The 134,090-nt window shown below is 39.6% G+C and overlaps 1 protein-coding gene across 3 annotated transcripts; it reads left to right on the top strand.

Annotated features, from left to right (window-relative positions):
• The first annotated feature begins 47,701 nt into the window (after positions 1 to 47,701).
• LOC134538546 (sialin-like) lies at positions 47,702 to 109,379 on the top strand. 3 transcript variants are annotated; one of them, XM_063379963.1, is made up of 11 exons: positions 47,702 to 47,830; positions 52,836 to 52,991; positions 59,729 to 59,928; positions 60,235 to 60,468; positions 66,672 to 66,756; positions 69,546 to 69,769; positions 80,646 to 80,798; positions 85,674 to 85,806; positions 92,608 to 92,849; positions 94,769 to 94,895; positions 108,654 to 109,379. In XM_063379963.1, exons 2-11 carry the CDS (start codon positions 52,886 to 52,888, stop codon positions 108,743 to 108,745), a joined length of 1,596 nt encoding a protein of 531 aa, XP_063236033.1. In that variant the 5' UTR covers positions 47,702 to 47,830; positions 52,836 to 52,885; the 3' UTR covers positions 108,746 to 109,379. The 3 variants fall into 3 exon arrangements, with proteins under 3 accessions (XP_063236033.1, XP_063236034.1, XP_063236032.1); XM_063379962.1 differs by having other exon boundaries at positions 47,703 to 47,830; positions 52,817 to 52,991; XM_063379964.1 differs by lacking the exon at positions 80,646 to 80,798 and having other exon boundaries at positions 52,817 to 52,991.
• Positions 109,380 to 134,090: the final 24,711 nt, after the last annotated feature.

Raw genomic sequence — 134,090 nt, 5'->3', positions numbered from 1 at the left:
AGAAGTGCGGGCGTGGCCGGCGCAGACTCCCTCGTGTGCTATTTCATTTCTACGACCTAGGCAGCTCACAACCGTTTTTCTCTCTCCCCACTCTGGTAGTGGGCTGTGGGGGCTGTGAGGGGAAGTTAAAACAAAATGGCGCGCACTGAAATGCTCAAGCCTATAAGGAAATGTTAAAGAAAATAATAATAATAATATCAACAAAAGTTATATAAAGCGTATTTTCGAGTAGTTCCATTCGTTTCCAATGATTCGAACAAAGTGACGGGGTCGCAATATTTATATTGGCAACCACATAGCGAGTTATGGGAACATAATAAATAATAGTTCCCGGTATCGCTGTCACACGCTCCCGGCCGAGCATATGAGGAAACGGCGGCGGAGTTTCATATGAGAAAGTATCAGGGGACCAGAAGTCACAGAAAGGTAGTTAAAGCGCCCCCCTAACCAGGTTTGTTTTGGCGGGCAGTGGCCGAGGCTGCAGCTGTGTTCGCACCGCGGGGGTCCCAGCCACTTTCCCCCTTCAAAGAAGTCACAACCCGTAAGAGGGTGTTCCTAAACTTCCCACCACTGCTGCTCTAATAATACAGGAAACCAAGACTTTAAAAGGCACAGACCAGTGAAAAATTTGTCCAAAGCTTAATTTTTGCACAGTGGTACAGTCGAATATGCTTAACAACATGCCAAAAGTTTACCGCTGTAGACCTTGTGCGTATCAACGAAAAATTGCAGTTAATTCCTAGATGACCCCTCGTGTCTCAGTGGCTGGCACGTGGGAACCCTTGCCGTGTTCCAACCGAGGACTTAATTTTAACTTAATATTAATTACATTTAAAAATAAATATTTAATTTTCCCCGATTTTCTAGCATTAAAATTACGTATTTTCAAGATGTCGGATACAATGAAAAGTACGACGGTGACGTCATAATTTAAAAAAATTGCAGAATCATGTTATTATATTCAAATTAAATCATTTTATATTAATTTAAAAAAAATCTTCCCGATTTTATAGCTTAAAAATTACGGATTTTCCAATAACGAAAATTGTAACGTTAGCGAGTAAGGCATTCGATTCCAAGAGAAAAAAAAAATGGTGGTAAACCATATGGTGGAATCCACAATGGTGGATCATAAATGCCCGCCTGAGTCAAGGTCAATGATCAAGGCCATTCAAGATGGCCGCCGTGACGTCAGAGTGGTCGGTCATTGACCCCATCCTCATTCCTCGCACTGGCACCAGCGCCAGGAATACATTTATATACTTATAATATTATTAGCAGCACGTTAAGAAATTTAAGCCTTATAAAATTTATAACTTAAACTGCATTAACACCTGATTGTAACCTTTTTTTTTATTATTCTCATTGATTAGGTCCAAATTAGAATATTGTTCTGTAATTTGATACCAGGTAAAATATCCCGGAAAAAATTCTTAGAATAATAATAGAAAAATTGCAGGCTTTTAAAGTCCTTTTTAATACTCTACTTACCTTTCTAAATTTAGTATGCAACAAATTATGCAGAATTTTTTTATACACATTTTTTGGTCATATATTTATTTCTTGGACATAATGTACTTCTTTGATTATTAATTAAAAATTACAAACATAAAATTAGTAGCATTTTTAAAACATTTGTAAACATACATTTTTGAATAGACGTGCAAAATTTTTAAAACTCTTTTTGTAATATTCTAGAACCATGCTTTGGTAAGAAACATAATCATAAACATCTATTAAAGTGTTTTATGAGAACCAAAATAACAATATTGTACATATAAACTTGGTAAATCTGTATTTATCTGTGTTGTGTTATGTCATCTATTGGTCGTAATGTAATTCATATGTAGTCTATTGGTGTTTGCCTTGTGCTAATGTGTTATTTATGTTGTATTATGTATTTATATGGTACCTGTTGTTTTTATAGGTATGTATCATCCTATAACTGGCTAACTGATGTTGTATGGTACACAAAAACTGTTTAAAAAAATATAAAAAATAAAAAAAAAATATGAAATATAATATATTCAAAAATGTTTAAGTTAAATATAAATAACCTTAAACATTCTCGTATGCCCAATTTTATGTGACATTTTTTCTTCAGCTTTTCAGAGTACATCAAGAGGTTTGTGTACATAAACAATTTGTAATAAAATTATTATTTTTTCACTGTAAACATACTTTTAATCGTTCGCACGAAGGCGTATGTTATAGTAGATACGGCGTGACCTCCAGCAGGGACGTAGCCAGGGGAGGGGTCCGGGGGGTCCGGGGGGTCCGGGGGGTCCGGGGGGTCCGGGGGGTCCGGACCCCCCCCCCCCCCCTTCCCGGTTCACGAGAAAGAAGCTAAACCCGAAGAAAATACAGAAGATTTGCTTAGGTTACCTACAGAGATAGTGTTTGTGAAGGATTATTGATGTCCATACTGGGCTCCGGTAGTCTCTATCTTCCCATTTCTTACTCAACTTTCCTCGATCTCGGATTTCAAAGAGGGCAGTATTTGGTTCCGACATAATCTATTTTTGATATCAGTTCACGCACTTCTACGGGCAAATTTCCTCAGTCAGTCGCAATCACACGTCTAACATGGACAAGTTCGTGACGCGGACGAAAAGAAAAAGAGTAGCTGACTCTCCTCAGGTAAGTTTGATGTTATAAGATATTTTTTTATTTGTTAAACCTATGCACATATTATAAATCCGAAAGTGTGTTTGTGGGTTTATTGGTTTGTTTGTCCGTCTTTCATGCTTCAACAGAGTGAACCGAGTGACTTTATTTTTGCTATGCAGACAGTTTAGTAAAATTTTAAATTGATAACGAACACCTGTGCACTAAAGTTAGAGGTTGGGAAATTTCACTTATTTCTGTGTCTAATGTATTTTCTCTCGTTTGATCAATGGTTGCTATCTTTGCTAAAAGCCATTTTAGTCATGACGCGGTTGAATGTGATTTTATTGTTTGTTTTTGGTCTGTTTATTGGCTTTGATATTCTTATGGCATGGAAGACACTGTGGCCCAATCGTAGAAGAATAAAAAATACAAGTGTTTGAAACTTAGTTAATGACCAAATTATTAAAGGAAAAAAAAGTGGTTATCATTTCAGTTTTTAGAAATTATTTTCCCACTATGACGAATAAAATTAGTGCTTAGCACGCGGGATGAGCATCTCACACTGTTGAATCTAAACACACTTTTCTGTGTATTGGTTGTAAATGGTTTAATACGTGTAGAAAAGTCTTTCAAGAATTAAGGTTTTGTATACCGTTATACAAAAATGTGTACAATTCCTACTTAAACTTTACTGCAATCATTGTTATAAATTATGTTACATTAGCACTTTTCTTACTTTAGGTTAGGCCTTGAATAAATGTGTTTCTTTTCTCATAGTAAATTATTGTAGCCCCTTCTCTTTAAACAGAGTAAACAGAGGACAGAATGAAAAGGACTTTGCATGTTTTTAAAGTCATAATTTATAGAAAGTAATTCTTCATCCATATGCTCTACTTCAACGAAACTTTGTAACATATAGTTTCTGGGCTTTTAAGAGTGAGAAAAAGATTAATGGTTTTATCCTCTTACCCTCCCCAATAAATGAATAAATAAAATAGGTGCTTCCGGTGCCCATTTACACTAACACGATCGTGATAGTATTTAAATAATCTCACCGAAAAACTCAGTTGTATGCAAAAGTGCTTTGTTTTATTGACAGAGAAACAGCGGCGGAAGGATATATAGTAGATGCACTGCTTTCCAAGAACTGTCCAAAACTGTATTTTTAATATGCTGAGTAACTATTATTTTAAGAAATATCTATGTTTAAATATTAGGTTTAGGGCTACATAAGGTCTTACAAAATTTTTTGGTCATTTATAAATTTTTTAAAATCTAAGAAATGTATAATTAGGATTTTTTCACAAAAAATATTAAAAATTTTGATGGATAATTTCAGTCTAATGAAAACGAAGAACAATCCCGGAACATTGCCAGCTGTCATCTCGACCCACCACTTCCTGGACCTGGACCAAGCAAGATTGTCGAGTCTCAACAAGATAGGACCTACATTACACAAGATGCAAATCAACATTATTCCTGCAGTTCCTCTCACACACCTCTTGGACAAGGAGAAAGCAACACCAACAGAGATCCATCGATGCAAGTAAGTTTATCTAAAGTTGATATAGGAGTCATTTCTGAAGATATCTTTCACTCTTCTGCACCAGTAATCAAAATCACTGTAGAAAATTTACACAATGTATTAAAGGAACTTTTTGTCCCAGAATTATCATTCAAGTTTCCTTCGACTCAGTTCAAAAATAAATATCTGAAATTCCAGCACAGTTGGCTTCAAAGATGGGGATGGCTAGCATATTCTAAGGTAAAAGATGGAGCGTATTGTAAATACTGTGTTCTTTTTGCATCAGACTGTGTAGGGAATGATGACTTTTCTGTACGAAATGCCTCATTAGTAGGCCAACCTTTTAGAAAATGGAAGGATGCATTGGAAAAGTTTCAGAATCATTCAAAGACTAATTACCACATGTTAGCAACAGTTTCTGCCGAAAACTTTCTTAAGGTGATGTCAGGGAAACTTCAGGATGTGGCAACTATTTTAAGCAGTAAGAGGATGAAAGAGCGAGAAGAGAATAGGGCTGCTATACTACCTATTATTGAAACAATAATTTTTTGTGGTGAAAATGAGCTACCTCTTCGAGGGGATGATGACAGTGGTCCTATCACTCTTGAAAAGCCCGAAAAAAAAGATGGAAAGTTTAGGGCTCTAATTAGATACCGAGCAAGTATTGATGAAAAACTGAAGAATCATATGCTTCATGGCTCCAGAAATTCGTCCTACTTCAGCCCAGAAATTCAAAATGATATAATAGGTATTTGTGGCCAGCTTATTCAAGAAAGATTAGCAAAAAATATCAACAATGCTGAATGTTTCTCCATTATTGGGGATGAAACACTGGATGTGTCGGGTCAAGAGCAGTTCTCACTGTGTATCAGATATGTAATGACTGAGGGCCAGCCATCTCTCAGGGAAGATTTTGTAACTTTTTTTCCACTGACAGATCTATCTGCAGAAAATGTGACTACAAAAATTTTGGAGTCATGCCATGGTTTAGGTATTGACCTAGACAAATTAATTGGTCAAGGATATGATGGAGCTTCCACAATGAGTGGTTGTAAAACAGGTGTTCAAACAAGAATCCTCCAACTCTATCCAAAAGCAATGTATGTCCATTGCTCAAGTCATCGCCTGAATTTAGTCCTCTCTGAATCACTTAATGTACCATTGATCTCAAACAGCCTTGGAGTTTTAAAAGAAGTAACCAAGTTCTTTAGGCACAATGCTCAAGCAGGAAACCTTTTAAAAGATAAAATTGCCAAGATTCTGCCAGAATCAAAGAAATATAGATTGTTGGCAGTCTGTGAAACAAGATTTGTTGAGCGTCAAATCTCTATTAACACATTTGTTGAGCTTTTTCCTGCAATAGTTCCAAGTCTTCAAGATCTCTCAGAACTGGACCGGTCATTTTCAAGTACCGCTTCAACTCTTCTATCTGCTATGGAGAAAGGAAGCTTCTTAGTGTCAGTGCTAGTTTGTGAATATCTTTTCAGTCTGACATTACCACTTTCAACATACCTCCAAAATCCTCAACATGAACTATCTTCAGCAGTTAAGTTCAGTGAAGACATTGTACAGGTTCTCAAAGACCTCCGCACAGGTGAACAAGGTAAAAGTGAATTTCACAAGATCTTCCAGAAATCATTAGCTATCGCTGAAACCGTTTTAGAGTCTCAGATTGATATTCCAAGACAGGCAAAAAAACAAACTAATAGGGACAATATTCCACATGATTCACCCGAAGAGTACTATAGAAGATCAGTCTTCATTCCTGCTGTAGATTCACTCATTGTGAATCTACACCAGAGATTTAGTCAAAACAAAGTGTTCTTGTCTGCCATTGAGATGCTGCTTCCAAAAAACTGTAAACTGGAACATACAACTGAAATTATGGAAAGACTGAAAGTTTATTATGAACACAGAATTTCACAAAGTGCATTTGAAGCAGAGTATATTCTGTGGTGTAAAAAATGGAGTTCAAGTGAGAGAGATCTCTCACCATCTCAGATTATGTCAATTTTAGATGCATGCGAAAAAAACTTTTATCCAACTATTCATTATTTACTGTGTGTTTTGGCATCTTTGCCGGTCTCTACCTGCGAAGCAGAGAGATCATTTTCATCACTAAAAAGAATTAAAACTTACTTAAGGAATAAGATGTCAAAAGAGAGATTAACTGGCTTATCATTGATGTCTATACATTATCCTGTACCATTTAAAGCAGATGATGTGTTAAATGTTATGGCACGTAAAGGAAATAGAAGGCTGTTACTGTAAATATTTGTTTTTAATACAACTTGCATGTGTGATTAATGTTTTTAAGGACCTTAATGTGTTCTTATGTATTTATTACTTGTCTGTACTTGATACAAGAATGAAGAACAATATATTTAAACATTAAAAATATTTAATCAAATTAAAGAGTTATTTGTTTATTTAAGTAATTTTTATCTCATTAATTATCAATTAATCTTAATGTGATACTCTAAATTTTAAAATGTTATTATAAAGAGCCAGGCGACATAAGTAGTTGGAAATAGGGGGTTCAAGCACAGGCGGAGGAGCCAGGAGCCCGCCATCTTGGATGACGTCATCGGCGGCCATCTTGGATGACGTCATCGGCGGCCATCTTGGATGACGTCATCATGACCTTTGACCTTGACCTTTGACCTTGCTAATCTATGCCAATCTATGCCAATCTACGCTAATCTATGCCAATCTATGCCAATCTATGCTAATCTATGCCAATCTATGCTAATCCGTATGCTAATCTATGCTAATCTGTATGCTAATCCATGCTAATCTGTATGCCAATCCATGCTAATCCATCCGCCATTTTGTATTTCTAGAAATTTCCACCAACTTCGAATCGTGACGTCACCGTTGCACTTTGTGTCACGGACGCCATCTTGGATTCGAATTTTTTTTTCGAACTTTTGAAATTCGATGTAAACATCAACCACCATCTTGTTTCGTCTGCTGGTGGCCGCCATCTTGTTTTCGTCTGCTGGTGGCCGCCATCTTGTTTCGTCTGCTGCAGGCCGCCATCTTGTTTCCGTCTGCTGGAGGCAGCCATCTTGCGACGTCATATAGTTCTGTTGGTCGCCACCAGATAGCAGCAGGGATTATTTTATTTTTTTCTTTAACTAAAATAATTTCAGTGCCGAGGCTGGGATTCGATCCATGGGACGTGAAAACGTCCAGGATGTCGTGGTTACGAGGCGGATACCTTGACCACTAGACCACGAGACCAATTGGGATATGGTGGAATAAATAATCTATATATGCCACGTACTGACGTCAAGTTTTATGATAAAAGGGGGGAGGGTGTCTTTGCCTTCCCAAATGCATGAAATTCAAATTATTATTATACCATCGCCATCTTTAATTCCAGCACAGACTACCAGATGGCGCCAAATTCAAAATATTAGTTAGGGAGTCGGCAGGCAGGTGTCGCATGCCGCCATCTTGGTTCTCAAGTTGGCTGGTAGATGTCGCTAGTATCGCGCGCCAAATTCAAAAATTAGTTGCCAGAGGCACCGCCATCTTGGTCCTCAAGTTGGCTGGTAGATGTCGCTAGTATCGCGCGCCAAATTCAAATATTAGTTAGGGAGTCGGCAGGCAGGTGTCGCATGCCGCCATCTTGGTTCTCAAGTTGGCTGGTAGATGTCGCTAGTATCGCGCGCCAAATTCAAAAATTAGTTGCCAGAGGCGCCGCCATCTTGGTTCTCAAGTTGGCTGGTAGATGTCGCTAGTATCGCGCGCCAAATTCAAAAATTAGTTGCCAGAGGTGCCGCCATCTTGGTTCTCAAGTTGGCTGGTAGATGGCGCCACCGTCACCATATTTTAGTTCATACAATCGATACCAGATGACGCCACCATCGCCATCTTTAGTTCCTAGTGTTGCTACCAGAGTGTGCCACCGTCGCCATCTTTAATTCTTAAAGTTACCGCCGGAGCGCGCCACCATCGCCATCTTTAATTCATAAAGTCGCTACCGGATGGCACCACTGTCGGCCATCTTTAATTCAAGGTATTGTCGCCGGATGGTGCCAAGTTTGAATTTAAAAACCTACAAGTGTTATGCAATGTGTAACCAGTCGAGATAAGTTTGGAACCTGTAGCCATATTATTATTATTATTTATTAATGTATGTTTATTAAATATGATAGAGTATTTATAAAATATTGGTGTTGTGTAGAGTCTCTCTCTCTTCTTCTCGTAGTGGCAGACAGTTGTAGCAATTGTAGTCAGTTTGGAACCACTATACTACATCTCGACACTACTTAGAAATTATGCCTCCACTATTTTACCCGGACTTGGCACCGGGCAAGCATGGAACCAGAGGAGTAATGCAAGGGAATGGCTTTTCATTTGTTTGTAACAAACAAACCATCCATCCGATTACATTATCCCAAGTGCCATGCCTGGCTGTGTTACCCCCCCACGAAGCTGAAAAATGAAAACAATTCCCATAAGAACACAAGGGGAGGGTAAATATGTGCAAACATTGAGGGAAAAATAACCATCGCTGAAACATACTTCCCAGCATTAATTACAACAAAAGATGACAGCAAAGAGGACGGGGAAGAGAAGGCCTAAATAAAAAATGTATAAATACATGTGATAAGCCTCCATTACCCAACGTAGCCATGGGGTAGCGTATGTATACCATCATCCTGGATAACTCTTTTGTTATCTGTCCAAGTAAGTGCTAGTTTGTTGGTGCACTCGGAATAGATATCATGGTGGTAGGAGCGTATAGATCGCACTTTTACACGCAATGTAGACTCCTGGTGTAGTGTACGCAGGTAGTCCTCAAAAGTGATTCGGTTTTTAATCACAGACCTTTGCACACCTTCGGCCTTCTTGGTTACAATGTCACTGCACTTTAGGGCGTACAGCTTAGCCCTCAAGCCGATAAATTCTGTCATGGGTCGACCACAGCACTCATCTTTGAATTTCCCGATTACTTTAGAATTGGTCGCAGAGTGCAGGACATGGTTGGTAGGGTAACCACTCATGTCAAAGTGGTCTAACAGTGCATGGTCAGACTGCAAATCAGAGTAGAAATCATGAGTATCAATCTGATAAATAAAACTGTCTGTATCCATGTAGGCTAGCTCAAGCCTATCATTATACCTGGGTTTCATCACATCATAATGGAAGTGGTACATCAAAGTCTTGGAGAGGTCAAGAACGGCAAATCCAACATATATTGGCTTGTCGAACATTATTTTCTCGTGCCGAAGGTGCACCAGTGCCAGACTCTGATCATAGACTGTGTAGTCCTTGAAGGTGGGGCGAGCCACAAGCTTGCGGAGGCGCTCTTCACAGCACACCAGCTCCATTACTTGCCTCTTACGTTTCGCCTCCATCAATTTCCCAAAAGTAGCATTATTAGCTAGTTTGAAAAAGTCTTTCTCAAAGTCGTTCTGTGCGGCTTGTCGTTTTCCAGTGTTCAATGCTATGTATGGCTGCAACCATGCTGACTGACGAAAATGTAGGACTCTATGGATATGAGTTAGGCGGAGACCGTGGGAAATTGCTTGTTTGAGGTTAATGTAATGGATAACGTAGTGGGATTTGTTGGAGAGAGTGGTGAGAAGTTTAGATTGGGTAGAATTGGGAGGACACTCATTCCTAGGAAGGAAGGGTAGATCCCGGTGGGACGGATGTAATTCTACTGGATACTCGACGTCACACTCCACAATGTAGCCAATATCACTATCATCAGGTATGCTGGTAAAATCAATGTTCGTATCATTGCTCCACTGAAAGTCACTGTGTGGTAGAGGGCAAGACATGGCCCAACCGTACAAATTGTTGGCATCTAGGTATGCAAGAGACGATGAAGGTTTGGTGGGGTTGTGTGTCTCAGGTGCATAGGCATTGTTTGCCACGCAGTGCCTTTTCATGCACTGTGCCACCCCACCTCGGATGCCTGACTCAACAAATAAATGCATGTCATAATCTGTGAGCAGGTCCAACCGAACTTGGGTAGTCTTGAGCATGGCATCAAAAGTAAATCCTGGTGCACTGACGTAATGCGCACAATCTAGACCATACGTGTCAAGACAAAGGCTGCGGAAGCTCTCGAAAACATCACATAAGATCAAAACATCTGACTTTAGGTATACATCGCTATACTCCCCCAATGTCGAGCAATGAAAGGCATCCCAGACGGTGTGTGCATGAACATAATCCTCATCGCTAATGGTAGAGTCGGTGAGAATGTTAAAGAAAGCCTCCTTGGGCGGTAGCTGTTGTTCGTCCAGACGTTCCCAGGAATCAATGTGATCATATGGGAATACTCCCTTCCGCATGACGAGCGACACACAGGTGGGATCGAAAAACTTCATGGTGGTGACAAACTGTGCTGGTGGTAGGTTATGTGCTAGTGTAGACAGGGAGCATGTCATGAATCTAAGTGTGTCAATGAACTGGACTGAGAACCTATCACCAAGCTTCTTCGAGAGTGTTATCATTTTCTCTTCACTGTGTGGTATGATGAAGATCTCCTTAGTGTCATACCCAAGCTGCTTGACAATAAAGTGCTGGTCGTAGCCGAGATTATGGAAGAAGACTACTAGCTTCTTTGGTCTACGACGCAACATGTTACAGCCATTACAGGAAGGTCCAATGTAATTTCCTGTAAAATGATCATGATCCTTCACCCTATAGTTTGATGCAGTGAAGGGTTTGTGGCAGTAGCAGCATTGTGCTGCATGGTTGAAGGTAATGTACTGGGTCCGTGTCAGAGGTGTCATTGGGATGGAGGTAGCATATATATCCTTCACTTTGTTCCCAATTTCAACTATATCCTCCATGAACCTACTCGCAGCATCCACACCTCGGTATATAATCGGTTCCTGTGGCAGGTTTGCTGTAAGGTGTGTGGGTATACGAGCATTGTCCACCTTGATGTATATACCATAGCTATATGGCTCATGCTTCTGGTACTTCTCTGTGTATGCTATATTGGGGTCATGCTGACATGAGTCCACCTTGGTTAGCATGGCCTCGAAGTCTGCATACACAACTATAGGCAGTTTACCCATGTGGTGGAAGTTGGTGAATTCCAGCCTGGGTGGGTTTCCATCCTTGTCTGGAAGCGGCATTTCAACACGCGCAGGTGCATGAGGAACACAGTACCTCCTATGTTGTTCCAGGCACTGTTGTCCCGTCATTCCAGTCACTCGTAGTTGATCATCAAATGATTTGAAGCATCTCTTACATATATATATTCTTTCATTGTGATTGGTTACCTGAGACCGTATCAGCCGTGAAAAGTCCGTTATGAGGCAGTAGTGCTTGTGATCGACATCGGATATTAGCAGAAGATCGAAATGCTGCTGCTTCTCTTCATCAACAACCCGAATTGGGACCACCTTATTCTCTTCACCGAGAGTATAGACATTAACTGACACGGTTGGGTTGTGTCGCTCAAAGACATTAATCTGTTTGACTGGTGTAGGGAAATCAAGTCCGTCAAAGTTAAATTGTGTCTCCAGGTTCAGGTATCGTTGGTCAACTCGACACACATTAAATCCCCCAACAAACTTGGAGATAATGGCCCACTTGAAACATTCTTGATCTTCGTTCTGGGGATTAAGTACAGCATGTTTGATAGCAATCGATGGTGGCAGAGGCAGATAGGAAGATGCACGCAGTGGGTCGAGCTTGCTGACACGAAGTTGTATGCACTTCACTGACGTCAGCGACCAGCCAGAACCTTTGCTCATGTACTCATCCTCCTCCTTACAGATGTTCAAAATACTATTTCGAACAGCTATAGCAACATCATCTACATTGTATAGAGGGATGTTGGGGGTCTTGAAGGCACGCAGGTCTGCACTGTCGTCGAATGGTGCTGGTTTTGCATAATTGCACTCGAGCCACATATTAAATTTTACGGCCCCAGTTGCCTCTACAATCTCAGTTAGCTGCGCAACTATTCTATCCTCCATCGTCTCAAGATATGTACAGATATCCAATGAACGGTCGAAATTGTTCCCGGCTACGAAGGTGCGCAAACTACCACTGAATGCACGAGCCACTTCAACGAAATCATTATTATTATTAATATCTTCTGGCTCAATGGTTGATGTGGCCTGGGATGTTGAGGTATTAGGCAACACCATGGGTTGAACTGCTCTAGAAGTAGAGGCTTGCTGCTCATCACTCACAAGCATTGTGCACCGAGTCGGGAGAGCTGGAGTCGTCGCCGCAGACCCACGACATACCAAGCGGTGTGCTGCTAAATTGTCGCGCCGGGCAAAAACATTTCCGCACTTATCACAAAGAGCATTAACTGCTCGAGCCTGGTTTCCAGTACAGGAATCCTCATGCCTACGAGCATCGAAGGTCCTCGTAAACTGCCTGTAGCAGTACCGACAATGCTTGCTGCGAGATGTATGTGTGCCGGTACAGATCTTCAAATGGCGCTGTAGGTTACCCCAACGAGCAAATGTAGTGCTGCATTTCTCGCAGAGGTGCATTTCTAGGTTAGGTGCGTCTGCACACTGTCGTTCATGACGTAAGGCATTTTTCCAGGCCGTAAATAACTTCTTGCAAAAGCGACAACTAGGACCCATCGCGCCTACCCCTGAACTAACTGAAATATCAGCAGACGTGGATGATGATGATGATGATGATGCTATATCTCTTGCTATCAGCTCCGGATCCTGCAGAGAAGCCTCGATGCGGTTCGACGGAGAAGTAGATACCTACCAACGAAATACTAGTTAAAATACTATTTCGAAGAATAACCAGCAGTCACTTGCATAAAAACAGATGAAAGTGTATAAGCAGGACCACCAACTTGTTAAAAAATTTTTTATGTATTACTGAGAACTTGACAAAAAAAAATGTGTCAACAGTTTGAAGCTGTAATATTTCCTGTGTAAACATAAGCAGGTCACACTAGCTTTATAATAATTAATTGTACTGGTAGGAAATGTGTGTACTAGCCGACGAGACTCTAACAGACCGTCTACCGCTACGTGATACAGTGCTAGGTATCGTGCGTGAAAAAACTTTATTCATTAAGAATATATTTGTAATGAAATACGCAGCAAATGTAAATAACGAGTTAACAAAAATATAAATAATATTTATGATTTAATAAGGTATGGGACTCAGTAATATCGTGCGCGATGTAAGGAAATGGACTCGCAGTGCATATATAATTTCACGTAGCTCTGCGCTGGGTCAGAGCACTAATGGAAACCTTTCAGAAGGTATGTTGAAGCTCCCCCCCTCCCCCCACCACCACCTCTCTTACACCACTCTCTTCAGACAGGCGGCGCGCGCTTCATGACAGTCTGAGTCGTGTCCCGACATGTCTCGAGCACCCTATGCTGTCAGGGGAGCATTTACGTATAATGAAAGGAAGTAGCTCTGCTGTTTTATTGCTGGAATACTAGACATACTTACACTGATATTTAAAATAAAAACATAATCTATATAAATTAATGTATCGCTGCTCATAGCATAGTGTGCTGCCAACTATGCGTCCTTTTCCTGTATGTGGCCAGACACTTTAGGATATATGATTTCAGCATAAGTACAACAAGAAAAATATTACTTCCTAATGTGGTCCCTACATTGTTCCCAGGGTATCGTAAATGGTTTCATGGCTACAACTGCATGTGACACTACATAAAATAACAATCACAAGTGTAATACTTTTGACAAGTATGTGTAGGCTTCTGACTGTGGCGGACTGAAGGCTCGTGCCTGCAGTAGGACGTTAACACAGACTACGTATGCATCAGTTGAGACGTGATAAAATTACAGGTTACATCAGCTGAGGCGAGGTCAAAGACTTGTCCGTACCCTATAGCATAGGACCGATGCCTGAGAGCAGCGGTATATATGTAAGCCGCTAGGATATTACAGTACATTATGTAGACGTCAACTACCACTCAAGTCAAAAATGTGTTTAATAAATACGAAAATAACTATTCTATGGTCAAAAATGTGTTTAATAAATACGAAAATAACTATTCTATGTGAAAATACACTAGTATGAAAATCCATATTACTCATGCTAGAGAATAAAACTGTGTAAGGACATGCACAATAAATTATAAAAACTAATAATGAGCCTACTAGTGTTACATTGGAAATAATTATTTAAAATAAATACATCTTAATTTGTGGCTTGTCAGAATAAATAAAGTCATCGGTCCCCCCGAGCATGTCTGGCATTTGGTTCAGTCAGGGAAAGAGGACTGAGCATGGTTGCTTACGAGATTATGGCTCGCAGACAATAATGCATGCGATACTAGAATTGCACTTGGACGTAACGTATACAGTAAATGTGACTATGAAAGATTTCAATATATAGACATAGTGAACAACTTTTTTTTTGTAATAACATAAAACTGGACGAGATGGGTATCGAACCGCGCACTCCAGACTACGGAGCGCCATGTCTACCAGATAGGAGCACAACACTGTAGCTACGAGTTGCAGAGGGGATCAAAGTAAACAGTTTACAACTAACCTACAGACGTGTTAGGAATAAAGCATAAGCGTGCACGATTTGTGTTGGATTTCACCAGTGTGCTTCTACTTATTCTTGAGACGGTAATTCTCCGTAAAGTTTTTTAGATATTAGCCACCACGACACTCGTGATTTGATGTGTGTTGGTATATATCGTAACAAAACTAGTAGATACATGGTTTTTGCAAAAAGAGGAAATTAACTCTCGCTAATGAATTATTTTTAGGAAATATGTTTCAATTTTAAAATATCTGAATGCACCTGAATATATAAGCTAATATAGAATGCAGATCGATGCCTATAGTGTTATCGAAAGGTTGTAGATTTTTAGAGCCGAATAATCTGACTCATCGTAATGATTGCTAGACATTCAAAATGTTTTTAATTTTGAGTTAAATTTAAAATCTAGATGCTTGTTGACGCCACAGTACAGACGTTAACAATATAGATTATTTTTAACTACTGCTTTTGCTTCTTGTAAAATAAATAAGTAGTTGCAAACGAATTTAGTTATTACTATAAGCCGTTAATCTTCAGCCGCGAATAGTGTTACTTCACAACTAATGAAATGCACGAATGACAATACTTTAATATTAATGTGACATGGATCTGAACAATGCACTGTTATACTAATATTTCTTTTATAAACGGGGAGCGGGCATCTTACCTCAGCGGTGAACTGAAGACGTGGACTAGTGGACTGGTAGAACTCGATCATGAAGGCACGATACAAATGGTTGGAGTTGCGCTCGCTCGAGTATATAAAGGATTTCTGTGTGTGACGTCAGTGAGGTCATGGACGAGTCACTAGGGTGGGTTCACACCTGAACGTTCATTTGATGTGTTAGCTTTTAAAAAAAATCGAGTAAATTTATACTGGTTTCCAACACAGGTTCTAAAGATGATGACTGTTTATAAATATATATTTTTAAAAACATTAATTTTTTTTATATGTTTAGTGGTTTAATTTTTAGTATTAATGCATACCAGTAGTTTCATACATTATAAACTAATGGTATGCATTATTGAACTTCCTTTAGACATGCGTATTACAAAATTAATTTCGGATTTGTTGGGTCTGTTCATTACGAAGGACCTCGCATGAAACCACCTTAAGACTGACCCGTCTCCCACAGGCAGTCAACAAAATTCCTTACCCCGGAAATACTTTTTCCGTCCGGTCGCTGGCCTGGCATGCTGCTCCGAACCGTTGACCTCAACCTGCGTTTCAAAGCATGCACTATTTGCTTTAGGGATTTTTACACGAATAAATATTAATTTGAAGTTATACACTTTGGGGGTTTACTTAAATTAAAGTCGAGAAATACATTCATTATTTTTATTACAAGAAAGTCGACATATACTCGTGCAACCACAGATTGCAAATAATAATAATATATTTTTAAAAACAAGCCATTTATAAAACTTTTAAAATTAAATTTCTCGAGTTACAAACATTGTAATTTTAAAACAAAAAATATTCCACTTCATAAGTAAACTGCGTATGGCTCAGAGCATACTGGTGGTACGTGGTTCATTGTATACAGTTGGCGCATGAGTCTTATTTAATATTATAATAATTAGTTTCACGATTATGACGGAAACAATGTCATACAGTTGTACCAACTTTATTGTTGTGCAACACTTTCGTTTTTTTTTTTCAAAAATGGTTCTCTTGCATGTATTTCATAGATGTCACGTGGTACTAACTACCGGGTTCGTACAGAGGCTTAAAACTATGTAGGTTACATTGCAGGTAGTTGCATGAAGCCCACCATACTTGATTACTTTCTTCCTCAATGGTGTGGTGAATAAGCCCGTCACACTGTTCCGTCCAACTGATAACCGCGCCGGTGCTACGCCGCAACTCACACTTCATTGACGCTTGTCCTGGACGCACACGTAACGTTTCGGTTGCTGATGCAGCCTTAAGTATGTCTAAGCTTGTGGGAAATTTACTGTCAGGTCGTATATGATATATAACACAGTTGACCTTACTACATGCTTGATTGCGTACATCTAGGTTGTCCTCGTCACAGTTCGACACCCAGTGATGACCAAAGTTGCAGACCTCCAGCTGGAACTGACCATCAGCTGTCACGAAGAACACACGACGGAATCCAGACGTTACCTCTGCATACTCAGCAGACGGATCAAAAGACATTTTGACCACAGTACACGGGTACTGGATGAGATCTATGATTCAACTAGCTTCTTCAGGATCGTTGTCCTCAAATTTATATCACAGTACAAAATTTCAATATGGCCGCTGGACATGTTATTAATTTGTCAACATTTAATTTTCAAAATATTATTTAACTGTAAAAATTAAATGCAATCATTAAATTAAAGATTTGTCTGTTATCAAAGAAACATGTACAGTATACCTACTTAATGCTCTAAGATGTAGATGTTATATAGAATAAAATAATGTTTAGTTGGATGAAGAATATTTATAAATTGTATTTTATGATTTAATAAAATTTAAACAGTTGATATTAAGAGGTGTATCTTAATTTTTGTAACTTAGTTCTGTATCGGGTGCAGATGGAGAATGAGTGTTTAATTGAGTGTTGATTTTGAATATGAATGTCGAATTAAGTGTCGATTTTTGAAAAATGAGTGGAGAGTATTTATTTCCATACATTACAACATTTAAAGTATGATTATCGCACAGGAATTGTCTCATGTCATTTATGAAGTTGGGTAGTCTAAATATATTTGGTTATTCAATTGTTCTAGCTCCTGTAGCATACGCCTGTATTGTCTGCTGCGGGAGTGACGTCTGTGCTCGGGAAGAGGCTTTCACAGCAGCGCGTGTTCGGGCAGGAGGAAACACGCAGAGCCACTCAGGGTGTTTGTGCCGTCAACCATAGGCTGCGCCGGGTTTTTGGAATGTGTTGTGCAGGATATTTCGAGCGAGTTCTGGGGCCTCACAGCATCGCTCCACTAACGTGGTAGTCTGCTTCTAACCACGCTCTCATCATCATGGCTTCATCCAGCGACAGCGAAATGGATGATAGTAGGGAGCGATCCCGCAGCCCTCTGCATACTTGGGATAATGTAATCGGATGTATGGTTTGTTTGTTACAAACAAATGAAAAGCCATTCCCTTGCATTACTCCTCTGGTTCCATGCTTGCCCGGTGCCAAGTCCGGGTAAAATAGTGGAGGCATAATTTCTAAGTAGTGTCGAGATGTAGTATAGTGGTTCCAAACTGACTACAATTGCTACAACTGTCTGCCACTACGAGAAGAAGAGAGAGAGACTCTACACAACACCAATATTTTATAAATACTCTATCATATTTAATAAACATACATTAATAAATAATAATAATAATATGGCTACAGGTTCCAAACTTATCTCGACTGGTTACACATTGCATAACACTTGTAGGTTTTTAAATTCAAACTTGGCACCATCCGGCGACAATACCTTGAATTAAAGATGGCCGACAGTGGTGCCATCCGGTAGCGACTTTAGGAATTAAAGATGGCGATGGTGGCGCGCTCCGGCGGTAACTTTAAGAATTAAAGATGGCGACGGTGGCACACTCTGGTAGCAACACTAGGAACTAAAGATGGCGATGGTGGCGTCATCTGGTATCGATTGTATGAACTAAAATATGGTGACGGTGGCGCCATCTACCAGCCAACTTGAGAACCAAGATGGCGGCGCCTCTGGCAACTAATTTTTGAATTTGGCGCGCGATACTAGCGACATCTACCAGCCAACTTGAGAACCCAGATGGCGGCATGCGACACCTGCCTGCCGACTCCCTAACTAATATTTTGAATTTGGCGCCATCTGGTAGTCTGTGCTGGAATTAAAGATGGCGATGGTATAATAATAATTTGAATTTCATGCATTTGGGAAGGCAAAGACACCCTCCCCCCTTTTATCATAAAACTTGACGTCAGTACGTGGCATATATAGATTATTTATTCCACCATATCCCAATTGGTCTCGTGGTCTAGTGGTCAAGGTGTCCGCCTCGTAACCACGACATCCTGGACGTTTTCACGTCCCATGGATCGAATCCCAGCCTCGGCACTGAAATTATTTTAGTTAAAGAAAAAAAATAAAATAATCCCTGCTGCTATCTGGTGGCGACCAACAGAACTATATGACGTCACAAGATGGCTGCCTTCAGCAGACGAAAACAAGATGGCAGCCACCAGCAGACGAAAACAAGATGGCGGCCACCAGCAGACGAAACAAGATGGTGGTTGATGTTTACATCGAATTTCAAAAGTTCGAAAAAAAAATTCGAATCCAAGATGGCGTCCGTGACACAAAGTGCAACGGTGACGTCACGATTCGAAGTTGGTGGAAATTTCTAGAAATACAAAATGGCGGATGGATTAGCATGGATTGGCATACAGATTAGCATGGATTAGCATACAGATTAGCATAGATTAGCATACGGATTAGCATAGATTGGCATAGATTAGCATAGATTGGCATAGATTAGCGTAGATTGGCATAGATTGGCATAGATTAGCATAGATTAGCAAGGTCAAAGGTCAAGGTCAAAGGTCATGATGACGTCATCCAAGATGGCCGCCGATGACGTCATCCAAGATGGCGGGCTCCTGGCTCCTCCGCCTGTGCTTGAACCCCCTATTTCCAACTACTGACATACAAATTAATTGGACCCCCTCCTTCGCAAAATCCTGGCTACGGCCCTGCCTCCAGTATCACTGGGCCACGTCTCATGTCGCAAGGTACATCCACAGCATATTGACTACGTCTCTTGTTGACATTTGTGAGCACCCGAGAGAGAGAGTGAAACATAATGGCAGTACCTATATTGTGCATAAAGTTTGCTGTAAATTATTTGATTACAGAAATATATAAAAACTTACAAAAATATTCGCAGTACAACATGTAGAATAACCTTAAAACAATACATATACCTCCATGATAATACATCATTTTATATTTTCATACATGGGGTAACATTGTTACCCTCGCTAACAGTGAAAGTTGCATGGTGCATATGTTGGTAGTAGAAGGGTTTCAAAAACTGCTTTTTAGCACATTACATTAAACTGCATGATATATTATAAACGAATACAATTATCAAATTTTACATAAAACAAAAGTAAAATCATAAAGCTGCAAAAATTTTAAACAGTGGTTAAGTGGAAATAGAAACAACATTCTTACGTTTTTTGCTATGAAAAATAATTTAATTTATCATGATAGATGTTCTATTAATCATTATATTTTAATTGACTTATGTTTTAGTTAAATATAGAACAAATTTTACTTTAAGTAAGGATTTGTTTTGTGTCTAGCATTGTTAGCAGCCATAGATTTATTTAAATAGTGTAATAGTAGTAATAAGACAGGATATCGTAATAAAAAGATTTCTTAACATTTATGATTTATTTAGAATAGGAACAGTGCGTGTCGGTTAAAGAACTGAATGATTTAAATATGAGGTTTAAATAATTATATATTTATATCAGTTTATGCTAAACCATTTTTGAAAGCACACTTCTTTGTTTGTAACAGAAGGCTGTATCTCGGTCAGTAGCTACATACTAACGTCGTATGCGAAGATGCGATCTTTGTTTAAACATACCAAAAGGGCATTTCGTAGGAACAGGAGGTCGACTCATATTCGAAGGAACACTCGATCATAGGCGCTGGCAGCAGCAAAGGGCGATGCCAAGAGAGTAATGGCTCCCTACTAATCCTGTATGTGTACTGATTCTTTTAATCCAGTACAGATTTTTAAAATTAGTAATATAAATATGGCAATGTTAGTTTAAGTAACGGAACAATTGCATAAAACATTCATTATATCTTAGCAAGTTCCACAGCGCTAAAACTCTATGTGCCTATAGAAATTTTATGTTTATTTATGATTAATATGATATTTGTTTCATTACTCACTGGCAGTATTATTATTCTTTGGACACTATTTCATTTCATTTGATAATTACTTATCGTATACAGGAATCTCAGACTGTTTCGGCTTATCACAATTGAGTTTAGGTTATTTTTAATTATTTTATTTATCCGGCCAATAGCAGACTCTTAACAATAAAGGACATGTTGGCGTGGGTCTTCATCATGCTGTAAGCGACGTGATGAGAGGTGATGGCCACACGACGTCGGAAATCTACGAAATGTATTATAATAGCTAGACCACCCTGTCTTATAGGATGTCGCAAAACTTTCACAGATAATTGAAGTGTATAATTTAGGTGCAAATCCTAAAGGATTTTGCATAATAGGAGTGCAACAGTGATGTAAGTAAACTGCATGACTGTCTTGCATAGGCGTACCCAGGAATTTTTTTCGGGGGGTGTTCTTCCAGATTTTTAAGAAAAACTGCATAAACACCAAAAATTAATTATTTCTTGAGTAAATAAATAGAGTAGTCTCAAATTTTATTTTTTAACCTGGGCTATTGTTGATATGTAATTTGTACGTAATTTTTCTTTCAATTAACTTAAGTAAGTTCACATTACAATATTAAAATACCTACAAACCCCCCCCCCCCCCCCCCGCCAAAAGATATATGTAGCCAGGAGGGGGGGGTTTAGGGGTTCAAACCCCCCCGCCAGCACCAAATCTTTAATTAATTTCTTATTCATCACTCAAACAAATTTCATATTAAAATTAATAAAATTTTTACCATTACAATATTTAAATTTAAGAACCAAAAACTGCTAAAATAGCACTATTGTACACCTTAAAATCCAAATTTTCCCGGGGGAGGGACCCCGGATCCCCCGCTTTAATACGGGGGGGGGGGGGGGGGGGAGGGCATGCTTCTTAACACCCCCCCATACACAAATCCTGGCTACGCCACTGTATATATATATATATAATAATTAGTTAACTTAACGAATTTACGTACGCAGTTTACAAACTTATTCCTAATAAGTTGACGGCATGACAATAGAATAATTGCTGTATAATTTGATTGTAAGGCTGTTAGCAACTAAGGCCAGAATTACAATAGCCTGTCCATCTGTCATTTACGTGACCTGCACCCAATAAGATGGACTGAAAATTGTCATGAACTCGTCCGTCTAAAGCTTGGTAACTTTATACTTTTGACGGGTGAACGGATGAAACTATAACCTCCAAATGTCTTCTAGGTGTTTGCATATAAAATATAATATTAAAATGTATTAAAGTTTGTTTAATTGTTTAGCTGATCCCAAAATCATTTCTTAGCTTACGTTTAGACACATTTCGAAAGCTCTTTTTTGAAACAAAAATGGTCTAAGTCACGTACGTATTATATTACGTATGGTAACTCTGGAAATGTGAAAATACATACCGAAAGAAAAAACACTCTGAGTTTAATGAGTTTCAAGTACTTACTTTACATAATTGTTTAAGTAATATAATTATATATGATAATTCCCCCCCCCCCCCCAAAATTGTTACGTTTTCTCAACAGTTGTCAGCATTGACATGGAGAAATATTATGACGGACGAGCGGAGTGTTGTAAATCGCCAGCCGACCTCCGTAGCGTAGTCGGATGCACACCGGCTTACGGTGCGAGAGGTTCTGGGTTCGAGTCCCGGGTAAGGCATGGGTGTAAAATTGAGACTTATTCAAAATATACCTACACTTGCGATGAAAGATGATGAAAAAGAATAATGAAATTGATATTTCTGGCTAAACGGATACCGCTCAAGGCCAAAATCCAAGCAGTGGAGTGAAGTCAAGTGAAGTTGTATATCGCTTGGCGGCTGACGGACGAACGGATGAAGGAAGGATGCGACGGGCTGTTGTAATTCAGGCTTTACAATTCAAGTGTAGCAAAACAGAATTAAATATTTATATATAAAAATCTCGTGTCACGATGTTTGTCCGGGCTAATTTCCGAAACTACTGCATTGATTTTAATGAAATTTTGCACAAATATTTGTAACTTTGTCCAACTTTATATACAGGCTACATTTTATTTCGATTAATGACAGCGTTTTCCGAAAATCAGCTCCGGCAACAGTGGGTACTCAATTTCCATGACAATGGGATTTTGCATTGTTTATGCCTTCTGCGTCTTCATGGCAACGGGCATCGCATAGATCGATTTTTTTTCAATTCGAGGCATATTTCTGTATAGATTTAATTATTATTTTATGTAAAATTATTTAAATTAAAAAATATATTTGTGCGAAATACCACTGACTGACTCATTACGATTAACTTGAAATCTTTCAACCAATTGAATCTTAGCATAGTTACTCATTTTGTGATGTATGTAGACGCTCACTTAGATATGATTTTCCGAAAATCAGCTCCCAAAGAGAGTTTTGGGGGTGTAAAATATCAAAATTCCAGTTTTTGGTTGAAAATCACCATGGCAACGGCTGTTGCTTTGTTGATGCTTCATTCGTCTCTATGGCAAAAACTAATTCACTGTTAGTGCAGTCCTCATCACCGTTAAAATTTTACGGGGACTTTAAATATCAAAAATTGCCCCTTTTTTTCTTCAATTTTATATCCTACAGACTTTAACTTGACAGTAATGTTCCTCATGTTATGCAGGATGACATTTTTCCGAAAATCAACTCCCAAGGGTGGTTAAGCCCGGGCAACAGTGGGACAGCGGGATTTTGCATTGTTTATGCCTTCTTCATCTCCATGGCAAATAACATTGCTTTGATTTTTTTTCCAATTCGAGGTGCGACAGTGGCGTACCCACAAGGAGGGGCATGTATAATGAGCGGCGCAAGTGTTCTGCCTGTAGACTGCCGTAGCGAAGTACGGGTACATCAGTTGTACGTTGCGTGCTTGAGAATCGGGAAACCATCGGTGTTACTCGTTTTCTCTCCGGTACATTACAAAGCATTGTAATAAATTTTGTCGAAATTAATTGCATTTAATTTAATTTTTTATTACTGCAAATGGGATATTTAGTCTCATTGTTTCCCCATTAGTATAGTTTGCGAAGCTGGGTCGGGCAGCTAGTATATTATATTAAATTATATTGTTCTATTACAATATTCGCTAAAAACACCTACACATTGAGTTGAGGCCATTAAGCTACTGACTCAAACACAACTTCACACCACGTTGCACTCAACGAGGTCCCTTTCATCTGAGGCGAAAAATTTACATTTCAGCTTTTCAATGTTTGTAACAGTCGTTTAAAATTACGCACCTGGCGATAATCAAACTTTTTTCTTCGTGTTATAGTACAGATGTACAGTATTTAAATGAAAGTACCTGACTTGACAAAACGACCAAAAACGCCCCCCCCCCCCCCCCACGTTTTAATAGTTTTATAGAGTTTTGTATGAAATTAGGTCGCAATCACTACTGTTACTCAATGCCCAATTCTACTAAGCAAATCTAAAACATAAAGTAGAGTTGAACTGATTATTCCATAGACCAATCACCGTGATTTGAGAATTTAGACTTACCTAGCATTAACCAACCACTGCAATTCAAATTTGTTTACGTTTACTTACCAATTGGGCTGCTTGGTGACGTTATTTCTCTCGTTGCTCTGTGTTTAGAAATTGAGCTCGAATGACATGAGTGTTCATAATTTTCTTGCCTTATTTCGGGGGGAGTTTGAACCCCCAAAACACCCCCCCCCCCTGGGTACGCCTATGCTGTCTTATGATCCAAGATAGACAATAATGTAATCGCCATTATTACGACAAAAGTATTAGTAATAACCATTGAATATCACATTTTACGTAGAACTGACGCCATATAATTGTGTTTTAATACGTTCATGAATCATTTTATAATATTTATAAATACCATTTATAAAATATTTTAGCATTTTAGTTAAAGAAACCCAGTGGTAGAGATAGGATCTTATTTTCTAACACCGCTAGCCATTTGGAACACAGAGACTGAACAACATATAAGTTAAAGTTGTCCTATCCATCAATTTGTGTTACCAACAGTTAAGAAAATCTTAATAAATTTCGAACCCCGATAACAGAACTAAACCTGAACTCTTGAGTAACATTGTATGTTAAATGTGTGCCACCCTATTTATTATTTAGCTATTGATCCAGCGAACTCATTTTAAAGATTCGAACCCAGTGAGTGACGTTATGGTATAACAATATCCTTATAAAGAGTAAACTGATTATATGTTCTTGAAACGATTTGTCAATTCACTACATGTAAATTTATTCATTCAATTTTGTGTTATTGTTAAGAACTTATGAAAGTAATAATATAAACAATTCAAATATTTTGAGAATATATTTTGATCTTCTATTTCGTCTTAAATATTCACTCATGTATGTCTAGTATTGTAGCAGAGAACTACGATGAGTCACTGGATAGTAAAGTAATAATTAAAGATTTTATTTTTGGTTTATGCTTTTTGTAAATACTAATAAAGTAAATTCACCAAGTAACGTTACACCTGATTTATTAAAAATAATAGTGCAACTTATTTACCGGCTTCAAATGACTCATGTATGTGCTAATCTTGGCTATTGACTATGCAAAAAGGGAGTAATGTCTTGAAACACATGTTAGGACAAAAATCATAAGCAGTGGTATACAATGTAAGAATCTACCGTTCATAAGGGAAAGTTTTTATCTGATTTTCAGATTAAAAAAAAAACACCGAAGATGATCAGATAGCTTAAAAAATTAGTTCTTAAGCATATTAATGAAAAAATATTTCCGGGGTAAGGCATTCCTTAACACTAAGACCCCCAGAAACAGGTATATCCAAAATATATTTGTAAAATCACTTCAGCCCTCCCTTTCCACAGTTCTAATGTAAGTCCAAGGTAGCGGGGTCTAGTCGGGTGTTTTCGATTGGAGGGGAAGGGGGGGGGGGCAGGGACGTAACTAGACATTTTTCCACCCGGGGCAACATCTCATCTTGGCGGCCCCCCCCCCCCTTTTTTATAATTTTTCCCCTAACCATTTACCGACAACACGTCCTCATATTACCACTACATATGAATTCCACAATTACAAATATGTTTTATTAATTAGATAACAAACAAATGTATTTATTTATAGCAATTTCATGTTTACTACAAGATAAAATACCCACTTATGTATAAGCTACTTAATTGACATGTAATCTAAGAGTAGCATGTTTGATATATATTTTCACAATATTTACATAAATGCTGCATTTTAAATGAAAAGTTTATCATCAAATAACAAAACAATATGTGTGGACTGAATGGACAAAAAGAACAGGATATTTGATTATGTTAGATAGAGTTAATATTATGAATAAAAGATTTCACTCAAGTTGTTATCTTGAGAATAATAATTATACATTTGACACAATATCTTAATCTACTGGCTAATTGTGAAAATAATTAATTCACATACAGAAAACATGAACTAAAACTTAACTCTATGGGCTCTTTTGGCTGCAAATGTTTTTACAATGCCCTCAAAAGACAGCTTTGAAACTAACTTGTGCTCTATTGATGTGATGCTCAGGTTGGTTAGTCTTTGCTGACCTGTTAAATTTCTAAGGTAATTTTTTATGATTTTTAGTTTGCTAAAATTCCTTTCATTAGAGGCGGTTAAGACTGGTATTGTTCAAAAAAATTCTCAATGCTGTCGTTATGTTGGGGTATGCGTCTTCAAGCCCATTCTTATATATTAATGGCAGAAGATCTGCTGGTGAAACTGTTTTCATATTAGGGCTTAAATCCAAGGCATGATACTTAAAACTTTCAACTTCTATCGCCAGATCAGTAGGAGTAGCAGGCTGCTTCTGGACCAATGTAAACATTGAAATGTAAACACCGGCCCCAGTACCCCCATGGGCGCCGCCATCTTGTTTCATGGGCGCCGCCATCTTGTCACGTGGGCGCCGCCATTGTTGTTGACATTGGCTACCAGGGCGCGCCACCGTCTGCTGGAGGCCGCCATCTTAGTTCAGCCTTTAGTTACCGGAGCGTGCCACCGTCGCTCCGAAGGCGGGAATTGTAAACAAAAAAACCTGGGCGTTGGGTGGATTCGATCCCGGGGACACACCAACGTCGTGGTTAGGAGGCAGGCGCCTTGACCACTAGACCACAGGACCAGATGAAGTATGGGGAATTAAATAACGAACATATGCTTAAAAGAAGCTATGCCTAAAAGAAGCTATGTCTTTAAAATTTCGAAAAGCAATACTACAAACACCACCATAATAGCTATGACTAAATACCTGAGAGAAACATAACCTCAAAAAAGCGCCATAATAGCTATGTCTACCCCACCCCCACCACCAGTATGCTTAAAACAAACACCGCCATATTAGCTATGACTAAATACCTGGGAGAAACATAACCCCAAAAAGGCACCATACTAGCTATGTCTACCACACCCCAACCACCAGTATGCCTAAAAAAAACAAACACCGCCATACTAGCTATGACTAAAGAAATATAACCTCAAAAATCCCGCGCAGAGAGAGCGAGATGTTGTCCGCTGGAGCGTCACTCATAAACTACGCAATTATAACCCCCCACATCATATTATAAGCATAATAAAGGCGCCACGTTGTATGCTTAAAACCCCCGCCATACTAGCTATGCCTAAACAGTCATATTTAAATTTCGAAAAGAAATAAAACGAAAAAAAATATATGTCTATAAACCCCCACCCCAAATATGCCTAAAACCCCCACCATTATGCTTAACTGTCATGTTTTAAATTTCGAAAAGCAAACCGCCATATTGTTAAATTACAAAATATGCTAAAATCAATTACCACCATATTAGCTATGACTAAACCCCTCCAACCCCACTACAAGTATGCTTAATCGCAATGTTTAATTCCCAACCACCAAATTTCGAAAAAAAAAAATGTTTAAATGATACAATCATTCTAGCTATGTCTATAAAACCCCACCCCTGTATTAGCTATGACGAAAACCCTCCACTCCGAGTATGCTTAATCGCCATATTTATATTTCGAAAAGAAATAAAATACCGCTATATTTAAATTTGAAAAAAAATATGCGTAAAGGCCCCGCCATACTAGCTATGCATATGGCACCATGATGTAAGCTTAAAACACACACACACCCCAAGTATGCCTATAAGAAACCCCCGCCATACTAGCTATGCCCAAACTGCCAAATTTAAATTTCCAACAGCCATAATTAAATTTCGAAAATAACCCGCCATGTTTAATATCGAAAAGCAAATACCGCAACCCCACCACCCAGCGTATGTTTAAAACAAATACCACCATACTAGATATGACGAAATACCTGAGAGAAACATAACCTCAAAACAAGCGCCTTACTAGCTATGTCTACCCCACCCCCACCACCAGTATGCTTAAAACAAACACCACCATACTAGCTATGACTAAATACCCGGAGCAACATAACCTCAAAAAAGGCACCATACTAACTATGTCCACCCCACTCCCACCACCAGTATGCTTAAAAGCCCCACCCGCCATATTAGCTATGACTAAAGAAACATAACCTCAAAAATCCCGCGCAGAGAGAGCGAGATGTTGTCCGCTGGAGCGTCACTCATAAACTGCGCAATTATAACCCCACACATCATATTATAAGCATAATAACGTCTTTAAAAAAAATGCTTTAAGTAATAAGCATAGTTAAATTTTATAATATTAGGAAAACAGTAAATAAGCATAGTTAGGACCCCTGCAGTGAACACGTAGCGTTAAGTAATTAAAAATTAAATGTAGCTGCGGCAATATCGTCAGAAACAAATTAGGTATGTTACCGAGGTAATAAAAAAAATAAACTATAACTGCCACCCCCACTCCTAGTATGCTTAAAACACCCACCCCCCAAGTATGCCTAAAAGAAACCCCAACCATACTAGCTATGCCTAAATCATTTGCAGCCATGCTTAAAAACCCCCGCCATACTGGCTAAGACTAAATGGAGTGCCACATATACACACCGACATCTTTAAAGTCACAGAGGAGAGCGAGAAACGTAACGTAAAATATGCTTGAAGTAATAAGCATAGTTAAAATTTATAATATTGTAAATACATAAAAATAAGCATAGTTAAAAAAAACGTAGATCACCATTTAATAGTACTGGACCAGATAACATATGCCATAGCGATAGCATGAATAAGCATAGTTAGGACCCCTACAGTCAACACGTAGCGTTCAGTAATTAAAAATAAAATGTAGCTGCGGCACGATCGTCAGAAACAAATTACGTATGTTACCGAGGTAATAAAAAAAATAGCAAATAAGCATACATAAAAAAAACTCACTGGAACGCATCCCGCCCACCCCGGCGACTTGTAACAAATAAATATAAATAAACGTTGAACAAACTACCGTGTAGGGGAGCTGTAAGCCTGTTCGCGCACCGCAAATAAGCATACATAAAGGAAAAACTCACCGGAATGCACCCACTCCAACACGGCGACGTGTAATTAAAAATAAAAACGCAGACGAAAAGATATATTAAAAATAGTAACACCTATATACGCCGTGTGGAGAGCAACCGACAGCGTTTAACGATAAGTAAATTTATAAAATATATTACAAAGCGAGAGCGCACGTCTGTACTCCGTAGACGCACTCCTCGAACTGTTGACGAATTCCTGGTCCGACGAAAGCCAGCGAGAAAAGAAAGTTATTTTTCGACCCTGGCCCGCCGCGTAATATAGGAGCTTGCAGCAGATTTCACGGAACACGCCTAAGCGTGGAACACAATTAAAAAAACGTACAGCCCAGTGATACATGAAACCGCCGAACGAAAATTACCATAAATAACAAAAAAAAAACATTTAAAACATAACAAAAACAATCAAAATGCACTCACAAACGCAATACAGCGCAATGCAGTGGAAACTCCCATGAAATAATAAAATCGCTTATTGAGACAGCATGATGCAAAGAGTAAAAATCCCTATATGTAAAATAAAACAAACGCGAAAACAAAGATATGACGTAATAAAATAAACAAACGACAGCAAAAGCAAGAAAGGTTATAAAAATACTAATTCAGTTACACATTGAGGAAATAAATAAGGACGAACCCCCAAATACCACTAGGCTAAACACAACCCATAAGTAAATCACAATAAACCAAAACATATCTACGAGAACAATATTATAAAACTACCACACTCTCCAACACACCAAATGGCATGACCCGATAAATGACAACACAAATAAATATCAATAACCATAAATACCTACATAATCAAAATATGTTATTAAGCAACCGAAAAATACACCACAGCCCACATAAGGCCTCGCGAACGAACGGCACAACACCAGAGACAAAACATGCTATTCCCATTTGTTAAAAAGACGCACATACGAGTCTTTAGTGCTAGCCCAGCTAGTATACATTCATTAATAAATAAAATTCGTTATAGTATTTGTGTAGGCAATAAATAGGAAGTACAAAGCGATATAGCCACAAGACGTTATTAAATATAGTAATAAAGTGTATGTATAGCCATTAAATAATATATATATGTAAGTAAAACATGTTATACCCTAAACTAAATACCTGCAGGTTTATACAGTCAAACTTTGTAGGAATATAAACATAAGTCGTTTTAACGGTCTCTGTAATACATATGCTTATCATCAGCTCTGACTAATTTATCATTCATATAAGTAAACTAGTTCCCGGCTATAAACATAGCATGTTATTCTAATAAACTATGTATCATTGCAAGTATAAAGACCCCAATATACCGCTAACTAATTTGAAATAGTCATACCATCATTATTAAATAATCATACAAAAAATAGTAAGTGTTATCCATCCTTCCCTTTCGCTCATTACATAGAGTGTGGTGTTCTAAATATGGAGTGAAAGAATATTATATGAGTCATGTTGTAAATGCTTATAAGATTATTGTTCACTTCCCATCAAGGCTAGATAAAAAAGAATCTCTATATATGGTAGATGAATAAACAGAGACCAACTATAGACTTCATACTAGTAAATAATAATTAAGGATATATCGGAGTAAATAAAATAAATAACCTTTATAAATACACGTAATAAGCATAGGAAGCTCTGGCGTTAATAACAAAACGTAAAATAAAAGGTTACTGGTTCAGGTAAGAATATATATTCTACTACAATGCATTCCATTAAGCATAAGAAGCACTATAATCCCATTCCGACGAAACCAGAATAGAACACACCAGTAATGTTTGTGAAAGAACACACGATGATATTCATATTAATAACCACTTAGCCAAAATCGTTTGCAGAATAACAGACATAGCAATTCCATGTCTCAAACACCACATCGCTTCGGCGATAGTCCAGAAAACACAAAAATTATATCTGCCTTCCCCAAGAGACCGCCACAGTCGCCTCGGCGAACCTCGTGAGGTCACCAGTAAGTAACTTTCACTTGCCGGAGGGGCAGACGGTAATAACACACACGCAGCCGCCCCCGAAAACAAGCCTCCAACAAGAAAAAAATAATATATCAAAATATCTAAACCAACAAGGATGCCTTGCAAACTATTAATTACACCACCCATGCCTTTAAACTAAGTAACGTGAACGACGAAGCCCGACAACGACTTTCAAGTGACAAGGAGTAAAGAAGGAAATAATAATTACATGTGGTGCACGAACACTCATTTGCCCACCAACTATGTACTACCTACTAGTGCTAATCCAGTTATTGCCAGACATAAAATAACAATTTTTTTATATATAAAATAACATTACATTAAATTAAATATAGTATCAGGATAATACTAAGAATAAGTATTGAAGTAACTGAAGCGTTTTCTGCATAATTCTCATCATAAACGTTCCTTGAAATTCTACCATCACATATATAATCATTTAATATTATCATAATATAGTTACCAAAAATAACAAGTCAACTCGAAAAAACCAAAACAACGCCTACAGGCATATTGAAACCTACATCGAAACGATCATAAGACTCAAACCCAGACACTTCATAAACCCACAGAGATGGTCAGGAGAAATCACATTTCATATACTACAGATGCTGTACTAAAAAGACATATGTATGCCAATAAGAACAGGTGTAACCACCATAACTGAAAGTATTATATAAAAGAAACAATACAATAAATATCACAGCCTCAAAAAACATAAGACAGGAGAATGAACCAAAAGAGAAATTTCAAAGGTCTAAACTGAACAGAAAATTAGGTAAATATTGACGTAAACACATGAGAGTACAATTAAGTATAAATATATATTTAAAAATTTAAAATATCTAGCGTAAAAAAAAAACGCATTCAGAAAGATCAGACATCGCTTCCCCAACACAAAATGTTCGATGGTAATAGTCACAATCCCTAATAACATACATGTGAAATAGAAAGAGTTAAAGACACAGACTTTAAAAAGAGAATCACTCGTTAAAGACGTGTAAAAGTTAAAGGACTAAGCTAAATGAATATAATGAAGCGTGCAACAAAACACGTATCCTATACTAAATGTCACATCCCAAATAAATTAAATTCATTATTTAAAAGAAAAAGGTTATTTTTTTGTTCACCTAACCGAAATCTAAGTTTAAAAACCCATATGGAAGAGAGATTCCGCATTATAATTAAGTATATTGAAAGGAATTGCGAACTCTTGTTCGCAAAAATCATTTTAATTATGTATGTTCGCACACAAGTTGAGAAAAAATTGATTAGTGTAAGAAATTTGATGTTTGCTCAAGTGCTATGTAGTGACAAGAAACGATAAATACGGAACTATGTATATTTAGATACCAACCATACAATTATAACAATTTAAATACGAAACATATAAAAAAATCCTCGGGTATGTCGTATATCTAGAACCATACTGTCACCACTAGTTGCCTGTACACATAATGAAGTAATAATAATAAAACATCCAGTGGTTACAAACATAAATATTACAAAAATATGCACTTAACAATGACTTAGGTTATCCAGAAGCATATAGATATAAATATACAATTAAAAAGCAAAACCAAATTACCAATAATATGGAATCACTTCAAAAAGTAAACAAAGTTCAGACATTACAAACACAGAAAGGTGAAAAAAAACGCAAATAGATCAGTAAGATGAAGCTTCAAAGACCAATTCCCTCGCGGATGAAGGATGATAATCATTGCAGTAGCACACATTGTCCCACATATGTATCGAAACACAAGGTTAGATCGTAACACACACACACACACGACTTCCAGGATGTTTCCACCATCATGTTTGGAACCTTTATACTTATTTTAAATCTAAATTTACATTGATTAACAACGAGAACTGTAATATATAAACAACAGCACCGATAGTAGCTAAACACAACACACTTAATAGAATATTCTCCATCACTTTCACAAACCCATATAAAGACCTTAAACTCTGCCGGCCACCGCAGCCCAGCACGAGTTGCCAGACGTGTCCTTCACAGACAGAAGGGGTTGCCAGTGCGCAACCAATATGTAATTATTGTAAAAGACGCATCTAAAAAAATCAAACATGTACGTTAAACCAGGCTAGCAATCTCATAGTTTAAGTGAAAACAGGCCGGAAGACAACATGGTAACATAATATTAGCTATTCCTAAACCTTAAATACATACAATGTAAGAAATCGCACTAGCCAACTTAACACTCATATTCCACAAAACATAAGTTCGCCGAGATACAATGACACACGAATATATGCATGAATGATAGATAAATACTATACAAGACACAAAATTCAAAACATATTTATCAAAGTACCCTTTCAATACTAACCCCAATGAAGCAGAAAATTCCATTACACCCCAAGCATTGTATATGAAAGTAAGCACATATCACAATTGAACTAGAAAAAATAAATATAAAAAAAAGCTAGCGAACACACAGACAAATATTCATCATAGCACCATTGGATGGAAAGAAGATAGTACCATCAATTTCATCTCTACAGCCACATGCATTAAGAAAAATATATATATATATATACTTTTATTAACCTTACAGGAATCTTTTAGTGTATAATCGTTGTGAAGCAAAATTAGGAGGATAAAATTACAATGTATTTAAAAAATAAATCTAATTACAACTATTAAAAAGTATGTGCGCTAACTCACAATTGTAAAACCATTAATGAAAAACCTACAAAACCTCTCTCTTCATATCTCTCTCTCTTTCTCTCTCTCTTTATCTCTCTTATTCGCTCTATATACTGGTTGCGAAATTCCACGATTGATACAATTAACTTAGAGATAACCCCCACACCGATGCATTGTAACGTCAACTACATTCCGCTTTTGAGAGGGAAACTAGAGCAACTCGAGAACACTCGCAGGCTCACAGCAACGTCCGCCACATTTACACACAGAACTAACCACTCGTACCCACCGGATGGGATACGAACCCCGAGCAAAAGGCAAATACCTCCGCTTAAACACAATAACAAGTGATCTAAATATAGAACGATAGTGCTAACGCGAGCAAACACATTGGTTGAAAACTTTTTAGAGTAATGGAAACAATACGCTCTTCAATTCTGTGTGTGTCAACTCTGGAAAATCATTACGTAGCGGCGGCAATATTTTACAACATCTTTTATAAAGAACCCTAAAGGAAAAATATCTCAAAGTAAACGATGAAAACAATAAAACGTAGTATTTGTCGGTCGATGGTAGTGAAATAATGTGAGATAAAACATTAAAATAATGTTAAATAAATATATTAATTTTTACTATAAAATGAATCCACGTATAACCATAAGTTTTTGATAATAAATCAACAAATCAACATAGATTTAAATTAATTAAAAAGTTGTAATAATAAATTCTTAAATAAATTTATTTCCTTTAACAAATTTACATATAGGTTTCAATTAATTAAAAAAATAGTTTAATGCGAAATTCACCGACGTTTCGGTCGACATTGCAGTCGCCATCATCAGGAAGCAATTATCTACAAAGTAGTTGTAATAATAAATTCTTAAAATAAATTTATTTCCTTTAACAAATTAACATATAGGTTTCAATTAATTAAAAAAAATAGTTTAATAATAAATTTTAAAATCTATTCATTTTTTTATTATAAAAGGACTCTGCTTTTAACCATTAGTTTTTGATAATTTTCAAAAAATAAACATAAATTTACAAATAAACATAAATTTAATTTTTAAAAAAATTAATTCATAACAATATTATTAAAAAAAATTTTGCTGCCGCAAATAGTTTCCACTGCATTGCGCTGTATTGCGTTTGTGAGTGCATTTTGATTGTTTTTGTTATGTTTTAAATGTTTTTTTTTGTTATTTATGGTAATTTTCGTTCGGTGGTTTCATGTATCACTGGGCTGTACGTTTTTTTAATTGTGTTCCACGCTTAGGCGTGTTCCGTGAAATCTGCTGCAAGCTCCTATATTACGCGGCGGGCCAGGGTCGAAAAATAACTTTCTTTTCTCGCTGGCTTTCGTCGGACCAGGAATTCGTCAACAGTTCGAGGAGTGCGTCTACGGAGTACAGACGTGCGCTCTCGCTTTGTAATATATTTCATAAATTTACTTATCGTTAAACGCTGTCGGTTGCTCTCCACACGGCGTATATAGGTGTTACTATTTTTAATATATCTTTTCGTCTGCGTTTTTATTTTTAATTACACGTCGCCGTGTTGGAGTGGGTGCATTCCGGTGAGTTTTTCCTTTATGTATGCTTATTTGCGGTGCGCGAACAGGCTTACAGCTCCCCTACACGGTAGTTTGTTCAACGTTTATTTATATTTATTTGTTACAAGTCGCCGGGGTGGGCGGGATGCGTTCCGGTGAGTTTTTTTTATGTATGCTTATTTGCTATTTTTTTTTATTACCTCGGTAACATACGTAATTTGTTTCTGACGATCGTGCCGCAGCTACATTTTATTTTTAATTACTGAACGCTACGTGTTGACTGTAGGGGTCCTAACTATGCTTATTCATGCTATAGCTATGGCATATGTTATCTGGTCCAGTACTATTAAATGGTGATCTACGTTTTTTTTAACTATGCTTATTTTTATGTATTTACAATATTATAAATTTTAACTATGCTTTGAGGGCTGATCGCGCATTGCCGGTGATTTCGAGATGTTAACTATGGGCGCCACCACGTGGAAGGGCACGTGGACCCGGCGGAGTCTCTCACTCAGGGCGTGACGTAGCCCAAGTGGGGACGAGTTACCAGCCCTTTCTATCCTAGCTACCCAGACCTGGCCCGCTCTAGGCGTCGGGCACGCCACACTCCTAGACTCACTCACCACGTGATTAAATAAGTACTCACTTTATATTTATTCTCCAGATTTAATTTCACTAACACGTCTCTCTACACGCCCGTTACACGTTACACATTACACGGTTAAAAAGCCTGAGGCACGAATCGGTTTAGGTGAGGGCATGGTCCACACACGTGGCCATGCTGCAAAGTATACTTATTACACGGTGATGAAAAAAACTCGACTGAGACAATTAATCAATTAAACAGCCCGCTGACCGAGAGCTGCCCCGAGGATGACGAACGAAAGCGATTTAAAAAGAATTAACGATACAGAAATTACTTGGTCAGTGATGAACAAAGGTTGAGGTCCCCGGGGTGCTGGCGCGTCTGCTCTCGGTCAGTGATGAAGATGGACTGGGCTGAGCTCATCGCTCGCAGGTGGCAACATGGCGCCCTTCGCGCCAACACAATTACCGTTACTATATTCTACGACTCCGTGCCCCGGCGAAAGTTGAGTAAATTACAGATAAACATTAAAAATATATAAAAATTACTGACAATGGAAAGTTTGTTACTATTTACTTATTTAATGATAATTCATATAAAAGCATTCCTATCCTCGTCCAAGTCCGTGCCTGTTCGGGTCCGCCCGGGCAACGTCTATAGTTATTTAAGGTAACTTATTTAAATTAAAGAAACACAAGTAAACTACACAGCACTGGGGCGAAGATGGATGAAAACAAAAAGGGTTTACAAATAATATTAAAACGTAGCAAATTAGGGGTGCGGCGCACTGCAGCTAAGCGCCCTCTTGCCGGGCTAGACACACACGCACACACGCACGCACGAGCGGGAGGTTTGAATATAGATGGTGGTTGGGCGGTGTCGTATCGGGCTCAAAGGGGCCGCAGGCCCGGACGACGTCAATTGCCCCCTCCGAAAGTAGGCCGATATGACAGCGCCGTTTGACAGATGGTTGGGGGGCGTTGCCTGTACTGTTTACGTCGCGCACTCCCACGTGGCAATGTTGATGTTTACATTTGTGCGGACAGGTGGCAATGTTGACATGGCGGACGGACAAGCAATGTTTACACGATGGAAGGGCGAGCAATGTTTACATGACGGCGGCGAGCAATGTTTACAAAATGACAGTTGAGCAATGTTTACACTATGGGGGACGATACACACGGACAGAATGGGCGCTGGCTAACTAACCTTGTGGGTGGTGACCCACCAGTTGTCCCGAGCCCCAAATCTGCGTCAGCTGCGGCTGCTGCGGCTGCTGCGTGTGACAGCGCGGCGGTGGCCAGGGCGCCGGCCGGCAGGGGCGGCGGCGGCCAAGGTCAGGCGGCTCGTGGCAGGCGGGCAGCAAGCGCGGGCGGCGCTCGGCACGACCCGGCTCAGCCTCGCCGACAGGCGGGCGCTTCGCGGCCCGTCGTGACAGACGGGTGACAGGTGTCGAAGTCCGGGTGACGGTCACGTTCGGCGGTGGGACGGTCGGGCGTCCCGGCGTCGTGGCGTCGACCTGCATCGCGACAGGCGGATGTAGGGAGCTCAGGCGACTCTTCACGGTGCGGCGTCCCAATGTTGCCAACTTGCGACATTTGGGTGGCGTCTCGTGCGGCAGGGCACTTGACCGGTGTTCCGGTACTGCGGCGATCGGCGTCGGAATCGGGCGTCGTGGCGCCTCGGTCGATTCTGGCGTCGTGTCAGGTGGGCATGTAGGCGGCGTCAGCGTCGGCGTCGCGCGCGTCCGTCTCTTTCGGTCCGGTTCATCCGTCTGTGCCTCGAAGCCAGGCGGGCACAGAGGAGCAAATCCAGGCGGCGGGGCGGCGCTCAGGCGTCTCGGCGTCATGGCCCTGGACATCGTGTCGCAAAGCGTCCTGTTTGCGACTGCGCACTCTGGTAGCGGTGACGACGGCCGGATGACGTCGAAGCCAGGTGGTGGCGACAAGGTGACACGAAGCGTCGGCGTCGAGTCTGGTGGCGTCCGTGGCGAGTCGTGTGGCGGAGACGATGCGGGTTTCGCCGGAAATGACCTTGGTGGCGTCGGGACGGCGGTTCGGTGCGGTGGCGAGGTCATTCCGGCGTCGGGAGGTGTCTCCGACACGAGGCGGGTGCTGGACGGCGTGGCAGACTGCGGTGGGACGGTCGTTGTCGGGCGTCGCTCGGTTGGCTTCGGCGAGTCAAGCGTCATCATAGTCGGGATGAGTGGCGTCAGGTCGGCGAAACGAGGTCTTGCTGGCGATGATGCGTTTGGACCAGCGTCGGGAGACGTCAGGTCGACGAGAGGTGCCGAGGTTGGCGGCTCCAGGACAGGAGGTGGCGGAAGCGGAATTGTCGGCGTCGGGACGGCGAGCGTCGGCGTCGGGATAAGTGGCGTCGGGTCGACGAAACGCAGTGTGGCAGGCGGCGGCGGGATCGGACTTGTGTCGGGAGACGTCAAGTCGATGAGCGTCGGCACGGCGGGCGTCGGGACGGCGGGCGTCGGCGTCGGGACGACGGGCGTGGGCGTCAGGACGACGGGCGTCTTTGTCAGAGCGGTAGGCGTCGGTAACGTAACACGTGGCGGTGCGGGTGACGTCAGGACGTACCTTCGTGGTGCTGGGGTCGGCGTCGTGCGTGAGGAGTCGGCTTGGTGCGGCGGTGACGTTCCGGCAACGGGCGGCGTCCTTGGCACGGGCTGCGTCGGCGAGTCGAGCAGCGTCTTTTCCGGCGTGGTTGGCGTCGGCGTGAGCGGAGTCGTTTTCGGCGTGGTTGGCGTCGGCGTGAGCGGCGTCTTTTTCGGCGTGAGTGGTGTCGGCGTGATCGGAGTCGGTGTCGGCGTGAGCGGCGTCGGCGTTTCGGGAAGCGTCGAGGCGTGTCGTGGAGGATTTTCCAGCGTCTCTGCCTCGTACTGCGCCTGGGTGGCTAGGTAGGCAGTGCACCGTGCGCACGTGAAGGTAAAAAACTTGCGCAGTACGGTCCATTCACGTTCGCCGATACAGCCACGATGCCACAGGCCGGCACATTCCTGGCAGCGGTATCCCTCGCTACTACCTCCGGGACACGACCTAGCTCCACATTTCGTCACGCCGTGTATGCGGTACTCCGTACAGTAGCCACACTCGTATCCGGCGGCGGTCCTGCCATGCAAGTCCCAACTCGGGCGGGAAAAGTAACACCCGATACACTCGTCCGGATACGGATACATGTCTACGCACGTGGTACTCTGCACACGAACAGTCCTCACGAACACATCAGCACTGTGTTACTTACTGCGCTCGGAGTCCGTTGTTTGTGCGCGGATTCCTGGAAGCGTGCGCTTGGCTGATCACGTGGCTGGCGCGCCAGAGTCCCGCTATGCGCTCCGCGCGAACAATAGTTCCAGCGCGAACTTTAGTTCCGCGCGCTCCGCGTAACAACCGCCTATCTCACACGCTCGTACAGGTCTGGTTTTCGCGGAAGATGTAACTCGCCCCACGCTCTTGGGCGCCATTTGAGGGCTGATCGCGCATTGCCGGTGATTTCGAGATGTTAACTATGGGCGCCACCACGTGGAAGGGCACGTGGACCCGGCGGAGTCTCTCACTCAGGGCGTGACGTAGCCCAAGTGGGGACGAGTTACCAGCCCTTTCTATCCTAGCTACCCAGACCTGGCCCGCTCTAGGCGTCGGGCACGCCACACTCCTAGACTCACTCACCACGTGATTAAATAAGTACTCACTTTATATTTATTCTCCAGATTTAATTTCACTAACACGTCTCTCTACACGCCCGTTACACGTTACACATTACACGGTTAAAAAGCCTGAGGCACGAATCGGTTTAGGTGAGGGCATGGTCCACACACGTGGCCATGCTGCAAAGTATACTTATTACACGGTGATGAAAAAAACTCGACTGAGACAATTAATCAATTAAACAGCCCGCTGACCGAGAGCTGCCCCGAGGATGACGAACGAAAGCGATTTAAAAAGAATTAACGATACAGAAATTACTTGGTCAGTGATGAACAAAGGTTGAGGTCCCCGGGGTGCTGGCGCGTCTGCTCTCGGTCAGTGATGAAGATGGACTGGGCTGAGCTCATCGCTCGCAGGTGGCAACATGGCGCCCTTCGCGCCAACACAATTACCGTTACTATATTCTACGACTCCGTGCCCCGGCGAAAGTTGAGTAAATTACAGATAAACATTAAAAATATATAAAAATTACTGACAATGGAAAGTTTGTTACTATTTACTTATTTAATGATAATTCATATAAAAGCATTCCTATCCTCGTCCAAGTCCGTGCCTGTTCGGGTCCGCCCGGGCAACGTCTATAGTTATTTAAGGTAACTTATTTAAATTAAAGAAACACAAGTAAACTACACAGCACTGGGGCGAAGATGGATGAAAACAAAAAGGGTTTACAAATAATATTAAAACGTAGCAAATTAGGGGTGCGGCGCACTGCAGCTAAGCGCCCTCTTGCCGGGCTAGACACACACGCACACACGCACGCACGAGCGGGAGGTTTGAATATAGATGGTGGTTGGGCGGTGTCGTATCGGGCTCAAAGGGGCCGCAGGCCCGGACGACGTCAGCTTATTACTTCAAGCATATTTTACGTTACGTTTCTCGCTCTCCTCTGTGACTTTAAAGATGTCGGTGTGTATATGTGGCACTCCATTTAGTCTTAGCCAGTATGGCGGGGGTTTTTAAGCATGGCTGCAAATGATTTAGGCATAGCTAGTATGGTTGGGGTTTCTTTTAGGCATACTTGGGGGGGTGGGTGTTTTAAGCATACTAGGAGTGGGGGTGGCAGTTATAGTTTATTTTTTTTATTACCTCGGTAACATACCTAATTTGTTTCTGACGATATTGCCGCAGCTACATTTTATTTTTAATTACTTAACGCTACGTGTTCACTGCAGGGGTCCTAACTATGCTTATTTACTGTTTTCCTAATACTACTTATTACTTATAGCATTTTTTTTAAAGACGTTAGAATGCTTATAATATGATGTGTGGGGTTATAATTGCGCAGTTTATGAGTGACGCTCCAGCGGACAACATCTCGCTCTCTCTGCGCGGGATTTTTGAGGTTATGTTTCTTTAGTCATAGCTAATATGGCGGGTGGGGCTTTTAAGCATACTGGTGGTGGGAGTGGGGTAGACATAGTTAGTATGGTGCCTTTTTTGAGGTTATGTTGCTCCGGGTATTTAGTCATAGCTAGTATGGTGGTGTTTGTTTTAAGCATACTGGTGGTGGGGGTGGGGTAGACATAGCTAGTAAGGCACTTTTTTTGAGGTTATGTTTCTCTCAGGTATTTCGTCATATCTAGTATGGTGGTATTTGTTTTAAACATACGCTGGGTGGTGGGGTTGCGGTATTTGCTTTTCGATATTAAACATGGCAGGTTATTTTCGAAATTTAATTATGGCTGTTGGAAATTTAAATTTGGCAGTTTGGGCATAGCTAGTATGGCGGGGGTTTCTTATAGGCATACTTGGGGTGTGTGTGTGTTTTAAGCTTACATCATGGTGGCATAGGCATAGCTAGTATGGCGGGGCCTTTACGCATATTTTTTTAAAATTTAAATATAGCTGTATTTTATTTCTTTTCGAAATATAAATATGGCGATTAAGCATACTCGTAGTGGAGGGTTTTCGTCATAGCTAATATAGGGGTGGGGTTTTATAGACATAGCTAGAATGATTGTATCATTTAAACATTTTTTTTTTTTCGAAATTTGGTGGTTGGGAATTAAACATTGCGATTAAGCATACTTGTAGTGGGGTTGGAGGGGTTTAGTCATAGCTAATATGGTGGTAATTGATTTTAGCATATTTTGTAATTTAACAATATGGCGGTTTGCTTTTCGAAATTTAAAACATGACAGTTAAGCATAATGGCGGGGGTTTTAGGCATATTTGGGGTGGGGGTTTATAGACATATATTTTTTTTCGTTTTATTTCTTTTCGAAATTTAAATATGACTGTTTAGGCATAGCTAGTATGGCGGGGGTTTTAAGCATACAACGTGGCGCCTTTATTATGCTTATAATATGATGTGGGGGGTTATAATTGCGTAGTTTATGAGTGACGCTCCAGCGGACAACATCTCGCTCTCTCTGCGCGGGATTTTTGAGGTTATATTTCTTTAGTCATAGCTAGTATGGCGGTGTTTGTTTTTTTTAGGCATACTGGTGGTGGGGGTGTGGTAGACATAGCTAGTATGGTGCCTTTTTGGGGTTATGTTTCTCCCAGGTATTTAGTCATAGCTAATATGGCGGTGTTTGTTTTAAGCATACTGGTGGTGGGGGTGGGGTAGACATAGCTATTATGGTGCTTTTTTGAGGTTATGTTTCTCTCAGGTATTTAGTCATAGCTATTATGGTGGTGTTTGTAGTATTGCTTTTCGAAATTTTAAAGACATAGCTTCTTTTAGGCATAGCTTCTTTTAAGCATATGTTCGTTATTTAATTCCCCATACTTCATCTGGTCCCGTGGTCTAGTGGTCAAGGCGCCTGCCTCCTAACCACGACGTTGGTGTATCCCCGGGATCGAATCCACCCAACGCCCAGGTTTTTTTGTATACAATTCCCGCCTTCGGAGCGACGGTGGCACGCTCCGGTAACTAAAGGCTGAACTAAGATGGCGGCCTCCAGCAGACGGTGGCGCGCCCTGGTAGCCAATGTCAACAATGGCGGCGCCCACGTGACAAGATGGCGGCGCCCATGAAACAAGATGGCGGCGCCCATGAAACAAGATGGCGGCGCCCATGGGGGTACTGGGGCCGGTGTTTACATTTCAATGTTTACATTGGTCTAGAAGCAGCCTGCTACTCCTACTCAGATCGTTCCTGTTTAAGTCTTCTTTATATGTGGTAGCTAAATCAAGTGCCTGTTTCTTCAATTATTCACCATTTAGTGTTTCAAACAGAGCTCGATTGAGGAAACCAAATAAACTATTCATGTTTTGAATAGCTTAAAACCTTTGTCTCAGTTCACTCAGAATCCGATCTATTATTTGTATAATCAACAGTCTGAACTTTTTTTCTTCTGAGAATTCATAGCTTTCATCTTTACGCTTTTCATCAACCATCCGCTTTTTCTTTCTTCCCCTTACTTGTTTCTGCTATTTCTTTCGCTTCTCTGATTGTGTTTGTGGAACTATTTAACCTTTCTGATCCTAATTCTGATATCAGACGGTTAATATGTTTTGCTGATAGATCGATATTGATGTCATCTCTTTGTAATATTTTGTTGACGATATCAATACGGCTTGGTTCCCTATACCAAAAACAGGAAAATACAATGAATTCAAACTTTCTGATATTTCTTAGAAAAGAAGTTGCTTCTGTTTTTGTTTCAGCTGTTGTAATTGGGCTGGTCACGAGATCATTCAAAGCATCTATAATATTGTCTATATGCTTATATATTACAGCTACAGCTTCTTTCTTAGTCGACCATCTGGTATTGCTTTGCAGTTTGAGAGATAAGGGAACATGTTGCACTAGAACCTCCCATCTATTGGTGGAGGAAGCAAAGAAATTGTAGAGACAATTAAGTTGGCCAAAGTAGGACTCTGCCTCTGGTGATAAGCTAGCAGCATTCACCCCAACTAAATTTAGCGAATGTGCTGCACATGGCACAAAATATGCCAAACTATTTACTTCTTTGATTCGAGATTGAACTCCTTTGTACACACCAGTCATGTTTGACCCATTATCATATGACTGCCCTCTGCAGTTCTTAATATCTAATCTATCATTTCTGAGTTTTTCTAAAATCTCTTCTGAAAGAGCCAATCTAGTTTTTTCACAAACTATTATGACATCAAGAAAACTTTCCACTATCTCAGGGCCATTTTCGGTGATCTTCACGTAACGAAGAACTTCAGACATTTGTTCAAAATGGCTTAGATCGGGCGTGCAGTCAAACATACTGGAAAAGTATTTAGAAGCTTTCATGTCATTAACTCTTATTTTTCCAGCGATAATTTCTAAAAATTCATTTTGGATATAAGGAGAAAAGTAGCTGGCCTGGCCCTTTTCATGGCGAAAAATGTGCTCTCTCAGTTGGGGATGATAATGATATACCAGCTATATTGTGTTTAAAAACTTGCCACATCTAGGGTCACCAAAGTCTAGGGATTCATTAGAACCTCTTAATGGACTACCTTGTTTTGCAAAATGTATAATAACATCAATTATTACATACGAAACTCCTCTCCAGTGTGTTTCCACCTGTGCTATTTAATCCTGCAGCTCTTTATCAATAATTCCAATGTTTTCCACGAGCAAAAACACTTTTTGTGGTGAAGTGAATTTTCATGCTCAGGAATCCTTTCTCTCAAATTTTTCCACTGAGTGAAACCTTCGTACTTGGCCAAAACAGATACTTTTTGTTCAAAAAACATGTAGGAAAAAGGTTTGCATGGTACACAAAACAAGGAATTTTTTGATTGACTTTATGTTAGCCATGTTCGGCGTACCTTTAGACCACCAGCCAATGTTTTGGTGAACCAGTCTTTGGTTAAATTTGTTCCATCTCTTGAGGTGTTACTTAGATAAGGCTCTACCTTCCCCTCGTTCAATAATCCTGATACTATAAAGCATCTTTCTGTATCCGAAAAGGATGCAGGCCACTTCCCCGGGTCTCTGAAATCAAAATGAATAGCAAGCTCACCCTGGACGAGGATCTTTGTCGGAATTGTAGAATCAGAAAAAAAAATGCCTTTGATGTTCCAACAGTAGTCGTAAGATGCTGCTCAGATACAATGCATGGTTGGAACTCATCTTCATTGATGACTTGTGTTACTGGAATTTGAAGTTCTTCTTGATGGCTTCTTTCTTGCCCACTCACTCTCTGTTCCAGTTACACATACCTCTTGAATTTAATGTTCTTCAGGATCCTTAATGCTACTGCTACCATCTACAAAACAAAACCAAAGTAATTAGACTTGTTTAATCAATGAGTAAGTCTAGATATGTTATTTCTGTATAAGCTATTGCTATACTATTTTGAAATTCTAATTTGAGCTGGTAAATCCTATACTCTTTGTCTGAAACAATTTTTATAAGACTAACCATTGCTGCAAAGAGTTGAAAAAAGAGGGGTGAAATAAAAAAAAAGAATAAAATTCATACCATTAACACTATTAAATTCAATACTTTTTATTGTAAAACCTAAAAATATTATCTACAAGTTTCGTCTAAATTTATTTTTTATATGCCCAGCCATTACTGCAAGGGGCGGAAAATAACAGGGGTTGAAAGACAAAAAAAAATCATTACTCCCTTAGTAGGCACACTATTAAATCGGTACAAATTGTTTGAAAATCATAATTTTTATCTAAAACATTTGTATTAAAATTGTTTTGATGATTCAAACCTTTATTGCAAGTAGTTGAAAAAACTTGGGGTTGGAGTAAGAAAATAAATAATATTTTTCAACCATGTACACTACAAATACATTCCTATTTTTTTTTACATTTCTAAATATTGTCTAAAACTATTATTAAAAATTTTTTTATCTGACCAAGTATTACGGCAAGTAACATGGTTTGAAATTAAAAAAAGAGGCATTGTATTTATTAAATATAACTATATACTTTCGAATCCGTAATAATTTATTTATAAATTCTTAACTTCATCGAAAACTTTGGCTGAAACAATTTTTGATGAAACGAATTACTACCACATACACAAGTTTTGAAATTAAAAAAAAATTCAAAACATCATTAGTAAGTATCAAATTTGTTCGAATTTATTTCAAACCGTCTTAATATTATCATAATCCTTGGTGCAAAGAAAATTTTTATATGACCACGTTTTTAGTGCAAGGAATGAAAAAAAGTGTTAAGAAGGTCAAAAAAATTAAATAATTACCTACCTTAGCTGACACATAACATGAAAATCGTTCTATGCTCTTTAACGCCGGATACATTGAGTTAGAAATAAACAAATATTCAATCCATCATTTTGTAATATTGGAGAAAATAAATAATTTAAGTACATTAAGTAATTAAAATGTTCCGGAAGTTTATAGGAGTCTTAAAAATACTTCCAGAGTAAATATGTATTACTTTGAAATCTACGTACGCCTGTAGGCTGTGCCGAAAGGGATTTTCTTTTAAGTTTTTATTTCAAACATCTATTTGATCCAATTTCCATAAAAATATTTTTATATTCAAATAGGCAAATAGACAGACATGCGCAGCAAAGTACTAATGTCCTTTGTTTGCGTACGGACTTAAAAAATGTTGTTCAAAATTAAGTATTAGGTCTAACGGTTGCCTTATTTAAGTTATAATGCAATACTTTTCTATTACAAAAACTAAAATAAAAAAGTAGGTAACATTAAAAAAAAAATTGGTTACCTTATTTTCTTCAAGTAAGTTAATAACGTACCTTCTTCATTAAAGTCTTTGACATTAAGCCAAGATGATAAAAAGGACGAAGACTGGCGAGCTTCTTTTTCTCGTTCTTTAGCTCTTCTTTTGAATTCTGCACCAGACGGTTTTTTTGACATGTTTTGAGATTAAACACGATTGTCAAACACAGTTGAAACAGTTTACGAAATCGTGTATTCACAAATAGCAAAAGTGACGTAACTGAGAGAACAGAAATGCTACACACATGAAAAGATACTCCCGGGCGAATGACCTTACTGGGTTGTGGTTGTGATCAACTGAAGCTATTTCAGACACCCGATGCCTGACCTGGCCTGGGCGGGGCGGTGGGGGTGAGAAATGTCGCGACTTTCCAAGGTCGGGTGGGGATTTCCCTCCATGGTTCCCACAGGGCCATGGCAGAGTTGTCAGACGTACAATCTAGAAGGTATTTGTACCTACCAAAATTCAGTGGTATGTACCTACCAGTTACCACCGTACCATCGCAAGTTACAATGTACGCGAATAATATCATTTTTATTAGCGTATATATTATATATCTTCCAATATGAATAATTCCGTTAAACTGCCCTCGACTTTGTTCTAACACTACGATATTGAAGTAAATATATGTAGTATAAATTACTCTGCCAGTTCAGCGCCCCTCCAAATGCGGCGCCCGGGGCACAAGCCCCGTCTGCCCCCCCTTAGTTTCGTCCCTGGGGCGGGGGGCGGCATGCATCACAGTTTCTAGACGCTGCTATTCATTGTTTAAAAAAGTGTACGTGCTTTAGAAGCTTCTTTTGACTTAATACACTAAATTATTTTGAAATTTATAGTTACATAGCGACACGTTCTGGTATGTCATCATTCGAAAACTTTTTTTTAAAATAAAAAATGAAATGCATATGTTGACTAGATTGTGCCGAATATTATTTACTGTTGATTATTATGTTCGCAAGACGGAATTAAGCTATGAACATCACTGTCTAATTTTCGCAGGAGAAAAAAAGAATCTTTGCATTTCATTTTTAAAACTATATGTTATCATGGATTTTATTATGTTATTAATTTTTTTTCCTTTATAACCATACACAAACAACAACATTAATTTTTCGAAGGCTAAAACAGCCAAAAATAAACAAAGCATGTACTTAAGTTTATACCTTTTGTAGTCAGGCCACTATGTTAGTTATGTGTTGTGTAAGTGTTTATCGACATAAATATTCATGTGTTGAGTATATGTTGAATGTGTCCGGGCCTTTGGAAATTAATCTGTTAAAATAAAATACTACCCTCAATGAGCCTGAAAAAATGTAAAGCTAAAAAAATATTAAACAAATAATTGTTGTTACAGTGTTGCTGATATGATTGGCGCCTGGTCGAGTCCAAACGCTACAATAACGATGTTAGGCAGCGTCAAAGCCTTGGCTGGCCACATGACGCGCGAACTGACCTCACAGACCTGGTGGGAGGGGCGGACTGCTGACGCACCGAGCTCTTGCTTGCAGTAGCTGCCGCTAGATGCCTCGCCTGTGCTTCGCTCTAGCGGCGACACTGCTCGACTGCTCTCTCCGCCGCAGTTCACGAGCACGAGTCACGGAAAACGTGTGCGGAAAGTTTTGGGTGGATTAGAGTGGAAAACCTGTTATTACAAACCTGTTATTTTCGCTTGAATCTTATATTTGGTAAGTGCAGTGTCAAGTAAGGCATTTTGATCAGTATTATGGTAGGATAAGTTGTGTTTTTTTTTTTTTTTTATGATTTGGTGTAGCTAATGTGTAACAGCTGAAACGAGGTTAGGGAAACAACTTGACACACATCTGTGACGTCATCTTTTACTGGCGAGGTCGCAAATAATGAACATTTTAAGAAAATTATCATTATTAACTAAATAAATTTATTACCAAGAACAGAATACCTCAAACTATTTACCTCATTGCCTACTTGGCAAGGCTTTTAGTTATACCAATCGTTTTGACACGTAATTAATGTTGCTAAAGAAATTAATAAAATGTAGGTGTTTTATATAATATTTTTATGTAAATATTAATATTAAACGTTTCATCCTGTTCGAAGTCAGGTAGAAAACATTGAACATTACGAGATTCTGTGATCTATCTTACAACTGTTTTCAAATTAAATTGTCTTGCAGCTTTACTTTTGCTGCGTAATCTATAAAACAGACCTGACGATTTAAAACAAAGTTAAAAATATAACGAGTATGTACTTTTAATGGTTTTATTATTATTATTCCGCTGGGCTTTGTTTGATACGTTATTTTTGTAGTTAAACTAATATAATTAATTTTGCACTTTTTTTTTATCCAGTTTTGCACCAGCTACTTACTTGCAGAATAGCATCCATATTTGTGTTTTACTAAAATAACTTTCGGTCTGTAGCCAATAAGTACTGGAGGAGTAAATATGGTAAATTCGTTTAGTCACGGCTTATTCGTTTAACAAACATAAAATTCACCAACATAATCATATTAAGTACTTCAGCGAAACAAATTATCAGCTCACTTTAGTTCCATCATGTCATCACGAATACAGGTGTGTTTGGAATAATGCAAGTCCATATGTTAAAAACGTCGCTACTGACTTTAAAGTTTGTATAATGTATAAGTATACGAATTTCTTAAACCCATGCTGAATTCAAAAAATAAGTTTTTTTTTTTTTGCTAGAATTCATACATGTCAACGATTTTACAATTGCCTGTTTTACGCCTAACTGTTAATTCAATTACTTATGGTCACATAGACCCATTTGAACCTTGCAAAAACCAGATTAGCGTCCAGGAAAAACAAACAAAACTTTAGGCCATGTAAAAATAAAAATTACACACAAAATACATTTTTCGAAGCCATTATGAATGGTTAGCGTTGAAGAGCTGCTACTGCAGAAACTATAAATATTGCTGTGAGAAAAGTATGCCATGATTTTTTTTTAATAGTATAAAAAATACGAAATATTACACAATAACTGCTTTGTAAAATCATTTTAAACAAATCAATATTCTACAAAAATACTTATACAATCATAAAAAAAATCAAGTTTCAACTTTGATACCTGTATCACTTTTTTTTTTTTTTTTTTTTAGCTCCAGTGATCACGCTACAACCCAGTTCAAACAAATAAATTTTGACAACTGAAGTAAAAAAAGATATCACAATATTAAAATTTTTAAAAATAAAATATACTAATATACGACAAAATGAATAACAAAAATGTTACCTTAAATGTACATTTTGTTCACTTCGGGACGTAAAATGTAATGTCAATTTGTGAAATTTTGTAAAGAAACCAGTCGTACCAACCATCACGTGGCAAATAACCACTTGTACTTTTTTTTTCTTCCAAATAGGTGCCAATAAAATTTTATTTATTTTATGTATCCTACCTACAATAAGCCGTTACTTCCGAAATTATTTTTTAAAGTATATTTTGACAATGGTGTAATTGAGTCGTACAAATATTGAATTATTATCCCGCAAAAGAGAGTTTTAGAGGTTTAACTGGGTTCTGAAAATATAATAATATTTTGGGGAGCCAGGAAAATTCTCCGTGTTAAAAAAAGGAAGAAAAAAAAGTATCTATTAAAGCAAAATTCAAAATAATCTCTATAACAAATTATTATCGTGGTGAGAGTAGTCCAGATGTGGAATACTATTGATGACATCACAAACATGGCGTCAGCGTCACTTCCACTCCGACTGTCTTCTGGGACAGGCGCGAGTATCTGGGCGGGCGACATTCACATGCTTGCGTTACTCGTCAATGGAACTAACTTTATATGTCGTATTATGTATTACAGCCCTGCGTATTATATAATAGAACAATACTTAAGATATTGCCATTATTTTGCGCATCATAATGTATTAAAAAAAAAAACACTTGTGTAAAACAAGCATGTGAATCTTTCCATGCCCTCGCTTGTACCGTACTTCAGAACCACCTTGTGCACGACATCAATGCTTTGTTGTTTTTACTTCTACAAGCACAAAAACTTACTTATCCTGGGAAAATGAGACTTTAAACCTTATTAATAAACTAGCAGGCAGTAAGGCGCCCGTTGAAAAATGACGATTATAACAAACACTTAAATTTTATGTACACGCAATTTTTATTTACACGCAATTTTTATTAAAAATTCAATCTCTTTTAATATTCTGCAAATGAAAATCATTTCATATATATAATACATATATATGAAAAAGTAAAAAAAATTGACAAAAATACATATAGTTAGCAGGGCCGCAACTAGGGTTTGGGGGGGGGGGGGGGGGGGGGGGAGCGGGGCATACGCCCCGGGCGCAAAGCTGTGGGGGCGCCGAAATCACATGCATTGTAATTCCTACTACAACTGGTAACTGGTAAAAAGTTTTTTAACTTGCATGCCAGGAATGTCTAATCTGATTTACAATATAACGTCTCAACATATTTATTTTAAAATACTCCGAGAAAAATGTTAAGTTCATCATTAACATAAAAAATTGTAAAGGGAGAAGTTAGAAAGTTTTAATGCGTCCTCTATACGAATACAGTACAATGTTGTCAGAGAGGGTGGTACCACTGGCTGCGAGGAAGAGCATCCTCTATTTGCTATGATGATATCATCAAAATCTTGGCTGCAAAAAGGTCTCGCAAGTTGAATGTGAATCTTTAAAAAACATTTATGACGACAATTTAATGAACAAGTCTAGTGATTATACGGACTACTTTATGGACATAGTGGGTTCATGCATGGAAGTTACAGTAGCACAGAAACTGTTACATGTAGGTACCTACTGAAAATGATTAAATAGCACCATTTTTCCGTGGTAGGGCCCCCGGATCCCCCGCTTTTTGGTGTGGTATGTGCAAAAAAAGAGTGGGGGGGGGGGGGGGGGCCTCACGAATCCATTCATGCCCTGGGTGCCAGAGACTCTAGTTGCGGCCCTGTAGTTAGTGCTGTTTACGTATAATTTTGGCAGCAAGAATTTGAGTGACTACAAAAGAAGGAAATAATGTACAAATTCAAAAGGGCGTTACTATAAATCAGATCTGCCAAAAAAATCTTTCGGAAATACAAACATATATGCATAAAACAAAAATACCGAAGGTTTTTTAAAAATAAAATTATAAATTTCAAATATATAAGGCTATTAAAAAAATTAAAAGGACTATTTAGAAAGGACATAAGTACAAAATCAAAAATTCGCAGTGACGCAAACTTCGATTTACTAAACGGGCAAGATTAAAATCAAAATATTCCCAGTGACGCAAACTTTGATTTACTAAAATGGCAAGATTTTCACTGTTTTACGTTTAGAGCTAAACTTTCTGACATGTAAGCCTCATTATTAATTATAAGCATAGTTATTCGTAAGGTGCCTAAGGGGCTCATTGATGAATATAACAAACACTTTAATTTAATAAATTAGGCGTGTTCCACTTATGTAACTGCATTTCAAATGTTACTGTATTGTTTCGCTTCCATTTTTTTTTATTTTATACACATTTTTATGGAATAAGCTAATATTTGTGCTTCATAATACGCTTGTCTCCAAGGTATACATATCTCTTTGGCGTTTCAAAGTCAGTGAGCCAGTGACAAGCATAAATATAAATAGGATTAATATAAACGTGTATATAAAATTAATTATTTAATTTAGTAAAATAATCGAGATAAATTATAATTAATAATGAAATGAAATCGATATTCTGAATGTGACTGGACACACAGTGTACACACACCGTACACACACACCGTACACACACACCGTACACACACACCGTACACACACACCGTACACACACACCGTACACACACACCGTACACACACACCGTACACACACACCGTACACACACACCGTACACACACACCGTACACACACACCGTACACACACCGTACACACACACCGTACACACACACCGTACACACACAGTACACACACAGTACACACACAGTACACACACAGTACACACACAGTACACACACCGTACACACACCGTAAACACACAGTACACACACAGTACACACACAGTACACACACAGTACACACACAGTACACACACCGTACAAACGCTTATCGCGCGAGGCGCCAGTGAGACGGAGCTGGTGGCAGACAGCCTTTCCCTCCGCTGAGAGCGCGCTGTCTGCACAGCCGCGTCCCCCCCTGGCATGAGTCGGCCCGCTGATGAATACAACAATACACACACACAGCGCGAGGGAATGAATGAGCGGAAATGCATTTCTTGTATGTAAATCCTGGGAGTTTTTTCGTGGTGCCCTTTGTATTTCTATGTAGCATTTTAATATACCTTCTATCGTTCTATCCTCTTAGGAACTTTTATAATTATTTTCTTAGCTGTGTAAAACCATCCATTATGGATTTTTTTCCCCATATGTTCCGTACTTTAAAAAATATAAAACAATTGAGACAATATCATTCATTCTTTCTCTATCTGCAAAAAAACATATTTTTTTATTTGTTACTAGAAGCTGTAAAATTTCATAAACCAAAGGGTCTGCAATTACATCCTGAATACCTACAGTCTTTTTATGCCTCTTGATAACTAAGCTGAAGTAAAACAGTAAACAGGTTTCATGCTTTGTTATTTAGAAACAAACAACATAGACAAGGAATAGTTGTGTGGTAGGTGAGAGGGCGTGTGTGTGTGTTGTAGCAGTCGCATGTTTGCTCAGAGAGCGAACACAGCGGGACTGGAAGTCAGGAGAGAGAGCCACTCAGCAACATGACGGCGGGCAAGACAGCGCACAAGGTGCTGCTCACGCAACAAAGAGCGGCGCACGACCTGGCCGAAGCAGGCGTGTCTGTCTCTGCACCTCACGACACCACAGGTGAGATCCTGCCGGCCAGTTCTCAGCAGTTCAGCAAGATACAGTGTAAACTCTTTATAACGTCACTCGATTTAATGACAAACTCCTTAAAACGTCGAAATTAATTAACTTTGGTTGGTTTACATATTTTCTATACAATAATACACTCTATATAGCGTCACGCTCACTCTATTTAATGACAACAATACGGCATTATAAATCATTAAGCAGTACTTTCTAAGTTCCCGAAGTTGACAAAAACTGCAGCTGTGTACGTTCTTTTGTTTGCTGTTTTGTTGTTGTATTATCTAGCACGTGTTTACTTCTACTGACGTACCAGAGATTCTAAGAAATTTTGTCTTTTATTTTTGTGTGATGAACTTGCATATGTTTACCTCGGTTACTAGGCTTTTGTCAAATCGTTACGCGTTATTATTATCGCAGTTGCTTACAGACTTTCGAACTGTAAACATGGCTGGTAAAAGAAAATCTTTGTGTATTGACGAAAAAGTTTTATTAATACACTCAATAGAGGCGGGAGAAAAGATCAATGATGTTGGAAGACGCTTTGGATTTAGCAGCTCTACCGTGTCTACAATACGGAAAAAACAAAGAAAAAATTCTCCAAGCAGAGGAGGATGGAAAATCTGCTAAGAAATTAAAGAAACCTCAATACGAAGATCTGTATAGAGCGATGCTATCATGGTTTTATAGACATGTAAAATGTGTACTATATTAGTAAATACATATTATTATAGAATACTAAAATATCTTTTATTTCTCTCCATTTAACGACCACTCTTTTTAACGCCGAAAAATGCTCAGTCCGTTAAGTGTCGTCGTATAGATTTTACACTGTATACAGATTACTTACAGCATCAAAGGGTTCTTCACCAACAATGGATTGAATAGCTGCGAAGGAAAACAATCTAAACAATAGTAAAAATTTTAGGCTTTCGCGGTTATTGTCTGAGGTAGCTTGGCTTCTGGGTTGTAGCCGCGTCCAAGGCGAAGATATCACCGACGTTTCGGTCGACATTGCAGTCTCCATCATCAGGGTAGAGTTACCTAACCAGTTCTTCTGCCTTTAATACTCTCGCCTTAAAGGAGTGTTTCCCGATTGGCTGCACCTGTTGTTCAATCGGAGCTGGGCTTCTGTGATTGGCTGGGGGTGCTGGCAAATCAGTGGCCTCTTCTCTTTCGATTGGCTGAGCTGTTTGGCCAACCAGAAGCGACTTGTCTTTTGTTAGATGCAGAGATAGTTTTGGGGTTATCTGAAGAGTGGAGCCCATATTCTGCTTAATTCGTAGCCAGGAAACAAATAGAGAAGATGAAAACGAATTAAGAAGATTGTGGTGTCCACTCTGATCTGAAACCCGAGAAGACACGAATATGTCTTTTCGCGTTAATTATCGTGGCGATCTCTACATATTGTGCTGCGTGCAGACGACCTGGTGACTTGTGGCGGCCGCGCTTCTTCACTCTTCAGGGCTGGTGTTGGCGAGGAACTGGGTTTTACAAAATTTATGTATGACTTTATGCCGAATACTAAAGTTTGGTTTCCCTACAATATTTTTAACCTAAGAAATCTATTAGGTTTGCTTGTAGCTGCGTAGTTATGTAAAATATAGTAGGTTTGGTCAAGATTATTAGTTAAAAGTTCCATATCACATATTCAAGTAATATCCCTTGATCTTAATGTAATTGATCATGTGGTACATGATGGTGGCTGGTTGTGTGCGTCTGATCACCGGGAAAAAGGTCTTGCAAAGACCACAGATACGAGAGAGGGTGTCAATGCAGTCTGTAGCACCACCAGGAGTACCACACACCCGCAGTTCAACAGTCCTTTGCTTTGCAGTGTAGGTACCACTCAAATACTTCCATCACAACCTGGCGCTCCCTCGTAGCCAACCAGTGTAGTTTATTTCCGGTGTTCTTCATGCCATAGCTTATTTTTATGTAATCCACATAAATGAAGATAATAAAATCACAATGTGAATAAATAACCTGTCAAAATTGTAAGTGTAACGAGTCACCGGACACGACGCATTGCTCGGTTACAAGACATGGCAGCAACTAGCAGGCTGGTTTTCAGAAATGCGTGTCGAAGTAAATAGCTGATTATTCAAGAATTTATCTACGAACTTGTTTGCAGGAGAGAACTTCACTTATCCTTACACATGGCCTTGTTTCCATCTACGGCAGCAGTTTGGGAGCGAGCCACGTCTTCCCAGCTATGGACACGAAAACTGTAGGAGTAATTGAGATATTGTTCTTAAAAAAAATCAGTTCCATTCATCATAAACATCTTTCATGCTTTCGACCCCCAAACTTTAATAACAAACCACTTTGCTGCTGAATATCTTAATGTGTCCGTTTTTGAAGATTTGTACTTCAGGAAAAAACAAAAACAAATTGTAACTAAAACATGAAGAGGCGTTGTATTGAGATGTTTTCGGTGGAGCTATGAAATTTATATACAGAAAAAAATCTGAATTGAATACAACTTTAGGTTAGTTTTTTTAAAGTGATGCAGTTTGGAATACTTTAAAACAGTTCCTAATGAATAAGTATTGTTTTTAATTGTTTCCGCCCCTTAAAATGACATGTTTGCAAAATATGTATTGCTGATGCATAATTTGATGCTATGCAATATGCAAAAAAATCTTTTTCCAAAAAAATACAATTTTAAATTTGTATGATATATGGAAACAGCGCGTACAAATACAATGACAGCGCTAACGACAGTCGGTGTGTATTAGAGAGAGAGAGGGAAAGAATGAAAGAAAGCGCCCATTTACTTCCACCCTGCAATCTAATCGCGGGAGGCTCTGCAGTGGAGGGTAACTGCTGGGTCTGAAGTTTCGGATCGCGTCAGCTAGGAATACCATTCTGATAACACGCGGGTGACTCCGTCACGCACGAACACTGCCTCCATTCTTCCTGAGCGAGCACGCGATGTGTCTGCGCCGCGGCCTGGTTCTCGACCCCGGCACAGACACAGTGACAGTGACGTAGCTAAGGTGACTGGCGCCACTGGCCAGAATTGAAAATGGTGCCCCCTCCCCCCTCTTGGATTAAAAGAGGGGGGGGGGGGGGGGGTTCAGTAACGCGAAACCGTCGCGGCGGCGTCCCCCCCCCCCCCCTGCTCCGGCCATCCCATCCACCCGCTTGCGCAGCGCCGCGCCTGGCATGCGGTATGCCACTGCGTTCAGACGAGCTATAGCACCTTGCAGCAGCAGTGGGCTGGCTTGCAACACTCTTCCCAACATGGGCGGAACTAGCTGAACTAATTTTACAGTTGTATGTTATCTTCTGCGTTGATTAGAAATGTAATAATCCTATGAAAACATCAACAATTTTAAAGACCCATAACTGAACAGTAATAAAATCGAAGCTTCACGCATTCTAAAAAAAATTCGTATTAAGATATTAACAACATAAAAAAATTACTGTGTAAATATAAATTAATAAAATTTTTTAAGGATGTCCTCTAACTCTTACTCCAGCGATTGGTCTGAACATAAGCAATGCAAATAACAGCTCATGTTTCCCAAGCAAAGCGATGGCAGTGCGCTACGAAGGCGACATTTACACAACTGCGAGCTGCTGCACATGATTGCGGATGAAAAAGACGAATGTTAGCGAAGATTGTTGACGAGGTCGTGCAGTTAAAGTCATATGTTTTCCAACGCAGAGGTCAGAGCTGTGATGGTTCGAATCACTGTGTTTCCAATGTATTTTGTATAAAAAATAAATTTAATATTTGATAGACCACAACAGCATTGGTAGGTAATGAAACATCGACCTTATGTATATGAGACAGAGCGATGCTGGCACTCTCTAGAAACAAACACCGGACACAAAAATTGAGGAATCCAAGATGGTAGTCTCCAGCAGAACAGAAAAAAACGAACACGCGGAATCGAAGATGGCGGCCTCAATATCAAATTCGAAAAAAGTGAAAGTGATGTCTGAATTAAAAATGGTGGCTATAATTAAAATTGCAATTTTCTAGAGACCAAGTTGGCGACAGTAACGAACAGTGCAACGATGATGACATGCATATCCAAGATGGCATGCATAACGAAAAGTGCAACATTAGTGAGTGGGCACTCGATTTAAAGATGGCGGAATACAATATGGCGGAAGACAAAATGACGGAATCAGAGCCACCGGGATCAAGGCCATCCAAGATGGCGGCCGTGACATAACATACCACACCTGCACCCTGTTTCTGGACCGCCATTCCTATACTACTCATTACTAATGATTATTTCATATAAGCTTACATTATACTCAATGATAGAGAAAAATATTGTGATGGTATTATTATTATTTAACTTTTTAAAAAAAATAGCAATTTATTTTCTATTTTTGACAACAAGTTATGTGTTTACATTAGTATAATGGAGAAAATGTGTACGTGTGTGTTTTTGTGTGTATATGTGAGAATGGCATTAGAACAAGTTGGAAACATTTGGAGGTAGAGATACAAATAGTTGGAGCCAGTTTTGAGCTATATTGAGTTATTTGGAGGCATTTGAATCCAGCTGGATACATGTATAATCGTGCATGGGACCTTAATACACTAATCTGGTTTCTTAAAAAAAATTTTTTTATGAAAATTTGTTCAAGCTAATAGTATGGTTATTGTGACCGTTGGACATAAATTGATTTTGTATTTGGGATAATATTAATGATTTGTGGTTTGGAATACAGTTTAACCTAGACTGTTTGCATAAAGTGAGGGATATTAATCTCAGTAGGTTTGGTATGACTGGGGCCAAGACTGTTTTAAACTCTTATTGCTTTTCCATTTAAAGTGAATATTGAAGAGAATTGTGTAGAGAATTGAGCCCATGTTCTCTGGAATGCTTGTGCAGTTCATGTGACCACTTAACCTTGCTTTTCTGGGGAAATGTTAGCTGTATTTTCATTGTTTGTGTTCAGACTAATCGTTGGGAAGGTTAGGCAATTGTTTATTGAGTTATTTCCTCCTCAATCTGTTACAATGTTTTCATTGACCATTATTTTTGTACAGGCTGTTCAGGCTTAACGATCCATCTGTGTGTGTGCAGGAGGGTGACTAATGTTTTGTCTGGTGAGCTTATGTTTCTGCACTAGTACATCTAATAGCTTTTGCCTTATGGCTTTGTTCGGAATAGATTGCTTCATTGCAGTAAATCTCTCGATAAAACACGTTATTTTTCAGAGCTTCAAACATAATCAAATGCAACATTTACTTGGCCTTGTAAAAAACATGTGGTGCCCAATATATATCTCCCTCCATTTTCATTTAATGTTCATGTTACCTATTTACTGTAATTTTAAATGTTACTTTTAATGATATATTCAGTCTTTTAAACTGAAATGGCATTTATTGGGAACAATTATTGTGTGGTTTTGTAATTTTTATTACGATTTAATATCTTAATAAGAGTTCGATAAGCTGTGTGGAATTCTTAAAATGGAAATGACAAACTCCAAAACTCTTTATGAATGCAGGTTATTTTGTTTCCTTCTTCTGCAGAATATTTGTCAAAATATTCTTTCTTCAGAAAACCAAACCTACCTTATTAGGGATGAAATTTCTGAAAATAGTAATGAGAAGTTTTAGCATATTTATTAATGATGTCCAATGTCTTAACTTCTGTTTGATTTGCTTCTAGAAACATATTATGAAACCAAACATACTCCATTTTTCCCATCTTAGGGATGAAATCTCAGAACATAGTTGAGATGAAAAAGTAGATTTTGTATGTTTTTTTATTTATCTTACCTGCCGCTTTATTAGTTTCTGAGTTTTCTTTTATAAATTTTATGAGCTTTTACCCCTTACCCTTTTAGAGGTTGAATGTCTCAAATATCAGCCTTAATGCTGATTTGTTACAATTTTCATTCTAATCGGTTTAATAGTAAAAACATGATTGAGTAATAAACTACCAATAATTTTTATTTTAAGAATTATATTTTAAACTAGCGGAATTACTGGCAATTGCTCGGGTTTTGTCACCCTTGGGAGCTGATTTTCTGAATACCTCATTATTGGTTAATGGGTATGTAATATAAGGAACATCACTGCATAGTTTCAAGTCTGTAGGAAATATACTTGAATAACGGGAAATTTTAATCTCTTATCACCCCCACAAAATTTTGTGGAACGTATTGTTGAAATATGTGAAATTTTTAATTTTAATGTTCCCGCAACCATCCTTGACAGCTGATTAAGGAAACCAAGTTCTCAGTTGATGGCTATGTAATATAAGGAATATCACAGTTGAATTTAAAGTCTTAGGACATACTTGAAAGTAGGGAAATTTTTGATCTTTAACACCCTTGTAACCCTTATTGGGACCTGACTTTCATAAAATCCTTCATTAGCAGATGTCTACGTAGCAAAAGGAGTACATGTGCCAAATTTCTAGTCTGTAGGGTGTAGTTCCTGTGAATTGGTGATGAGTGTGTCATTGAGTAGTATTTCACTTCATACAAACTTTACCACACCTTTTCACCTCTTCAGGTAGTATGCCCCTAGGGTACTCAAGGAATATTTTTCTCCAAATTTGAAAGTTCTAAGTACACCGTTTTAGGCTGTGCATCGTCAGTCATTCAGTGTTGGGTTTTATTAAGTAGATAGTTGATAAGATTAATCATATTTATAAGATACGTAGATGATTTGGTGTTTGTACCAATTTTCAAACTGCTTCCTTCCATGTGCATATGTGTGTGACGGAGAGCGCGTGTGCCCGCAGAGGTGCTGAAGGCGAGGTACGTGTTCGCGCTGCTGGGCTTCCTGGGAGCCTCCATCCTCTACTTCGTGCGAGTGAACATCTCGGTGGCCATCGTGGCCATGGTGAACCACACGGCTCTGGCCTCGGCGCGAAGCCCCTCGGAGGAGGCCTCGCACGACGTCTGTCCCGGGGGCGACAATGACACGCTGCTCAAGTCAGAAGTAGGTCTGCGACCCTCGCCCGTCCCGGCCACTCCGCGCCAGCACTGCTTTACCTTGTGTGCATGTCATGGTCGTTAACACTGTTAGGAACACTGACGTGTGTGCAACATATTGTTGTTTGTCTCATTTTTTGAAATCATTCCTGAGAGCAGGTTTAAAGTTTCGTTTATCATTGACGTGATGCATTAGGTGCTTAAGTGAAAAGTGTAAAGAGATGGTGGAAAGCGAACACTGGTGGGTGCGACCACGGGGGAGCCCTGCGGGTACGAGGGTCTGCGGGGCTGAGGGCGTGACCATGTGACACAGGATGGCGAGTTCGTGTGGGACGAGGAGAGGCAGGGCCTCATCCTGTCCGGGTTCTTCTACGGCTATGCGGCGGGACAGCTGGTCGGGGGCCAGTTGGCGGAGCGCTTCGGCGGCAAGATGGTGTATGGGCTGGGCACCTTCCTAGCGGCAGCCCTCACCGTGGTCAGTCCGCAGTGCGCCTGGCTCAGTCACCACCTGCTGTTCGCCGTGCGCCTGCTGGAGGGACTCGCCGAGGTGAGGGGCGGCAGGTCCGGGGGTGCTTGTCGCCGGCCCGGCTCTGTGCGGTGCCTGGTCCCCGCGTGCTAACGCCCGTACAACTCATCACAGAAGGACTGTTGCTGCATCCGACAAACACACGTGTAGACTTTGTGAAGGCTTGTGGTAGTGTTTCTTTGATGGAGGCTTGTACCCTCTGAATTGCCCTCTCATCGTGGCTGCACCATCGTGTCCTTGACCTCTCATTTTCTTTTGGTCGAGCCCGAAACTTGACAAAGTCTCTAACACTGTGTTGAGCTTGCACCGGTAACGTCATTAACGGGAACAAAAGTTAGGAAATCTTCTCTAATATTGTTTGATTGGTGCTCAACATACCGTGCGTACACAAAGAGAAAACTGTTCTGTTTGCCTAATGTCAGTGGTTTCACCTGCTAAAATGGAATAAGAAATAGACTTCCTAACATTTCTCACAATTCGAGATTGGATTAAATAACTAAATGTGTTAATGGGCTCGTTTTGAATATGAGAACTTGTGTACATGCTCATCCACCACTGTTCATTGATTGGACTTTAAGGTCATTATCACCACTGTTAGCTCTGTATCTCAGCAGTGATGGAAAAGTTCAGTCATTTTTTTCTGACTTTCTAGGCCTATTCGTCCACTGTTACGATGAGCTCTTACTGCTATTTGCTGCCTTCCGCAAAATCTTAGTTTATATAATGGGGATTTTTTTTCTGTATCCAATCTTCATTGCAGTGATACTGAGGGTGTCACCTGTGAAAAAATTCTTATGCTTCAATTTTAGCCGATAACCTTTTGCGATGTATCTAACCTAAGTTCATAATTATTGTTAGTAAGTAAATATTTTGAGTATGATTCTACCGAGACAGATAACCAACAACTTGCAAACACTTTTTAATAGTTATTATTTTATTTTCGTTATAATAGATTCTGCAAAATATTTAACACACGGTAGTAATAAAGGACACAACATTAAATATATTTTAGTAGTTAAAAAAAATGGCATAGTTTCCAAATCATGTAGAAAAATTAAAATAGATGTTAGTTGTCCAGTCTACCTGGGCAGGGCAGCCACACATGTAGACAGTCTACACCTAGGACTACGGTAGTTGAGAGCTGGAGACACAGCTAGCTGGCTAACGTATAGTCCACTAAAGATGCAGCCACACCTAGGTCGATGGTGGTAGCTTGCTCACATGTTCGGCATGATGTTGGGAGATGGAACTGACATATTTGCCTTACGTGTTTGTGTCACGAGTATGCTCCTGCTCTGAAAGGCATACCAACACAACTTTCCATAAAAATAGCTGCAAGGAGTGGTTGTTTACAGAAGGATGGTTAAATTGTTTAGCTAGGTGTGCCCTGAAAAAGTGCAAATACAAGAAAATTTACACCAATTTGCACATGAAATTTAGCTGGTTTTATACATAGTATGTCCCACTCCTAGATTTTGTTGTGGAAGTAAGCAAGCAAGCATTCACCGTCTCTTTCTAACTTGCCGACTGCCGGCAGTGATGTCCTTTTTCCCAGGCACTGTTCCCATATATCATGTGAATTTTAAATTATTTTTGAAGTGAAAACTTCTTTATCCACATTGAGCGATTTTTGTTAGGGGCAAAACTGACAGGTTCGCATCACCGACATGCTAATGACGTGTTGCGCCAGACCGGTGACGCGCAGCGGCCTGTGTACATGTATACGCATATATACTCTAATACATTGTGTATACTCGACTGTATCATGTGCGTGTTGGACTCTTTTTTGGATGGGTAAATTTTTGGGAGTTCGCGTCACCGACATGCTGTAGTAGCAGTAAGTGAAGTTAAATTGACCACGTGAAAAGTGAAAAGTTTAATTTGTGTATACTGTGCATTGCCCAGTGAACACGTGACCTAGGTTTGACATCACTGGTAAGTCATAGCTAGGTAATGAATTTTTATGTAATTTTGACATACCACTGACATCTGTTGTGACTAAAAAATGATGTCAGGATTAATTATATCATGCTGACATCATACTGATATAATACCAATATCATTTTATTACTTACATTTGATGTATAAATGAAGTCATATTACACATTTAAAAACAAAGTTTTAAGTTTACACTTCTGTCGACACTTCCATGACTGCGTATATTTTTTGGGCTAAAGGTTTTTATTCTAACCATGGTCTCTTAGTTATTTCAAAACATGTTCTAGTTTGGTACATGGATGCATACTGGCCCTTATTGTACTCATATTTTAATTCGCACGGTTATACTAAAGGGAAAAGAAGACCAAATATCCCATTTACAGTAATAATAAATGAAATATAATGGCAATTAATTGATTGCGTTTTTTAATGTATTGGAGAGAAAACGAATAGCAGAGATGGTTTCCCATCTCTCGAGCACGCAACATACAACTGGTGTACACGTACTTCGCTTCGGCAGTCTGCAGGAGTACACTCTTGCGCCGCTCATTTTATATGCCCCTCCTTGTGGGTACGCCACTGCCGCGCCTCGAATGGAATAAAAAAATCAAAGCGATGCCCGTTGCCATGGAGACGAAGTAACCAATGTTGCACAGGCTTAACCACCCTAGGGAGCTGATTTTTGGAAAACGTCATCCTGCGTAACATAAGGAACATTACTGTCAAGTTTCAAGTCTGTAGGATATACCATATACTTGAAGGAAGAAAAAAGAGCATTTTTTTATATTTAAATTCCCCGCAAAATTTCAACTGTGATGAGGACTACACTAACAATGAAATAGTCGTTGCCATGGAGACTAATGAAGCATCAACAAAACTACAGCCGTTGCCATGGTGATTTTCTGCCAATTCATACATACATCACATTAGAAAACTCTAAAATTATCAGATTAAGACCATTAATCGAAATAAAAACTATCCTATCTCTCAAGTTGGAAAAAATTACACATAAATGCCAATTTTCATCGAAATCGGTTGACTTGGTGAAGAGTTCACTGGAAACAAACATCAGGACACTGGATTTATATATATTAACTATTAAGATGTATAGAGCCTTATTGGAATTTGTCATTGTCTGAGTGGACCAAGCACCGCACAGTTGACTAAGCTAATTCTCGGTCACAACCTCTTGGAATGGGATCGCTTACACTTGTGATATGTTAGGCTGCGCGCCATTCCAGGAGGTTATCCATGCCAAAGCTGGACTACGCTGACTCAGGTAGTGTCGTGTGGCTGTGAAATGTTTACTGTTATAAGCCATTCTGTAGCCAAGGATTTTTCCTGAACATGCTAAGTACCTACAGACATTTAAATGCTTTTGTAATATTAACCTCCTTGCTAAAAGTAATGTATTTAAGCATCTTGTAGATATATTAAATGTATTTGTGTCATGCATTAAAACAAATGCTGAAAAATAAAATTTTTAATAAATTTTATTTTTAGATTATTTGAATTTAAGTATTATAAAAGTTAACATTTTCTTCTTTAAAATGGTTTTGTAATTTTCTGTTATGCAGGTCTTTTCTTAGTGATTTTCTCCTATATATGTATTTTCTATCATCACTACATTATACAGTGTTGGTTTAAGTAATTGTTTTCTAATTAATTTAAAAGCTTTGGCAGTGATTGTGAATATGTATATAGATAACTTTTTACTGCTATGTAAAAAAGTTATTCAGTGCACAATATTGTGTATTGAAGATTCTATAATACATCACTTTTATCGCAAGGCATGTTGAATATGGACCATATTTTCTCATGTTATTGTTGTGTCATAATTTATGGCTCATGCAAGCGTTTGATCTATTCCTACATCTAGGTGAAGTAGGTGTGTTAACTAGTATTCGGCCGGGGGAAAATGGCACACTCTCACTCTCTCAGTTCCAAGGAAGTTAAGACGGCAGATGCAATGTAAGTTCACGCCACCTGACCTCACCAAAGTGTGCCTCTTTTAGTGTTCAGATTGTGTGGAACAAGAACGCTGGGATGTTGCTTGTGCTTTATCTCTAGTTAAAGAGTGTTTGATATATTTTCGTTGTTTGTGTTTTGTAGGGGTGTGCGAATATTCGTAAACACGAATAGTTGCGAATAGTAACTGACGAACTATTCGCATTCGTAAGTCAAATAGCAAAATTTAAAATTGCGAATACCGTATTGGCCCAAATATAAGGCGACCTGCAGTTTCAGGAGGCCAAACAAATGTAAAAATAATTTTGGTAGAAATGAACGTGAAAATTCATTAGACATACATTTTGTGTTGATAAATCATTTTTGCATTTATGTATACCGCATTTAACTTTCCGTTTCACTTAAGCTACGTCGTAGTATGTAAAACGTAACAAAGCAAACAAAGAATGCAGCTTGCCGGAACAAAACAAGTGGCTAGCTGCCATGGTGAAGCATACGGCCATGAAAAACTTCGGTGACGTGACCGTGAAGATTTGTCCATATTACTCTCTGACGGAGTCTCTGTCCTATGAATTTTAAAGAATAATCTATGATAATTATGTTGTTTGAAAGGTTTTTACATAAATAAAGAGTGGATTACTGTGAAATTATTAAAATATCTTTTGAAGCAACGTACCAAATTCCTGTAAATATGGCGTCTTCGGCAATGTTCGTTTTACAACAAAGATATTGTGGAAAGACAGTTGGCAGCCGTTAATTTCCAAACATTACGTCCAAAATGTTCTTAACATTTTCTGTTTGTAAACGTAAACAATCGTTCTTAAAATAGATGTGATATTTTAGTACAAATATTTCCGTTAAAAATCAGAAATTAAATTACAGTCAATGTGAACACGCAATTGTACACAAAGTACAAATATAAATTGTGTAATAAAAGGTTGCCATTTTGAGATGCTTCAACGTTCACATTTTTACTCAAGAACAAATATTTTAATTTTCAACTTTAAACAATTGTGAATTACTGCAATATTGGGTGGATTTATCGTTTTCCCCCGTGTGAGGTAACGAAGTTTTAGTTAATATAAAAAATCGTGAACATTTTGTTTAACAATGTTTCTACTGTAGCTTTCAGCTTGGAACTAATGTTTGTGGTGCTGACGTCTTGGGTGCGAAAATAAAGCGACTTCCAATTTTTTCATCTCTTATTTATGTAAAAATGGTCGCTTTATATTCGGACCACTACGGTATTTACGTGGCTGTTTTTTATTTCTCGTGGTGGTTCCAAGAGCTTCGGTTTTTACCAGCTTCTAATGTAATTTCCAAATTATTTATACATTCTTACTTACATAATCGCAATGTATTTTTAAAAGGTTCATTTCAAGAAAAAAACCAAACCAAAATCATCCTACATTAAACCAACTCGTTTCAAAAGCCAGACGGTAAACGTAAACACTGAACCATTTCCAAACGAATATAGTTAGCAGGAATGCCAACGACTACCGTATTTTTGATGAACGGTTGCAATCGTTTACAAAACCGTTAAATTTAACTGTTTAAAATATTTTATTCAATGATAACATTTTTATATACTCATTTTGAGTATTGACATTAATCACTGAGTTTTTCTGGTCATATATGTTTGAACAATGAAATTAATTTCCCATGCTACTCATTTTTTTTTATCCAAATTTTTCCATTGTGGTAACCAAAAGGAAAAACAATAGATAACAATTATTAAATATTATTACATATGAAATAAAAATTCATGTCCTCAATAACTCTTAAAAATACTAAGTGAACCTTTTTTTTGTGGTTTCATTCACAGAAAATATCTTGTATTTTCTAAATACACCCGCCATAAACCCGCCATTGTTCAGTGTGGTAACATATTAAAATATGTATATATTACAACTATTCGACTTTGAAACTATTCACATTCTATTCGAAAATTTTACTATTCGATTCGAAAATATTAGACCATCAAAATACACTATTCGCACACCCCTATTGTTTTGCTCTGTATTTAAAAAATACATTTATGTCAATGCTATGCCTATGAATTTTTCTAACATTAACGTTACTATTTGAGTGTTTTGTGTTTTGCTTGTGTGACTCGAGTGACTCTTATGTCTTGTACGACTCGTGGGAGGGTCTTGATGCGTGGCTGGGGCAACTCGGCTGCTAGCAGGAGGCAGGAAATGTATCGAACATGGTTTGGGAATTTATATTGCAGCCGATTCGTCACAGCTTCGTGCGAAGATGCTCCCACTATAACTACGGCCTTATCTTCATCTTGTTTTTGTTGGCACAAATTTCAGAGCGTAACATATCCAGCATTGCAGTTCATGATTTCAAAATGGGCTCCACCTCAAGAAAGGAGCAGATTTTCCATTATCTTTTCAGGTAAATTTGTTGTAGAACCACATGATAAATTAGATGTAGTTTTAGTTTTTAAATCTAAGAATGTCTACTATTATATATTTTAAACATGCTTTTAACTGTCTTGGTAAAATGTATATTTACGTATTCTGTACTACATGTCTGTCTCCTGCATCACTATTTTGGGATGGCAGTTAAAAACCAATTAGCTATAGAAAAATCATTAAATATGGAAAGAAAAAAAAATTCCATACCAGCACAGAGTCTTTAGAGTAGTGTATTTTGTGACTGTTCTCCAAAAGAATGTTTAATTGTACTACATATTACAATTTGAAACTCCTACCTTTTTACATCATTTTGATCAGTTGAAGTTAGGCCAAAAGTTAGGCTATAAAGGCTGTATTTTTTCAAATGAAGCTTCCAGATGCAACTAAATCTAAATCATTCAACCAGAATTTGGAGTTGCCATGAAGCATGTTTCAAGGACACACAGGAAAAGCTTAGTATTACTAAAGATCATGGAGTGTCACAGTTGCCACAGCCAGTCAATGAACCACTTGTGCCTCCGAAGGCGACACCCAGGGTATTGATCAGCCAGAATAATAAACATTTACTGAACAGTTCAAGGTCTAGTATTTCAATAAGGAGTGGTCATGACAAAAAAATAAACACATGTTGAGGTCTAAATGGAATGGTTGATAGTTTTTTTTTTTTCAATGTTAAAAGGGAAGGAATTTTGTGTATGTATCAGTGTTTCTTTAATCGTAAAGGGAAGGACCTTTATGTATTCACTTAATGGTGAATATAATAAAGCAAATTAGGTGCATTCAAGTCATATGTGACAATATCAGAGCTCATCCCCAGGAATTAAATAGTACAATTTCAAGTTTTAATTTGTTAAGTATGTTACATATTTTTAAAAAACTATTTAGCAGTCGGGTAGGTTTCTTTACCGTGTGGTGGGCAGCTGCCCAAGCCTTGAAAAAGGAAATGAATCGTTGACATCTGGATGGCTAGAGACTTGATGGTTATGAGATGGAAAATACGAGTGGGGAAAAGTGAGTACTCTGGAGTTGACGCACCGACCAGAGAACGTCCGCCATGTGTTACATTTGTGAAACCAAGCCTTGAAGGGTCGAGGTGGGACACTGTGAACAAGTCCTGGGTCCTGGGTCCGACCGCCATCTTCTCTTTTCTTTATAGTCGCCATATTGGATTGTGGGGTCGCTTCGGCTTGACCTTGGCTGCTATCTTGGATCCACCCTTTTGTTTTTTCGTCATTTTTTTTTGTCAGCCATCTTGTTTATAGATTATTTCTCCACTGAATTCTAGAACTTTCCACCATCTGAAACCCCAAATTATAATGTTGCATTTTTCGTTATGGCCGCCATCTTGAAAAGGTCAAATATTAAGTTCAACATCAATGGTCAAGGTCAAATGTTACATGTAAAATTAATACAATCGTATTTAAATAATGTTGTACATATTAAAAAAAATCCCCATTAAAATGTATGATTACAAATTATCAAGATAAAGGAAATTTTAAAAATGGTGAAGTTTTTTTTTTGTATTCAAATTTTATTAATATAATTTTTTATAATTTTTAAAAATTTGCTTTAATATTTGGAAGATATTTACAGATTTTCAAGATAGCGGCTGTAACGAAAAATGCAACATTAGAAATTGGGGTTTTAGGTGGCAGAATATTCTCGAATTCAAAATGGTAGAATATTCTAGTAATATAAATGGCAGATCCAATAAGGCGGTCGAGGTCAAGGTTAGGGTCAGGGTCATACAAGATGGCCGCAGTGATCTAAGATGGTGACAGTAACGAAAAGTACAATAGTGACATCATCCAAGATGGCGGTCGGCTCAGGCTCCGGATCCAGGACCCAGTTGCAGGACCTATTATTTTATACTACTTTTCTGTGACACTGTTTATCGAACTGCAAGCATGGCTAGTGCGGTCTGAGTCCCACTGACTGAATGGTACTTCTCTTGTGAGTCTATACTACCAGTGAGCCTTCTGCACACTATCTCGTGAACTGCTGGGGTAACTGTGCTAGCTAGCAGTGAGCCTTCTGCACACTATCTCGTGAACTGCTGGGGTAACTGTGCTAGCTAGCAGTGCGCTTGTAGACTCGCTGGTCTGCCGTGCTCTGCCTGCATCTGTACAGTAATCAAAGTGACGCGGCTAACCTGGCCGAATGGCATGAAAATAGTTAGGAATCACACTGAACAAGATAGGAAGTTTTTTTACATTTGAGTTGTGGCTTGAATAGAGGTCACACAATTTTAAATAGGCATAATATTAATATGATTTTTTTCAAATTTATTTAAATTTTTCTTACGTTTAGTTAATATCTCAACCCAGCATACTTACCATTCATTACATCACAGTAATAGGAGATTTCAGTAAGTTATCATGTTTATGGTTAAAAGTAGTGTTTGTGCAATATACAGAATGAGATAGTGACTAACAAACTTTGGCTGCAGGTTCATTACAAAAAAATCTTTTAGTTTCTTTGTTGTAAAATGTTTCCAAGGCCTTTGAAATGATAGCTGAACAACTGGATGATATTAAAGAATATAAATAGTATTTGTGATGGAACAGTAACTGTCAAGATTATATTTAATTGAAAAATTTTTTACAACCATTTCCAAATCTTTATCTGTCTCAAAAATATTTAATTGAAATAATTGATGGTATGTAATATCTTTTCTTTCCATAAAGTTCTTTGGTTTGGTTTTGTATATGGTATGATACTAGTGGGTATTGCTGTGTGTTTGGAGAAATGAAATGTGTGTATCAGGTGGCTACCTCGGGACCATCACGTGTTTCCCGATCTCGGGACTGCTGTGCGACTGGGGCGTCGCTGGGGGCTGGCCAATGGTGTTCTACGTGTTTGGAGGGATCGGCGTCGTCTGGTTCATCCCGTGGCTCTTCCTGGTCTACGACTCCCCGCAGCAACATCCCCGGATATCGCCGGAGGAACGCGACTACATAGAGAAGTCTATTGGAGCAATTCCATCAAAGGTGCCTCATTAAGCAGCCTGAATTGAATATTCACAGTTTATAATGGTCAGACTCAATTTGTATATGATATAAATAGAAGCAAGAAAGGTTTTATTTTAATAAAAATCAGCGGATAATAACCACCATCTTCAATTGTTCTATTATATTGCCACATAATTTTACAACACATTACTTATCAGGGCTGGTTATAATGCTTAGATGGTGTACACTTAAAAGGTTTAAGCGGTTGAGCCGCCTTCCACGAGACAATGGGAGTTCACCGAATAGGCATGGCGCAAAGCTAGCTAACACATCAGTTGCCCAGACAATGATGTTCCTTTATTTGCGGTGAAACCCAGACAGACGGACGGTAAGAAAGCATGGGAGTCGTAACCTCCCGCTCAACTGTTGAATACCACCAGTATTGCCACTGGTTAAAGAAAATTCCTGTGAGCATATATCCCAGTCAGGCAATTGAGGATACCTGAGGCATAGGACCGCCCAACAGAGCCCTCATTTGTTTTACCAGCGTTGCCACGGGTTGTGAGAATCTGTTTAGAATGCTACTTTATGTTTACCGGTTCAGTGTTGTTGTGTAACTTGGATTCTAGAGTTGGCATTAACTCTGGCAAGTCATTGGATTAAAACTTATCGCTGGTAAGATAGTCATAGTTATTCCGACCTACAAAATTTGTAATGTAAATATTTATAGGATTTAGCTTTGAACAGTTTTTGTCTAAGCATAGTTCGTCCAATTTATATTTTAACTATAGTAAAATTTATATTATTTTCCGTGAAATAATATCAATTACAAGAAGGTAATATTGGACTTTAACATTATTTGGAAAGGTATATCAAGTGCTTTGTTACAAAATAGAAATCATTATGTAAATCTTTAGAATATCGCCCAATGTAAATCACACAACACCAAAAACCAAAGCTTTCTTATTAGTTCAGTTACTTCATGCTTTATTTCACTGTATTTATTACTATTAAAAGTTTTAAAATAGCATAATCATATTCTTACGGAGTATTGTAACAAAAGGTTTTATATGCCTTTTGAGAATGATTATTTTTGCACTTATTTCCAAGAATACTTTAGAGGATTTAGGTGTAATGAACAAGTGTAGGTAATCATGAGGAACATCATGGTGAAGGTGCTAGAAAGTTCTGGACCATGGAAGAAGTAAACTTATGGTTATATTTCTCTTGTATTTTTAAACCTTATTATATATAAATTAGGGATGGGGCGAATCCTGATTTCCTCGAATCCGAATCCTAACTCAAATCCTAGACTGGATTTGCAGAATCTCGAACCCAAACCCGAATCTTTTAACAGATGATATCCACATAAATAATGTGAGATGTATTCTGCTTGCACTAAAAGTCCCTTGACTTTATTACATGTAGTTTGGTACATTTCTGGTATAAGTGTATATAAAGACAAAAATTTTTTCTTGAGAAATTTCAGTTTTAGTACAGATTAGAGGTTAGGATTTTTTCTATAAATAACTAGAGGTCTGTGAGCCTAAGAATTTTACTTCGAGCCGAGCTCGAGCTTTTGTGGTACAGTTACACTTTTGGGAAATTATTTTTATCTTAAACTTAGTATAATGTTTGAATAAAGTATTAAAATGAAGCAGGCTTATTAATTTTGGGTAACTATTTACAGTGTGTGTTTACATTTTGCACTGCTAGAAAAAAAATAACATTTTTTTTTTCCATTGAATCTTACCTGTTTCCATTGGTTCATTTCATTAGTAACTGATATCCAACTAACATAACCAAGTATATGTTTGTGTAAATGTAACATATCTTTGGAAAAATTTCATCCTTGTCAATTTTTCTGGAGTCCTTACTGAGCTTCAACAAACTTAGCACCAAAAATCATGTTGTTTGAAAAGTACTGACGTCAACCGGGGCTCCGCCCCCTTGAGCCTGGCCAGACGTCGTTCCCTTCCTCTCTTTTCGTTCCCCCCCCCCCCCCCCCCCCCCCCCTTTTTTTGTCCACCTCCGACGGACATGGGCGTGTGTGGAAGTGTGTGTTAAAACTGCGTGCCAGACTGCAAGGAGGCATTTCGAGTCAGTGCGACGCCCCTTTTCTGAATTTATTTTATATACACTCCTTTATAATTCTTATTCTCTAGTCCCAGTGCTGGGTGTGTCATCAGTGTCACTTGTGTCGCTGTTGTTCGGAGTTAGGGACGCTGCCCGGGCGAACCCGAACAGGCACAGACTTGGACAAGGCTAGAAAGGTCTCGAAAGAGCCACCTTAGTGTATAAGAACTTTCTGCTGTGTTCTTCCACCGTCGAGGCACGAGGCCGCTGAGTAACCCTGCCCGGGCGTGGCGCAATCGCTGGCGCACGATATTAGCGCGAGCGACGCTGCGCTTGAGTCAGTCCGTCATCACCACCGGTCGGGAGCGCACGCGTCTGCAACCCGGGGACTTCATCTCTTGCTAAACTTTGATCGAGTAATTCTGGCATGTAAAGTAATCTCCAAAAACCTTTTCATTTTATCCCCGGGGCGTCTCTCAACCGGCGGGCTGTTTAACTAATCGTATTTCTCGCTTAGAGACTTTCACTAATCTTCCTACGTAGAGACTTTGTGTGTAGCCACGAGAGTGAGCTAACTTCATCTAATCTGGTCCGTGCCTCGGCATTTTAACAGTGTAACGTAATCATGTATGTGAGATCGGGCGGAAGGAATAAAAGGCATAAAATCTAGTACTGTGAGTATTCTTTACTGACCACGTGGTACTTCCTTACTATAGCTAGGTGTGAGGCGTACCCGGCGCCTTAAGATCGGGCTAGGCAGGGTCAGTCAATACTCCAAGCAACAGAAATAGGGCTGGTAACTCGCCTCGCTCGGGTCACGTCACACCCTGAGAGAGAGGTTTAGCCGGGGTCCACGTGCCCTTACACGTGGTGGCGCCCAGTTCCATCAGAGACTGTTGGGATCCACAGCCGAGTAGCCCTCAGTACATTCACATTGTTTCAACATTTCCACTTTTCCTCACAATAATTCTGAGAGAGATTGTCACAGAGTATTAAATTCTGTTCTTTAATCTATCATGGAGAACAATAATTTGTTCTGCACGTTCAGGAGTTAAATTAGCTCTACGATTGGAGATAGTGTTTCCAGCAGAAGAGAAGCGTCTCTCGCTGGCAACCTGCGTGGCTGGAATGCTTTAGTAAAATTGCTTAACCTCAAAATTAGTGTCATAAATATCTGTAACTGGTCATTAACCTTCCGATAGGCGCACCTATGTTTCAAACATGGATTGGCGCAATGCACCTGTGAGGTGCTCCTCCTATTTCCACCAACATAAATCCCCACTACTGAAGAGTTTCATTACAATACCATGTAAATTTGAACTGTATATATGTAAAGATTTAAAATGTAAATTTAAAATTTATTTAATATAAGAATCTTCATAATTTATTGTTAATATTACCACAGTATAAACGCATAAAAAATCCAAAACAATAGCTGTAGATCAGTAACAAAGAAATTCAGGTATAATATTTTAAAATTATTTTTCAGTATTTAAATAAAACATAATTTAGTCAGATATGTTATGAAATATGTAAGTTCTTATATTTCGATTAATTCCATGCATTATTTACACTTCTTATTTGGTACATACACAATCCAAATCTTTGTGAAATTAATAGGTAATATACAAACTTTTCTTCTCGTATAAATGAGTCCAGATGGAAATATGTTTTAAAGTAAAATAGCATGATAAAATGAAAAAACAAAAGCACTAAAAATTCAGAGAACACATAAAATATAAAAATTGCAGACACTGTTTGTTTTTCAGCTGTCTTTTTTTCACCAACTCACAGGCCTTTTGCACTTATTCACTATCAACTTCCAAACCATCATCTGCAGAAGATGTCTTACATTCATAACAATCTTTGCAAATAATAGTGACATGACTCAAACACAAATATTTGCCACAAGTAGCGGAACAATATTTGGTATTTTTGCATTGTTTGTCTTCGCGACAAGGCTCACACAATTTCCTTTTATTGTTTTGGTCGTTCATCTCTTGTGATTTGCTGTTCGATTCCCTACACTTGAGAGGCTGCTTGGTTACTTCTGTCAATCTGTGCCGAAGTGTTATGTGTAAATTCTGTTTTTCAGCACTGCGTCGTGTCATTTCTTCTGAAACAAGACCTTTGGCAAGTTGGCGTAAAAATTGTCCTGCGGTTGGCTACAACATAACCGTTTCCAGAGTAAATGACTTGTGCGTTGATACCGGCCACATTGAGCATAGCAAAAAATATTACCAAAGGCCACCGCCGAGCATTTCTTGCCATGTTATACGTTGCACACAATTTATCCACCGTATCCACACCACCTTTAGTTTCATTGTAAAATGTTACGATGTCCGTTTTTTTGAAGGCCCAGTAGAATCATCGATTGCATCGTCAAAATGAAGGCTGGATATAAGAAATACATTTTTGTTTTTCCTAGGAACATAGGAAACTAAAGTCCCTTCTTTTCTGAATCCAAATATACTGGACTTTTCACTTCTGTTAGCCATGTGTTTGAATACGTCAGGGATTTGCCATTTATTTTTTTTCAGTGTGGCAACAAGGGATAGTTTTTTATCGGCCAGATCACTCAAAAGTGGAACATCACTGAACCAATTATCAGTAGTAACATTTCGTCCTGAGTTGACTATGGGCGATACCATCCTATGAACAACATCTGTACAATGATTACTGACAGGTTACCTCTTCTCCTCTTGTTCGGACATGGGCATTTGTTCCATTGGTACGAATCGACGATCTTACCATTTTTCTTATGGTTTGCCATGTAGTAAGATGCATTACCGGGATCATCACCATCTGATTCATTACAGCTTTGCTCAGTGTCTGAATTTTCCTCTCGCTCGTGTATCTGATCTTCACTATCAGAATCAGATTTTTCTCCAAAGTCCTCATCTCCCGAAGTATCATCAAACAGCATACTATGGATTTTCTTGACGTCTTCAGGATTATCCAAGTTATAAATTATTTTTTTCCCAGCCATCCTGAAACACATATTGTAAAACAAACACATGAAGTCGCGTCACATCTACTAGGTGATTCTATTTTTTCAGTAGTTAATGTTAAATTCACAATCTTAGCTAATAAGTGTGTAATTGAATAGAATTAATAAGCAATTTGGTGAAGATAGCAATTGAAAATATCATAGTCGAAAAACTTACGTCAGTAGTCGCGCTGCACCTGCAGGGTGAAAATGGCTGCCACAGCCTTGAAGTAACTCCGTCAACAGTCATGCATGAACTAACCAGAGAAGAAACAAAAGTTAGGAAGCTAGACGATAGCAGCCCCCTCCCCGACACACGACCTCGTGCAGGGAACATAAACAAGATAAGAATGCACCTGTCAGGCGCGCGCGCCTAACGGAAGGTTAAAGTTTAATCAATTGAAAGTAATAAAAATAAAAGCATTTTACTTAATTCAATTTACACTTGCAAAAAAAAACATACACACAATAAACCTACATGGAAATTAAAGTCTTTTTCAATATCCTGAAGTCTGTAATATGTTTACTCATGATATCAAATGTAGAGCTTTACTGAAGAAGCCTATTTTGCCAATATTTAGTTGAATCGGCATTTCTGCCGACTTCCGATACAGTACGCTTGTTAATTTTCGGCCGATATTACTGAAAAATAGGGATGGGCCGGTCGAATCCTCGAATCCCACCGAATCTCTAGTATTCGAAAGATTCGAAATTCGAGGGAAAAGATTCGGGATTCGAGGAAAAATATTGATGTAAATCTAGTACTTTAAAAACTTAAATGCTTACAATTTACTTGGCCTGTTTACGTTTTCCTTGGAACACATCCTATTGAGGTACAGTAGAACCTCGTTAATACGTGATGGTCAGGACCGAGATAATCACGGACTAGCGATTAAAAGCCTGGAAGGTCTTGTCAGGCTTCTCAGACACCGGCGTGAAGCTGGGTTAAGGCCGTTCACGGTAAGAGCCGGCCGTCTTCGAACTAGTGTCTCGGCTTAAAAAAATACAGCACTGCCTAGCCATTAGTTCACGGTCATTTACAACAGCGGAAGAGAGAAAGATAAGATCATGCTGACCTTGCACCCTCCCCCCTCCACCTCGAACAGCCGAATGCCAGCCAGACACGTCACTCGCCAGGCGCCTGCGGTGCGTTGGCGGGCGGAAACAAACAAAGGGAGACAGGAAGCAGAAGTCAGGACATCCCCCTCAAGTTTAAAGAGTGACAAATGTGACAGCTGAAAGGGGGGCGACACAAAGGGTCGGTACAAACAGCGTTGCAGAGTTTGGCGGCCCACGCGATGGCTTGTAGTGTTTGCCGGCCGGGCCGCCGGCGCGTGACGTTAATTTTAAGCGCTGACAATTTTTACTTCTCTTTTTTTTTCTTCTCTTTTAAATCGTCCCGGATTATCCGATTCCCGAATTAGCGCATCACGGATTAACGAGGTTCTACTGTATTGTACTTTTAATTCGTTATTATATAAAAAAAATTATGAAGCATGTACTGAATTGGGAAACTTACTTTAAAATCATGAACATGGATGCATTGTCGCTACATTGGCATTAAATAAGTATGTATTTCCAGAATATGCTAAAAAAATAAAATAAAGCACATTTAGGATCTAGACTAAATATGAATCTTGTTTTTTTTTTTTTTTTTTTTTAAATAACTTTACCGAGAAATCTCTTACTTAGTAATACAACAATAATGCCGACTTTCATCACAAGTTATGGTCGCACATGTAGTAATAACAATGAAATAATGAATGACAAAAATTAATACATTATACAATTATTATTTTAATCGCAATTCAATTTTAAATATTCTGATGCACATTCTATTTATGAATTTTTTTAGGACCAAGTTTGGTTTGTGTAGACTACCAACGTTAAAATATGTATTATCTGAGAATTCCATGATGGCCAACCAATGAATTTGTTAGGCAATCATTTTGAGCAACATAAAAAATAACTAATATTAATATAAAAAAATTTATTGGGTAAACTAGAGAAAACACCACGTCACTTTTAACTTTGGGCATATTAATCACTATGCTTTAGTGAGGCTTAATTTTAAAAGACGCACAATATTTCTTATGGCCTAAAACCATTGAAGCCAAGATGGTGCCTTTCAGTTTCCATTAAATATTTCAGGAAAGCGTTTTTTTTCATTTGGGACTTTAAACAAATGTCAAGTTGGTAACTACAAAATATTGTTCCATCGAATGTTGAATTTCGTTTTCCGATTTCCGTGGATACATGAATCAGTGTACTCACAGATAATGCCTGAATGCCTTAAATCCACCAAGTCGGATTCTACAGCAATTGATGAAGTGACCAGATTCTTACGTGATCCTACAGTTAACCCAGAAATAAACATTCTCAAATACTGGAAAACTCAGTCTGCGTGTTCACCCAGGCTACATAAACTGTCCAAACAATATTTGTGTTTACCACCTGCGACAGTGTTCTCTGAACGTTTGTTCAGCACTGCAGGAAACATATGAGACCAAAAAACGGAATTGTCTTGATCCAGACCGTGTCAAAATCCTTGTTTTTTTTAATAAAAATTTAAAGGGTTAAATAATTCTGCATAATGTTTAAATTTTTCTCTTAACTTATAAATTATTTTATAATTAACCCTTGAGAACTGGATTCGGATTTGAGGGGTGGATTCGAGGTACTGTTTGGGATTCGGATTCGAGAAAAATGGGATTTGAACCATCACTACTGAAAAACGAAAGAGACTGCCATAACCTAAAAATCCACGAGTACCATTTTCACTTTTCGTAGTAGTACTGCATTCTTTCAGATAGCATTATTTCTTAGCAACATGTGCCAACCGTACATATCAAAGTTTAACATCTTTTTTTTTTCAACAATGTTCTTAATTTAATATGTCATAAATAAATAATACATTACTATCACTGTAAATATACATCTCGGTTGTTACGGTAACTATAGTGCAAATATGGTAGCTATCATGCTTCTGTAGTAATTATGGTATTATACAAAGAATCTTGTTCTTTTTATGGTAATTATCTTAAAATAACTATTGGGTTTGTACTGTAGTTATGTTACATCATCCATATTTCTTCGTATGTTGTTGTTCATTTGTTTTTTCTTCATATTTACGTGCGCCATTATTTGAGACAGGAAGTTTCAGAAAAAATTTTACCGGACTTTATATTACACATTTAATGGCGTAAATGATGAGACCTCGGGCAATTTAAACGCTTTATACGGAAAAACCTACCATGCGAGACCTCGTAAGCGAGTTTTACTGTATTATTTTTTCCGTAAATAGTAAAAAACCGAATCCTTTGACGAATCCTATATCAGACCTGCCAAAGCTTCGAATCCCTAGGATTCGGCGGATATTGGATTCGGTCGCCCCATCCCTAATATAAATATATTTTTTTGTAATTTAACTGTTGCAGTATTTATTATGTTTATGTAATTTTAATATGGCCAATATTTTTAAGTCATCAAAAAATGTTAAGTTATTTAAAAAAAAAATAATAATTGCCAGGGGTGTAGGTTATGATGATTTAGTTATTATATTAGTGTATTGTATGGAATATTTTATGTATTTAATTTATATCATATTTAAAAGTGATACATGGCCAAATATATTTTTTTAATAGCTTTATGCTAATATCTGTTTACTGTCTGGTTTGAGAAAATAGCAGGCTGATAAATTATGAAAAAATAAAATTTTTGTTTTTAGCTAGAGCATACGGTCCCAGCGAGAATCTGTGTTTTGAAGGTCAGGGAGGTGACAGAGGCCAGTAGAGAAAGAAGTTTTTCCAAGTTGAAACTAATAAAAACCTATTTACGATCAACTTTTTCCCAAGAGCATTTTATTGGACTGACAACCATTGCAACTGAAAATTAATTTCCAATTAAAAGTGATAAATATTTGATTCACAATGAATACATACAAATGAAAACCTGAAAATGTTTTTTTTAATTATTTAAGTTTATCTTTGCCATAAACAATTATACTTTTAAATAAAATTTTAGCTTATTGAAATTAATATTAGGTTTTATTCATTGACTATTCATAAGACTCACTCAACAAATATATTAATAAACAAATTTATTAATGAAACACAATTTTTAAATGAAATTTATCTTATTTGAGTTAAAAATAGCCTAGAAATAGTTTATCAAACTCCAGCGGATTACTGTGCCAGAATTAAAGCCCATATGTCCCTTATAAAACTAGGAAGAAATATAATTTAATAAATAGTGTTATAAAAAACCCTAACATATATTTTTTTAAAAATATATTCAAGATTATAATTTTAGTACAAGCATATAATTAGGAAATAATTATGCAGTTAGGAAACGTCAGTCTGAAAAATTTGAAACAAGTATCATGATTTTTTAAGCAAGTAAGCCAAAAAACTCTAATGATGAATCTTTCATTCTCATAATTTTCGTGTACCACTTTGAACCGTTAGGTTTTCTAGCCCTGGAATATTGTTCGCTTACACAAGAAAAATGTTGAGGACCAGTCATTATCCTCACGCCCTCCCCATGATGTATTTAAAAACAAAACACTAACAAAAAACTAAAACAAATTTACTTCTCATACCTATCCTTACATTAATTTTTAATTAAATTAACATTACTTAAAACAAGGGAACACGTCCATTTGCCATTCTTAACTTTTAAATAACATTTATTTTTTGTTATAATTTACTTTTTACTCTAATATTGATGTAATTATGCTGGGATAACTACTGCATCCTTTACTCAGGGCTCTCAAGCCCGCCGCCACGTGAAACACACAAAAAGCTGTCCCTTGCAGCAAACACGTAGAGAAACACAAATTTGTTGTTAACTGCCCGTATGATGGCGTAACTTTAGGTGGGAAATGCTGGAGCACCACTAACATGCTGTTTGTCCCCAAGTCAGCTCCAACTCGCGGAGCGCTGAGACACTATGCGGTCGCAGGGTGTGACGAAGCAGTGAAACGCGGATCTGGCACTGGATGTATTCGGTACGCTGCATGGCTCTAAGGCTCTCACACGGACATGTCCTGCTGGAGCTCGTTGGGATCCGGGGAACGACGCCAGACGTCCGGGTGTTCCGTGAAACGAGTAGCGAGGGTACTGGCCCGTCCGGGCGACGTGTGTGATGCTGATCCTGCTGTGGAACAGTGGTGAGCCAGGTGGCTGAAGATTCTTTAGGGACCGTATGGGCTCCACGAGAGGCCATGTTGTAGTATTGCTCATGTTCGCAAGCAGGAAGGTAAATTAAATGCCCAGGTGCTGGGCAATACTGGCTCGTGTGACAAGTAGCCATGTTGTAGTGTCGTCTATGCTCGTATCAATGTTGCCTTTGAACACATGCCTTGTGGCGAGAGGCCTTTTTTTTTTTGTCACCCATGTTTAGAGGAGGGAGAAGTTTTTTCAATGACCATGCTGCCCAGGAACGCAGTATCTGTGGCAAGCTGGCCATGTTTGTAGTTTTGCGTACGTGTCTAAGATTGTGGGGTAACCAATGACTATGCTGCGTGGTAACACAGGTATTGTGATTTTGTGGCTTGGAATATCAGAATCTCTATTATATATTATGAGACGGATTTGAAAACAACAGTTCAGTACGGTTTAACTGTTTTGTAATAGGTTTGTACATATAATTATTTTAAAAATCTTATATAGTTTATTCTAATATTTACAAATAAAAGAGATACTTGAAAGAAGAAGTAGTAAATGCAAAAATCTTCAAAATTTTAGGAGTTATTAAACTTTTTTTTTGTAATTGATCTTATGGACCTTTCTGCACGTACGTACATGCATTTAGGGATGTATCACAATGTTGTGTTGCGACTGTCGCCAGAAATCACTGCCAACCCCGTGGAAGGCTCTACTGCTCTCCCCGGGGGTGTGGGCGTGTGCTGTTATGTACATGGGCATCGGCTGGACCTTCTTCACGCTGCTCACAGGCCTGCCAACCTACATGAAGCATGTGCTGCATTTCAACATCAAGAATGTGAGGCAGTATTTAATTAATAGTTTTACTTGGTTTTAGTAAGGTTTTTATTAGGGATGGGAAAGTCGATCCGTCGATTCTTCGATACCCCGATTTTTTGATACATAATCGATAATCGAGGATCGGCGAAAATCACCGATTATTAAAATTCTGCAGGATGTAGACGTAAAGTGCTGCCTAGCAGCGGTTCATCGCTGTCGTTGCAGTAATTTTAGTCAGTTTTACAACTAAATAAATAACCATAAACGATATAATAAATAATAAATGAAATATAACATAGCTTACCACAGCTCAGTTGCCACAATCCCGTAAGCGGGAACGGAGGTTGGCGATTTCGTACTGTGCATTTAGGGTTATTTATTTATTAACGCAGTGTTATCGTATAAAGAAATTGTAGCCCAACTTTTACTTGCTGAATACACCCACATTGGTAGCCATGTGCACAAAATTTCAAGATTCTACTGAGAAGTGTGCCACGTTTTCTACGTTTCTAGTATATTTATTCACTTGCGTTGTTGCATATTTATTTTCGTCAATGATTTTTTTTGTTAACCAGCATTTGTCTATACATGAACTTTCACAGGTTTGCCAACTTCCGGTACAGATCTTATTCTCAATTACTTAACGATAAAATGCAAGAATAATGTGGCCATAGCCCGTAACATTTTACGAGTTACGTATTTTCCGTAATTTATTTAATAACAGTAAACATTAAATCACCAGTTAATTACGCAACTTAAACATAAAATTTCAATGGACGTTTTTGAAACACGTTTTCATTCCAGTAAGTTACCAGTACGGCAACTGTAGAAATTTTCTTACATGCTTTTGTTTCCAGTGATGCTTCTTTGTTTGAATGTTGGGTAATGTTAGCGCAATACGAATAGTAAAATAACATTTTTATTTACGTGATGTCTAGTGAAGTGTGGAAATACTTTGTCATCGACCGACAAAATTCTGGCTACGCAATATGTCAAATCTGTAAATGTACAATCTCACGTGGCGGTAAATCTAAAACTACAACAAACATGAAAAAACATCTCGAAAACAAGCATGGGAGTTACGTTCATGAGACGAAGAAACAAAGGCTACATTCATCGGAATTGAGCGAGATTGAAGAAAATGAAATAGATGATAGTTCAGCACAAAATTGTTCTTCAGAGACAACCTTGCCATTGTCATCAAATTCAGATGTTAGGCCTACTGCTACTGATTCATCGAGAGGCAGCGGTTCAGTGTCCCCGAGGCATGCTGAGAAAGTTGGCCAAACGAATATTTCATCAAGAACACCAAACCAGTATAGGCTAACTCCTAAAAGTCAATACCAGCCTACATTACAATCATTTATTGATAAAACTGCACAATTCAAGTCCACTGATCCTCGTGCAAAATCAATAACTCAGCACATAGGTAGAATGATGTGCTTAGACAATCGTCCTTTTAGCATGGTTGAAGACAGAGGATTCACAGAATTTGTCAAATTCCTTGAGCCTAGGTATGTTTTGCCCAGCAGAAAACATTTTTCAAATACTGTTGTACCACACATGTACCAAGAATGTAGGGAAAATGTGAACAAAAAGTTGGACGAAGCTGAACATGTGAGTCTTACAACAGATATGTGGACTTCAACAGCCAATGACGATTCTCTTGGTCTAACTGTGCATTTTGTTGATTCCAATTTTGTCTTGCAACACCTCAACATTGGGGTTATTCCCTTTCCTGAATTATCTCACACAGGGAACAATTTGTGCAATTTTATCACAGAAACACTTGAAGAATGGAAGCTGCAATCTAAAGTTGTTGCCATTGTAAGAGACAATGCCAGGAACATAACTGCTGGCCTAGAATCATCCGAATATGAACATCTGCCATGCCTAGCACATACCCTGCAGCTTGTTGTAAAGGAAGGGCTACTGAACAACAAGAATGTAAATAATCTGATTGCCAACGGTCGTCGCATAGTTGGCCATTTCAAACATTCTTGTAAGGCGACAAAAGAGTTAAAGAAGGCTCAAGCCACGCTGAAAATGAAAAAACATAAACTTATCCAGGATGAACCAACGCGTTGGAATTCATCTCTCCATATGCTACAGCGCTTACTTGAGCAAAAACAGTCTGTTTCTTTAGCATCAGCAACTCTGCAGTTACCTGTGACTTTTTCATCAGCAGAATGGAACCTGATGACAAATGTAGTAAACCTTTTAAGTATTTTCAACCATGCAACATTGGCTGTAAGTACTCAGTGTGTGACAGCCTCAGAAGTCATACCTATAATCAACAGTTCTACTGAAGAGCTAAGGAAACCAGCACCTACTGGATCAGGTGTACAGGGCATCAAAAATGATATGCTTGCTGCCATAACTTTGAAGTATTCTGATGTTGAAGAGAATATGTTGTACGCAGTTGCAACATTACTGGACCCACGATTTAAACACCATGTTTTTGTGCAGGACGGTAATGTCACAAAAGCGAAAGTTTTTTTGATTGAAGAAGCAAGAAAAACTATCTGTTTGAAACAACCTGAAACTGAGGTAAGTTAGGTGCTAATTTCCTTGTAATTCATTAAGTGTATTCTTATTTGTCTACTTCTGCTGTTTTATGTTGACACATTTGTTTGTTCATTTTTAATTTTTAATTTTGAAAATTTTGTTGCTTTTCTCTCAGTCTTGTGCCGCAAACATCCAGCCAAGCAATGGAAAGCCATGGTATGTGGACATTTTACTCAAACATAATGAAGACTGCCCCAAGTGTAAGCCACATCGCATCAGTTGAAGATGAGATTAATGTTTACTTGGAAGAACCTATTCAAAATTCAAGTACCAACGTTTTCCAGTATTGGAAAGAAAATACCAAGTACCCATGTTTAAAAAAACTGTCAAAGAAATTTCTTTGCATTCCACCTTCAACTGTACATTCCGAGCGATTATTCAGCACTGCAGGACTGATTGTTGATCAGAAACGGAACCGTTTAGATCCTGAACGAGTCAAAATGTTGGTTTTTTTAAATAAGAATTTGTGATCTAATAAGAATTTAGGATCTAATAAGACTTTGTGATCTAATAAGATGCTTTGCCAGTTTTCATTTATTATTTTAAGAACTTTCAATTTTATTTTGTCAAAAGTGTTGTTTTTATGATATTTCACTATGTTGTCATTTATTTCAAAGGTATAAAGATTGAATTTGGTAGTTTCTGGTTTTTTACAATATTTTTAATAATCACAACTTTTTGTGGCTATTTAAAGTTTGATTGATAAATGTTAATGATTGTACATTTAGTAATTAATATACTATTTATTAAATTGTATTCCAATGAAATTGTTAGTATTTTGATGACTTTACGACAATTCACTTTTTATTAGTACTACTGACCTATTACTAAATTACGTATTCTCTTTTCAAAATTACATATTCAACTGGATTAAACATAATCCACATAAAAAATAATGCTTGCCCTACACATTACACATTACAGAATAGTAATTTCAATTTCTTTATTTCAAGTAATGTAAAGTTTTGTTTTATGTGTTAAATTTAATAGTATTTATTTATTATTTTGAAAAATGCTTTTTTAGTGTATTCAATAAGTATGTTTACTGATTCCATTGTAACTTATACTTCAATCCCGAAAATGAGAATCTATAACTTAACCTAATTGATTGGAATCGATAATCGATAAGAATCGATGATCGCAACAAGACTCGATAATCGGTATCGAATCGAAAATTTTGAAAATTTCCCATCCCTAGTTTTTATTGAAAAGTTGACTTTTTTTTTCATTACCAAAGTAGGATTATGTGCAAGTTAGGTAATTAGGTAAATTTTATTTTCAATATTTTGAAATTTTTTGACACTACGCCTTGTCGAGTGTCAAAGTTATGGTGGCTAGCTCAAGTTGTGAGGAGTTACCAATGTATGAAGCTGCTAAACTTCTACATCAAGAGTGGAATATACGAGATTTTGAACTTAACATGATTTTAAATTACCTGAAACTTTGAATATCCTCAGTAGTGACTCAATTTATGTTATTTTTTCTCCAATTTGTAATATGAACTAAAATTTAAACTGGTCTGAGTTTTCAATTGAAATATTGTTTTCATTTAAGGTTACCTTTTTTGTTGGAAAATTATATGTAACTAAATATTTTTTTTTCTTGAAATAGTGAATATGAGGTCAAAATTAGTAGCTCCGCAGCTTATAAATTAGCAAGTTTAAAGATTTCAAAATTGTTTCAGCTTGTATATCATGTGCTCTATTTCTAAATTTAAAGATGTATTCTTATAAATCTTATGAAAGTTTAGGACAATGGTTTTCATGGTACTTGTACAACACATGTAGATATGTATTTTGTTATACAAAAATTTTATATTTTCCCAACCTTTAACTTCATATTAAGAATTAGCCCAAAAAACATACAATTTATTCATAGATATCTTTTTTATCTGACAAGAATAAAAAAAATTTCATAATTTATTTGCTATCAAAAGTGCTAATGGAAATGTTAAAACTTTTTTTTTTTTATGAGCCATGATCACTTGACTGTAATTCAGTTAAATTCTGTATCAAAGTGAGAACTAACATTTTGACGCACAAATGTAAATTTCAGCTCTGGGTTCAGCTCAGTTCCTACGTGAAAGGAAAGCAAGCCTTCAGCGCGGTCAGAAGGTGGCTTAGGTTAAGGCTTTATGCCCAGTTGGCATCAAGGTCATTAGAGACGATAACAATAAAAGGGAGACCGCAATAAAACCCACCGGCTCATCGCAGTGTCATTTGGGGTCGGCTGTTACTATCACAAGCTTATATTTAATAACAGACTTTGTTGGCTTTCCTTAGGAGGCTTGTTTAGGGTAGGCACTTATTTGCATCATTTATTCCAGAATGCAGCCCTGAGCACAATCCCATACATAACGGGAGGAGTGTTCAGTGTGATCCTCGGCTACCTGATGGACTACATCATCGCCAGGGGCCGTGTCACCAAGCTGACTGCCTGCAAGATCTGCAATGCGATAAGTGAGTTGAATACTGGTCAGCGGAGACAGCGAGTGAAATCACAACCTGCCATTTTGTCACATATAAGATTGCAATCATAATCTGTATATTTGTGATCAGAGAAGAAGTCTCATCGTTAACACGCTGCAGTCTGTCAAAAAGTCAAGTTATAAAAAAAGTTATTCCAAACGGTTCTAAACACCAATTGTTGTACACTGTCCTATCTAAATGACTAAAGGGGTTGTGTACAGTTTGGGCAGCAGTACTTGTTAAAAAGGGCAGGTGCAGGTGTCCATGGCCCTGGTAAACATTCACTTGCCCCAGTCGACTCGCGTCGCGCTGTGGAGTGTGTTGCTTCGTGCGCCGCGCCCCATATCACATTCAGCAGTAACTCGAGCGCTGCTCGATTCTCCTCGCCGCTTCCATTCACGGCAGTTACACGACTCTACTCGATTCCATTTCAATCTTTTATCATTTACCAGAGCGAGCCTTAACTTCATATAGCCAGCCTCAAGGAATTATATTAGGCTGTTCAAGCAATCACAAAATTAGAAAGTCTATATCTTACCAATGTTACATCAATTTAAGATCATATGTGTAAACACATTTTGACCAGTTTTGTTGAAGTGATCAGCTTAAAGGCCCTACACACGCTCCGACACGACAGCCCAACCGTCGGGACAACCGCTGTCGGCCCCGCAGGTTGGATCGTGTGTAGAGACGTTGTGTCATGAAAACTGTCGGACCCAACGGTCGGGCGGTCGTGTCGGGCGAACCATCCAACCTCCAACCGCCCCACCCCTATCTCTGACAGGTTGTAACGTGTGTAGTGTTGTTGTCCCGACTTGCAAGCCGACCCGACCCTTCAGTCTGCTTTTAGGAGTCGTAGTGTCCCAACGCGATGTCTACGGAATCTGAAAAAGTTGTGATTGTGGAAGTTCTTGAGTTATGGAAAGAGTGTCGGTGTCTATGGGACTTGGAAGACAAAAATTATTCAAACAGGGACCGGAGAAATGACTGTTATAATTTATTATTACAAATATATAAGAAATGTATGCCGGAAGCATCAATAAGTACTATCAAGAAGAAATTGGAAAACATGCGAACTGCTTACAAAAGAGAAGCACGGAAGGTAAGTACATAAATCAGCATTTTTATTAAAGCATTTAAAAACCATTCCTATAATTATCTATACCTTTATTTACGTATGACATCATATAGATCACAAAAGTGTAGTATGCAAAATAAATATGTATAATTTACGAGTATATTAAAATTTCTTGGATTCACAGATGGTTTTATCTGTAGTAATTACTTAATTTTGTGCAATTAACTGTCGCTGGTTTTCAGCCTAGGAATTAAATGAGAACAAAAAAATTAATTTTGGCATCTTTTTTTAATACTCTTATAAATTCCATATAAAACAAATGTCTTCAGACATCTGTAACTTAGTAATCCCTTCTTTACGATAGTTAAATAAACCAATATACAATTAAATGTCATGATGATGTACCACATGATATATATCTATTGAAAAACTTTAAAAATGAATTTTGAATATTTTCGTAACTATGTATTGATAAGTAACACATTAAAAAGTACTTACATAGTTAATTTTAAGTGAAATTTTAAATACATACTTTGGAATTTCAAATTAAACAAAACCAGGGGTCATTATTGTAAACATGAAAAATAAAACAGTTCACTTTTTGGTGCAGGTCATGGCAAGTGAAACTACCGGATCTGGGTCTGACCAAGTATACACACCAAAGCTATGGTATTTCGATCTATTGACATTTCTTGATGAAACGGCAATTGTTACCGGGGGAACAGAGACTTTAGAAGACGAATCATCGCAAGACACTGAGGAGAATGTAAGTAACTTTTTATTGTTTTTTATTGTAGAACTCTAATCATGTTTTCTTGGAAGGGCACACTCCCCTCATTACTGAAGTAGTTGGTGAAGATTTGACGCACTTCCTTTCCTTCTTCATACCGATCCCTGGAGTTAGACTGAGATAGTGACACCATGGGTGCCACTTCTCGCCACTCGCCCGGATGACATGCACAGTTGCTAGTATCCTCTCGATCAAATGACGACTCAGTTACATAAAAAGTGTTTTTCTTTATCAAGAAATTATGTAAAACACAACAGGCTAAAATGATCATGTCAACTTTTTCCATGCTTAACGAGATTGTGGTATGGAACACCCTAAATCTAGTAGCTAAAATGCCGAAGGCATTCTCTACAACTCTTCTCGCACGAGAGTGTCTATAATTATAAATGCGCTCTTCGTGTGATATGTTTTTCAAGGGATACGGTTTAAGAAAATGTTTGTTGAGGCCAAAAGCACTGTCACCCAGGAATACATAGGGAACGTTGTTATTAGTTCCAGACAGTGGGCCAGGAGGTGGTAAGCCTAGTTCATTTTTTAACAGTTTCTTGTAGAAAAGAGTGTTTTGGATTACTGTAGCATCGGAGACACACCCATTTGTACCTGCATGTACATAAAGGAACTCGTATTTTGCGTTGACAAATGCAAAAAGTATTTTACTGAAAAATTTCTTGTAATTGTAGTACAAGCTTCCACTTCTTGTTGGCTTTACGATCGCAACATGCTTTCCATCTGCAGCGCCAATAGCGTGACTGAAGTTCCACCTGTTTGAAAATTCTCGTTCTATTTCTTTCCACCCATTTTCAGACGATGGTATCTGAAATTTAATAAAAGAATAAACATTAACAAAATGTCAATATTTCTATCATAATTACAAATCATTATCCGAATATTATTTATGAATTTGAAAATGAATTTATAGCGTGATATTTTTAACCAGCCCTTTAAAAATGGCAAACCACAACCCAACCTCAGTTTAATTCAACAGTCTGTTTTATTAATAATAATTTTATTTTTCAGGTAACTGTTGAGCCAAGTGAAATGGAAGGTTCCACACAGACTTCATCTCATATGACTCCTTCGCAGCAACGTAAAAGGCTTCGAACTTCATTGGAAAAAAAGAAAGAGAGTCTAGTGAACACGGCTCATGCTTTGCTATCTTCCAAAGATGATAAGTGGGAGGTCATCAGCAAGTCTTTAGGTTTGCAGTTGAAGGAACTAAGTACTGACCAACAAGACATAGCCCAAAAGTTGATGGCAGAACTAATATTCTACGGAAAACGTGGTCGTTTAACTGATAACACTTATATTAATTTAAATCCCCATCATTTCAATAATTTACCCCAACACTTTCCTTCACCTTCCCCTTCTCGATGTCAGTACCCGTATTCATCAACTCCTTCACCTGCTTCATCTATGATGACTACAACACATGTAACAGCAGCAACACAACAACCATCTAACATTTCAAACCCCACAGTGGATAACCAACCATTCGGTTATTATACATGAAATAAATAACTGTGAACACTTTGCACTTACTTCTTAATTCAACTGTGCAAACTAATGAACAACTTTCTTACTATATGATTTAATAACACAAATGTATCAATGTATTTGTGTATTTTATAATTTTTTAGCTGTAATCTTTATGTATTACCTTAGTTTTTTAAATATATTATGTCAAATAATCATATGTGGGTCATTTATTTATAATACCCCACCAGTAAAAATCACCATGATTTATGTATTTATTATGTCGTTATCATTTAGAAATATATCTGTTACTGTATATCATTACCTTAATGTATTCCTTTAAGGTGTTGTATATGGCTTGGCAAGTTTCGGGAATGATAGATGACAATAGTTGTGGAGATATTGCAGCACTAAACTTAAGGTCTTCTAGTGATCTTCCCGCAGCTAAATAACGGAGCGTTACAACAAGCCTCTCCTCAGCAGATACGGATTCTCTCATTACCGTATTTTTCTTTTCTATTAAGGGTCTGACCTTACCAAGCAGCTCCATAAAACAATCCTCATCCATCCTCATAAAATTACGATAATCGTCTGCACCTAACTCCTTCACAAGTTTCATATGGGTGAAACACTTCCTCTTTAGCAACCAGGCCTTAGACCACACACTTCTCTTCTTTCTACGTCCTTCATCTGTAAGAATCACCGCACACAAAGCTACACCAATTTTTTGATGTTTAGGTAGATAAGGAGCCATTAAAAGAGAACTTCACACGTCAAGCACTTGTTCTAGACTGGTCTGGCGGTGGTCGTCAGCCCGAGCGACCTTGTTTGGTTGGTGCGTGTGTGGGGGAGGCCCCGACACGACGGTTGGGACCAACTGGTCGTGTCGGGCAGTCGTGTCGGAGCGTGTGTAGGGCCTTTTAATTCTAAAATGCTTAAACCACAAACTGTAAAATTCAAATTTTTTTCAAGATTATATAATTTAAAAAAGTAAATGTGTGTGTGTAGCCTCTTAGACAGCTAATTTGTTGTGGAATATAAATAAATAAAAACATGTTACAGTAAGACAATTTGTCGTGGTTTTAAGACAATAAACTTGTGGTGCTAAAATTGTTTTATTAAGCTTTAAAATTGCTAAATTTTGATTAGTTATGTTCTAAACACTTGGGATTTTCATTTGACAATCTTAATAGTTTTTAGTTGTAAGAAAACTTATTTGGTTGCAGAATCCCTATTCTCACTATAAGTTCAATTAAAAGGGCTTATTAAAATATTAAGTTGACTGCAGTAGGTATATACATAGTAATGCATTTGAAGTGCAAGTAGAATGGCATTAGAATAGCTCACTAATTTTTGCCACTGAAAATTGTAATTAATGAAAAAATATATATACTTTTTCAAACTTTGAAGCAAGAAATACTCTTGTTGTATTATATAGTGTCCAATTTATTATTGTAGCATATCAACTCAAAAAACTATAAAAAGCATAAAATCTTAGTTTAAGATCCAAATGGTAATGTAATAGATGTTTTATTTAAAAGTGGAGTTTATGATAAAGGCAGGACGTGCTATCTGGCAGGGCACAGCATGATGAGGTAAGGACATGTTGCAGCCCACAACGGACAGGCTATCACGCTGATTCTACTCACGCTGATTGGCTGTGACCGTGTGTCGATCATGGAGTTGTCTAGGCGTGACCCGGGTTGTTTGCGGGTTACACAGCATGGTACAGTAATGGTGTGTGGTTGTAGCCTTTATGGGCTGGTACTCATCATACTGAACAACTGCAACCCTGTAGTATGAATCATGGAGTGGTCTAGGCTTGACGTAATGCTGTTGTGTGCACAAGGTGTTTCTGGGGTACACTGTTAGGTGTAGTGACTGAGTTGATGCAACTTGTGTTGGGCCAGCACTCATGATGGTGCTCATTACAATGATTACTGCGACCCTATGGGGATCGTGGAGTTGTCTGTGTGATCCAGGGCAGTTGTGTGCATGAGACCTTAGTGGGGTACATAGCATGGTGTTTGTGATGGTGTGTGGTTACAGCCTCCACCAAGACTGACTGCTGGTACACATCATACTGACAGTGTTCATGTGTAGGGGAGGTTTGTGGGTTATATAGCATCATGTAGTTACAGCTTCTATTGGTCGCTATCGTGCTGTTGCTCATCATGCTGATTGGCTGCGACCTATGGGGATTATGGTGTAGGTACTCTAGGCTGACGTGAATTCACATGTGCTCAGGAGTTTTATAGGGTACATAGCATGGTGTAGTGATAGTGTGTTGTTAAAGCCTGAATCTGACAGGCCATTATTCTGGTGTATAACATTATACTTTTACGTCAACCAGGGCTTCGCCCCAGGAGCCTGTTCGACGCTGCCTCCTTCCTGACGTGCGTGTGATGCGTGATGTGTGTTTGAATGGCACGCCACAGACTCCCACGAGAGGGCACTAGATTCAGTGCTCCGTCCCCTTACATAATTATAAATTAAATTGTAAACCTTTATTTTTTATCCTAAGGGTTTTGTGGCATGGCAGATCAGCCGGGAGGGTTTTGTTTAATAAATCTTATATGTAATTTTGCATAAAATAAAGATGGCACCGGACATTCCTGAGGCGGACCCGAGTCCGGTTGAAGCTAGACTGTTTGAATATTTACTTTTAAATTACTACATGTTTTAATAATTCTAGCCACAAGAAAGTGTGCAATAGTTGTACGTGTGGTTTGTTTGTCTAGTTTTTAACAACCCCTGGCATGCAATCATAAAAATGTAACGGTAGTTTTGTTCGGTGCAAAAGACGTCATGTTATCCGTGCAGAGCATTCGCTCGCCCAGTCCTCCGTCATCACCGACCCAGAGCTACAGGGACCTCACCGCTTGTCTTTACTGATAAGTAGTTCTCCGTTCATGTTCTTAAATCTTTAAATCCCTTTACGTATTCACTGATAAGTAGTTTTCCTTTCATGTTCTTAAGTCTTTAATACCTTTTACGTATTCACTGATAAGTAGTTTTCCATTCATTTTCTTAAGTCTTTAAATTATTTTTACGTTTCTCCTTGGGGCTACTCTCGGTGGACAGGCTGTTTAAATAATTATTTGTATCACTCTTCGCAAGTAATTCAAAAACACCCTCACATAATTCTTGTGTGTCCACGTGTATGGACCACACCACAATATATACGGAATTGTGCCTTTTTTTTTTTTTTAATTGTTTAAAGGACTTTGTGTAGCGTGTAACTTCTTAATAAACATAGATGTTTAATTTAAATGGTGGTCCTTCCTTCTTGTGCCCACGTGTATAACATCTACTGCATGTTCGCGTGTGGGACGTCCTGAGAGTCCGCTGCGTTCGTCCCGACGCTGAGAGCGAGGGTCTGAATCTCGCTCCCACACGGGCGACATCACGCCCGCACAGTGGTCCTCTAGCCCGTCCCGTGTGGTTGCAGCCTCCATCGGTCCAGCCGTCACCCTGGTGCTCATCACGCTGATTGGCTGCGACCCTGTGTGGATCATCGTGCTGCTGGCTCTGAATGGCCTGTGCATGGGCACCCAGTACACGGGCAACAGCATGAACCTCATAGCGCTGGCGCCCAACTTCGCGGGCACGACGTACGGTCTGTGCAACACCTTCTCCAGCACGGTGGGCATCCTGGCGCCCTACGTCACGGGCTTCCTCACCAACGGCAACGTGAGTGTCGCCGCGCCTTTTACTGCAGGAGGAAACATGCCAGTTTTATATTACACTCTTAGTATTCTTGCTCAAGTGGTAGATTTTTTTCCTTGTATCCATGAGACAGTAAACTTCAATTTTAATTTTAAAGCTTAGCAAGAATGGGATGAATTCATGGCGGGCTATTGTAATCTTGACCCTATATTTCGAGAACGTAACAAAGTTAAAGAAGTACCGATCCCTACACACAAATACCTGCCTAGGTTTAATGTTTTGCAAATGTAACCAAGGAAGAATAGCATCTATTTTACAAATTTAATCGTTGTCTCAAGAATCTTTGGATTTAGGTTTACAGATGTGCTATAAAACAACGTTTACTTTCAAGAGAGATTCCAGGATCCAAGCATGCAATGTGTAAATTATAAATTGATAATGAGGTAATCTTTTTGTAAAGTAATTAACATATAATTCCTGAAACTACTATAGCTTTTTCAATATAAAGTGATTTCCAATCAAACCTGTGTACTTTTTAATATTTTTAATTTCTCTGTTTTAGTGATAGTAATTTTTTGTGCAGTATTTATCGTAAACAATTTTGCTTTTGCCCTGTAAACATTTATGCTTTCTAAAGTGTATATCGGTTGTTCTGCATATTGTAGGTTTATTTTGTATTATGTTTAGTTTTGATTATATTTTAAAAAAAAAAATTGTGTGCAATAACAAATATTTTGGAAAATAAGTCGTGGAATTTGTTTACTTATGCACCCTGAATGTATTTTTTAAAAACTTTAATACTGAATGGTTTTCAAAGAATAGAACTTTATATTCACATGACATTTCATTATGTATACTTAATGTTTACTTATGGTAGTTTGGAATTTATTACATCCTTTCAAGTGTACAAAGAACTGAAAGTATTCTATGGCTGCTTCAATCTCTATGCACCAAGCGAGAGGAACAGGAAGCAATAAAACACAAACTTAAAATACGCTTGTTTAGCAAGAGCACGAGAAAAGCAGCAAGTGTCTGCTGCGCTAAGCTAAATGATGACAAGCGGAAGTTTGTGTTTTGGAGAACTTAACCTTGATGCCAGTGAGACTCAGGGGTAACAAATATGGCCTCAACTGCAAAAAACGTGTGCGTGAAGCAAAACATATTACATTTAAACAACCATTAATCCTTAGGTTAAGATCATTACAAAGCTACAGCTAGAGATAACACTACCCAAAATTTTCCATACTATATTATGTAACAAGTAAACATTCGTAAACACTAAATGCACGTTTAGAAAATCTACCGCACGCATGCCCGGAGTTTTACCAGCGACACGCAGCCATACACGTATGCAAGGTTTTGTGAAAATGTGGTGAATATTTTTAAACGCAATTCATAACAATTCCTAAAACGTGATCATTAACACATGGCTAATACAGGATAAAACGAAAATACAAAGAATAAATACGCATGATTTTATCAATCGCGAAAGGGTAATAATTGAAACACAATATGCATTACAAAAAATGACTCCAGGTTAGGAAAGAAAACTAAGTAAGAAAACTCATAAAGACCACTGACGCATCCTTAACAGAGGAGAAAGTTAACAAACACGTTAACAAGATGTTGTGACAAGGTTCTGTCCCAGGATGACATCCAGCACCACTGACACTTGTTGAAGGTTTGAATAAGCACTATGTATCCTGATATTTGCACGAGCAAAGCCATAGGTAGTAGGAAAATATTTACTAATGCAATATATGTTTAATCATTTGGAAAATAGCCTCATAATGTCGTACTATTAAAGAAACTAACGTAATTTAAAGCTTCATTAACTATTTGATTTTTAAAAATCAGCTTTACCTTAAACTAGGGTTTTGAGGTTTGTGAGATGTAGAATTTCAGAAATATTATTCAGTACTGTTATGTGGTGCTTGTTGCAGCAAACTCGAACTCAGTGGAACGTGGTTTTCTACACTTCAGCGGCTGTCAGTATGATCACTTTTATATTCTACATGGCCCTGTGTACAGACGAAGAACAGCCGTGGAACAACCCCCACCCTGACATGGGTGAGCATTCACTGTGTCTTTCCACTGCGCTCAGACACCTTCTTGTTATATTTTGATATATTTTTTACAAATGTATTTAGAATGAGGATTTTGAAAACACGCACAGTATTCCTGTTGTATTTCTTCAAGAGCATCATAGTGTTTTTCATTATTTATTTATAAGGAGTGGAAACTGAAAGATGCCATCTTGTTTTCAACTGGTTTTAAAAATTATTATATCATATAAATTGAATATTTTTTTCTTTTCAGAATACCACAAAATTTTATTGATTTCCTTTATTAATAGTAACGGACTGCCACGGATAGTTTTTCGTATGAAATAATAATTGGTATTTAGCATTGATATTTTTCTGTCAGAATGACTACAACTGTGATAAACTGTCAGTAGACACTAACTAATTGAAAGTTTTAAGAAATTAAAAACAGTGAATTCAGATATATAGTTTAAAAAAATATGGTAAACAAAATAAAATAATTTATGTTAAGCTGGATATTATCAATCTGGCAATAGTGGCCACTACAGTAGAACCTCGATGATACGTTCCCGTTTTATACATTTTCCCGTGTCATACGCCGATTAATTTTGGTCCCGCCAAAAGTACTATATTTACAATGGTTTACTTTCCCGGAACATACGCTTATAAAATCATTAATTTCCCGTTTCATACGTTTTTACGAAGTGGAAAAGTCATAAAATTCAGAAATTTTTTTGTTATATTCTTCCTGATAAACTACATTTTAATGCTTTTATTTTGAAAAACGTTCATTGTTTACCTTTGCTAACGTAAGAAAATAACTTTATCACACCATAGATATGGATAGTAGCTAGTAGCATCTATGGCCAGCACCAAGCGAGACTAGTGGCACAAACAAGCAATGATTATGAAAATGGTGCACGCGCTTTACCAAGGCACGGACCTCATATTTTTTGCATTCACTAATCTTTGAACTGAATATACCCGTTTGTTATTGTTTACTTACGATCGTTTGTTTTGTATTTTACGTTTCTCAAGTTAAAATTTTATTGAAAATTGTTCTGTTGCATAAAGTTGTTTGTAAAATGAAACAAACAAGGAAAAAATTCTGATTTTCTTTTTACAACAGCCTTATTTTTTTTAATTTCTAATTTAGGCTTGGTGACTTTTCCCCCCCTCCAAGAAAGGACTTCATAACATTTTGTAAGATCACTGTTTCTCATGTCAGCTTTACTTGATTATGGACTGTATTTTACATTTCTGGTGGTTTTATTATATGTATATGTAATGATGAATTCTATCTTTCATTAATATAATGCAATTATTTACACATTATGTATTTAAGTTTAATCTGACATTGTGCTGGTATGCTAGATTGAAATTTTTTTTTATTATTGCCATTCCCTTTTCATACACTTTCCCGCATCATACACCATTTTTGTGCCCTCCGTTGAAAAGTGTATGACAGGGGTTCTACTGTATTCACTTTACTGCAAACTAAGTACAAGACAGAATTTAGAGTTTGACAACATGTTCCTGCTTCAGTATTTTTCGTGTTTGCACAGATTTTCCATAATCACTTCAAGCCATTCCTCTGGTGGTCACTGTACAGATGTCTTCTCTGATATGCCTGAGTAATGAACTCCCTGTCTATTAGATATTAAGTTAAAGTAAAGAAATAAATAATATGTAAAACAGGAAGTAAATGCAACGACTTAATCACAATATTGTAGGGATGGGGCGACCAAATCCAATATCCGCCGAATCCTAGGGATTCGAAGGTTCGGCGGGTCTGATATAGGATTCGTCAAAGGATTCGGTTTTTACTATTTACGGGAAAAAAATACAGTAAAACTCGCTTACGAGGTCCCGCATGGTAGGTTTTTCCGTATAAAGCGTTTAAATTGCCAGAGGTCTCATCATTTACGCCATTAAATGTGTGATATAATGTCCGTTAAAATTTTTTCTGAAACTTCTTGTCTCAAATAATGGCACACGTAAATATGAAGAAAAGACAAATGAACAACAACATACGAAAAAATATGGATGATGTACCATAACTACAGTACAAACCCAATAGTTATTTTAAGATTATTACCATAAAAAGAACTAAAGATTCTTTGTATAATACCATAATTACTACAGAAGCATGATAGCTACCATATTTGCACTATAGTTACCGTAACAACTGAGATGTATATTTACCGTGATAGTAATGTATTATTTATTTATGATATATTAAATTAAAGAACATTGTTAAAAAAAAAAAGGATGTTAAACTTTGATATGTACGGTTGGCACATGTTGCTAAGAAATAATGCGATCTGAAAGAATGCAGTACTACTACGAAAAGTGAAAATGGTACTCGTGGATTTTTAGGTTATGGCAGTCTCTTTCGTTTTTCAGTAATATCGGCCGAAAATTAACGAGCGTACTGTATCGGAAGTCGGCAGAAATGCCGATTCAACTAAATATTGGCAAAATCGGCTTCTTCAATACAGCTCTACATTTAATGACATGAGTAAACATACTTCAGACTTCAGGATATTGAAAAAGACTTTAATTTCCATGTAGGTTTATTGTGTGTATGTTTTTTTTGCAAGTGTAAATTGAATGAATTAAAATGTTTTTATTTTTATTACTTTCAATTGATTAAACTTTAATGACCAGTTACAGATTGAGGGCTGATCGCGCATTGCCGGTGATTTCGAGATGTTAACTATGGGCGCCACCACGTGGAAGGGCACGTGGACCCGGCGGAGTCTCTCGCTCAGGGCGTGACGTAGCCCAAGTGGGGACGAGTTACCAGCCCTTTCTATCCTAGCTACCCAGACCTGGCCCGCTCTAGGCGTCGGGCACGCCACACTCCTAGACTCACTCACCACGTGATTGAATAAATACTCACTTTATATTTATTTTCCAGATTTAATTTCACTAACACGTCTCTCTACACGCCCGTTACACGTTACACATTACACGGTTAAAAAGCCTGAGGCACGAATCGGTTTAGGTGAAGGCATGGTCCGCACACGTGGCCATGCTGCAAAGTTTACTTATTACACGGTGATGAAAGAAACTCGACTGAGACAATTAATTAATTAAACAGTCCGCTGACCGAGAGCTGCCCCGAGGATGACGAACGAAAGCGATTTAAAAAGAATTAACGATACAGAAATTACTTGGTCAGAGATGAACAAAGGTTGAGGTCCCCGGGGTGCTGGCGCGTCTGCTCTCGGTCAGTGATGAAGATGGACTGGGCTGAGCTCATCGCTCGCAGGTGGCAACATGGCGCCCTTCGCGCCAACACAATTACCGTTACTGTATTCTACGACTCCGTGCCCCGGCGAAAGTTGAGTAAATTACAGATAAACATTAAAAATATATAAAAATTACTGACAATGGAAAGTTTGTTACTATTTACTTATTTAATGATAATTCATATAAAAGCATTCCTATCCTCGTCCAAGTCCGTGCCTGTTCGGGTCCGCCCGGGCAACGTCTATAGTTATTTACGGTAACTTATTTAAATTAAAGAAACACAAGTAAACTACACAGCACTGGGGCGAAGATGGATGAAAACAACAAAAAGGCTTACAATTAATATTAACATAGCAATTTTAGGGATCGCCGCACTGCTTCTAAGCGCCCTCTTGTGGTAGTTCGTGGCGCGCAATTCAAACACACGACTACGTACATGGCGGTACAAATGCCGGGGAAGGGGAGAGGAATGTTGAGGAAACGGAGACTGACTAGGCTCATGGGGCGTAGCCCCGGCTGACGTCAATTGCCCCCCCCTCGAATAGCCGGTCATGTTCGACGTTTCCGCTGGGTCGCCTGTGGGCGTGGTCGCCCCCTTATCAACAACAGCTGTGCTTCCTCGCGATCCCTCGGGGTCGTAGCGTGTATCGCGGAGCCGGAACTGGGTCTTGTGACGCCCGGTCTCCCCTCTCTTCCCGCGGTGTTTCGTCTTCCTGCGGTTCGGTTACTGTCACCCTGAACGTGGAGTCTGCCAACGAGTAATGCAGCGGCCATAATGGCTCGTCCGGCGAACCCGGCCTACTCTCTACTTCCTCCGGCCACCTTATCAGTGGTTGGGATGTCGACTGGCCCTCCGTCACTCCGGGCGTGTCCCTGAGAAATCCCCTGAAAGGCGAGACGTCACTCCCCGAGTCTTCGAACAGCCGCCTCGGCCGGACATCTGTGACTGCGAGGGGCGTCGCCTGTCCCGCCCCCAGGTCCGGGAAGCCTCTGAACCCGTCCCCGTCTGTTGGGGTGGACGTGACCAGCTGTGCGGCCGCCCTCCCGTCTGTCTCGTCCGCCGCCTCCGTCTCTCTCTGCCGCGTCCCTGCTCCGTCACGTCTCGTTCCCGTCTCTTCCGTCCCGCCCGCCGCCTCCGTCTCTTCCTGCCCCGTCTCCGCCTCGTCCGCCGCCTCCGTCTCTTCCTGCCGCGTCCCTGCTCCGTCACGTCTCGTTTCCGTCTCTTCCGCCCCGTCCGCCGCCTCCGTCTCTTCCTGCCCCGTCTCCGCCTCGTCCGCCGCCTCCGTCTCTTCCTGCCCCGTCTCCGCCTCGTCCGCCGCCTCCGTCTCTTCCTGTGCCAAGCGCACATCGTCCCGGTGATATTTCGCGGCCCGGCCTGAGGGTAACTTTATCACGACCGCCGTGGGCCCCGCCTTGACCACCGCCACCGGGCCAAACCACTTTGGCGTCAGGCCGGCGCAGAAGTTGCGTCGGCCGGAGGAGAGGGGGTGGAGCCTCGCGTAAACCAGCTGGCCTGGTTTCAGTTCAGGGGGCGGGCGGGTCGTCTCGGGTGTGCGTTGTGCTTGGTAAGCTGCCTGGTTACGTCGCGCCCTATCGTGCGTCTCGGCCAATCGCCTCAGGCGTCCTTCGGGGCTCTCTACGTCCGGGTCCGTTTGTTGTTGCCGCACGTGATATTCCCCGGGGAGGGTGAGGTTCCGCCCCTGGACCATGGTGGCTGGTGTTTCGCCGGTTGCCGCGTTCACCCGTCGCCGGATGCAGTACAGAACGTCCGGGATGTGCGTGTCCCATTGGGCGTGGTCATCCGCGAGCCTCAACCGCAGTTGAACCTTCACCTCTTGGTTGCGTCGTTCCGTGGGGTTCGCGCGGGGGTGGTACACGGGGGTGGTGTGTAGGATTACCCGCCATTTTCTCCCCAGCTGCGCCCACCGGCGCCCGACAAATTGGGTGGCATTGTCCGACAACAGGACCCGGGGGTACCCCCACCTAGGAAAAAACTCCGTTTCCAGGCTGCGTGCAATGGTGCCGGCGCGGATGTTCGCCAGGGGGTAGGCCTCCACCCAACGCGTGTAGCAGTCTGTCACCACCAACAAAAATCTTTTCCCTCGGGGCGTGCGGGGATATGGTCCCATTAGGTCTATGGCGACTGTATGGAATGGCTCGGTGGGCTGCCTGGGTACCTGCTGGGCTGTCCCGTCGGTGCGGCGCGCCTTGTGCCTCTGGCAATGTTTACATCTCCTCACGCAGTCCCGTACAAACTTGTTTACCCCTGGCCAGTAGAACTGTTCCCGCAGATCGCGTCGCGTCTGGTCTGCGCCGGGGTGTCCGGCTAGCCTGTTCACGTGATACATGTCAAACACCTCCCGGCGGGTGGCGGCTGGCGCGAACGTCCGCCATTGGCCAGCTGTCCCCTTAGGTCGCGCCTGCAGTGTCCCGTCCAATACACGGTAGCCTTCACATTCTCCGCTCCCGCAACGGCGCACGATCTCCTGTGTGTCTGTGTCCGTGAGTTGGGCCGCTCGCACGTAGGCGTCTAAGTCATCAAGCTCCGCGCCTGGCGGTAATGTCGGTGTGACGTTAAGGTTTAGGGCACACAATGCGGCTTGGGTTGTCGGGGTGCGCGGGGTCCTGGGTATGCGCCCGCTGGGTGGTGGCAAAAGCTCCTCCCACTCCGCATCGTCACAGGCTGTGACGGTGACGTCCGGATCTCGCGACAGCTCGTCCGCTAGTTCGTTCTGTTTTCCCGGTACATGCTCGACTTCGAAATCTAAGGCCTGTAGAAGCATGGCCCAACGCGTCAGCTTCGAACGTCGCCCCTGCATCGTGGCCAGCCATTTGAGACATTGGCTGTCAGTTCTCAGTACGAATTTCTGCCCCTCCAGGTGTGGGCGGTAGCGTCTGAGGGCCCAAACTACGCCTAGACACTCACGCTCGTTCACGCTATACCGCTGCTCGACGTCGCCGAACTTGGCGCTTGCATATTCAATCACCCGAGGCTCGCCGTCGTCGCCGAGTTGTAACAGGATGGCCCCGATGCCCTTCTCGCTCGCGTCTGTTTGTACGATCAGGGATCTGCCTGGGTCCAGCCGCGCGAGTAAGTGGCACTGTTGAAATCTGCGTTTTAGCTCGTCAAAAGCGTTCTGGGCTTCCACGGTCCACCTGAACGGACGTTTGGGTGACAGCTGTTCTGTCATCGGCGCCGCTACTACCGAGAACTCTGGGACGAAGGCTCGCAGCCAGTTAGCTAGCCCCAAGAACTTTTGCAGTTGCTTGCGCGTGCGTGGGGGCTCCTTGTTGATAATTACACTCAGCTGTTTTTCCGTGGGTCGGTTTCCGTCCGCGTTAACCACTAAGCCCAGGAAATCTAGTTCTGTGGTCCCCAGGTGGCATTTTTCGCGATTGCATGTCAGACCATGGCTCGCCAGGCGTTCCAAGACTAATGCTAAATGATGCGCATGTTCTTCCCACGTCTGAGACCAAACAATTATGTCGTCCAGATACGCGGCCGCAAACTTGCCCGAGTAGTTGTCTAAGACCCGTGTCATCATCCCTTGGAAGGTAGCGGGGGCGTCCTGTAGGCCGAATGGCATCGCGCAAAACTGAAATCTCCGCCCGTCTGGGGCTGTGAACGCCGTCTTGGGTCGGTCCGCCGGACGTATCGGCACCTGCCAATACCCAGATTTTAGGTCGAGGGAAGAAAATATCTTGGCGTTACCCAGGCCTGAAAGTGTGTCGGCCATGTTCAGCAGGGGGGGTGGGGCATTAATTGTCACTCTATTGATAGGTTTGAAATTGACACAGAAGCGTAGTTTCCCGTCTTTTTTGTTCTGCCAACACGACCTGGAAATTATACGGACTTTCGCTAGGCTCAATTATCCCGTCATGCAACATGTCCTGAACCTGGTCTAGGATGGTCTGTTTACCAACGTGGCCGTAGCTACCGGGTGGGATAAACATTGGCTCGTGAGGATGGGTCGGGATGGCATGCTCAGCTATGGTGGTACGTTTCAGCGGGTCCGCGGACGCAAACACATTACACTGATGATCGAGGACCTGCTGGATGGTAGCACGAAACTCGGGGGGAACTCCGTGCTGGAACTCGTCGAGACTGACCTGGTTTACTGCTGGTGGAGTAGGCTTACCCAGCCCGTGGATGGTCCGCCGCCCCTGGGTGCCGACGTGGACGCAGCCGGCCCGGATGTCGATGGCTGCGTGCTGCTCGTAGAGCCAGGGTAGCCCCAGAATGACGTCATCACGTAACTGCTCCACCACCAGCGCCGTCGTGACGGACCGTTGGTCCCGCACGTCCACCTCCAGCGTCGCGACGCCCTGGGTGTAGCAGGCGTCCCCCGTGGTAGCCAGCTGGAGTTGGCCCGGGTGGTACTCGAAGTTGTCACGGCCAATCACGCGTGCCGCCACACAGTTGTGGCTGGCGGCGGTGTCAACAAGCGCGTGGACTGCGCGCCCGTTGACAACCACCGGAATGCGCAACAGGTCGGCCTCCGCCGCTCCCACGTGACCCAGGAGAGGCCCCGCCGCCGTAGGTCTGTTGTTGTTAGGTGAGGTGGGGGAGGTGGGCTGTCTTAGCGCGCCGCCCCCTGCCGTCCGTTTCCCGACGGCTGCTGCGCCGCGAAGTCAGGCCGGAACTTGTTCCTCACCGGGCAGTTCTCGTGCCAATGGAACGTGCCTGGTGGACACGTGTGGCACTGAGGTGGTGGGCTGCCGCCGGTAGTCCGTCTCCGCCATGTCAGCTGCGCGTGGCCGCTCGGTCCGGGTTCGTCGCGCCTAGCTTGGTCTCGGGTGGGCGCCGTGTAGGGCACCAGCGCCTTGGTGTCGGCGGGCGTCGTGTCTTCCTGCTTGGTGCTCAGGGTGGCGTGGATCCTGGTCGGTCTGACAGCTCGTAGGTCCTGCTCTAAGACGCGCGCCTGTTGGACGAACTCCTCTGCCGGACGCCGCGTCATCGGGCGTAAATACGGGCGAAATTCCGGGCGCATCAGCTCAACTACCCGCTCCAGCACTCCGGTAGGTTCTTCTCCGGGAAACAGCCGCTTGTACAGACGTATTTTTTTCATGATAAACGCCTCCGCCGCCTCCGTCGCGCCTTGCTCGAGACAATACAGCTCCGTCCGCACTCTCATCTCTGTCTTCACGTCCGCGAATCTGGCCTCGAACAATCTCGCGAACTCGGTCCACGGCATGTCATACTCCTGGACGATCTGCCACCACGTCTTGGCGTCGCCTTTGAGCGCGGTGCTCACCCTGTTCGCCCACTCACACTCCGGCACTCCGTAGCGATTCAGGCGTTCCCGACACGCGTGTACAAATCTCCGCGGATCGTCGCTGGTTCTGCCCGCAAATTCCGGTAGCTCCACGTGTCCTATGAGAGGTACCCTGCTCCGTGGTGTGTCGGCGGCGTCTCTCACCGGGCTGCGGCCTGACGGGCCCGCTATTCTCACGTGGTGGCACCACTGGCACGTGTACCACCCGTCTTGAAAGGAGATTATTTCGGACTTCGCGAGACACGCCGTGTGCTTGAACGCGCGACAGTTCCGGCACCAGCCTCCCTCCCGCGTCTTGCCCTCACACTCCGCATCCGTGCACTTCCCGTGTCCCGCCTCAAACTGATCCGCCCGTTCTGCCTGCTCGTGGTTCGGCTGCGCTTCATACTGTCCTACGCACACGCACGTGTCCGTCCACGAAGAAATCGCCGTCCCGCTCACCTGGCGCGGTCGCGCGCACATAACACAATATAAGCTATTCTTTTGAAACAACTCACTTGCCTTAATCGCGCCCGGATTTTTGTCAAGTCCGTGGTTGTCCGACATGGTCGTGTGGTGGTGAGGCCGGTCGATTGCCCCTCTTCCCTTCGCTACGCGACGCGACGCGGATGGCGGTACACACACACACTGACCTGGCCCGGCTGCTGTTGTCGCGAGGAATGCGGCCACCTGGCTGCTCGCAGCGAATTCCTGGAAGCGCGCGCCCGGCTGGTCACGTGGCCGGCGCGCCAGAGTCCCGCTATGCGCTCCGCGCGAACAATAGTTCCAGCGCGAACTTTAGTTCCGCGCGCTCCGCGTAACAACCGCCTATCTCACACGCTCGTACAGGTCTGGTTTTCGCGGAAGATGTAACTCGCCCCACGTTGGGCGCCATTTGAGGGCTGATCGCGCATTGCCGGTGATTTCGAGATGTTAACTATGGGCGCCACCACGTGGAAGGGCACGTGGACCCGGCGGAGTCTCTCGCTCAGGGCGTGACGTAGCCCAAGTGGGGACGAGTTACCAGCCCTTTCTATCCTAGCTACCCAGACCTGGCCCGCTCTAGGCGTCGGGCACGCCACACTCCTAGACTCACTCACCACGTGATTGAATAAATACTCACTTTATATTTATTTTCCAGATTTAATTTCACTAACACGTCTCTCTACACGCCCGTTACACGTTACACATTACACGGTTAAAAAGCCTGAGGCACGAATCGGTTTAGGTGAAGGCATGGTCCGCACACGTGGCCATGCTGCAAAGTTTACTTATTACACGGTGATGAAAGAAACTCGACTGAGACAATTAATTAATTAAACAGTCCGCTGACCGAGAGCTGCCCCGAGGATGACGAACGAAAGCGATTTAAAAAGAATTAACGATACAGAAATTACTTGGTCAGAGATGAACAAAGGTTGAGGTCCCCGGGGTGCTGGCGCGTCTGCTCTCGGTCAGTGATGAAGATGGACTGGGCTGAGCTCATCGCTCGCAGGTGGCAACATGGCGCCCTTCGCGCCAACACAATTACCGTTACTGTATTCTACGACTCCGTGCCCCGGCGAAAGTTGAGTAAATTACAGATAAACATTAAAAATATATAAAAATTACTGACAATGGAAAGTTTGTTACTATTTACTTATTTAATGATAATTCATATAAAAGCATTCCTATCCTCGTCCAAGTCCGTGCCTGTTCGGGTCCGCCCGGGCAACGTCTATAGTTATTTACGGTAACTTATTTAAATTAAAGAAACACAAGTAAACTACACAGCACTGGGGCGAAGATGGATGAAAACAACAAAAAGGCTTACAATTAATATTAACATAGCAATTTTAGGGATCGCCGCACTGCTTCTAAGCGCCCTCTTGTGGTAGTTCGTGGCGCGCAATTCAAACACACGACTACGTACATGGCGGTACAAATGCCGGGGAAGGGGAGAGGAATGTTGAGGAAACGGAGACTGACTAGGCTCATGGGGCGTAGCCCCGGCTGACGTCAAGATATTTATGACACTAATTTTGAGGTTAAGCAATTTTACTAAAGCATTCCAGCCAAGCAGGTTGCCAGCGAGAGACGCTTCTCTTTTGCTGGAAACACTATCTCCAATCGTAGAGCTAATTTAACTCCTGAACGTGCAGAACAAATTATTGTTCTGAATGATAGATTAAAGAACAGAATTTAATACTCTGTGACAATCTCTCTCAGAATTATTGTGCTGAAAAGTGGAAATGTTGAAACAATGTGAACCATGTACTTTTCAAACAACATGATTTTTGGTGCTAAGTTTGTTGAAGCTCAGTAAGGACTCCAGAAAAATTGACAAGGGTTAAATTTTTCCAAAGATATGTTACATTTACACAAACATATACTTGGTTATGTTAGTTGGATGATATCAGTTACTAATGAACCAATGGAAACAGGTAAGATTCAATGAAAAAAAATGTTATTTTTTTTCTAGTAGTGCAAAATGTAAACACACTCTGTAAATAGTTACCCAAAATTAATAAGCCCACTTCATTTTAATACTTTATTCAAACATGATATTAAGTTTAAGATAAAAATAATTTCCCAAAAGTGTAACTGTACCACAAAAGCTCGAGCTCGGCTCGAAGTAAAATTCATAGGCTCGCAGACCTCTAGCTTATTTATAGAAAAAATCCTAACTGCTAATCTGTACTAAAACTGAAATTTCTCAAGAAAAAATTGTTGTCTTTATATACACTTATACCAGAAATGTACCAATCCACATGTGATAAAGTCAAGGGACTTTTAGTGCAAGCAGAATACATCTCACTTACATTAGATATGTGGACATCATCTATTAAAAGATTCGGGTTTGGGTTCGAGATTCGGCAATTCCAGTCGAGGATTCGAGTTAGGATTCGGATTCGAGGAAATCAGGATTCGCCCCATCCCCACAATATTGTAATGAGTTTTAAATATATGGTGGGAATAATGCCAATTCTATTAGTCTATTTATGTTTAAACACTAATAATTACTCAATTATTGTGGTTTTATACCTTTCTTTACTTATTACTAAATCTCAGTCTAATGTATGTTAAATTAGAAAAAATTTAAAACTCTACTGTTTACACACATGACTGGACTCATCACTAAAAGATAATTCACTCTGGCTTGTTTCTTCTTATCCACGCACCACAGCTTCCTGAAATTCGTTTCATCAGTACTGTCTCGTGATGGAAGCCATGAGTGTGTGTTTGTGGACTCGACCAATCAAATAATTCCTTTTGTTCTTTCCACCTGTGCCTTACGTTTAAGTAGCAAAGCTGCCATCGGGCTGTTTTTGGAAGGGAGCCACTCACCCCTACCTGTGTTAGGATGTTAAGTGATGTACTGATGTCATTGCAAGGCCACTTTGGACCATGTCAGGCTTGTGGTAAATGTCTGCTCAGACAATCACTTTTGTTACCAGTGGTAATTAGATTTAAATTAACTGTAGCTGCAAAATGAGGCATCTCCTTTAAAATAATTTTTCAGTGATCATCCAACCACTTAATATTCAGCAGTGTTCAGCCTCAGAGGGAACTTAGACTGTAGTACAGTCATATAAGTATCTTGTTTATAAATGTTAAAAATTCTTGAATATACACCGATATTAGTATTTATATTATATCTTAAACGAGAGGCCCCTAATACTACTGTTTCTGTTTATCGTAGTTGGGAGTTGGGACAGATATCCCATTGTTGAAATTGTTTTTGTTTCACTCTTTGTACTAAGCCTATGTCAGTTACAAACGTAAATAATTAAGGTTTGTTAGTAATTATAATATTTTTTGTTATTAACTGTATAAGTTGTACTAAGTACTGGATTGTGCAGTTGACCTTGCTTTATGGTGGATTGAGCTCCCCACTCTTGCGCTCTATCTCAAGAACGGTTAATTGAGTAAACTATTGCCCAAGATAAAATTTGTAGACAATTTTAGCTCTATAAATTTTATCATTACTTTGTCATTTATAGCATAGGAAAAAAGGTATTTACAGAAAACAAGTTTTTGTGACCTTTACCTCGAATATATTCACTCGCGCACACAAGATATTATGAGAATTTTGAGATAACAAATTAAATGTCAAAACAAAGATTTATACAAACTTGAAGCTAATTATCTTTGATTCAGAGGTTGAATCCTTATTTGGCTGGTCTGTAGCTCTGAAAGCTTCATGATAACTAGAATATTACATAATTATTTTCTCACCACAAGTGGTAGGCATCGAAGATTAATTAAAAAATGGTTTAAAATAATTACAATGGCGGATGATAACGGATCAGTTGAGAGCAATAGCTAAAGTTGACGAGGTGCTGAGATGCGTCCTACCCCGCACGGCGAACGGAAGAGACTGGGCCGGGCCATGGGTGTCATGGCCACAGGAAATGCTGAATTTACCGTTAGTAGATTGATATAACAGAACAATTAAACATAAATATGTAAACCCTTTAAAAATTACACCTTAATTTAGACTTAATAATTAAATAACTGTAATACGTAATAATGAACTACATTATTTAAAAAGACATAGTCTCCACTGCTCCAGTTAGGATGGGTGCTGAAAGTGTTCGCGCAGGGCGACCGGATACACACACACATGCACTTGTTGGCGGGAGTCTTGTAACAGAGGAGGTGGTGAGAGGAGAGGGGGTCGGCAGTGGCGTGAGGCTCATCGGGCTTGAGGGCGTAGCCCTGGTCGACATCAGCTGCCCCCCTCCCCCCTGAAGGAGCCCGACGTGACTGCTACACCTCCTCGTGCTGCCACCTGGCGCGGTGCGGGGGGGGGGGGGTCTCCCCTCCCCCCTCCTCCCTCCCTCCGGCGGCCGTCAGAGACAGGTGTAGGGGCCACCGGGGTGATGGTGCTGAATGTTTTTATTTTACTGTGGGTTTGAATGTATATACTTCAAAACATTTGTTGGCAACATTTGCACCAATGTCAGCATTCTTCACAACATTTAATTTTATTGAATCGGTAATGACTTTGGATGCTACAGTGATCGGATCCCTTTCCATACGAGCTATTTGAGTTCCATACACGACCATCCAAGCATTCCATTGCTGCAACACTTCGCATCATCCAGCTCTTACGAGACATTGCTAGTTCCTACTTCCTAATTTATTTATGTATTTATGTTACACTTTACTGTGCAATTAATTGAATTTTGCACGTAAAATAATTTTCAAAGAATAAAGGTTTTGTTGTTTACTTTGTTCTGTCATAAAGAATAACAATTTAATTTGAAGTGTTTATTTTTTTGTAGCACTGGAGCCAATGAACAAGAAACCAAAAAGCGAACTTGACAAGATGAAGTCTAATGAGTCATTCAGTCAGCTGTCTCTGCATCTTAATTAATTCATAATAAGTATCCAAGCAAAACATTTCAATAATAGCCCACTGTGCAGCTGTGGAAACTTATCACCCACGTGTGGTTGCTGACTTGGGCGATATTCAGTGAACTGTGTCTCGAAGACGTGGCTGGTGTGTCTTGCCAGTGAACTGTAAGAGTTACATGTGAAACAATTTTTTTTTTAACTAAAACTCAATTGTTGTAGAATAAGTGATCAATCCTGCCATTCAGTGACACTAAGATCATGATGTGCATTTAAAATTATATATATTTCTCATTTTGGTGTTTAACAATACAAGAAGTGGAAAAAGTTTTAAGTAACGGAAGAGCACATCTGATTGATGAAGGTAAAGTGTGTGATGTCTGTATTTGTGTTTCCTCTTCGTACAGCACACGTCCTTCCAACTGGGAGGGCCTGCTGAGCTACTTGACAGGACCTGGCCTTGCCAATGAGAGGTAGGCATACCGTGCTCGCTCGCCGTGTGGCCAGGGACTAACACAGTACAGTGCTATGTGAAAGTGCATATTCTGGGGCAAACATTTTATAGTTTGTTAAACATTTGCAAGTTTATTTTTTTTATCAAATCACTAATTTATATTATAATATTTTTGTAATAATTAAAAGAATAAGAGTTAGCATCAATGTGTTGATCTGTAACCGCTAGTTGTAACGTTCCTTCAAATTTTTTTTCCCACATGCGGACTCTGAAAAAATCATTTATTCGTATTATACTATTGGAATGTACTACAAAGTTGAGATATTTATATTTTACTTATTTTTCTAAAGCTTTGAACATTCTTAAGAACTGATTTAACAAATATTTATAATTTCTCTTTTGGTAGCTAGAAAATTAATATGTTCAAACATAGTTTGTGCACTTGTAACATAACAATTCCTTAATGTGTACATTAGTACCAGAAATTTCAAAATGTTTTAGATTTGTGACAAGTTGCATTTGTATCATTTTCATTGTTTGTTAACTATGCTGTCGGAAGTAACACTATAGCCACGGTGTCGCGGTGAGCGTTGCAGCCCAGAGCTACGCCGGGAGCCTGCGAGTGACTGCTGTAGTGCTGTGTACTTAAGTTATGGCCTGTTGGACAAGAAATTGCTCTGGAGAGTATTATTAAAAATATATCCTTACATGTGCCTTTATTGAATATGTTTATAGTAATTAATGGTGTTTTCTGTTGAGCATATATTATTACATTAATTCTAGCATGTGTCAAGATGTACATAATTTACCAGAATGACATAACTGAGTTATATTTTCATGATGGTATTTTTATCTGCAGCTAAGAACATGTTTAATATTTTCTTTACACTTAATACTATCATACTTTATAGAATCTTTGATGTGTAATCTTTAATGTGGAAAAAAATTATGAATGAACATTTTTTATAAGTTATATTCGAAACATAAACAATTTTGAAGCAAAATTGTAATAACAGTAAATGTATATTTTTATTTAGAAATTTTTCCCCAAAAATACCCACACCCTTCAAAAATCTAAATCAGTTTGACACTGGCCACGGGCGCTGATATCCGTAGCTGTTCACTTGGCTCGGTGCAACTTGTGCAGCATACAACTGGGCGATACAAGGCAATATGGAAATTGACTTCGTGTAATTATATGAAGGATAAAAGAACAGTGGGTTTGAGTGCAGATAGCTTGCAGGTGATTTATACTTAATTTGGCAAGGATTATCAAATTTGTATTACTTACAATTGAAAAAGGCTTGTTGATTCTTTTTATGGATCACTAGTTTGCAAATAATGGATGTAAATGTTGATTACATCTTTTCATCATTGTACAAGTTTTTACACACTTTTATGATACTGAATGTTATAAAATTTAATCTTTCATGTTCTCTGGTCTAGAACTTCAGTAAGAAATTTGAATGAAATTATTTCCCTGAAATTCACTTATCAGAAGGTCTGGGCTTGGTTATACAATGTGTCCCTCCTCTCAAATTTAGTATCTGCTTTAGAAGCACGGTTGTTTGGTATCCATCTAAAAGCTGCCGCTAACAGCACGTAACGCGTCGGTGTGTGAAACGAGAGAAGCCGCTGGTTTCACCAATGCTCTCTAATATTGAGTTCTACAGCCGGTTTATCCATTACCTAACCTCCATGAGCTGTCCCTTACGCAGGGGCTTGAAAGTGATCCATGTACCCTATTCATAACACTTCTACCGGAACAATTACTATTTAATTAAGTGATATCAGACAATAAGTTTTCTTGACCGGAAAATATTTTTCCATAACTTTTGCTCCCAGATGATCACTTTTATGGCTCCTATATATTGAGAAAAAAAAAGGGGGGGGGGTACAAGAACTAATTTAGTGAAGACATCTACAACTGCCCACTATACATGTGAAAAGAGTTCTAAGTATTTCAATGTAAACGTGTTCCCGAACTCGGATAGGCAGATGATCAGAACATGTTTTTGCCTAATAATTCTGATGTTTTGTTTTTGTCATGCTTAATAATCATCCAGTTTTATGGTAGGCCAATTAAAATCGTTATACAAACTATGTAATGTTTATTCGACACCAGAGTGATCCCAACAGGTTAATCGGAGTAATATCTTAAAGCTTGGACTCACAACAAAAAGAAAGTATTTCTTGGGAAAACAGTTTTCTTAAACTAAATGTGAAGGCCCTATTTCAATAGTGGGACAGCTACAGTTTGGTTTATTTTGAAATAGTGTTTTTAATACAATCAAGTGTAGAAAATTCCTTAATTGTGGTACCTAAAATTTTGGAGTCTTTGGCTTAATGCAACATTTTTACCCTAATTTTATTTTAGTAATAATATGTTATTTCTCGGTTTTTCTCTTGTATGGTTTGAAGAGAAACAAAGTATTCAAGTATTTCCTGTGCAAAAGTACACATGTTATCGCACTCAGTCATAGGTATGCTGTGGATGACTGGAATCATCTGGGCTCAGGCATTAGGAATATGGCGGCTGCTACGGAATAATCCTTTACTTTTACGCGTTTGAGTGTGAAGTGAAAGCAAGTGGAACAGGGCGTGGCCTGCAGCTCGTGACGGCTGGGCTGCAGAAACCTTTCATTACTCAAGTGCGAAGAGGTCAGTCAGGTTGGAAATGGCTCGTGTAAATTGTTATCAAGAATCTTTTTCCTCCCCAAATAAAAGGTAATTTTTCCTAATCCAATCATTAATATTTACACATAATGTGGAGAAAGCCTTGATAAAGCTTGCAAAATAGAACAATATCTCAGTAAATGCCTTTTGGATTTTCAGGAGTAGGAAAGTTCGTAATATGTAACGTAGTGATACTTATTTTTAATTTTCTATCAGAAATGACAAAGCCTAAAACTTTAATTTCTTTCTTAGCCCAGTTTACATAAACAAGGTTAGCAGTAAACCTTGCCTCTTGTATCTTTCGAAAAAAAAAATTTTATAGTGTAAACAAAATATAAATAAATTCACATTAAAAAGTTTGTCATTGTTACCAAGATTATATAGACTCTGTGAGTGAAAATTAAAAAAAAAATGTGACCACTGTTCATTGATTTCCCTAGGGAGTTTATTTCATGTAAATAAGTAGCGTGGCCCAGGTATTGCAGCAGGGTTTCCTTGCGGAGTATGGGAAAAGCATCAAGCTGAACTGTTTGAATCAAAATCTTATAGTCAAGAAAGCTTAATTTTAATTATGTGTATTTTTTGATACTCGGAACTCGGAAGGCAATGAAGTGAAATCGGACTGTGCCCGAATTTTTTGGTTAATAATTACAGATTTTCAATATGGTGGTTGTGACATCATAATCCAAGATGCCAGAATGATTTTTTATTAAAATTTTAATTTATTTTATTTTAAAATTTTCCCGATTTCCTAGCATAAAAAAATATGGATTTTCAAGATGGTTACCATAACTATATTTTTAACGGTTATGTCATAATTCAAGATGGCGGTCGTGACATCGCCATTGTCAAGGACATGACCTCATTGGCCTAAGGCGGCTTGTTTTTAGGACTCTTAAGCTGCTTTTTAGGAATTTTCAAGGTGCACAAATTTTGAGGACTGAAACAGGAATTTGTACCTCGAAACCGAGATATTTTAATTTTTATGATTTTTTGGGTGGGGTTTAAAAAAACTGGAAATTTTTAGTCAATTTGGGAAAATTTTGAAGGTCAAGGTCATCCAATATGGCCGATGTGACGTAAAATCCAAGATGGTGTCCACAGCCTAGAAACATGTTCTCGGACCGGCCAATGTAAACTACTGATGGACTGCGAAGCCCCAGCCGGGCCCAGCACGGTCGAGGACATGAGGGATTCACAGCGCGGACTCCCCAACAGCCGAGGCTCACCAGTACCACTGACTGCGCAGTGCGCTGCGAGACTAGTTCACGTGCCAAACCCGCGGATGAACACAGCGAGCAGCGAGCACCACCGAGGCCCTCGAGAACCGGCGCTGTTGAGCTGCCTCAGACTTGCCAGGATGGTTATCAGAGTTGTTGACTACAGTGCAGCAACTGCCAAAGCATTCTCGACAGTAAAAACAAAAGACTTTATTCCTTCGCGCGCAGACCAGCGCGCTGTATCGCAATTAATTTTTTAATGACCCTGCTCCCCGCAATAATAACAGCGCCCTTTAAAATTTTTTTGAACTACTCCCGCGTTGCGTGCTTGCCTTACGGGTGTATTCCTCCGCTATACTTTATCGCCGTCCACAGGATTATCTTTCTTCCTGCTACGGTAGCGTGCCTTCCCATCAAGGCCGTTTTCCTTAAAGGTTCGTTGCTTTTCCTCCCGCATACACGCAGCAAAACAACGTTTTATAAGTGCAACTTTTCTTCAAATGTTCACATCCCCACACGCATAACATTCCTTGGCTCTAAGGGATACTAATACATTATGGCGAACATTTTCCTCACCCATTTCATACTCGCCCCGAGTGTACCAGATATTATCTATTTCCGCGGCGCATTTAATCATCGCCTTCAGCGACCTAGGTTTTTCAATAAACGTGCTTTCACGTCTTAACTCTGGCCGCATGTTTTCTACGTACAAAGAAATACCCTCTACCGCTATCCCCAACGCTTTGGACTGATAGAAAATATCCGTAACGTAAGTTACCATGCTTTCATCTGCCCGCTGAAAACGGTAAATTTTCTCCCGCTGTAATTTTTATTTCACTCGTCGCGGACATAAGCTCTCCCACAGTTTCTCCTTACATTTTTCCCAACTTAAGGTTTCCTCAACACAATTACTTACTACATTACATGTCACGCCTTGACATTTACTGATCACGCAACGTAATAATTCGACATCCGTCGCAAAACGTTTTAACTCCATTATACGATATGTTTCGAGGCAAAATTTTATTAATTCCTCTGGTTGTCTGCTATGCATACTCGGAATATTACCAAAACTGGCATACACGATCTTACTTTCCAAATCTGCGATCATATTACGTCTTCCTACCTCTATGGTGCCTACTCCAGACTGTGCACCAGCCTCGCTTAAGTCTTTCTTAAGGTATTTAGACAACTTGCGTCGTAACTCATCCACTGCATCCTCGTCTTGAACGGGATTCCGGCCGCATTCAAATTCACCTGCAGGCCGTCCTTATTAAGTTGATATATCCAGCTAACAGCCATGATAGCACACAAGTTAATCACTAGCCTTAACCCCATTTGACTGCTCTTGCAAGCAGAGTGGCGCAGGTAAACTGATACCGCCCTGTTGCTTTACTCCAGCAACACCGCGGTCCACAATCTGTCCTCACACTCTTGCCCCAAGGAGGGTCAAACATCGCGCTGGTGGCACGATCCCACCGCACGCGACTGTACAAAATATAGTTCCCCTTTTCATTCCGCAAGTGTGAGATGCTTTAAAACAAACAATATAAGAGCAGGATTCACATTCTTTAATTCTCTCATGGCTGTTACTGAGTAGCATGATTCAAACTAACTCCTAAAGAACATTAAACTATAAGTCTATATTTAAATTTTACATTTAATTCACTTGATTGGCCAAACAAAATATTAAACCTAAGTATGTAGTATATAATAGGGGCGCCGGCGGCAGGCTTCAGGCTGTGGTGCGTGGTGCCGAGCCACATCTCTGACGTCACGTCCATCTGTGACGTCACGGCGGCCATTTTTGACTCAAAATTCCTCAAAATTGACTCAAAATGACTCAAAATTTCCCGTTTTCGAGGGAAAAATTCCCGTTTCGAGGAAAAATTAGGATTTCAAAAACCACAAATGTCTTTTGCCTTGGAAAGAACACAAATTCCTAAAACTGGCTTAAGCATCCTTAACTCAAGCCAACGTTAAGCCATTTATAGGATTATGACGTCACCGTTGCAATTTCCGTTACGCCCGCCATCTTTAACTTTTTTATTATCCGATTTTAATGAAAAATTTTTTAAAATTTATAAAAAAATTAAATTAATAAAATTTTAATACATTTTTTATAAAAAATATACTTTTTAGACACTGAGTTCGGAGTCCTCGGTTCGAACCCGACGAGTGCAAAAAAAAATAAAAATGGTGACAGGCTCCTTCCCTCACAGTGGACGCTGGCATACTGACTCCCACCACTTTTCTTAAAACATATATATATCGTCACCTAGTATGACGTTATGTCCGCCATCTTGTCTTCGATGCTGGAAGCCATCATCATCATTGTATCGTCGACGAGAGTGCGCTGACACCATGTTAGTTTAGTTCGTATCCGCTAGAGTGCAGTAATCATTTATTATTACTGTGACACCCGCCATCTTGAAATATGGCCGCCATCTTGAAAATCCGTAATTATTTAGCTAGAAAAGCGGGAAAAAATCCAAAATTCATTAAATAAATCACTCATTAACTTACATATCGATTCGATGTGCTCCAGTCCTTGGTTCGATCCTCGATCGATGCAAAACATTTAATTTTATGAAAAAAAAATAATAATTCCAATAAACCATGTTCAACATTCTTAAAGAGACTTTAAATCATCTACTACCATCATCCTATCAGACATCAAGACCAGCATATTGGAAATTCGTAATTGTAATGCTAGAGATTCGGGAAAAAGTTCAAAACTCATTAAATAAATTTGTAATCTATATACTGATTGATTAGATCGACTAAGGTCCTTGACACGATCCTGGACGAAGCTAAAATAAATTTAATTAAAATACCAGAAAAGTGTAAGGTTCGAGGAATAAAACACCTAAAAGTCTTTTACAAACATAATATTATTACACAATTTCTATCCTACTACAGAATCACTTGCGAAAGACAGCAATCTTATAAAAATTTAGCCCTGCATAGACGTACAACGACTACTTCTTAGCTCCAAATGGCTCCAAATGCTCCAAACGGCCTCCAAATGGCTCCAAAAGCTCCAACAGCCTCCAAATGCTTAACACAGTTTGAAATGGCTCCAAATGCTCCAAACGGCCTCCAAATGGCTCCAAAAGCTCCAACAGCCTCCAAATGCTTAACACAGTTCGAAATGGCTCCAAATGCTCCAAACGGCCTCCAAATGCTTGACAGCTCCAAATGTTTCCAGCAGCTCCAAATGCTCCAAATGCTTGACAGCTCCAAATGCTTCAAAAGGCTCCAAATGCTCCAAATGCTCCAAACGGCCTCCAAATGGCTCCAACAGCTCCAACAGCCTCCAAATGCTTGACAGCTCCAAATGTTTCCAGCAGCTCCAAATGGCTCCAACAGCCTCCAAATGCTTAACACAGCTCTAAATGGCTCCAACAGCTCCAAAAGACTCCAAATGCTTCAAAAGGCTCCAATTGCTCCAAGAGCTCCATCTTCAATTGGTTCCAACTGATTCCTATTACTTTTATCGAACTTGGCATGATTACTAACATGTCTTTATCAGTATACATTTTGACTGGCAGTGGTAACGTTTTTTACACCTTTAAGTTATAAGTTTTATTTAGAAATCAGATTTCGATAAATGATAGCTTCCATCTGGAAAGAAAATATATTAATTTATCTTCAAGTTTATACACATACATTTAATTTAATCCATTATTGTATGTAGCCAGCTTCCCTCAGTTCTTTGAGTATGAAGGATATTTCTTTAATGTTCGAATAGTTTCCTGCACAAAGCGATCCATGTAGTAGTCGTAGCCTGTTAACCAATATGTTAGGATCTTCCCATGAGGTATAATCAATCTCTTCTGCTGCCTTCATCATCCTTGCATGTTTATAATAAATATTATCTCTGGTGTCTATCGTTTTAACACCAACCACAAGGTCACTTTCGTCATCTTGCCAGTGATTATCACAAGCTTGATCAGGATAATTTATTTTATTACGTCGTTTCCATCGTTTTGGTCTCAAACCACCATCACAGTCTTCGCTCTTGCATGCTTTTGGTGCTTCAGTACAGTACTCAATCATGTCAGCCTCAGATGTGTCACCACAATCTTCAATCATGCCAGCTTCTGATGTGTCACCACAGTCTTCAATCATGTCAGCACCACAAACTTGATCAGGATAATTTATTTTATTACATCGTTTCCATCGTTTTGGTCTCAGACTGCCATCACAGTCTTCGATCTTGCCTGCTTTAGGTGTTTCAGTACAGTACTCAATCATGTCAGCCTCAGATGTGTCACCACAATCTTCAATCATGCCAGCCTCAGATGATTCATCAAAGTCTTCGACCTTGTAAGCTTCAGGTGGTTCTCCATCTTTCACATTTTCATGGAGACGACTAGATATTGGAGTAAATATATTTTCATTTCTAATGTGGTTACAACTTCCTTCGTTTGTTTTAAATTTTAAATTATTATCTTGATCTAGATCAGTAATTTTAGCATTAGCTTTTTCGCCTTCGTTCCTCTTCCGCGATGTTGTAGCCCAGTCTTCGTTATCTTTATTCATCTTAATTGTACAGGTCTTGTAATGTCTATCCAAGTAATATCTTCTACCAAAGGATTTCTGACACTGACTGCAATGAAATGGTTTTTGACAAGGACCCAAATTACACTCGCTTCTCTCATGTCGTTTAGCATTCTTTCTCAAGGTAAACACCTTGCTACAGTATCTACAGTGATGACGTTTTGATACAGCAACAAATCCCGAATCAGGATTCATATTAGTTATTGAGACTAATGCCAGATGCAAACTAAGAGTTTTAAATTAGATATATTACTTAAATAGAATTTTTTAATTATTTCATCAGCGAGAATTAATTTATCTCATTCAAAGGCACTTGTTGCAAGTAGTTCTGCTTTTCAACAACAGATGTCGCCACATGTTACTTGCAGGTAAATAATATTTAGTTCTTTTATGCGGGATGCGGGATGCTCACTAACGATCGCAAAAGAAGGATGGCTTCGCTAGACTCCAAGGAGAAGGAAGTTCGCCCATCCTGTTAGTGCTTCTTAGATTTCTCAGAGATTATTTGACTGAGTAATGATATTTTTTTTTTTAAATTTCCACCTGATAAAAATATTACAAGTGCTGATTTATTGGCAGAATTTCAATAATTAAATGCAACCTTGAATAAAAAATGACATGACTCATTAAGTAAAAAATTCTTCATGCAGAGATCAATTCCTCATCAGTAACCAGAAGCACTCGGAGAAAACCATCAGATGTCTAGTCAGGAATAATCAGAAGCACCCAGAGAAAACCATCAAAATATTGTCAAGAATAATCAGGAGCACACGGAGAAAACTACCATAATATTGTAAAGAATAAACGGGAGCACACGGAGAAATCCACCATAATATTGACAAGAATAATCAGGAGCACACGGAGAAAACCACCGCAAGTTTTCTTTGATATCATAAAATTTCAGGAAAAAAATAATACTAAAAATAAAAATAAATTAATAAAAAATTAAAAAAAAATAAAATAAAAAAAATACATAAATATATTCTGCTAGCTTGTGAACTTCTCATTGTTGAACAAAGATAGAGTTCAAGTACAAGCCAGAATTTTATGTATTTTTTTTATTTTATTTTATTTTTAATTTTTTATTAATTTATTTTTATTTTTAGTATTATTTTTTTCCTGAAATTTTATGATATCAAAGAAAACTTGCGGTGGTTTTCTCCGTGTGCTCCTGATTATTCTTGTCAATATTATGGTGGATTTCTCCGTGTGCTCCCGTTTATTCTTGACAATATTATGGTAGTTTTCTCCGTGTGCTCCTGATTATTCTTGACAATATTTTGATGGTTTTCTCTGGGTGCTTCTGATTATTCCTGACTAGACATCTGATGGTTTTCTCCGAGTGCTTCTGGTTACTGATGAGGAATTGATCTCTGCATGAAGAATTTTTTACTTAATGAGTCATGTCATTTTTTATTCAAGGTTGCATTTAATTATTGAAATTCTGCCAATAAATCAGCACTTGTAATATTTTTATCAGGTGGAAATTTAAAAAAAAAAATATCATTACTCAGTCAAATAATCTCTGAGAAATCTAAGAAGCACTAACAGGATGGGCGAACTTCCTTCTCCTTGGAGTCTAGCGAAGCCATCCTTCTTTTGCGATCGTTAGTGAGCATCCCGCATCCCGCATAAAAGAACTAAATATTATTTACCTGCAAGTAACATGTGGCGACATCTGTTGTTGAAAAGCAGAACTACTTGCAACAAGTGCCTTTGAATGAGATAAATTAATTCTCGCTGATGAAATAATTAAAAAATTCTATTTAAGTAATATATCTAATTTAAAACTCTTAGTTTGCATCTGGCATTAGTCTCAATAACTAATATGAATCCTGATTCGGGATTTGTTGCTGTATCAAAACGTCATCACTGTAGATACTGTAGCAAGGTGTTTACCTTGAGAAAGAATGCTAAACGACATGAGAGAAGCGAGTGTAATTTGGGTCCTTGTCAAAAACCATTTCATTGCAGTCAGTGTCAGAAATCCTTTGGTAGAAGATATTACTTGGATAGACATTACAAGACCTGTACAATTAAGATGAATAAAGATAACGAAGACTGGGCTACAACATCGCGGAAGAGGAACGAAGGCGAAAAAGCTAATGCTAAAATTACTGATCTAGATCAAGATAATAATTTAAAATTTAAAACAAACGAAGGAAGTTGTAACCACATTAGAAATGAAAATATATTTACTCCAATATCTAGTCGTCTCCATGAAAATGTGAAAGATGGAGAACCACCTGAAGCTTACAAGGTCGAAGACTTTGATGAATCATCTGAGGCTGGCATGATTGAAGATTGTGGTGACACATCTGAGGCTGACATGATTGAGTACTGTACTGAAACACCTAAAGCAGGCAAGATCGAAGACTGTGATGGCAGTCTGAGACCAAAACGATGGAAACGATGTAATAAAATAAATTATCCTGATCAAGTTTGTGGTGCTGACATGATTGAAGACTGTGGTGACACATCAGAAGCTGGCATGATTGAAGATTGTGGTGACACATCTGAGGCTGACATGATTGAGTACTGTACTGAAGCACCAAAAGCATGCAAGAGCGAAGACTGTGATGGTGGTTTGAGACCAAAACGATGGAAACGACGTAATAAAATAAATTATCCTGATCAAGCTTGTGATAATCACTGGCAAGATGACGAAAGTGACCTTGTGGTTGGTGTTAAAACGATAGACACCAGAGATAATATTTATTATTAACATGCAAGGATGATGAAGGCAGCAGAAGAGATTGATTATACCTCATGGGAAGATCCTAACATATTGGTTAACAGGCTACGACTACTACATGGATCGCTTTGTGCAGGAAACTATTCGAACATTAAATAAATATCCTTCATACTCAAAGAACTGAGGGAAGCTGGCTACATACAATAATGGATTAAATTAAATGTATGTGTATAAACTTGAAGATAAATTAATATATTTTCTTTCCAGATGGAAGCTATCATTTATCGAAATCTGATTTCTAAATAAAACTTATAACTTAAAGGTGTAAAAAACGTTACCACTGCCAGTCAAAATGTATACTGATAAAGACATGTTAGTAATCATGCCAAGTTCGATAAAAGTAATAGGAATCAGTTGGAACCAATTGAAGATGGAGCTCTTGGAGCAATTGGAGCCTTTTGAAGCATTTGGAGTCTTTTGGAGCTGTTGGAGCCATTTAGAGCTGTGTTAAGCATTTGGAGGCTGTTGGAGCCATTTGGAGCATTTGGAGCTGCTGGAAACATTTGTAGCTGTCAAGCATTTGGAGGCTGTTGGAGCTGTTGGAGCCATTTGGAGGCCGTTTGGAGCATTTGGAGCATTTGGAGCCTTTTGAAGCATTTGGAGCTGTCAAGCATTTGGAGCATTTGGAGCTGCTGGAAACATTTGGAGCTGTCAAGCATTTGGAGGCCGTTTGGAGCATTTGGAGCCATTTGGAACTGTGTTAAGCATTTGGAGGCTGTTGGAGCTTTTGGAGCCTTTTTTTGGAGCTGTTGGAGCATTTGGAGCTGCTAGACAATTGGAGCTGTCAAGCATTTGGAGGCCGTTTGGAGCATTTGGAGCCATTTGGAGCTGTGTTATGCATTTGGAGCTGTCAAGCATTTGGAGCCATTTGGAGCTGTGTTAAGCATTTGGAGGCTGTTGGAGCATTTGGAGCCTTTTTTTGGAGCTGTTGGAGCATTTGGAGCTGCTGGAGACATTTGGAGCTGTCAAGCATTTGGAGGCCGTTTGGAGCATTTGGAGCCATTTAGAGCTGTGTTAAGCATTTGGAGGCTGTTGGAGCCATTTGGAGCATTTGGAGCTGCTGGAAACATTTGGAGCTGTCAAGCATTTGGAGGCTGTTGGAGCTGTTGGAGCCATTTGGAGGCCATTTGGAGCATTTGGAGCCTTTTGAAGCATTTGGAGCTGTCAAGCATTTGGAGCATTTGGAGCTGCTGGAAACATTTGGAGCTGTCAAGCATTTGGAGGCCGTTTGGAGCATTTGGAGCCATTTCGAACTGTGTTAAGCATTTGGAGGCTGTTGGAGCTTTTGGAGCCATTTGGAGGCCGTTTGGAGCATTTGGAGCCATTTGGAGCTAAGAAGTAGTCGTTGTACGTCAATGCAGGGCTAAATTTTTATAAGATTGCTGTCTTTCGCAAGTGATTTTGTAGTAGGATAGAAATTGTGTAATAAATATTATGTTTGTAAAAGACTTTTAGGTGTTTTATTCCTCGAACCTTACACTTTTCTGGTATTTTAATTAAATTTATTTTAGCTTCGTCCAGGATCGTGTCAAGGACCTTAGTCGATCTAATCAATCAGTATATAGATTACAAATTTATTTAATGAGTTTTGAACTTTTTCCCGAATCTCTAGCATTACAATTACGAATTTCCAATATGCTGGTCTTGATGTCTGATAGGATGATGGTAGTAGATGATTTAAAGTCTCTTTAAGAATGTTGAACATGGTTTATTGGAATTATTATTTTTTTTCCATAAAATTAAATGTTTTGCATCGATCGAGGATCGAACCAAGTGGTGGGAGTCAGTATGCCAGCGTCCACTGTGAGGGAAGGAGCCTGTCGCCATTTTTATTTTTTTTGCACTCGTCGGGTTCGAACCGAGGACTCCGAACTCCGTGTCTAAAAAGTATATTTTTTATAAAAAATGTATTAAAATTTTATTAATTTAATTTTTTTATAAATTTTAAAAAAATTTTCATTAAAATCGGATAATAAAAAAGTTAAAGATGGCGGGCGTAACGGAAATTGCAACGGTGACGTCATAATCCTATAAATGGCTTAACGTTGGCTTGAGTTAAGGATGCTTAAGCCAGTTTTAGGAATTTGTGTTCTTTCCAAGGCAAAAGACATTTGTGGTTTTTGAAATCCTAATTTTTCCTCGAAACGGGAATTTTCCCCTCGAAAACGGGAAATTTTGAGTCATTTTGAGTCAATTTTGAGGAATTTTGAGTCCAAAATGGCCGCCGTGACGTCACAGATGGACGTGACGTCAGAGATGTGGCTCGGCACCACGCACCACAGCCTGAAGCCTGCCGCCGGCGCCCCTATTATATACTACTAACCTAATATTAAATGAAAGGTTCCTGTGCGCGCACTTTTACTGTATTATGCATGAACTCGTTTGCCTGCTGTCTGTCTCTAGCAAGCACGGCCTAAGTGGGTAATGTCGCACCTCTCGTAAAAGCATCCAAACGAAAGTACGTCCAGTTGAAAAGCTAGTAAGACACGGGCCCGCAACAAGGTGTGTGTGTGTCGACTCCTGACTGGGCCCAGCTGGTCGTCCATGCGGGTCGCCGCCAGCTCTCGCCGGCCCATGTGGCTGTCGCTGGCTCGCAAGTCCCGTCTCACAGGCTCGCGAGTCCCGGCTCCCAGGCTCGCGAGTCCCGGCTCCCAGGCTCGCGAGTCCCGGCTCCCAGGCTCGCGAGTCCCGGCTCCCAGGCTCGCGAGTCCCGGCTCACAGGCTCGCGAGTCCCGGCTCCCAGGCTCGCGAGTCCCGGCTCCCAGGCTCGCGAGTCCCGGCTCCCAGGCTCGCGAGTCCCGGCTCACAGGCTCGCGAGTCCCGGCTCACAGGCTCGCGAGTCCCGGCTCCCAGGCTCGCGAGTCCCGGCTCCCAGGCTCGCGAGTCCCGGCTCACAGGCTCGCGAGTCCCGGCTCCCAGGCTCGCGAGTCCCGGCTCACAGGCTCGCGAGTCCCGGCTCACAGGCTCGCGAGTCCCGGCTCCCAGGCTCGCGAGTCCCGGCTCCCAGGCTCGCGAGTCCCGGCTCACAGGCTCGCGAGTCCCGGCTCCCAGGCTCGCGAGTCCCGGCTCCCAGGCTCGCGAGTCCCGGCTCCCAGGCTCGCGAGTCCCGGCTCTCAGGCTCGCGAGTCCCGGCTCCCAGGCTCGCGAGTCCCGGCTCACAGGCTCGCGAGTCCCGGCTCACAGGCTCGCGAGTCCCGGCTCCCAGGCTCACGAGTCCCGGCTCCCAGGCTCGCGAGTCCCGGCTCACAGGCTCGCGAGTCCCGGCTCCCAGGCTCGCGAGTCCCGGCTCCCAGGCTCGCGAGTCCCGGCTCACAGGCTCGCGAGTCCCGGCTCACAGGCTCGCGAGTCCCGGCTCCCAGGCTCGCGAGTCCCGGCTCCCAGGCTCGCGAGTCCCGGCTCCCAGGCTCGCGAGTCCCGGCTCCCAGGCTCGCGAGTCCCGGCTCCCAGGCTCGCGAGTCCCGGCTCACAGGCTCGCGAGTCCCGGCTCCCAGGCTCGCGAGTCCCGGCTCCCAGGCTCGCGAGTCCCGGCTCCCAGGCTCGCGAGTCCCGGCTCACAGGCTCGCGAGTCCCGGCTCCCAGGCTCGCGCGCCACAGCTCGGCGCGTCACTCCGCCACGTCATCGTAGTGCATCTTCGACCGTCCTCGGGATTGCTCGGAACACCCAACACCCACTCAACACTTTGCCAACATGCGAATAGCCTGTAACTTTATACTCCGACAGTTCCTCTATATTTAACTAGTAGTATAGTAGTAGATATTAGAGATTTGTAAATTAGTAATAAGTCCTAGATACTAAGTAATAGTCATCAAAAATATATATTTATAAAATAATAATAAAAAAACTAACAAAAAATAATAATAAAAAAATATTTATAGTTATTATTTTAGTTTTATCTTAAGCATTGCACGTCCATCCCTGAGTTGGGTGTTTGCATATTTCGTAACGAAATGCCTCGTTTGTAAGTCATTTATCTGTTTCTGTCTTAGTTTCTTAGTTTTTTAGGTGATGACTGGCGGCGGAGTGAGTGGTCAGTGCAACCACTCACCACCAGGGGCGCTTGCGTCCCTGGTTACTAAATCCAGTAATGGACAAATAGCAAAGCGGACCACGAGTCCAGATGCCCAACCCCCGCATGGTAGACTCTTTTCTACTCTGTCCAACACTTCATCCAGACCATCCTCTGTCTCCTGTAAATTCCTACACGTAATGCATGCCAATTTGCATCCCGCATGAATGTGCCCAGGGTTTTCCCTGTGTATATGCAGGTTTTACCTGGGCCCAACCTATCTCTAGTTATAGTCTAGATTTAAGAGTGAGGGGAGTTAGTCATGGCGCCAATCGCTGCCATGGCTGGCCAATCCCCTCCTAGCACACGATGCATGCGACCCTCTCCCTGCATGGCTAATCCCAGCATGACTAGGCGTATAGGCTTCGGCCTGAGACGCACCTAGGTCCCTCCCTAACCCAGACCCCTGCAAAATACACTTAGTTTTAGTTACGTTAGGAGAAAAAAAAATCAACACTTGGCGTCCGTTTAGCAAACGATTTCAGTTTCATTTTAGCATCCTAACGAAATTACTTTAACAAAAACGGCCAAAACAAATAAAAAGGAATATTTTCTAATTAAACACAAAAATAAATACTTCTTCAAAGAAAATAAACTCACGTAGGCAACAGCTAACTAAACAATGAAGAAAGTTACCGGAACCGGTAACAGCATCAATCATATTGGTAAGGCCTGCATTAAACAAATATTTTAACAGAAAAATCGACTATGAATTATTTTTAAACGAAGATTTTTTTAACAGAACAAATCACTTAATAATGAAAGGTGGTTTTAGTAAGAAAACCAATATTTTTTAATTAAGGTACTATTTGGCTTTATAATGTTTTATGTAGCCGACTTCGGAACATTAAAGTATATAATTTTTTTTCCCACACTGTGTAATTCATTACGTTTTTAATAACATTTTTACTCGTAAAAGGCATTATTAAAAAAATTAATGAAAGGAAACCCAAATCTGACAATATAAATTTATTGATTGTTTTTCCTTACTTAACATTAGGTATTGTTTAAGAAGCGTGTAGGTATGGCTACTTCTCGCGGAAAAACGAATGTTTAGACTTTTTTTTACACACATTGAAAATTCAATGTGAATGCCTTGCCAAATCAGAAAGCCAACTGAATGGGTAGCGTCACCAGTGACATTGCGCATGCGCGCAATCAAAAGCAACGAGATGCGAAGCAAGCACGCTCTATGCTGTTTAGCTGGTCCCTACCAGGAACTAGCTTAATGTACATACGTAACTTTCGCATAAAAAGTTCGTACTCTACCACAGAGTTATTTAAGAAAAGAACTATTAAAATAATAATGAAATATTTAACAAAATGAGGGAACTAGGGTGTTTGTAAGAGCTATATGCTGTACGGAGACATGGTTGCACCATGGAGGACGTGCGCTATCTCGGAGCGCGTGCTGTGCCACACACAGCTCCACGAGTGTATGCTCGTAGCTTCCCGGCCCTCACTGCTAATTATGCGCGCTTCGTCCGTGAGTGCAGTTGTAAACCAGCTCATTGCGCATTCATCCCGCGCCGCTAGCAGCCGGCCAAGCCGTCACTGGCTCAGCACGCGGCAGATTCAACTTTATTCCGAGTTTCATATTTTAAAATGCAATATAAACAATTGACGCACTTATAGTAGTGTACAACAGGGGCTCCGGGGACAGGCCGGAGGAGCTGAACTTCATCTCTGATTGTGTCGTCATGGCGGCCATCTTGGACTCAAAAATGACTCAAAATTTCGAAAAAGGTCCCTTTTTCAAAGGAAAAATTCCCGTTTTGAGGGGAAAATTTTCCATATTTATTCCTCGAAAATTCAAAAATTCGGAATTCGAAAAACCTCAAAATACTTTTGCCTTAGAAAGAACACAAATTCCTAAAAATGGCTTAAGACTCTTAAAAGCAAGCCGCCATAAGCCGTTCATACAAGGACATTGACCAAGACCTTGACCATAAAATTAAATAGCTTTATTTTTCGACCAATAAATTCCGAAAAAATTCTGAAACAAATATAAAAAAAATGATTATTTCAATTGTTTAGTTATTAATAGATTTAGGGCCTTGATTCGATTCCCGGCTTGAGTAAACATGTAATTTATTAATAACAAACTAAAATTTAAAAAATTTAAAAAAAATTTTATGTCACACCCACCATCTTAAATTTTGACCTAACCGCTGAAATTATTGTTATGGCCGCCATCTTGAAGATCAGGAAATTTTTTTAAATATGGTAAAAGATGATAAATATTAAACTATAAACATTCCGCCATCTTGGATTGTGATGTAACTGCTGCAATTTTTCGTTACGCTCCACCATCTTGAATTTCCGTATTTTTTATGTTAGAAAATCGGGGGGAAATTTGAAAATAATAAAAAAAATCATTAAATAAAAATTATTTAACGATCTTGGATTCTAAGTTGACTAGTTCGGAGACTGCAATGAAACTTTGAGACCAAAACGATGGAAACGACATGATAAAATAAATATTTCTGATTAAGCTTACAATGATCTCTGGGACAACAGTGACCTTAAAAATATTAATAACAAACATTTCAGGAAGATAACAGCAACAAAAGATATCGATTACACATCACTGGTAGATCCTAACATATTGGTCGATCGTCTGAGACTACTGATGGGTTCGCTTAGGACAGGAAACTGATCGGATCTTAACGAAGTAGCCACCATACTCAAAGAGTTGAGTGAAGCTTGCTACATATAATAATTACTCGTTTTACCTGCATTTGAATTAAATTAAAAAAATAAATTATATTTTTGATTTCAAAAATAATTGTTTTATTTCTCAAAATCTGATTTGTGACTAAGACCGAGTACTCGTAATACAGCTTCCTTTTGTCGAATGTGCATCCAAATGTGCTTCCTTTTTCTGCATGTCCTTCCAAATGTGCTTCCGTTTTCTGTTATGTCCTTCCAAATGTGCTTTTTTTTAATGTGCTTCCAATTGAGCTTATTTTTTGAATGCCCTTGCTATTCATTTATTATGATTTAGATTCTGCTCCTTTTTTTTTATTTGGCTTCCAGTAGTGGTTCATTTTCGTAGATTGTGCTTCCAAATGTGCTTCCTTAAATGAGCTTTCAAACGAGCTTCCTTTTTTTTTAATGTGCTTTATTTTAGTTAATTGTGCTTCCGATCGTGTTTATTTTCTTTAATGTGCTTCCTTTTCGTTTATTGTATTCAGATTGTCTTTCTTTCGTTCGATGTGCTTCCTTTTTTTTTTTTTTTTGAATGTTCATAGACAAGACTGTAGCCAGGGCATTAGTATATACGGCTGACTTAGAACATGACCTGATTAAAATGTTGGTCAAATATCGGGGAATAATACCTCTTGGTTCGGAGACGCTTGGCATATGCATATGATTTTGTACATGAACTGTTTAAAATGTTATTTGAGCATCGACGTAAAATACCTATTGGCTACCAACTGAATGTGTTTGACCACCTCCTGGCTGCGCCTGGCTATCGACTGTATGTGGCTGGTCAACTACTGGACATACTTTCCTGGCTACTGCATAGACTTGTCTAGCTTACACCAAGACTGGAGATGTCTAGTCAACAACTGAATGTACCTGGTAATCGACTGTTATGTAGAACTGATCTGAAGACACATTTTAAGGCATTAAGTTCTTGCTTCGTCTTCTAAGAATACTGTAGACAATGAGAAATGTTTATAAATTGCTTGTATTTTTGTACTTGTAGAAATTACATTTTTTTTATTAATATATATGTTATTCATTCTCAAACCTGGCATTTATGGTAATTTTAGTTAAATTATATTTTATTGCATCAATAAAGTCTCGAAACAAAGAGAGAAATCAACCTAATGAATAATTATTAGACAAGTATTTTTTTTAATGATTTTTGAAATTTTTCCAGTAATCTAGCTTAATAATTAAACAATTTCATAATGGTGCCCAAAGACAAGATGGCGGATTGCACAGTAATAAATGATAATTACCCTCTAGTAAGTAAATAGTAAACTAATATGGCAGTAATGCTCTCTACTCTCCGTTCACTCTTAGCTTAGTTTTGAAATAAACAAACACCGTCGTATCACTGCGCCGCGTCAGCAAATGATAGGCTGAATTCATATTGCGCGCCAAGCACTAGTTGCAATACACACACTTCAGTACAGTCGGAGGTAATAAAATAACGGAGAAGTAATATAACAGGAAGCACCGTAGCACTTAGTTCAGCGTAGGTGGTTCATTTGCGAAGAAAAAACTATGCACTTTACGCCTAATAGCCGTCATCACAAAATCATCACAAGTTTTGATAACAGGATACTCAAGTTTCCTTTTCTTCCCTGGAGTTGTTAATGTCCAAGTGTCCTGTAATTATTTCCTTGCACGAAGCACACTGCTCTTCGAAACACCCGTAAATTCCGCAGTTAAACTCGCGATATCGTTCACACGACAATCCGGATATTTGTCTGAAAATGTTTTAAAAACATTCAACACAATAGTTTTCTGTACACTTTTCAGAGGCTTTCCCGTTCTGTACTTTACAAAACTCGGTCTGGCGTCAGCCATAACAAACCGTGCGCGCGCGAATCCGAAATACAACTGTTGCGCCGGGCATCAACTGTACACTGTACACACGCGTCTGCTTACATAATTGTAAGTAAATACTTGCTGACACATTAAACTGTATTGGATATTAATGGTGAAACGCTATAATGCTATATAACAACAATTGTTATAAAAAAGGCAGTGTAAAAATACTTACAAACGGTACGTAACCAAGGGACTATTTCTTGGGCACGAATAATGTGCGCGGCGCGGCGGCCAGCAACCAATGAAAATGTTTGTTTACAAGAGGCTTTGTTTATTCCAAAACTCAGGTAAGAGTGAACGGAGAATAGCAGACGACAGTGACACTAGCGCTTCTTGTTACAAGTATTAAAAACAATACGGCGGCAGCACACTGTAGCAGATGGTGTAGCCTATGTAATAGGTACGTGAAAAAAGCTCTCCTTGTAGTAAGTACTGGAAATTATAATATGGCGGTTTTGTCTCGAACAAGCGATGCTATAATTCCTTCTAATTTAAAAAAAAAGTCCGAATATTTATATACCTTATTTATTTCTCAGTCTGGTAAATGTCTTGATGGCCAAGCGGTTAAAGTTTTTTTTCTTCTTTTTCCAAACCAGAGGTCAGAGCTGCGTTGTTTCAAATCACAGCCTTTCCAATGTATTTTGCATAAAAATGTAATTTAATATGTCAATAAAGACCACAAAAGCTCTGGTAGGTAAATGAACTTCGACCTTAAGTGATGAAACAGAGCAACGTGGGCGCTCTCTATGAATAAACAGCAGAAACAAAGATGACGAAATCCAATATGGTTGACTCCGGTAGAACAGAAAAAAAATCATCTTAGATGGCTGCCTCCAACAGACGGAAACAATATGGCGGACATGATGTCAGAATCGAAAAAATGTTATCGTGGCCTCAGATCTCAGATGGCTGACATGTTATTAGGATTCAAGTGGGCGGCCATAACGATAATTGCAATGTTATAGAATCTAAGATGGCGGCTGTAATGAAATTGCAATGCTAGGAATAGGGTTTTGGATGATGGAAAATTCTAGAATTTAAAATGGTGAAATATTCTAGAAACCAAAATGGCAAGTCCAAATGGCAAAAAAAAAAAAAAAAAAAAAAAAAAAAAAAAAAAAAAAAAAGAATTCTAGACCCAAGATGGCCGCCAGGAACAAGGTCAAGGTCAAAGTCAAGGTCGTCCAAGATAGCCACCATGACATCACAATCCAAGATGGTGGTAGGCTCCACAGTCTTGAAGACTACTGCTGGAGCCCCATTCCTATACTACTAACTACAAATTTCTTGATTTTTACAGTCTCCTTAGAAGGCGAAGCAAATCCCTAGCATGCCTTGACATGTGTTTTCAGAGCAGTTCTACATGACAGTCGATTAACCAGACATGTCCAGTCTGTAGTCAGCCACATCCATTAGATAGGTGAGCAGACACTATCTTCTGGTCGGTTGGTCAGGCAGACACTATCTTCTAGTCGGTTGGTCAGGCTAACACATCAACTTGTTGGCAAGATACGCCCAGTCGGTAGTCAGGCACGTTTATTCAGTGTCCAGGAATGCATGTCTATTAGGTGGCCACGCATGTCCAGTCAGCAGCCAGGCACGACTACTTGTTGGCTAAACACATCCAGTTGGTGGCTAGGCACATCCTGTCTGTGGTCAGGCACGTCAGATAGGTTGCACAGGCACAACTAGTAGGTTGGCCAGGCATGCCCACTTGGTGGTCAGGCACAAAGTCAGTAGCCTAACGACCTTCGTCGCTACTCGACAGACCTTTTAAACATGCAATTTACAATGTCAGGGATATTAAAATTAAAATTCTGTTTATTTAATTTAAATTCTGTGCCAACCAAGTATTAATCACGTATATTATTATAGTGGTTTCATGTGTGTATTTTTGTCGGTGAGTTGGACGTTCTGCTGGCCTCCTCTGTGCTGAACTTCTGCTCTGCACTTCAGGAACCTCCCTGACACATCCTTGTGGGCATTACAGGGTGACAGAGTTTTAATTATTGAAAATATTATATCAATATATTTGTGTTGGTAATTAATTATTTAATTATAATTGTAACTTTAATGCTTTATTCCTGGTTTAATTTTACGCCCCTCATGTATGGATTCTTTGGTGATACTCACTGAAATAGGAGATTTTTAAAAACGTTAGAAAGTCTCTCGGTACTCGCCAGAAGCGTGACATATAAACTCTCGGTAAACAGCAACTCTCGGTAAACAGCAAATTCATCTGTTCTCATACAGAAAATACACTTTTAATACGAAATTCAGACACGGAATTTAACGTATAATTCTTAAAAATAGTTCCAAACGTGACAAATATATTAAAATTGTGTTTTAAATTACGTTTTTTGACGCGATTTACACGTAGTTTTCGCACCCACTGCTACAATCCGCTACGTAGACTATTATATCATTTAATTTGCAGACGAAGCTATAAACTATATATTAAAGCGTCTCTAATAAAAGCAACAAAAAAAACTTTAAAAATGACTAAACATTTGTCTTTGGAACTGATTTTTGACAAGGTTTTTTTTTTTTAAATACTACCCGTCTTGTTAAAATTCATTTAACAGTTAATACTATAAAGTTTCCCTTTGGCTTTGTGAACTTTGGTGCGTGCCATCCGCCACAGATGGCAGCATTATGGTTGTCACACATTCACATTCCATGTTAGCCAACTTACGCTTCATTCACGAGATTACTCCCACCAACTGCCGTATGCAGAGAGAACTAAGATGTCACACATCAATAAAACACTTCTTCAGCACTCGCCAGTGATGTGTGAACATCTAACCTCGGTAACGAGCAAGTGCGTGTGTGCTCGTGTTGCAAATGAACTTATGAGGCGTCTAATGTCGACCCGAGTCAGAAGTGTAAGTCGCGGTTACCAAAACCAAAATAAGCGCAGAATGAAAAGAAAGTAAACTATGTAGGTCTAAGGCATCTGAAAGGAAAGACAAAAAAAAATTATTGATCAGTATTTAATACTGTGAGGCAAATTTACTAGAAATTACACCAGCATGTATATTTAACTTGATTATAAATACCAACTAAGGCTAAAAATTGCAAAGTGCCGCAGCACGCCCAGAAGATAATGATTATCAAAAACCCTCATATGCTAGGTTAATTCAAACAGTACATATTATAAATATACGGCGCTTGGCGCTAACTATTAAAAATAATTTACAGTAGTAGAAAAATAAATATAAACACAAAAAATTACGTTAGGAAACAGTAAACATAAATATGCGATAAAAATGTTTTCTGTCTTAACTACACGCCTAACTGTTTTTGCGTGTTTAATACCTTCCTGCACAATTAATTAAGAAACCCTATAGTAAACAAACAGTAAAATGTACAGTTTTTATTTGGAGCCGAAACCTCGTTGACAATTAATGAGTTCATCGTGATGGGCTGGAATAATATTTGCTAACTGTTTAATACTCATTAAACCAACTGCAATTATTATTACAATAACAGGTCATAAATGATTCATTATCAATGTGCAGCAAAAATAACACTAGCATACATTTAGCGCGCAGATATTTCTCAAGAGAAGAACAAGCGAACGCCTCAACAATCGTGTAAAAGTCGGACGCAAATTGCACGTATGGCGCGACCAAACATCTTTGCGAAGCGCAAAGTCAATTTAATATTAGTTCCTTCTCAGCTGAGGTTACTAATTAGCAAACGCTGCTTCCCTAAGGCCTCTGTCAGACGAGCGACCTGTGTGGCGCCACCTACATTCTCGCCACTCGCTGTGCGACCCGAGTGGCTGGCCAGTTGAAGTTCTTGTGACAGACACAAATAAGCACAAAATTTCCTCTGTAAAATTTGTAACATAAACGAAAATTGGGATTAATATTTATATTCCAACAGAATTTGCAATTTAAATCTGAAATAATAATGTAATATTTGAATCTATATATATTTTAAAATGAAAATGTAAAATGTAAAGTGTAATCAATGAAATTACTTTATGTACCTGAAACATTAATATACATAAATTTGAAACAGTACAGCATTACTCATGTAATCTTAATACAAATAATGTTGACCCTGACATACTATTAACAAACAGCTATGAAACTGCACAAATGTACGTCGAGGTCCATAGTGAAGCGGTCGCTCCTCAGTGGTGTGTGACAGGCTGCACTGACTGGATGGCCGCCACTTACAGGTGGCGTGCGGGTAGCGGATGGTCGACCATCGCGAGCCACTCGATAGGCGGTGCGACCCCGTCTGGCAGGTCCGGTCCACCCGGGTCGCTCGTCTGACAGAGGCCTAAGGCAAACTAAGTTAAATACTGCAGCTTTAGAATTTATAAAGAGTAGTCTACCAGTCGCAGCCAGGCAAACAAACACCTGCAAATGTGCAAAGAGATTTCTGTCCAACCATACTGTAGGCAGGTAACATTTTTATAAATGACAAAATCTGCTTGATAGTTTCCAAGACACTTAAACTGGCCGTCGAAACAAAACCCAGTTCGCAAATGCCCACAGTTATCGTCAACATTGCTGAGACACCAGCTGAAACTGCAGCACCTCTGAGCGACCGGCCGACACAGCTAGGAAACGAATGAGTCACCTTGAGTGACCGATGTTGGTTCCAACACACGCCACACGCAGCCCGATGCACGAGGCCAGAGCGTGGAGACTCCATGTTCCTCCGCGCAGGGCGTAACAGCTGGGCCACTGTCGCCGCTGCTGCATCACTCCAACACCGACCCTGACAGCTGAGTGACGAGCTAGTGGACACTCAGACACAACGAAGAAAGTCCCGCTCAAAACTAAATTAATTAAAACAAAAGAATTACAAATAAATAATGAGGCGTGCAGCAAGCCTCATACGAAAATCGAACACGAAATTAAACGTAAAATTATTAAAAATAATACCGATCTTGATACATATTTGAAAAGTATTCAATTTAAGGGAAAACTGTAACAATTTCTCCCCTTTTAAAACTTAACTATACCGTAATTCTGTTTATCATATGTTATGTAGAGACAAATACTACCTTTGTGTTAATACTGACAAACGGAGAG

This window comes from Bacillus rossius, chromosome 13, assembly GCF_032445375.1.
Source record: "Bacillus rossius redtenbacheri isolate Brsri chromosome 13, Brsri_v3, whole genome shotgun sequence".
NCBI lineage: Eukaryota > Metazoa > Arthropoda > Insecta > Phasmatodea > Bacillidae > Bacillus > Bacillus rossius.
The sequence above is the reverse complement of the archived record's forward strand: the minus strand, read 5'-3'. Positions and strand labels throughout refer to the sequence as shown.

Coding starts and splice junctions, on each gene's coding strand:
- LOC134538546 (XM_063379963.1), top strand. CDS start 52,886: ATGACGGCGGGCAAGACAGCGCACAAGGTGCTGCTCACGCAACAAAGA. Junction 80,799..85,673: donor TGCATTTCAACATCAAGAAT/GTGAGGCAGTAT, acceptor CATTTATTCCAG/AATGCAGCCCTGAGCACAAT. Junction 85,807..92,607: donor CAAGATCTGCAATGCGATAA/GTGAGTTGAATA, acceptor GTGTGGTTGCAG/CCTCCATCGGTCCAGCCGTC.